The sequence below is a fragment of the Nerophis lumbriciformis genome, linkage group LG11 (assembly GCF_033978685.3).
Source record: "Nerophis lumbriciformis linkage group LG11, RoL_Nlum_v2.1, whole genome shotgun sequence".
NCBI classification, from domain to species: Eukaryota; Metazoa; Chordata; class Actinopteri; order Syngnathiformes; family Syngnathidae; genus Nerophis; species Nerophis lumbriciformis.
This window is the reverse complement of record NC_084558.2, coordinates 5,177,859-5,322,037: the sequence shown is the minus strand read 5'-3', so window position 1 is coordinate 5,322,037 and position 144,179 is coordinate 5,177,859. Positions and strand designations below refer to the sequence as shown.

General features: G+C 40.5%; 5 protein-coding genes across 9 annotated transcripts in view; 4 read left to right on the top strand and 1 right to left on the bottom strand.

Annotated features, from left to right (window-relative positions):
• rab11fip3 (RAB11 family interacting protein 3 (class II)) overlaps positions 1-19,772 on the top strand; it is a 61,634-nt gene extending 41,862 nt beyond the window's left edge. For 2 of the 3 annotated variants that reach the window (XM_061967619.1, XM_072914064.1), the window contains 10 exons: positions 2,558-2,749; positions 6,965-7,102; positions 10,570-10,605; positions 10,710-10,803; positions 10,868-11,112; positions 11,481-11,562; positions 11,638-11,775; positions 17,924-18,079; positions 18,160-18,300; positions 18,376-19,772. In XM_061967619.1, the coding sequence (XP_061823603.1) occupies positions 2,558-2,749; positions 6,965-7,102; positions 10,570-10,605; positions 10,710-10,803; positions 10,868-11,112; positions 11,481-11,562; positions 11,638-11,775; positions 17,924-18,079; positions 18,160-18,300; positions 18,376-18,489 (1,336 nt within the window). In that variant the 3' untranslated portion in view covers positions 18,490-19,772. The remainder of the gene's footprint in view (positions 1-2,557; positions 2,750-6,964; positions 7,103-10,569; positions 10,606-10,709; positions 10,804-10,867; positions 11,113-11,480; positions 11,563-11,637; positions 11,776-17,923; positions 18,080-18,159; positions 18,301-18,375) is intronic. The other variant, XM_061967621.2, reaches the window with a different exon arrangement.
• A 3,516-nt stretch (positions 19,773-23,288) lies between these two features.
• Positions 23,289-44,809, top strand: telo2 (TEL2, telomere maintenance 2, homolog (S. cerevisiae)). Of its 2 annotated transcripts, none has more exons than XM_061967623.1 (21): positions 23,289-23,436; positions 25,125-25,497; positions 25,564-25,841; positions 25,910-25,978; positions 27,052-27,199; positions 28,902-29,004; positions 29,074-29,142; positions 29,202-29,343; positions 29,420-29,556; positions 34,801-34,877; positions 34,949-35,047; positions 35,668-35,756; positions 35,831-35,922; positions 41,147-41,263; positions 41,340-41,411; positions 41,496-41,654; positions 41,731-41,822; positions 41,902-42,001; positions 42,102-42,166; positions 44,182-44,297; positions 44,575-44,809. In XM_061967623.1, exons 2-21 carry the CDS (start codon positions 25,157-25,159, stop codon positions 44,694-44,696), a joined length of 2,487 nt encoding a protein of 828 aa, XP_061823607.1. In that variant the 5' UTR covers positions 23,289-23,436; positions 25,125-25,156; the 3' UTR covers positions 44,697-44,809. The 2 variants fall into 2 exon arrangements, with proteins under 2 accessions (XP_061823607.1, XP_061823608.1); XM_061967624.1 differs by having other exon boundaries at positions 23,332-23,436; positions 25,128-25,497.
• A 2,321-nt stretch (positions 44,810-47,130) lies between these two features.
• On the top strand, positions 47,131-96,658 carry ift140 (intraflagellar transport 140 homolog (Chlamydomonas)). Of its 2 annotated transcripts, none has more exons than XM_061967625.1 (30): positions 47,131-47,268; positions 47,904-48,063; positions 51,253-51,474; positions 51,547-51,668; positions 51,731-51,861; positions 56,513-56,688; positions 59,678-59,769; positions 59,851-59,957; positions 60,035-60,177; positions 64,353-64,556; positions 64,618-64,690; positions 64,806-64,897; positions 64,985-65,112; positions 69,507-69,624; positions 69,707-69,828; positions 69,897-70,032; positions 70,495-70,626; positions 73,551-73,765; positions 90,232-90,409; positions 90,519-90,709; positions 90,786-90,881; positions 90,963-91,095; positions 91,706-91,849; positions 92,008-92,136; positions 92,252-92,434; positions 92,505-92,708; positions 95,354-95,563; positions 95,635-95,798; positions 95,999-96,140; positions 96,209-96,658. In XM_061967625.1, exons 2-30 carry the CDS (start codon positions 47,917-47,919, stop codon positions 96,386-96,388), a joined length of 4,314 nt encoding a protein of 1,437 aa, XP_061823609.1. In that variant the 5' UTR covers positions 47,131-47,268; positions 47,904-47,916; the 3' UTR covers positions 96,389-96,658. The 2 variants fall into 2 exon arrangements, with proteins under 2 accessions (XP_061823609.1, XP_061823610.1); XM_061967626.1 differs by lacking the exon at positions 47,131-47,268 and adding an exon at positions 47,341-47,480.
• Positions 79,907-88,139, bottom strand: tmem204 (transmembrane protein 204). Its single transcript, XM_061966204.2, has 3 exons — positions 87,829-88,139; positions 86,756-86,911; positions 79,907-80,880 (listed from the first exon to the last, which is right to left on the bottom strand). Exons 1-3 carry the CDS (start codon positions 88,106-88,108, stop codon positions 80,636-80,638), a joined length of 681 nt encoding a protein of 226 aa, XP_061822188.1. The 5' UTR covers positions 88,109-88,139; the 3' UTR covers positions 79,907-80,635.
• A 52-nt stretch (positions 96,659-96,710) lies between the features above and the next one.
• On the top strand, positions 96,711-113,957 carry ccdc78 (coiled-coil domain containing 78). The gene is made up of 14 exons (XM_061967630.1): positions 96,711-96,795; positions 96,861-96,986; positions 98,828-98,914; positions 99,797-100,141; positions 100,216-100,266; positions 100,341-100,429; positions 100,586-100,631; positions 100,866-100,991; positions 101,070-101,266; positions 105,708-105,882; positions 105,966-106,009; positions 106,089-106,170; positions 106,273-106,373; positions 106,437-113,957. Exons 1-14 carry the CDS (start codon positions 96,742-96,744, stop codon positions 106,510-106,512), a joined length of 1,599 nt encoding a protein of 532 aa, XP_061823614.1. The 5' UTR covers positions 96,711-96,741; the 3' UTR covers positions 106,513-113,957.
• Positions 113,958-144,179: the final 30,222 nt, after the last annotated feature.

The following is a 144,179-nucleotide window of genomic DNA, read 5'->3' as shown; positions in this document are numbered from 1 at the left end:
TTTCAACCCGCGCGCAAGTCAAGTCAAATAGTCACCAATGCATTGGATTTTTTTCAATATTTGTGTGCACACATTTTAATAATGGCCGTTTTGCTTTTGTTTATGTCGGCGCGCCGCTAAAACATACCACACAGGTGTAGGACGGGCTCAACGCTGCTCCGCGTCCTCCTCCACGCACTGCACGCACGCGCGCTGCTTGGCTCGGTGGGATGATCTGCTGCTGCTGCTGCTGGCTGCTGTCCCCAATGAGCGACCCTGTATCTCTCCAGTGGGACTCGTAGCTGCCGATGCAGAGCTTGATTGCAGAAGGTCTCCGCCGCTTCGCCGATCAGTTTCCTCCGCCGCCGATCACCAAACAAACGCTGACAGCGGCCCGTGCGTTCCTCTTCCAAAACGAGCCTCGTAGCTTGTTGCTTCCTAATAAACAACTCTCGTTCCGATGAGGCAGTTTTTGACTAAGTGTAGCGGTAAAGTCCTAAACTATTACTGCTACTGGTTGCCGAATAAAACTGAAGCTAGTTTAGACGTGTGCGGCTGGCTAATAATTGATGTCCAAAATTGTGTCCATGTTTAACAAAAATATTTATTAACATACAGCCACATAAATCAAACTTACTTTGTAACAAAACCGAAAAATAAACGGGAGCAAACAAATCATAGCCTGGCACAGTCAAAAACTGTTGCGCCTCCACTCAGCAACACCTGAGCAAGATCCCAGCCCCTCCCTAAGTAGACTGGCACTTGGCCTTAAGCCAACCCCTTTAGTGACGTCATGACTTTGACGGATAGAAAGAGTAAATGGCTCTAACAATGGGAAAACAGTCATTAGGTTAATAGAGTTTTTGAGTCAACCTAGTTCCTGCAACCAAAAACGGTTATGCTACGATGCACTGGATGGAGGATTAAGACTAACTGGATTAACCCCCTTGTGTCCCCACACACATTTGGCCCTCCGACAGTCAGCAGGACTGTCTGATGGCTGTTGCTTAGCCTCAAATCTGATTAACCCACTCATAGTCAACCCTCTTTGATTCATTCTTGTGGTGGCACAGACGATGCACCAGCGCCACAGGGCACAGTTTACTGGTAGATGTCTGCAAAGTCTAGAACCTTGTTCTAGTCTCGCTTTTGTTTCCAGTAGAGGTAAATCGTAAGACTTCAGGATTCCACTCTGGTTGTCCGGGGTTTTAACTCCAGTTGCTCCTAGGCTTTCCCGCCAGGGCAGTGGAGGGTGTTCAAAGATGCGTTCACTTGCCTCACCGCCCCTCTGTGTGAGGGACCTCAATTTGGGGCCATGCGCCAAGAGCCTGGGTAAAGGGTAAGTGGCGTTAGAATTGGTAGTGTTATTCTTTAACCGGTTCTGCCTAATATTTGCTTAGAGCACTGCTGCAGAGGCCCGGTCTAGACACTGAAGAGTCCTTGAACTTTTACAAGTAGTTTTTCTTATCGAACTCTTGTAGCGCTTTCATCTTTGAATCAGACAGCAAAATACCACCTATTTTGTGAACAAGCATAATGTATGCTGAGAAAGCAAGCTTTTTTTTGCTGATGTAGACATCCTCATCCTGAGTGTGCTGAGGGTCTCCGTACATCCTGTCGGAAAACAGGAAAGGCCAGTTTTTCAGCTTTCCTCCAAAATGAAGATCACTGTGTTGTGCAAGCATCAGTCTCCAAATCTATTTGATGTATTTTTTGTTGGTAAAAACCAATCAATTAAAAAACCTCAACCCCCTATCTTGAAGGATCAAGGGTTTTCCACCACAGCACACCCCATTTTGTTGCAGCCAAAGCAGCCTTTCGGATTAATTTGAATTAGCAGATTACACTCAAAGACTTGTCCAGATTGCCGCTGTTCCAATGGCAGGATTAAGAGTTTTTGACTGGGCTTTCAAGTAGGTTTGTTTTATTTTCAATATCTCGATTGGAGTAACAAACAAATAGCCAACCTTATTGTATTTTATCCACACTTTACAGTAAAATATGTCACCAAAGGGAGTACACACTTTTTTTTAAATTATATTCCTCAAGAGACAATAGAAACTCGGATGTAACTAGTGGTTATAACTATACAAGAATTACACTGACTACTCTAAAGTACATCCAACTTCTATTGTTAATAACAGTGGTACTGTGTTAGTTTTTTTCCCATAAGAAATACTGTAGTCATGATACTCACTTTTAGATTTAGTGAAGACTCTTGTTGGTGAAGACAGTCATGAACAGAGAGGGGGAAGGGGAAGGAAGAGCCACGTGGATGGCACCCTTATTTTTTATTATGAATACTTTCCTGAATTCAATAGTGTATCTCACACTCTTTATCAAACTACGGACACAACTGCAACTTACTTTGGCCCCATCATGGGTCATTTTGCATTCATAATGAATAAATAAAAAATATACAGACTGAGTCACAAACGTGTGAGATTCTTTATTTGGGCACTCAATTTCACAAACTGATATGCAGAAATTTAATTTTGTCGAAAAAACAAATTCTATTGTATTTTATAATATGCTGTTGCCATATTGTTGACAATTATTGTGTGCCTCCTTCCCAAAGGTTCTCCCTAAACTCGGAACTGCACAACCCCTCCCTGGTGACGGTCATCGGCGGCGAGGAGGAGCACTTTGAAGATTTCGGGGAGAGTAATACCTCAGAACTGTTGCTGGAAAACAACCAGGACGGCGTGGCCGACTCCCCTCTCGCACAGACGCCACAGCAGCTCAATGTCTCCTCTCTGCTCTCTCCCAGGTACTACTTTCTATCAAAGACATATTGAAATGAAAACACTGCTGTACTTTTTCACTGAAAATTACTACAATGTGTTGCAGACTGTCAAATCAGTCTTGATAAAAGAGTGCTTTTCAGCCCCACTGTTCCGACCCAAATACCACCTTTCTAAGCACTTTGAGGTCAAAATGTGATAAGATATCTGCAGACGCCCTTTTGTGCACTGTCTGTCTCCGTTTTGTGGTGAAGGTCAAGATAAGTGACTCCTTAGTTCATTCCTCTTGTCTCGCTATGATGTGTTTTGCTTAGTTTTTATTCCAAACAAATGCTCTCTATCCAACGTTCCAGCTTTTATTTCTCTCTTACACACTTTTGCACTGCTAACTCTTAAGCCGGATCATTGACACGTTTCTGTGATTTCCCTTCCCAAGAGGTTCTAAACCGATTACAGCTCGTTTTACAACTAACTGGCATGGAAATAAACTTGTTTGTGGAATGGATTGTTAAGCTTAAACAATCGGTAACATCCTGACAGATGTGGCTAGGTAAAGTTTGTCCGGAGCCACTTCTCAGTTATTAATCCTTGTATCCGTGGAAGCAAATAGATTACAGATCTTACAATTATAATTAGGACACACTGAGAAAGAGAGCAGTAGGAGGCAAAAAGTGATGCTGACCACTTAACTATTTTGAATGTACAGTAGCAAAAAATACAGAGTAAGTGTGGAGTACACTAAAGCATAATTTTGGCTGGAACTGAGTTACAGAGGAGAGTAACAAGCTTTGAAAATGAATTTAGCAAGTAGATTACTAAGAGTCTAGCAAGAGAAAAATACAACTACACAAAGCAACTGCACAAAGCATACACGTCCGAAAACTGGAAATAATGTCATCAGCCAAAGGTAGAGCTACCTGTAACCTGTTACTGTAATTTATATGTCAAAGATTACATAGGAATATACTGTGTATCCTTATCTCAAGAGGCTGCAATACATATATTGAAATATGGATTTTCAGGCCTTATCACCCATTCCCTTATTAATAAAATTGTGTCTTAAGTCAAAACGCTGTCCATTACTTTGCTGCAACCAGCACATGCGCTGTTGATTTAGTTTCAACCAGAGCCGTGTATAAAAAGAGTTTGGCCAACCCGGTTTTAAGCGATCTCCTCAATAATTGGTCAAAAGGCACTCACGTGACTACAGGGCTCCATGACTGCTACCTGGCTGTTGCTATGTGTCTGCGGCGCTTCCTCATTAGTTTTCCGCCGTGTAAAAATGCCCTGATGTGCAGCATGGGGCTGCTCCACCCGCGAGAAATGCGGAAAGCTTTTACATTGCTTTCCCCACAACCCGAAAAGAAGACATGTTTGGGAAGTGAAGGTTCGCCGTCAATACTTGAGAGCCACACTACTCTTGTGCAAGGTAAAGACACAACACATCGTCTGCGTTTTGTTCAGGACAGAACCCACAGAAGCTAATACAAATAATTTATCCATACATCCATTTTCTACCGCTTGTCCCTGTCGGGGTCGTGTGGGTGGCGGAAGGCGGGGTACACCCTGGACAAGTCGTAAACTCATGACAGGGCCAACATAGATAGACAACACTCACACTTGGGTCAATTTAGTGTTGCCAGTCAACCTATCCCTGGCATTTCAAGCAAGCATATTTGGGAGTAAACCAGACTACCCGAAGGGAACCCACGCAGTCACGGGGACAACATGCAAACTCCACACATCAAACCCGGGACCTTGTTATTGTGAGACACTAGTACTAACCCCTGTTCCACCTTGCTGCCTAATACAAATATTATTAGAAGAAATTAACAAATTAAAGAGACTGTTTGACAAAAACAGACCTTACCTTGAATCTCAGTAAAACTAAGATAATGCAATACGACTTAGTCTGGCACAAACTTTATTGATCCACAAGGGAAATTGTTCCACACAGTAGCTTAGTTACAAAGGGTGGAAAGGGTAAGGATGGAAAAGGTAATGCAGGTATAAAGGAGACTAAAAATGTTCCATAGTACCTAATCGCAGAAGAGAAAATCAAATACAAATAGACGGAGTAGACATTGAAAGAGTAAATCAAAGAAATCAAATTTTGTGTGTAATAATAGATGATAGTGGATCAATAAAGTTTGTCTAAGTCTAAAAGCACAGGAATAGCACATACAGTGATTACAAATAATACATTGGAGGCACCCACCACAGTTTACATATTTCACGCAAAAGTCATAATTTCTCTGGGATTTTTGGTCCAAAGCTAATAACGATTTTGGCAAAATGAGGGTAATTAGTTCTTTTTTCGGTCGTTTTTTGTATTTTTTTTACGTTTCTTACGTTTTCTTGTCAGGTGCGCTTTATAGAGCCTGCTGGGCACTCAACACTGCATCAATGTAGCAGCAAAGTGCATCAATTACGGCCGCAAAATTTTACTTTGACGAAATAAAAGCTTGTTTTAATGTAAGTTTCTGAGCTGGAGAATGTTATGAACTATAAATAGACTTAGTTTTCCTGACAAAATCAAATAAAATAATAACGTCAGAACAACTGCAATTGCATGCTTGCGGATACAGCCGCACACGTCATTGGTAGCAAAAAATGGCACCTCTCGTGTAGTTGGCCATGCTCTCTCTATTAACGGCCCTGGTCTCAACTAGTTTGGAAATCATGAGGACTTTTGCTTGGTCACAACTCCTCCAGATAGCCTCATTTCGCTCAATATAAAACTGGCATGAAAGCCGTAGCCAAGAATATTTCACAGACAGATTCTCACATCCCTTAAGAAAATATCAATCAGTCAATCAAATGTTATTTGTATAGCCCTTAATCGTAAATGCCTCAAAGGGTTTCACAAACTCACAATGACATCCCCTGATCTAAACCCACAAATAACAATGAACTGTTAATTTATTGGTCAAGGAAATGTAATGAAAAGCCCAACCCAACAATAATATATTGAAATGTTTGCAAACAACAAGGAAACTACATGAATATTAAGTATTTCACAAAAGTGAGTACACCTTTCACCTTTCACCTTTCAGCAAACCTTTCGTACTCTCATTTATTGTCTTATTTATGTCCTGTGAAGGACAATACAACAAAAATTCAACTTGGATATACTCATCAGTCGTCGTTGTACTGCATGTATAGCAGTATGATAATACTATCCACTGAAAATAAGTAACACAAAGCCATTATTGTCCTAATATTGTGTGTGTTTGTCCAAATTGTGCCCGAAAGGTCAATTTGTGTTTCCCAAATTGGGGCTCATGCTCTGTACATGTTGGAATTCTTATCTCCTCTCAATAAACCGCAGACTTCAGACTTTGAAGCTACCATGTTGGTACGCACCAGTTATTCAGACAATGAATGTGTTAAGTTTTCTATGCAGCTATCATAATAGTCGCTGACTAATCTAAATTACACTACTATGGTATTATCCCTTGAGAATATATACTGCAAAATTATGCTTGCTGAAAAGCTAGGGGTGTACTGATTTTTTTTACATATTGTGCTACTGTTGGGATTTTTGTCTTCTTTGACATTTTGAGGCTTAAGTTAAACATTATTTAAAAGATGAAACAGCATACAAAGTATGTGCTTTGTTTAGAAAAATCATACTGCATCCCACAAACTTTACCCACTCGCTGTGAATATGCGTCATGCTCAGCAGCGCCGCCTACACACACATACACACACCCATATTTATCTACATGTTACAAGGCTGTTGATGACCTGTAAACACTGTTTGCTTACATGTGTTTCCCTTTTACAAATGCACGGGCGTCCACTTGTAAGGCAGAAATAAATGGCTGAAGACGTCGGTGCATATAACACTTTTGACCAGCCCTTAGGTGCCTTTGTGCCTTAGCAAACAGAGACCTGCGCCAGATAGTTGCGTAATGGAAGAGCTGACTCACTCCCTGAGTGAACAATCAGCTGGTAGCCATGAGGAGAGCACACAGGCTTCCCTGCTGAATTACTCCACTGTGTGTTTAATCTGTTTAGTGCAAAGGTTCAAGAGTGGCTTTTCTGGGTCTGCAAGGATAGGAAATGTTTTCTCCATGTACTACATGTTCCCCCCAGTCATCCTTATGTCCTTCTAATGGAGACCTAACTCTTTACCCCAGCGTACCTTGGGGAACTTTTCCCGACCTTAGTCCACCCCTTGCTTGTCTGTCACTTACCACTTCTTTCTCCTCTCCTTCTTCCCCTCATCCTTCCAGCGCACCCGCTCCTCTCCCTGACTGCTTTCAGAGCTTCCTCAGGGAGGAGGCGCTGGACTTTTTCTGTAGCCAATGTCACAAACAAATAAGTCGCCTTGAGGACCTCTCCACGCGCCTCAATTACCTAGAGATGACTAGGTAACACAACTCTTCCCTGTGTGCAGTGTTGAGTAGATTAACGCATGTACCTATCGTGTATGTGTGCATGTTGTGTTGTATTTGCACACACACACCACATAGTTTTAAAAAACAATGATTATTTTTAGGAATGTGCCTATTTACTTTAAAAAGTATGTGATCGCCATTGCCGATTACTGACTTTCTGTATTTATTTTTAGTCCCCCGGCTGACAGGCTAGCAGCTAATTAGAAAACTAAACTCTATACGGTGTGTGGAGACGCACCCCTAAGTTAATAGTAATCATCACCTCTATTATGGAAAATATATTGCATTACTTAATATCTTGGGTATCATTATCACTATAGAGGACGTGGATAAATGTTACGCACCGAGATAAAGCAGGAGAATGCATGCCAACAGCTAAGCTAACCGCTAAGCTAGCTTTAAGCAACAGAATAAATAAGTAAAACAACATAAGAAATAAGGGGCTTCACGGTGGCAGAGGGGTTAGTGCATCTGCCTCACAATACGAAGGTCCTGAGTAGTCTTGGGTTCAACCCCGGGCTCGGGATCTTTCTGTGTGGAGTTTGCATGTCCTCCCCGTGACTGCGTGGGTTCCCTCCGGGTACTCCGGCTTCCTCCCACCTCCAAAGACATGCACCTGGGGATAAGTTGATTGGCAACACTAAATTGGCCCTAGTGTGTGGATGTGAGTGTGAATGTTGTCTGTCTATCTGTGTTGGCCCTGCGATGAGGTGGCGACTTGTCCAGGGTGTACCCCGCCTTCCGCCCGATTGTAGCTGAGATAGGCTCCAGTGCCCCCCGCGACCCCAAAGGGAATAAGCGGTAGAAAATGGATGGATGGATGGAACATAAGAAATAAATAAAACAAAATTTGTAAAGTTTAAGAAGTGTAAATGGAACCATGTTACAGCAGATATTAAAAAGGAAATTTTCAAATAGATGAATAAGAGAGGATAATATAATTATGTGTATACAATTTTAGAATGAATTGGTGTAGATGATACCAGTATTATCTTGTGAAGACAATTACAGTGATATAAGTATCATTTTCCTGCGATAACTATTAAGAAAGTTACGGATCTTTAAAACCAGTGAAAATGCACAAATTTCTGGTCAACTTCTTTGTTTAATACAAAGTCAATAGGGCTAAATATTTTAGGTGTGACTTTTTTGTTAAAAAGGTCATACTAGGGCTGGAACGATAAACCAATATCAATATATATCGCGACAGACACATAATATCAATATAAGATGCGCTCGATAAAACATTCAATATATATTTATATCTTTTGGTCGGAAGAAACAAGAAATTATGAAGCAATGTTTGTTGCATGAAGTCACTTGGGCCCTGGGAACCCAGGAAACAGGAAGTGTCGTTGAGGAGTGACACGCTCACAGCCAATCAGGTAATAGTATCAACTACCCAGTTTGGTTGCGCAGTCTTTCTGTCTCACTGTGGATTATCTGCATGGGGTGGGAAGAGAAACTGTGATATCTTGATATATCAACTCAATAACAAAATCAAGTCTTTAGTTTTGTTGGTTTTAATGCGACGGTCCGGCAACATCCGGACACTTCCAATGTGTCGGCTTAATGGATAGATTCCCAAACTACTCTGTGTAGTGTTCAATAACTTATACACTACTGCCATCTAGTGTCTCTAAACTGCAACTACTTTCAAATTTACTGCAATTATTTCACCACTTGGCTACCAGACACCTTCTCCACTGATAAATAGCACCCATGGTAAGTTGGAAATTGTATTACTGTATTTATTGGCAGGCCTTAATAAGTCATAAAATATGTATAATTATCTATCGATCAATATAAAAAACATATATCGTGATACAGTTTTCAGTTACGTCGCCCAGCCCTAGGTCACACCTTTCTTAATATTTACCCATTATTAAAAAGTGATAAATACTGAACAGAAAAAAGAGATTTTACAGTTTACGCTGTATTTTAATTTGATTAAATTCATGAAATTAGCGTTGGAAGTGACAGAAAATGTGAGCAAACATGGCTGGTCGAACTCGACTTGTGAGTCACATCACAAGCAACCAGGCAATCGGTGGGTCCAAAAAATTATTGTGCGACTCGATCAGTTTAAAATATTTTTGGCAGACTCACATATTATTATTATAGGGATCCCTATTAACATTTTACTCACCGCAGATGTTTTGCAAGGGAGTTTTGTCAAGTGTAAACTTGCAAAAAATGTTCAGAACTTTGTTGCCGCGTAAGTACTTGTCCAATCCGAAAATGTTGATATTCTGTATAAACTAGCATATGTGTTCTACGTCATCAGTAGCGATGATGAAAACAACGTGAACACAGTTGAACTCTGAAAACAGCGATCCAGTCGCTGCTTGCGTGATCAAGCGTGAAATCACTGCAGTGACCACGCAGCTATTCAGCCAGGGGTGAATACACACATACCGAGATAATAAATCATACTATTAGTGTGTTAGCATTGTCGCAGTCAGAAATACATGACACGTAACGAGGTAGATCGATCCATATGATCATTATTTTCATTTTTTCAAAATAATTTTTTTTGTTACTATTTACACATTCAGAGCATAATTCCCTGGGCACAGGAGGACTTTGAGGGAAAAAGAGATTTAAATGAAAAATAGTTGTTTATTATTTTGTTTTATTATTGTGTACGATTGACTTTGCGTTGCTCAAAAAATTGTACGTAGTATAATAGAATTAGTAGTTGAATAAAATATTGTGTATATTTTGTTAAACTGTGAAAAGCACTCGCAGTGAATAAATTGAAAGATTCACAGTTAATATATGTGATTGATATTGGTATCGGGCGATCTCACTCATGGATGATTGATATCGGAATCGGCAACATAAATACCTGATCGGAAGATCCCTAATGATTTTAAAATCCATCTTTCAGATTATTCATTATCACCCTCATCCTCGGTATTGGAGTGCATTGAGGAAAATAGTTAATTTTGCTTTAGTTACTGTGACTCTTACCAGACAATACAAGTAAGTCATGCCAATTTCAATGTGTTTGTCTGTTACACCACCCTCTTCACATTTTGAGTTAAAAGTTAAAACAAAAAAACTTGCTAATACAGGTTTACTGGCCGGTAGCAAAATTATAGGAACTCATAAGTAACCCAGAAATCCTATTTGATCTGTTTGCAGTGGTAAAAATGAAGAAAGGACCACAGTAATACAAAATAATCCTGCTTAAAACAGTACATTTGTCACACTCATGCTCTATTATTTTGCCTGGATCAGCACTTTTTAGAAGTCATAGTTTGCTGTGTTGCTGTGTATGATTTAGTCACTAATAGTTAGAATTCGTAAAGCTCCCTTTGCACCACTAGCAGAAAGGAATGATGCTGATAAGGGGACAAGCAAACGATAGTGCCTCCTTCCTCTATCGGTCTTCTCTTCCTGACCACTTTCCTGTTGTTCTTCTCCCCATCCAGTGCTGGCAAGAGGCTGTCCAGTAAGAAGGTGGCAAGGTAAGCAAAATAAGCAAGATACATTTAGTTTTTGATGGATAACGAAGCGGAAGGTTATCCGACTTAAGATGATGTTGAGCTCCGTGTTGCTCCTCCACATGCAGGCATCTTCTGCAGAACAGCTCAATAACACTGGACACCGTGAGCGACTTGACCCGCGACATTCTGGAGCTGGCCGACAATGATATCACAGATAAGGTGAGAGGTCATCAGTTGTTGAGGGAGATAACATTCCGCTAACTCTTGACTAAACACTTGGTAGATGCTGCTGCTCGAGCGTCGCGTGGCTGAGCTGGAGAAGGAGTCTGAAGCTTCGGGGGAGCAGCACACTCGCCTGCGGCAGGAGAATCTTCATCTGGTACACCGTGCTAACGCCTTGGAGGAGCAGCTGAAGGAGCAGGAGCTTCTCGCGGACGAGCAGCTGCATTACGAGACGCGGCGTCACAAGGAGGCTCTGAGCAAAATGGAGAGGGAGAGAGGAATGGAGGTGGAGAACTTGCAAGCCAGGTATATCCTTCATCATTCAATGCCTACTGGCAGTCTTTTAGATTCCCTCATACAGTACCTCACAAAAAGTGACTTAACCCCTCACGTTTCATCAAGCATTATATTTTCATTGAATCGCAGCAATCATGCAGCCCCAAATCATGGCCATACCACCACCATCTAATGTCGGCAGCTGTCAAGACAATAATGACTGTTTGTTGATTCATTTTCAGTGGATAGTAAATTGATACTATATTTATAACAACTCTATGCTGCCCCCTTGTGGCACTGACCTGAAACTTGGGTGCTGATTAATGAGAACGCCATGCATTTTTTTCTAGTGTGTAAATAGAATGTGATAGATAATAGTGTGCTTGTTTACGCTACAGAACGCAGCAACTAGATGAAGAGAATAGTGAGCTGAGGTCCTGTGTTCCTTGTCTACGAGCCAACATTGAGAGATTAGAAGAGGTGAGTGTCATGGAGGTCTTTTGTCTCCCTCCCAATCAAAACCGGACGTCCCCTTTAATCGATTGTGTTTCCTAGGAGAAACAGAGGCTTGAAGACGAGACGGATGTGATGACCACCAGGTGGAAGGACGAGATGGAGTCCCGCCAGAAGATGGCTGACAAGCTGAGCTATGAACGCCATCAGAACCAGAAAGAGAAGGAGAGCACGCAGGAGGTGGGCATGCTTTCTCTTTATATTAAACATTAGTATTACATGACTAATGCAATCTAATGACATGCAATGCGATCACTCTGCCTTAGTTTATGTTAGTTTATGGCTTTGTGATGGCCATAAGCTGTGTGTTCCCCTATAATTATGGCGGAATGTGGGGTGAGTGACGTGTGTAAGTGAGTGGGCAAGTTAGGAGAGGGAGCGCTAGCATGTTCAGGAGTGTTAATAGCATGGTGGATGTCCAGTTGGCTTTGTGGAAACATAAATAAAGAGTTGTAACAAATCGACGGCCTCGTCATTCCGACCAAAGAGCGGAATTGTAGGGACCCAAATTGGAGGATGTTTCTTGGTGCCTGGTGAGGCTGGATCCTTGAAAATCAGTGCACCCGGTCGTGAAGGTGTTCTTTTTCTTAGCCCGTTTACATGGCGTGCAAAACATCTTTCCATCTTCTTAAAGGGGAACATTATCACCAGACCTATGTAAGCGTCAATATATACCTTGATGTTGCAGAAAAAAGACCATGTATTTTTTTAACCGATTTCCGAACTCTAAACAGGTGAATTTTGGCGAATTAAACGCCTTTCTAATATTCGCTCTCGGAGCGATGACGTCACAACGTGGCGTCACATCGGGAAGCAATCCGCCATTTTCTCAAACACCGAGTCAAATCAGCTCTGTTATTTTCCGTTTTTTCGACTGTTTTCCGTACCTTGGAGACATCATGCTTCGTCGGTGTGTTGTCGGAGGGTGTAACAACACGAACAGGGACGGATTCAAGTTGCACCAGTGGCCCAAAGATGCGAAAGTGGCAAGAAATTGGACGTTTGTTCCGCACACTTTACCGACGAAAGCTATGCTACGACAGAGATGGCAAGAATGTGTGGATATCCTGCGACACTCAAAGCAGATGCATTTCCAACGATAAAGTCAAAGAAATCTGCCGCCAGACCACCATTGAATCTGCCGGAGTGTGTGAGCAATTCAGGGACAAAGGACCTCGGTAGCACGGCAAGCAATGGCGGCAGTTTGTTCCCGCAGACGAGCGAGCTAAACCCCCTATCGACCCTAGCTTCCCTAGCCTGCTGACATCAACTCCAAAACTGGACAGGAAAAGAGGAAAAAGAGCGCGGATGAGGGTATGTCTACAGAATATATTAATTGATGAAAATTGGGCTGTCTGCACTCTCAAAGTGCATGTTGTTGCCAAATGTATTTCATATGCTGTAAACCTAGTTCATAGTTGTTAGTTTCCTTTAATGCCAAACAAACACATACCAATCGTTGGTTAGAAGGCGATCGCCGAATTCGTCCTCGCTTTCTCCCGTGTCGCTGGCTGTCGTGTCGTTTTCGTCGTTTTCGCTTGCATACGGTTCAAACCGATATGGCTCAATAGCTTCAGTTTCTTCTTCAATTTCGTTTTCGCTACCTGCCTCCACACTACAACCATCCGTTTCAATACATTCGTAATCTGTTAAATCGCTTAAGCCGCTGAAATCCGAGTCTGAATCCGAGCTAATGTCGCTATAGCTTGCTGTTCTTTCCGCCATGTTTGTTTGTGTTGGCTTCACTATGTGACGTCACAGGAAAATAGACGGGTGTTTATAACGATGGTTAAAATCAGGCACTTTGAAGCTTTTTTTAGGGATATTGCGTGATGGGTAAAATTTTGAAAAAAACTTCGAAAAATATAATAAGCCACTGGGAACTGATTTTTAATGGTTTTAACCATTCTGAAATTGTGATAATGTTCCCCTTTAAGTGAGCCATTTGCTGAAAAGTGGCTCCTGAAGCCACTTTTCATTGAAACTTCGCTTCTTGGGTTTATTGCTCGCCATGACGAAAACAATAACACCTGGGAGTCCTAATACCGGAAATGCAGTATTTGTGATCGATAAAACGTTCGGCGAATCAAAATCTAAGAAATTGTACCCGAAAGTGCATTACTTTGAAGTCGACCAATAATTAATAATTAATCATTTGACCCAGCAAACTAAACAAAACAAAACACCGGCGGAAAGCGATAATCGGTAAAAATAAAAAATAAAAATAAATCCATGCGCGGACTTCCGAAATTTAACGTCCTTTCTGATTTCAATGTGTAAAAAGACACAAAAACGCAGTTGAGATGTATTAAAAAGCATAGTGTTAAAAAAAACATTTCATTAAAGCAAACTAATTGTTCAGTTAATGGTAAATAAAAACTTGAAAATGATCTGTCTATAAATTCCTTTAACGATACAATTTTTGTTATCGTGCAAATAAAGCGATTGCCTCATTTGTGACCCTCGAGGGATTCTGTAGTGTGATGAAGTCTAATGGTGTCCACTGCGTCCAGTCACTGTTGAGCCAGTGGGAAAGTGGGAAAATAGCAAGCAGAAATGCACAAAGAAAAGATAACAATATGGAAATCTGAAGTCCAAAGCCATGACAAGTCGTTCTCCCGCTAATACAACCATTTTATCTTCAATTGCCGTGAGACAAAGTCACGAGAGCGAATGCAGGCAGGCGCGCTTTGCCGCTTGCAGAGAGGAGGAGGTTCACCTCCGTGTTTACCTTACAGTTGAGTGCATTAATAACATAACATGTAGACTGTTACTGTAACTGCTTTAATAAAATGGGGTAAAAGCTCAACAGAAAGGAAAGACAGAGGCAGGAGGCAGACAGTATCAATCAATCAATCAATCTTTATTTATATAGCCCTAAATCACAAGTGTCTCAAAGGGCTGCACAAGCCACAACGACATCCTCGGTACAAAGCCCACATACGGGCAAGGAAAACTCACCCCAGTGGGACGTCGATGTGAATGACTATGAGAAACCTTGGAGAGGACCGCATATGTGGGTAACCCCCCCCCCCCCTCTGAAAATCAGGCAGAAAATCTTTATAATTGATTGATTGATTGAATTATTTATTTCAAACCTGCACAGTACAACACACACACTTTTTTTTTTTAAACATTTTGGCAGGGACATTTATGCAAGGCTTGAAAAGGGGTTGGATGAAGCAAATGCTTATAATATCCCAACCCCTCTCACTCATTCCACATTTAACATAAAGAATATAATACAAGAACAATACTATACAAACAAAAACAAGAAAAGCTCCTGTACACTAACAATACAATAGTACCACTGTTACTATAAAACAAGACAAGACGAGACAAAACACACACACACACACACACACACACACACACACACACACACATACACACACACACAGGCCCAAACACTCTCTGACCATACACCTCTCTCCCATCGCTCTGTGCTGAGGGCATCACTCTCTTTCCTCCTCGTACTTCTTCAGTACTTCTTTTTTAAACAGTCTTTTAAATGTAATCATGTTAGAACAGGTTTTTAACTCGTCCCCTAAGTTGTTCCACAGACTGACTCCACGCACTGAAATGCACATTGATTTTAAAGTTGTTCTAAATTTAGGCAAATATAATTTGTTGTTTCCTCTTAGACTGTAACTATGATGAGCATCTCTATCCTGGAATAGGTTTTGTATATTGGATGGTAGAGAGTTTTGGGATGCCCTAAACATAATTTGAGCAGTTTTAAAATTGATCACATCGTGCAGTTTAAGTTGCTTTAACTCCATGAATAGTGGATTTGAATGATGTCTGTAGTGAACATTGGACACAATCCTAATGGCCTTTTTCTGCAGAGTGACTAAAGGCTGTAGATGGGATTTATAACAATTTCCCCAGACTTCAACACAATAGTTTAGATATGACATAATAAATGAATGATACAATAAAAGCAGAGCATTGGTGTTCAATAAATGACATGATCTCCTCATCATTCCAACACATTTAGCAACTTTTGTCCTCAGGTAATTTATATGAGGCTTCCATGATATATTTTCATCTATTACCACTCCTAAGAATGAATTTTGTTGAACATATTCTATTGGTGTATCATCAATAACAATCCTGATGGGTATTTCACTTTTGCGATTGCTAAAGAGCATGATTTTGGTCTTCTTTAAATTGAGAGACAATTTGTTGGTATTAAACCAAGTTTTTAACTTGATCATCTCCTCAGTTACAGAGGCCAGAAGTTGCTTAACGTCGTCACCTGCACATGTAATGGTTGTGTAATTCTTTAGTCTTGTCGTCAAAACATGTCAAGACACCTTCTAAAACCATTCACAGTTCCGGCTTCAAAGTTAAAATGTCACATCCGCTACAGTAACAAAATAAAAACTGTATTTCATTACGATCATGCTTTGATTATCAAATATGTTTTGATGTAATCTGTGATATTTCTACCTACATAAATGATAGTACATCAGTTGAGGAATATACTGTGGAGAAGGACTTTTTGTGGCAGATTTTTTTCAATAACATGCTCTGAATGATAGTCCTCAATTACAGAATGTTCATTTGGCTGAAAATCACACATTTTTGATAAATTGAGAAGGTTAGGACATTGTCATCCAGCAAAACAAATATGATTAACTTTTACAATATGTAATGTACAGAACATCAGAAGCATTTATTAGGTAGAAAAATCACAGATTAAATTACCAAACAAACCATGATTGTAACAATACACATTTTGTGTTATTAATGCATGAAACTGGTATCTTAACATGGAAGAGTAGCTACTCCTCTGAATGCAAGTGCTTCTACAGCAGGAATACAAATTATGTATTTCTACAAAATACAACATCTGGCAAGATACCAATGCACTGCAGGTTTTTTTCTTAAATTCTCAATAAAAGTGTTTGTCTTTCTTTTTGTTTGTTTGTTGTTTAAAAAAGCACAGTGTTTAAAAAGAATTTAAAGCAAACTAATTGTCCCGTCATGGTAATAAAAACTTGAAAGTTATCTGTCTGGGGTACACTAATGAATGATGAAAAATTATATCTATCTGTGATTAATCACGATTCTTTATGAGTTAACCATAAACAAACTGCGATTATGGCGATGAAATATTTTAATCGTAATATTAAATATATATATATATATATATTATTTTTGTATTTATTTTTTATACAGTACACGCAAAAGTTTGGAAACACCCTCTCATTTCAATGCGTTTTCTTTATTTTCATGACTATTTACATTGTAGATTGTCACTGAAGGCATCAAAACTATGACACCTGTGAAGTGAAAACCATTTCAGGTGACTACCTCTTGAAGCTCATCGAGAGAAGGCCAAGAGTGTGCAAAGCAGTAATTAGAGCAAAGGGTGGCTATTTTGAAGAAACTAGAATACAAAACATGTTTTCAATTTTTTCACCTTTTTTTGTTAAGTACACAACTCCACATGTGTTCATTCATAGTTATGATATACTGTATATATAACATCAAAAACGTTAACAACCATGTTGCTACAATAAAGAAAACATTTAAAAACTTTACCTTGCTGTCCCAGAATATTTGTGGCATGCACCTGACAAGAGGAGGCAAACGCATTCAAGGAAGAGAGATGATACGGAGAAGGGAGTGAAGGGCATAGAGAGGAAGGGGCTGGGAGGAGTGGCAGCGTGTTACTGCTCCAAAGGAGAGTTCTCTTCTCCCGGGTTTTCTCTCTGTAAGTCTTGAATCCACAGGTCCATAGCTCGATTCCCTCCTACTTTCCAGGCTGTTTAGTTGGCTTGTTTAAACCCATATTGAGCAAGCAAACCAGACAAAGCTTGGTGAATGGTGAGAAAAGAAACACATGCTGAAGCACTGAGAAGTGGCGACTGAGTAATGGACTGCGTACACAGGATGTGACGTAGGGGGCTCCGCCTCTCCAAAATAGCTACGCCCTGGGAAGTGATTTCATCAAAATGGCAGCTCCCTAAGGCTTCCAGCGGCACACACAATTAACGAATGAAGTGTTTGTACACCGAGACATGGTTTGCACACTGAGGCATATTTGTAAATCAAGGTTGTACTGTATTATAGTTGTCATTTGGTATTTTCTTTGAGCAAAATAATCAATCAATCAATCAATCAATGTTTATTTATATAGCCCTAAATCACAAGTGTCTCAAAGGGCTTCACAAACCACAACGACATCCTCGGTACAGAGCCCACAAAATAAGGTTTCCAAGTTACTAGAATGAACACACCCACATCCCAGCTACAATAATATTGGCTAGATTGATGCAGGTGTAAACAGATAAACATGTTCTTTGATCTGTTGCAGCTGATTGAGGATCTGCGCAAACAGCTTGAGCACTTGCAGTTATACAAGCTGGAGGCGGAAGCAAAAAGAGGCCGCACACCCGGCGCGGGATTGCAGGAGTACCAGACGCGCACTCGTGAGGCAGAACTGGAACAAGAGATCAAACGACTCAAGCAGGTGCAATATTTTGCTTTCTCTAACTAAATTGGCATTTTATTGGTATGTTTTATAATAGATGTACTGATGTTTGTCTGTAGGACAACCGCAGCCTAAAGGAGCAGAATGACGAGCTGAACGGCCAGATCATCAACCTGAGCATCCAGGGAGCAAAGAGCCTCATGTCGGCCTCATTTTCAGACTCTTTGGCAGCTGAGATTAACTCTGTGTCACGCTCTGAGGTAAGCTCACTGCAGTGATCTTCTTTCTTTTTTAACTCATTTCCATCTACTGACCTCAATATTTCTGTATCCCAGTTGATGGAGACTATTCACAAACAGGAAGAGATCAACTACAGGCTCCAGGACTACATTGACAAAGTAATCGTGGCCATCATGGAGTCCAACCCTTCCATTCTCGAAGTCAAATAGGCACCGCCGTGACGTCATCAACAACAACAACGCCCCCTAAAAGAATACCATTTATTTTAGTGCGCTTCAGGTTCTGGTGACTTCCATGTTATTGGCCAGAGGAACCCAAGCCTGCACAGCTGGATGAATGTGTGAAAGTTAATCACCCCCTCCCCCGTCCACTTAAAGCGAAGGATTAGGCAGTTCTATACCTCGAAGGCCTTAAAATGGGTGGTGATCACATGTATCCTGCATACTTGCAACGTGTCAGGCTGAATGGTGTTGAAGAAGCCGTATGAAGCACTGCTCAGTTTGTCTGGGGACATTTTTGAAAAGGAAAAATGCCCTGAGGGTTCTTTTTGTGTGATGTGACTTTTTTTTTTTTTTTTTTTTTTTTTTTACAGTTCCTATCCTAAATTGCATCATCTCATGACTATTATTTTACAATGACACAGAGTCCTGGAGTCCTCACTCCAGTGTTCTCTTGCTGAGTGAAAGAATAATGTGTGTGTGTATTTGCTGCACAGGTGAAACTGTCAAGACTGAAAATATGTTATGTGAAGAATCTTATAGTTGCACTATTTTGTTTTTATTTGTTAAAGGGATCAAATTGCGATGTAAGTTGTGGGATTTCACGCCCGCTCAGGTGACGACCAACCTATGAGGCAATCATGTACGTAGAAGGACAACTTTTGCACGTCCCGGGACAGCCTTGCGTTAATCGACTTGGACGGCCCTTTATTCCTTCAACCGCCATCTGCTTTCCCCCCCACGTGTTGCACAACACTACACCGATGCTGCACCCGGGAGGACAAACGGACAAAGGACCTCAAAGAATGGACACTTGACGGCTTCGCTTTCTGCACAAAACTTTCACCTGCCACTCCATGAAATATGGCCTTGGATGTAAATGACTTGTAAAGTTTTTTCTACACTCATTCTAGATTCTAGGTATTTTTGTAGTCTTGAGGGGAACAACGACAAAACATTTTCTCACCTTGACGTGAGGGAAAGAACAAGGCTGCCTACAGTATATTGCTCTCTAGCATGTAGCGTGTACAGCACCGTTGTTTTCGATTATTCACAGGTATTTATTCAACGCGGTCAACGTTTTCTTTGTTTCAAGGCGATTATTTAATTCACGGATGTGCGTATCATCTCAAAGGCTCAATAGCTTTGGTCTGTATACCGCTGTCACCACTCAAGGGTCTTATTATAGAAGCTTCTAGAGTCGTCTTCCCGTTTGGAGTCAGGTACTGCATGGAAACACTGATTTTCATTGTACAGTTCAGTCTACTGAGTGATGATATTCTCTAATTTCCTTGCTTTTACTGCCCCACTTAATTGTTCTTCATTCAAGCTGTCCGCAATTCACGAGCGACGCTTAAGAGCGCTAATAGGGTAGACGGTCAAGCGGTAGAAAATGGATGGATGGATGGTCTGAATGACTACATTCCTTTTTAGCAGAGCAGATTGCACTTTAACAGATTCCTTTCAAATCCTGGTTTCAAAATGACCAAAGATGTGCTAATTTATCCCAATCATTCATCACGCTCACTTTTTCTTCAGATGAAGTTAAAATAGTCTAAAACACTGCCTGTGCTCCAAACACACTTGATAATAATGGGGGGAGAAAAGCACTGACCACATCAGTCACCTTTTTGTTGAAGTAATCAATAATGAAATTGTATATAGGAATCCTATTTTTTCCCCCGACATATCACTTCCAATGTCCAAAGAAAAAGCGCAGGACTTGCCATTCGTTGTGTGACATGGGAAGATGAAATATTATAGAAAGATGAAATACTCATATTTTTAAATATAATGTATAAATTATATAACCCTGTTGGTTAAAGCTGTATATTATTTGTGGGAATACCCCCCTATAGATCCAGTTGTTATCAGAAGGTGGGGGAATCTAATTACAGTCATTGTAAAAAGAGAAATTATAAAAGTAAGCAGTGAGTGTACGAGTAGGAAAATAAAAGGATTAAAATAACTTGTGTGCGTCTCGTGTTTTATATCATGCATAATTTGAGTTCAACATTCGTATTTTAGCTAATGACATTTAAATTGGGTTGAACCTCAGCGAAAGTTTTTTTTTTTTTTTTAAACAAAACTTCCTGAGAACCACTAAATGGAACCTGTGCACTGCCAGTTTGTACCACACTATAGAGCTGTGGTTTGTTTCATTTAAATAACATGCATAATTAATAATGAATAATATTGCTACAATAATAAGCAACAAAAATTCGCTCATGCACAGAAATCAAACTTTTTAATCAACTTCATTCAACAGTGGCGGGCCGTGCGTTTCCAACCAAGGCCTTCAGTGATGTCCGACTTCAATGATTACCTCTCAAAATACCATCATTTATGTCACCACATGGCCATTGCTGGAGGAATACTATACAGAAACACATTTACTGGACATTGAAGCACATCAACAGTGTACAAAACGGGTTATTTTCTGGCGCATTTAAAAATCAATAAACCTGCAACAGCAATCATGTGGTACTGTCAAAATTAAAATTGCAAAAAACATAAACATGAGAAAATAAAGAAATACAATATTTATTCAATATTCAAAAGTTTGTCTAAGTCTATTTGAACTCACAATTTGTAGCACCCATTCAACGCCGTTTCGCCCCTCATAGTCGGCTGATTCGAGTGGAAGTGGAGGGCATTTCCCCATTTCATCGCCGACATCGTCTCACACAATGTAGTTTCAAATCAAATCAAATCAACTTTATTTATAGAGCACATTTAAAATTTACCACAGGGGTAGCCAAAGTGCTGTACAATGAACAGGTTAAAAGATAAAACGAGTACCGAGCAAACACAACACAACACAAACAGAACACGATAAAAAAATAAATAATTAAAATAGAATTAATAAAAACATAAAAACAGGATCACAGCAGGTGTATTATGGGGCGCCATTGCAGGATGGATATCACTCAGTGTTAAAAGCCATGGAATAAAAGTATGTTTTTAAGAGAGATTTAAAAACAGGAAGAGAGGAGGCTTGTCTAACACTCAGGGGTAGGTCGTTCCAGAGCTTGGGAGCAGCAACGGCGAAAGCTCTGTCACCTCTAAGCTTCAGCCTTGTGTCAGGGACCGTCAACAGCAGCTGATCGGCTGATCTTAAGGATCGGGTGGGGCAGTAAGGCTGAAGGAGGTCGGAGAGATAGGTTGGCGCGAGGTATAGACATTTAAAAACAAATAAAAGGAGTTTAAAATGTAAATGTAAAGTTTCTCTTTAAATATCCTCCTTGAAAATGGCCTTGCAAATATATATATCTGCCACCTAATCAACATGTTGCTCTCCATCTTTGTGAGTACCGGTGAGTTTTCTGTGGCTTTCTATGGCTCCGGTGCCACTTCCTGTTTTCTCAACTTGTGATTGGATACTCACTTGGGACTCCAACAACTGGTGTCTGATTGGCTATGGCAATTACCTATCAACTGTATGTGCCGGTTCACTTACAGTGCACAGACATTGTTGATTCTGAAGGCAGATTTGGTAAAGCATGGCAACATCAGCTAGCTGAATTCTGATTGGATAAAAACTCTAACCTAAAAACAACAGCACTTGAAGGAGCATAATATGACATGAAGAGAATATTAATTATTTTAGATATTTAGGGAAAGTACATTAAAAATTAGTAGTATTTTTAATTATTATGATGATTTCAGATGAGAATCAGCACCTCCAAGTCCGAGTCCATGGTTCTCGCCCGGAAAAGGGTGGAGTGCCATCTCCGGGTTGGGGAGGAGATCTTGCCCCAAGTGGAGGAGTTCAAGTACCTCGGAGTCTTGTTCACGAGTGAGGGAAGAGTGGATCGTGAGATCGACAGGCGGATCGGTGCGGCGTCTTCAGTAATGCGGACGCTGTATCGATCCGTTGTGGTGAAGAAGGAGCTGAGCCGGAAGGCAAAGCTCTCAATTTACCGGTCGATCTACGTTCCCATCCTCACCTATGGTCATGAGATTTGGGTTATGACCGAAAGGACAAGATCACGGGTACAAGCGGCCGAAATGAGTTTCCTCCGCCGGGTGGCGGGGCTCTCCCTTAGAGATAGGGTGAGAAGCTCTGTCATCCGGGGGGAGCTCAAAGTAAAGCCGCTGCTCCTCCACATCGAGAGGAGCCAGATGAGGTGGTTCGGGCATCTGGTCAGGATGCCACCCGAGCGCCTCCCTAAGGAGGTGTTTAGGGCATGTCCGACCTGTAGGAGGCCACGAGGAAGACCCAGGACACGTTGGGAAGACTATGTCTCCCGGCTGGCCTGGGAACGCCTCGGGATCCCCCGGGAGGAGCTGGACGAAGTGGCTGGGGAGAGGGAAGTCTGGGCTTCCCTGCTTAGGCTGCTGCCCCCGCGACCCGACCTCGGATAAGCGGAAGAAGATGGATGGATGGATGGATGATGATTTCTGGTTATGTTAGGCCAGCAGAGAAGGCTTTGCTGACGGCACACCACTGATTAAACTATTCTCCGCAAAAAATGCAGAAAGAAATTTTCCAATTTCAAATCAGGCTGCAATGACTCACCTTGCGATAGGTGGCGGTAAAGTGCGGCTTCCGGATTAAAAACAGAAGAAGAAGCCGGTCCACAGAAGCAGATAGCCATTGTACAAATAACCAATACAAATACATTGCATTTATGTACAGAAATAACACTTTCAAATCAACTCGAATAAACTTTTTCCCGCAAAAGAATGCAGCAGATGTGTTATACATATTTCAAAATCCAGAGTTGCGATAGAACGCGGTAATGTGCCACCACCAGCATTCTACGGCGGGGGTGCGTTATCCGGCACAACACCGGTCCACGAAAGCGGAACCATTCTTTTCTCCCTTTTGCTAACACGGAGTTATTTTGACGGCGCACCTGGCTGCGGTTCAACGCGGCGAGACATGTCTTTATCGGTTAAATTATTGTTGAAACACAGTTCTTAACTTAAAAAGTAAGACTTTTGACGTATCTATCTTTATTTATTTGTAAAAGAAAATGCTATTTTTTTTGTTTGCGTTGTTAAACAAGGTTGTCAATTCAATGGGTAGCCAGCCTGTAGGCTACTAGCTAGCATCTATTTAAGTGTAACATAAGATGGATGGATAATTAGTAGTAATGGTATAGTATGTAGTAGATACAGTAATCTATAGATATTTTTATTAAAACATTGTATTTAGTTTTATATTGTGTGCCTCTGAAACGTCATTGCGAAATGACGTTTCAGATATCCTCCTGTCCACTGATTCTGGTAAATATGTTGTCCTGGTGCTTTTAGATCTGTCTGCTGCGTTCGACACCGTCGACCACGCCACCTTAATCACTCGTCTTGAGAACTGTGTGGGCATTAAGGGCGTCGCCCTCAACTGGTTCCGGTCGTACCTAACCGACAGGAGTTTTTGTGTAAAAGTAGACAGTTTTATGTCGTCCACAGCTCCTTTACCACATGGGGTCCCCCAGGGCTCAATCCTTGCCCCAATTTTATTTGCGCTTTACCTTCTCCCCCCTTGGTTCTATTTTTAGGAAGTACAGTATTGCATTTCATTTTTATGCCGATGATTGCCAGATTTATTTTCCCATGGCACAAAATAACACGGTTCAACGTCTTATTGACTGCCTGCACGACATCAAAGTCTGGCTTTCAGCTAACTTCCTGAGCCTAAATGAAGATAAAACAGAAGTTATGTTGTTCGGTCCAAGTCGCTCTCCCTCCCCCAACGTTGACCTCGGCACTCTGACCCCGTATCTCAGCGACTCTGTCACAAACCTGGGGGTAAAGTTTGACTCAGATTTTAAATTCGAAAAACAAATCAGCAGCGTCGTTCAAAAAAGCTTTTATCAATTACGCCAAATAGTGAAAGTGAAACCGCTTCTATCAAGACATGATCTTGAGAAATTAATCCACGCTTTTATCTCGACTCGTCTTGATTATTGTAATGCCCTGTATGTAGGCATTAGCCAGGCCTCCCTCGCCCGCCTGCAGCTCGTGCAGAACTCTGCTGCTCGTCTGCTAACACAGACCCGCAGACGTGAGCACATCACCCCTATTTTAGCGTCCCTTCACTGGCTCCCTGTGCGTTACCGAATACATTTTAAACTCCTTTTATTTGTTTTTAAATGTCTAAACAACCTCGCGCCAACCTATCTCTCCGACCTCCTTCAGCCTTACTGCCCCACCCGATCCTTAAGATCAGCCGATCAGCTGCTGTTGACGGTCCCTGACACAAGGCTGAAGCTTAGAGGTGACAGAGCTTTCGCCGTTGCTGCTCCCAAGCTCTGGAACAACCTACCCCTGAGTGTTAGACAAGCCTCCTCTCTTCCTGTTTTTAAATCTCTCTTAAAAACATACTTTTATTCCATGGCTTTTAACACTGAGTGATATCCATCCTGCAATGGCGCCCCATAATACACCTGCTGTGATCCTGTTTTTATGTTTTTATTAATTCTATTTTAATTATTTATTTTTTATCATGTTCTGTTTGTGTTGTGTTGTGTTTGCTCGGTACTCGTTTTATCTTTTAACCTGCTCATTGTACAGCACTTTGGCTACCCCTGTGGTAAATTTTAAATGTGCTCTATAAATAAAGTTGATTTGATTTGATTTGATTTGATGCTAACTTTCTCTAATTGTCTTTTATTTAGTAGCAGTGTCTAATGTGAGGCTGTGAGTAGAGATGGCGTTTCCTATCCTGACAAATGACGTTCGTCTGGAAGTGTCCCAGTGTATCAGGAGCCTTTCTTCCTCATCCCCTAAACAAGATGCCATCAGTGCTCTTCAAACAATCCACTCCTATTTGGATGAAGGACCACTGAGTCCAACCACTTCCCCCCAGAGGACAGAGTTCAGGAAGTCTCACTTCACTCGCACCCTTCAGTTCCTGGTACACAACATTCAGGCCGACTGGTTTCACAGCCTCACGGCTGCACAGCGCTCCGAATTATGGGATAGCCTCTTCCTCCGTGGTCCTCCTGAACAAGCTCTCATGGTACTGATGGAGGGAATCGGAGGGCTAAGGTACGAGATACATAGAAGAAAGCATGCTGAGCATTTAGTCTATTAACATATGCTGCGTTTTTGCAGGCTTGGCTCAAATCTGGACCACTTGATTAACATCATGGAGAGATTCCTTCAAAGTGGTCTAATGGCTGATCTGTTGTGGTCCTACTGCCTGGAAACTGGACCCTCTGACTCCCCGCAGCTCAGAGAGGCTCTCCTAGCGCGAATAGCGGCACTGCCGGACCTCATTGCCAATAAACTGCGTCACAAGAACAAACCCGCCTTTCTTCCTCAGCAGTACTATCCTCTACTGGCTGCGGCCATGCTCACTGCCTTGGAGCGCACATGCAAGGCACTCAAAGGTGACGCATGGCATTTGTAGAATATAACGATATTTCTTATTGTTAATCTGTCTTTTGGTCTTTAACAGATGGCACAAGCTGTTCCTTGGTATTTGTGTCTCAAACTCTTGGGAAACTATGTGCTCAGGGACATAGTGGTAAGTAAATATACAGGACCTATGAAGCTTTAGATATAGTCTCCTAATTGTTCCGTACATATCATCTACTCAAGTCATATATACTGTATTAATCCGTGACCCAAATATAACAATACTAACACCTAGAAAGTCTTAAAAAGACATGTTGTCTTACATTCAGGGACTAGACATTTATGCAAGACAAGACGACAGAGCATTTCTTCCGGTCACACTTAAACACGACAACCACGTCGCAGAGAGCCGAGGAGTTATGATGCTAATTTTTAAATAATAGTAATATAATACCCATTTTTATTGCAATGTACTTGGATTTTGTTCCTGATTTTCCCTCCCAATATTTGGATGTCTAATAATCAGGTCAATGCAGTATTTAGTTATGTCAATAAGGAGAAAATGTACAAGCAGTGCCTCAATTTAAAAAAACATATCTTACTGTGATGTCGGGCTGTTGCAAAGTAGAATAATTAACATACAGTTGCCCTCGCCACATGGCGCTTCAATTATTGGTGCTTCACTATATGGCGTATATTTCTTTATTTTCTTAAAGCATATTACATTCTTTTTTGGTATAAATTGAGCATTTCAAGCATAAAAATGGCTAAACAAAATATCAATATTACAGTAGTATTGGCCACTAGAGGAGACCAAACCAATCAGAGCATGCTGTTTAGTATCATGGCTACTAGGCAGCATTACTATATTGATTTAAAGGAGTGTACAGCTAAATGGAGGGTGTTATTACGTGTCTAGAGGGCTCTAATAATGTTGAAAAACGTATTTAGAAAGTCGTAAACCTATTTTTAATGCTCTAGATTTGAAAATATTTGATTTATCATGAATGATTCCTACTTTGCTGAAATTTGATTACTGCGTTCCAGAACCCATTAACAGCAACAAACGAGGAACGACTGTATTAGATTCATTATGCCAAAATATCTGCTTTAACATGTTTTTAATGCCATCATTTTCTATACAGCTCTTCTTTATGTGTACCTAATTTAAAGCCCAAAGCGTGTTTACTATAGTTCCACCATAAATGTTCCCAATAACTGATTTAGTTTACTTCCTTGTAGGTTTGATGCTGGCAGTGATGTGCCCTCGAATGTCCGCCCTCACGCGCACAGACATGGTGTGGCAGAGGGTTTGCTGGAAGCTTTTGGAAAACGTTCCGCAGCGATGGATGGAGAGTGTGCTCACCGGGCTGTTGCAGGCTGTTCGTGGGTGAGGATGCTGGCATAGCTTTAGTGCTTTATCATCATGCTTCTCTAATTACCAAATTATTATGAATATGAGAGGGCTCAGAATGTAAGACAGACCCTCTTTTTTAATGCCAGTTTTTGTGAAAATAAACTTAAAAAAAAAAACTGGGTTCCGACCGGTCCCGGAAAAAAAGTGGCACATGGTGGTTGTAACTTCAGGTATTTTGTATGTTACGTATCATTATCACTGGAGGACTAGGCTAAACATGTTACACACTGAGAGCAAGCTAGGAGCTGGCATGTTAATTAATAGTTAAGCTAGTTTGAAACAACACCAAGAAATTAGTGCTCAGTAAAGTTTGGGAAGTCTCGATGGAACAGTGAAAAGTAAGCAGCTATTAACAATAAATTAACAAGTAGATTAATAAGAGTAGAGAGATGTTAATATAACAGCAACTGTTGGCGTGTCAGCATTGTCAGAGTCAGTACAAGGAGGTGGCGTCAATACCAAGGGTATTATCAGTATGTGATCAATACTAGAGTGATTAGGTAGTTTACATTTTTTATAAATGCCGAGAATAAGTCGGTGGACACAGGAGGACTTTGAGCGCAAAAATGATTTCAGTGAGTGGTAGATTAGACAAATGTCTGTAATCAAAGAAAATAAATAACTAGTTTTGATATTGTTACATTGTCAATAGCACTTACAATACATTTATTGAAAACTGTACAGTTTATACATGTGGTCTGTATTGGTATCGGCCGATCTCACTCGGGGATGATCAGCATAAAACCCTAATGTGAACATCCCTAATAACTGTTTCATAGATAAATTATAGCCATTGACTGCACATCGGATGTGTGAATAATAAAGATAGAGACATTTTGGATAAATGCAGGTTACAACTGTAGAAAAAGAGCACTTCCAATGAATGAGGGGTACAGTGTGTATGTATTATTGTACGACAAGAGAACTTGTCCCTGTAGACGCTGAAAAGTCCTGCTAAATATTGTAATAATTCATTGAAAGAGTAGGAGCTCTAAATGGAAACATGTATGTTTTCAATATGTGTGCAATAAATAACAATTAGTAGATTGCAATTTTTAAAAAGTACATCATATTTCTTAGCTGACAGACAGTTGTTTTTATGACTCTGCTTCATTGATCACCATAATAAGGGATAGGAATCTTACAACTGATGATTCACTTCCAATTCTTGGGGTGACAATTTGGTTAAGAATCGATTCTCGATTCAAAGCGATACTCGATTTTAACAATGTTGATTGTAATAAAACCTTTTTTTAAAACAGGTTACAGGTTACAAAAGGGTCTCTTCGCTGCTGATGTATGATGTATGCGCATTAAGTAAGCGCAGAGATGGCCTAAAAACGTCTTTTTAAATTTGGATTCTTAAAAATTCTTTCTTCAGCAACTCTAATGAGTTTTCAAAAAATCTGCATCATAATTCCTCCTCTTTCTTGCTGACTTACCCAACCTTTGAGACACTTTTTTTTAACCAGCTACTGGTGTGTGTGAGTGACAGGAAGAAAGGCTCTGACTTGTTTGGGGAGTGAAGTCATTTGGTGCCACCCGTTGGTTTGGATGTATAGATCCCTAGACTCTGAATAGAAATCTACCTCCTTTTAGATTTTTTCAGAGGGAAAATATTAAGTTTTATATTTGTGTCAGTATGATATTAACTTGTGTTCTTTTTTCCCCCCAGGCCGGATGCTTTGGGTAGAATCATAGGGAATCTTGTGTTAACCAATAAAACGGCCCAATTTGTCATTACACATAAACTGCTCCTACTACAATACAAATATGAAGTAAGTTGTTACATTTAGTTTTGTTTGTAAATCAAATATGATGAAGCATTTATTCTTTTTTTCACCTAGACTCGCACGTTGAGGGTTTTACTTGGTTACCTGGCTGCAGACAAGGACAGAAGACTGCTGTTAATCCAAGTGAGTAGTATTAGCATATCAAGTTGTAGTGTGATTCTAGTAGTGTGTGTGTGTATTAGGTGTTGCGGTCTGTATCCCAAGCGTGGGCCAATCCCAGCGCGGTGAAACACACACCTTTGGAGCAGCAGCTGTACGTCAGCAAGACGCTGCTGCTGTGCGTCCGTCTGCTGGATGACGCTGAGCTGCAGGAGTTACGCTCAGGTACCACTGCTCCCTCTCCCATCCTTTTTGGGGCATTATACCGCAGTCGCTAATGGTGTGTTTTTTCATGTTGCAGAGCTGCTGCAGTGCATGCTGGGAGGCATGCAGAGCCACCTGGATAGCAATGTGGTGCGTGTCAGGCACATGGGCATGGTGGTGGGGGAGTGTCTGAGCTCCCGCATGAACATTAACGGAACCAAGCTCACGTTTGAGGTCAGTGTTTAACGGCACAAAAAAATCTTGAAACACACTTTCTAAACAATTATCTATCCATCAGGGGCGAAGGTAGACGCCAAAGTAGAATAGATGTGAAACTGAACAATTCCCATAGACGCACTTTATTATACTATATATACCGTATTTTCCGCACTATAAGGCGCACCGGATTATTAGCCGCACCTTCAATGAATGGCATATTTCATAACTTTGTCCACCAATAAGCCGCCCCGGACTATAAGCCGCGCCTACGCTGCGCTAAAGGGAATGTCAAAAAAACAGTCAGATAGGTCAGTCAAACTTTAATAATATATTAAAAACCAGCGTTCTAACAACTCTGTTCACTCCCAAAATGTACGCAAATGTGCAATCACAAACATAGTAAAATTCAAAATAGTGCAGAGCAATAGCAACATAATGTTGCTCGAACGTTAATGTCACAACACACAAAATAAACATAGCGCTCACTTTCTGAAGTTATTCTTCATTCGTAAATCCTTCGTCTTCGGTGTCCGAAGTGAAAAGTTGGGCAAATTTACGATCCACTGGCAGATGTTGGCGTCGTCTGGCGCTGCCTCCTCGTCTTAGTGAAGGTGTGTTCGCCTTCTGTCATCCACTGTTCCCACGCAGTTAGCAGTCTAGCTTCGAATGCCCTGTTGACACCAATATCTAGCGGCTGGAGGTCTTTTGTCAATCCACCCGGAATGACGGCGAGTATTGAATTAAGCGCGTAAGCGTGTCTCTTAATGTGCTGTTATGAGCTAGCAAATATAACAACTACACTACCCAGCATGCAACGATAGTTACGAGCATGCGCGGTAGCCCTGAGAAGCGTTGTTGTATGCTGGGAGTTAGAATGTGGTTATGAGCACGCTGTGAGTAAACGTTGAGAACTCAGTTAACACGCCTCGTCTGCATTATTTATAATTAGACAGACAACACACTTAATAGGAGCCATTTTGGGGTCTTTACATAAACACACAAATGGAAATGAAACGTCACATATCCCAGCATGCACCGCGCGCTTCTTCTACGGGGAAAAAAGATGGCGGCTGTTTACCGTAGTTGCGAGACCTAAACTTTATGAAAATGAATCTTAATATTTATCCATATATAAAGCGCACCGGGTTATAAGGCGCACTGTCAGCTTTTGAGAAAATGTGTGGTTTTTAGGTGCGCCTTATAGTGCGGAAAATACGGTATATATTATATTATACGCACTTTATTTTATATTATTGCCATTATATATTGGGACGGCGTGGTGAGGTTGGGAGAGTGGCCGTGTCAGCAACCTGAGGGTTCCTGGTTCGATCCCCACTTTCTACCAAGCTCATCATGTCCGTTGTGTCCTTGAGCAAGACACTTCACCCTTGCTCCTGATGGGTCGTGGTTAGGGCCTTGCATGACAGCTCCCGCCATCTGTGTGTGAATGGGTGAATGTGAAAATAGTGTCAAAGCGCTTTGAGTACCTTGAAGGTAGAAAAGCGCTATACAAGTATAACCCATTTATCATTTATATGTTAGCTTTATCTATGGCTGTTGTTTCGATTGCCGCACTTCCGTACTTGCAACCACTCCAGTTAATAAGCCTGGTGTATACTGTTGCGTCGTATAACTTGCGTAAGCCACGCCGTCCTGCTCCTCCCCCTGCGTACTCTCCCGCAGGCCCTGACGTGCACCTCCCAAAAATCCTAGCTTCGCGTCAACGGTAACGTGGAATGCAGAGCTGTGATTGGTCAGCTTTTGCCGAGGAGGGTCCCTGAACACAGAGAGCTGTCGTTGTGCTTGAAATGCAAAAATTATTATGTGATAAAGCAACAGTGATTGAACATTTTCATGCATACTGATATTGTGTACTTAATATCTCGATGCGCTCTAAAAAAATAATTACTGAATGTGTCGTTTTTCTACTTCAATCAATCAATCAATCAATCAATCTTTATTTATATAGCCCTAAATCACAAGTGTCTCAAAGGGCTGCACAAGCCACAACGACATCCTCGGTACAAAGCCCACATACGGGCAAGGAAAAACTCACCCCAGTGGGACGTCGATGTGAATGACTATGAGAAACCTTGGAGAGGACCGCATATGTGGGTAACCCCCCCCCTCTAGGGGAGACCGAAAGCAATGGATGTCGAGTGGGTCTGACATAATATTGTGAGAGTCCAGTCCATAGTGGATCCAACATAATAGTAAGAGTCCAGTCCATAGTGGGGCCAGCAGGACACCATCCCGAGCGGAGACGGGTCAGCAGCGCAGAGATGTTCCCAGCCGATGCACAGGCGAGCGGTCCACCCCGGGTCCCGACTCTGGACAGCCAGCACTTCATCCATGGCCACCGGACCTGTGCCCCCCCCCCCCCTCAAGGAAAAGGGGAGCAGAGGAGAAAAGAAAAGAAACGGCAGATCAACTGGTCTAACAGGGGGGCTATTTAAAGGCTAGAGTATACAAATGAGTTTTAAGATGGGACTTAAATGCTTCTACTGAGGTAGCATCTCTAATTGTTACCGGGAGGGCATTCCATAGTACTGGAGCCCGAATAGAAAACGCTCTATAGCCCGCAGACTTTTTTTGGGCTCTGGGAATCACTAATAAGCCGGAGTTCTTTGATTTCTTGCCGGGACATATGGTACAATGCAATCGACAAGATTGGACGGAGCTAGACCGTGTAGTATTTTATACGTAAGTAGTAAAACCTTAAAGTCACTTCTTAAGTGCACAGGAAGCCAGTGCAGGTGAGCCAGTATAGGCGTAATATGATCAAACTTTCTTGTTCTTGTCAAAAGTCTAGCAGCCGCATTTTGTACCAACTGTAATTTTTTAATGCTAGACATAGGGAGACCCGAAAATAATACGTTACAGTAGTCGAGACGAGACGTAACGAACGCATGAATAATGATCTCAGCGTCGCTAGTGGATAAAATAGAACGAATTTTAGCGATATTACGGAGATGAAAGAAGGCCGTTTTAGTAACACTCTTAATGTGTGATTCAAAGGAGAGAGTTGGGTCGAAGATAATACCCAGATTCTTTACTGATTCGCCTTGTGTAATTGTTTGGTTGTCAAATGTTAAGGTGGTATTATTAAATAAATGTCGGTGTTTAGCAGGACCGATAATCAGCATTTCCGTTTTCTTGGCGTTGAGTTGCAAGAAGTTAGCGGACATCCATTGTTTAATTTCATTAAGACACGCCTCCAGCTGACTACAATCCGGCGTGTTGGTCAGCTTTAGGGGCATGTAGAGTTGGGTGTCATCAGCATAGCAATGAAAGCTAACACCGTATTTGCGTATGATGTCGCCTAGCGGCAGCATGTAAATACTAAAGAGTGCAGGGCCAAGAACCGAACCCTGAGGAACTCCGCACGTTACCTTAACATAGTCCGAGGTCACATTATTATGGGAGACGCATTGCATCCTGTCAGTAAGATAAGAGTTAAACCACGACAAAGCTAAGTCTGACATACCAATACGTGTTTTGATACGCTCTAATAAAATATTATGATCGACGGTATCGAAAGCAGCGCTAAGATCAAGAAGCAGCAACATAGATGACGCATCAGAATCCATCGTTAGCAGTAGATCATTAGTCATTTTTGCGAGGGCTGTCTCCGTAGAGTGATTTGCACTTATTGTGTTGTTGGGTCCAAAAAAAGTTACATAAAGAACGACACGCTTTTGAACTTTTATTGCCAATCTTGTGCAATAACAGGTTCAATTCTGACACATATTCTTTCTCGTGCAGACACGTCTTTTTCTTTCACCCACACAACACTTCCTTATTCTCCGTCAGTCATCTTTCAGGCACGGTATGTTCGCTAACATGTGAACTCTGAACATCAACTACACCTGAACATAAATATTAACACCAGCATGTCAGTACAATAGTATAACAGTTTTGTTTATTTTAAAATACTTAATTATGTCTTGTCCCATGTCCCGAACAGCCGAATGAATAGCATTGCATATTCGCCCGTCTTCTGTCGCGGCTCATTCAGGAGTTGCACAGCCCATATTCACAAATGTCTTTCTCTCTGGTTTTTTGAGTAAAGCATCCATTTAAAGTAGACTTAGACTTACAATTAGACTTAGACATACTTTAAAGATCCACAAAGGAAATTGTTTTTACACTGTAGCTCAGTTACAAAGGATGGAAAATAATAAACGCTCACAAGGGCACAAAAAGAGTGTGAAAAGTAAAAAGTAGACCTAAAATGTACCATAATATATAACAATATAGAATATAACATATAGTATATACAGTATACAGTATATACATATAATATATATGTATATATACATACATATACAGTACATACATATACATATATAACAATTACCATTTATAAAGATTACATTAAATATAATAAGACTATGTCTCCCGGCTGGCCTGGGAACACCTCAGGATCCCCCGGGAAAAGCTGGACGAAGTGGCTGGGGAGAGGGAAGTCTGGGCTTCCCTGCTTAGGCTGCTGCCCCCGCGACCCGACCTCGGATAAGCGGAAGAAGATGGATGGATGGATGGATGGACATTAAATATAATAGCTGCAGCAAAAAAAGGGCAGCATAAAAGTAAAGAATAGACAAAATATAGGTCAATACAACTGAAAATATACATTATAAACAAACAAGTAAACTGATGTTTCTGAATAATTAGATCCGGTGCCAACAAAGATGTTGATTTTTATTGCATTTTTTATTGCTCACTCTTCACAAGAAGGTAAATATCAAGTCAAGGACAGCTGCGTGTGCTTATTCTGGAGACATTGCCCCTTAGTGTTTTCGAAGGAGAATCACAAGTCAAGCGCCAGCCCCTGCGTAAGCGCTATAAACGAATCAAGACACCGTTGGAGGGGACGCAAGCTATGTGACACGAGAGTACATGCCAGCCTTTAGTCCCTCCCCTTCCGCTGCGTAGCCAAAATGGTAATGACGAACGGTGCACACTCAGCATTTTAGGGTGTGTTTGTTGTAACTTGCAGGTGCTGATGCGCACTGCATTTTGTCGTACTCCTCAATGTGAGTGCACTCAAAATGTTAAGTGGAAGTGTGACAGTGCATTAATTGAAACACAGCCTTTATAACTGCAAAGTGGGACCAACTCCATATTTTGTCCCATTTCCACTTTTTGTTTGCTGAATGCTGCAATATTTTTGTCCATATCGTTGCGTTTGAACCTCCATTCTAACAATGTTTGGCCAATTCCAGATCATTCTGTTGAACACTTTCTTTGTTGTAGTATGAACCGGATGAGGAAACTCAAGAACTTCTTTCTCTTATGACTTATGACGAACCAGAGCTTGACTCTGAAGATGGGTAAATACATTTAGTTGTTTTAACAATGACAAATTGAGTTGTAAGGTGGTTATATTTAATGCTATCTGCAGGATCATCCCTCCTCAAGAGATCACAGCAAGCCCATCCACATCACAAAATATATCAGAAAAGGCGCCATTGGAAAATGATGCAGATTCTGAACTAGATAGGTAAATATTTAAACTACAATGTATAATTTGTATTTTAGTAATTTAACTACATTAAATGCCTTCTTAGTTTGACACACATGTTAAAGTTGCTTGTGGTTTTATACATACTTGCCAAACTTCAGACCTCAGAATTAGGGAAATATTTAAAAGGGAACACATATTACTCGCCATGTCTGAGACATGATGTCTCCTTCTTCTTCTCTCTTTTCTTCTTCTTCTGTTCTGATTGCCTCGCTTGACTCCGAGGTGTAACCGTTATTGTCTGGCCGGAGATGGCACCTGGTGAAGTTGGAAATTGTGAGAATAATTAATGGCCCCGGGAGATTTTTGCAAGGGGCATTGAAATTTGGAACTCTCCCGGGGAAACTTGAGAGGGTTGGCAAGTCTAAGTATAGTCTTATACTTTATTTGGAGTATTGCGATTATACATACCAACCAGCAGGTGGCCCCAAACACACTCACACCAGACAAGACATGGTGATCAATGAAGCAAAGGCATCAAACAGAACCAAGAAATATAATTTCCTTTTTTATTGCCATCAACCATTTGATTGAAAATAAGTCTTGAAAAGAAGAGTTTGTCCTATATTCAGAGTTTGTGTCTTTCATTGTTGTTGTAGCGATGACGAGCTGACCCCTTACGACATGTCGGCGGATAAGGAAATTAATAAAGTCTCGCCACCTCGCTACTTGCGAGACTGTCTGGAAAGTATGTTTCTACACTCTTTTGGTTTTCTCTTTGCTCATTATGTCCTGACATTGTCGTCTTCTTGTGCCATTCAGACATGATTTGCTCTGAGGAGCCGGAGCGCGTGGAGCTCAGCTTGCGGGTCACTGAGGGTCTGGTGAGAAAGAACGCCTTTGCAACCAAAGAGGTACACTGGCAACGTAAACGCAAGTAATCTCTTACAGTAGTTGTTCGCCTTGTTTTGCTTCACATTGTTTCATGACATGTAAACTTGGCTGAACCCCATTTAGCTTTGTGAGGGTTTTTTTTTGTAAAATACTCACTATGCACTTTATTACCAATCTTATGTTTACTAATTAATATAGTCAAATTTATTAGATTTCGCCTGAAATCTATAGTGTTGTATTTAAATAGCACAGCTAAAAAATATAGTACTGTACACTGGTCGCTAGGTGACAGTCACGTTGCATGGATGTAATGTGACGTATCGAAGGAATACAGTCTTTCGCTGCAGAAAACAACACACTGACCTCATTTGCGACTTTTTCCACCTCAAAGAAAAAGGCCAAAGCACTTGGATAAACAAATAAATAGTAGAGATTGGTTGGTTTAGTGAGGGCCAAGAGGACAATCAAACTCCAAATCGAATATATATATATATATATATATATATATATATATATATATATATATATATACACACATATATACTAGAGATGCGCGGATAGGCAATTATTTAATCCGCAACCGCATCACAAAAGTCGTCAACCATCCGCCAACCAACATTTTATCAAAACCACACCCGCCCGCACCCGCTCGTTGTTATATATCTAATATAGACGATGCAAGGCATTAGTGAGGTTATAAAGCTTTTGCCTGTTAAAGAAAGGAGACTGATCCAATGGAGCAGAGACATTCAATGCGTGCCATGCATTAATATATCTTGGCCACGCATTAGTGCCTAAGAGATATTAATGCGTGATAATATTATTATAATATTATTGTCATTTCCATTAAGAAAGTGTTGACTATTGTTGCCAATGCCCTCAGATCAGGAGTGCGTTCCTCACACTTTGTGTGCGCAGTTGCAGAAAGCAGAACGAGGCTTTTAAGAAGTTAAAAAAATGTTTTAGAAAGACTAGGCCTATATTTTCGTTAGGTAAAAAAAATGTTCTGAATTTATTTCAATGAATATTAACTTGTTAACGTTATAATGCTCAAATAGGGACGAGGGCGGGGTGCACAGTGAAGCAGTGAACAATTTCGCGACAAAGATGAACCTTTATTGATTGATCTGCAGCCATGACAAAATATCAGACAATCTCCATTGTCAACGACAGGCAGGAAAATAAAGATAAACACATAGCCTATGTTCTAGGCATAGGCATAGGCTCATACGTTTTTAAGTTGAAATAAGAAAATAAATAAAAAATGTGCCTCATAAGCCTTAGGCTGTCAATCACACGCACAAACTTAAATTATACAATAACATATGTATGTCATCTCTATTTAAACAAAAATAAATTAAATAAATAATAATAATAAATTACCTGCAACTTATTGGCCAAGGCAAATAGCTGAAGGGGGGGAATCAAACCCATCAGACTGCACTTTATCATCAAACTTGAATAATAATGAAAATAGACGGTCGCGACAAACAAAGCAGGCTAAGTAGCCTTACATTGTCGCCAATCGGAGATGCGCTTCACTTGAAAGCGAGGCCAAATAATTATTCACACATAGTAGTATATCTCGAATATAAAAAAAACACAATAAACAACGCAATTGCCTTAATTCCTTTGCATTGTAGTGCGCCCAAACAACACGTAACCATCAAAATTATTTAGCTGACCGAACTCAATATAGGTTAGACATGGGCTTATTTGGTATAGCCTATAGGTAACGTAGACTAATTCGTTTAACATATCCAACCGTATGTCTACTTACTTTTTTTTGTTAGCACTATGCAGGAATAAAATGGCATCTACAGTGCCAGGATTCATGCGAGAGCGCCTGGCCTCTAAAATGCGCCCTGCTGCGCTGAAGGAGCGCTCACTTGCGCCACTTGTTGCTGGGACGCGGTGCCTGATGAATAATTGACTGTTTCAAAGAGTGCTGCTCGTTTTTCGTATGTGGGTAACAACATTTAACTATGTATATATATTTCCGAATTGGTTCAACTGCCAACCGCCCGCATCTATTTAAAATCTATTTTTACCCGCCCGACCCGCGGTTTATCCGCGGTTGTGTCCGCAAACCGGGCATCTCTAATATATACACACACATATATGTATATGTATATATATATATATATATATATATATATATACCTATATATATATATATATATATATATATATATATATATATATATATATATATATACCGTATGTATATATATACACATATATATTAGGGCTGTGAATCTTTGGGTGTCCGACGATTCGATTCAAAATCGATTCTTGGGGTCACAATTCGATTCAAGATTGATTTTTTTTCAATTCAAAAGGATTCTCTTTTCATTCAATACATAGAATTTCAGCAGGATCGACCCCAGTCTGCTGACATGCAAGCAGAGTAGTAGATTTTTGTAAAAAGCTTTTATAATTGTAAAGGACAATGTTTTATCAACTGATTGCAATAATGTAAATTTGTTTTAACTATTAAATGAACCAAAAATATGACTTATTTTATCTTTGTGAAAATATTGGACACAGTGTGTTGTCAAGCTTATGAGATGCGATGCAAGTGTAAGCCACTGTGACACTTGTTCTTTTTTTTTCTTTTTTATAAATGTTTAATGATAATGTCAATGAGGGATTTTTAATCACTGCTATGTTGAAATCGTAACTAATATTGATACTGTAGTTGATAATATTCATTTTTGTTTCACTACTTTTGGATTGTTTTGTGTCGTGTTTGTGTCTCCTCTCAATTGCTCTGTTTATTGCAGTTCTGAATGTTGCTGGGTCGGGTTTGGTTTTGGAATTTGATTGCATTGTTATGGTATTGCTGTGTATTGTTTTGTTGGATTGATTAATTTTTTTTAAAAATAAAAAAAATAAAAAAATCGATTCTGAATCGCACAACAGGAGAATCGCGATTCGAATTCGAATCAATTTTTTTCACACCCCTATAATATATATATATTTATTTATTGATATTTTTTATATCAAAATAAAACACAAAGCAGTTTGGTTAATGAAGATGAAGTCTAATAAACAAGCTTTGTTCTTCTCCAATGCCTCCCTAGTGGTTCAGTGCAACAGTTTTCCCAACAACAAAAAAACCCGGAGTAATACCTCTCACATCGAATACACAATTGTCACAGCCTGCATTCAATTCGATGAGATGACAAAACATTTTAGCTAGTACTGATGTTATTTGAACACTGATGCCGTTTGCAGTTAAATAAAGGATGAGTGAGCGTCCCTGTCAACAAACTAAAAACTTTATAAAGAAGTTGTGACAACGTTCACGGCATATTGCCTGCTGCATGTTTCCTCACCTCATTAACTCTCAGTCACAGCAGCTGATGGACGTTATATTGAGAAAATAAAAGCAACATCAAATAGTTTTTCTCCTTCGCTGTATACTTTTAGTGTGGGGACAAGTGCTTCTGTCTCCAATATTGTCCACACCTTTCTCCATCTAAACACAGCAGTGCGCCCTTAAACACACGCTGGGAAGCGAGGTAAAATGACGTTAAACCAATAGCTTGACTCTGTTTACTCCAAGGGGAAATCTCCGGAGCAAAGTCTGTGTTGTTAGTCCGCCATGATTATCAAGCCAAACGATGCTAGTGCGCATGCGCCTGACTTCGTGTTGCCTAAAATGCATTAATAAATTATGTTTTTTCTGTAATTAAAAAATTAGACGGTATTACTAACCGTCTGGAATTTTACCGCAAATTGGTAAAAAGTCAGGGGTGATCAAGGCATGTTCTTGCCGCCGATGCTGGTCAATTTTTGAGAGCATTACGGCAAACAATGAAGGCGGACGGTTGCCGTGGTTAAATTCAAGCCCTGCTTCTATGTATCCATTGATATACTGATAAAGCATTCACAGCATAACGTTTATATGTTTACACTTGCAAAACATTTTTTGCTTACATTTTTTCATTTAAATGTGTCAAGGGAAGAAAGGTTTTTAAAAAACATGTGCAAAATGTAAAAAAGCAAGAAATGGAACATGGAGGGAATACAAATTTGGTGAATGAAATGTGTTGCTTAATATTGTTGAACTTAATAAAGGTTATTATTGCAGAGTTGTGAGTGTTGATAACTGAAATAGATGAAAGCAATAGAATACTATTTGTTGCCATTGCTTCAACACCCAAGTGTTCTAAAAATAAATGGCCACTCAACACAAAACGTGCAAACATGCACAATATAATAATACAAATATAATACAATTAAAAGACGACAAAGCCTGCGAAATACTATGCGCTTCGTGCACGTTAACAAAAAACTGATGGATACATATACCCTTCACCTCTTTGTGCTCATTTTCGTTTATGATTGTAATGCACACTGTTTCATAAGTCTACTGCATCAGACTACCACATTTAAAAAAAATAAGCAAACCAAAATCGAAGAACTAGAGATTTACCAATGTGTTTTTTTCAGGGCAGATACCGATTATTAGTAGTCAAGGAGGCCGATAACCAATATTTGGAGCTGATACTCATTTGCAGTAGAAGTTATTTAAACATGAATGGTATACGTCAGTAAACAGTTGGACAGGATTTAAGTTGTTGTATTTTTAACATTATCTTTGAAGAAACGTCAAACCAGTAGCGACATAATATTAATGCGGCACTAATGTTGTGGTTGATTTAGCACCAAACAACATCAGGGGATTTCACAAACACCGTTATTACGTGTGTCTAATTCTGCAGGTCGGAGGAGCATCAACATTTGCATTTCAAAATATAGGAAATTTGGGAAAATTTATAAAAATATGGGATTTCTCTACATCACAATCTCTCGCCATTTACTCAATGTTGTACAATTTTATAGCAGTTTATGGATTTAATACATTGTAAGGTTTCCTTTGGGAATCTGGAAATACTGCAAACATTTCGAGAAAAACATTTCTGGGCTCTTTCACGTAGCTTATACAGTAGGTGAGACACTTTGCAAGCTGTCTGATGTAATTTCTTCCTGGATGTTACAGATAGTATAACAATTCTGCCTCTTCTTCTTTAAGTCTCTGATTTGTCATTATATTTACATAAAGTTGGGAATGATGGAAGGTGAAGAGGGGCAGGCCTAAGACCTGCAGCGAAAAAAAGGCAACTCTGGGGCTGGTGCTTGAGCAGAGTTTATAATTATCTACTTCACTAATGATTTATTTTTTTAAATATCAGCATTTTTTGTCTAATCTCGTTTTATTTTATGTGTCCTCAGATCAGTGTCCAGCTAACCAAAGTCCTCCTCCACATGGAGGATAAATATAGCATAAATGGCTTTCTGGCGCTTAGACAGGCTATCATGGTGGCGCTCGTAGTCACTGACTGCATCCCGGTATGATCTCCCATTTTTCTCACAACATACAACATACAACACTCATTTCCAACTGATGTATTATCGTTGGTTGCAGGTGACCGAGTACCTCACTACAGAGTTTTACTCCTTAAACTACAGCCTTCGACAGCGACTGGACATCTTGGAGGTTTACAAAAAACATTAGTTCTAATTGGGTGATGGGCCATTGATGTCAAGATGGATCCATGAAGTTATGTCCTGTACTCCCCAGGTTCTTGCTGCAGCAGCTCAGGAGCTCTCTAAGCCAACCCCAGGCAACACCGATCCAACCGTAGCCACAGATTTGACTCCATATTCGGCTAAGAACACTGCGGCCTGGCAGCAGATTGTTGAGAAGCGCATTCAAGCAAAGACCAAGCGTATCAGTAAGGTAGTTCAAATAAACACACTCTGAATTTTTTGAATACCGGTAATATATATTTTTAATGCCTTAATGTCTACTTTAGGGAATCACCAAGCTTCCAGCTCAGGCCACACCCAACCGCTATTCACCGGTGGCTGGATATTTCTTTTTCCCTCTCCTCAGGAATTATGACAAGTGATTGAGACACACACACATTTATATATTTGAACTGGCAATAGAAAACATGTATGTGTTTTTATTGAATGTCTTGCAGGCCTCAGGTTACCTTTGACCTATTGGGGAATGACCACCTAGTATTGGGCAGGCTGATCCACACTTTGGGGCTCTTTATGCATCTGGCAGTGAACACTCCAGTACAGTCTTTTTGATGCATAATGTTGAAATAGCAGATTTTTTTTGCTAACCCAATAATAATAATTAATATTATTTTTGTTTTTCATTTTGCCCGTACAGATAGCTGCACAAATGGGTCATGCCCTGCTAGATTTTGTGTGGACGTTACGCTACCATGCTGACCAGTAAGTAATGTTAGGTAGGGTTCCCCACTTTAAAATACAGTTTCTCTGGCAGTGTATTATAATTTTAATATTAGGTGTTTAGGGCTTAAGAGTTCAAATGTATTTTACAATTAATTTACTATAATTAATACTAAGTACGTGTGCTGAAAAAAATCAGAATCGCGATTGTTACTCATGCCGATTCTAAAATGATTCATAATAAGAATAACGTTGTTTTTTTTCAGAATCATTTAAAAAAAAAAAGTATTTAGGCCATCTGCGCACTTACCCGCTGTGCGTATACGTTATACATCAGCAGGCAGTATGAGCTTTTGCAACCTGTAACCTATTTTGAAAGGTATTATTATCATGTTCATACCAAATATTATGTTGCGAGAATCGGTTTCAATTGAAAATGTATTTTAGTAAAGTAAATTTACTAAAAGTAATGCTAATAAGTAGGAGTACTGAAAAAAAATCCATTCGCATCCGAATGGTGATTCTTATTTCTTCCGATTCTGAAACGATTCATAAGTTCCAAAAATTGATAAGGATCAGTTTGAATCGTTTTAATCGTGTTAAATTGAGAGGTTTGAGTGTTTTTGAGAGTTCAAATTAGTCACCCCAAGAATTGGAATATAAAAATATATGAATGGTAATTGAACATATTGATAATTGTATTTACAGTGGGTACGGAAAGTATGTAACAGTTGTTATTTCACTGACTGCTATTTGTATGATTAATAATAGTTATAATGTACTGCTTTTGTATTTGTCTGTACTGCATATGATTTATTTAAATATTTTAAATACCGTATTTTTCGGCTCCGGTGCGACATATACCGTATTTTCCGCACTATAAGGCGCACCGGATTATTAGCCGCACCTTCAATGAATGGCATATTTCATAACTTTGTCCACCAATAAGCCGCCCCGGACTATAAGCCGCGCCTACGCTGCGCTAAAGGGAATGTCAAAAAAACAGTCAGATAGGTCAGTCAAACTTTAATAATATATTAAAAACCAGCGTTCTAACAACTCTGTTCACTCCCAAAATGTACGCAAATGTGCAATCACAAACATAGTAAAATTCAAAATAGTGCAGAGCAATAGCAACATAATGTTGCTCGAACGTTAATGTCACAACACACAAAATAAACATAGCGCTCACTTTCTGAAGTTATTCTTCATTCGTAAATCCTTCGTCTTCGGTGTCCGAAGTGAAAAGTTGGGCAAATTTACGATCCACTGGCAGATGTTGGCGTCGTCTGGCGCTGCCTCCTCGTCTTAGTGAAGGTGTGTTCGCCTTCTGTCATCCATTGTTCCCACGCAGTTAGCAGTCTAGCTTCGAATGCCCTGTTGACACCAATATCTAGCGGCTGGAGGTCTTTTGTCAATCCACCCGGAATGACGGCGAGTATTGAATTAAGCGCGTAAGCGTGTCTCTCAATGTGCTGTTATGAGCTAGCAAATATAACAACTACACTACCCAGCATGCAACGATAGTTACGAGCATGCGCGGTAGCCCTGAGAAGCGTTGTATGCTGGCAGTTAGAATGTGGTTATGAGCACGCTGTGAGTAAACGTTGAGAACTCAGTTAACACGCCTCGTCTGCATTATTTATAATTAGACAGACAACACACTTAATAGGAGCCATTTTGGGGTCTTTACATAAACACACAAATGGAAATGAAACGTCACATATCCCAGCATGCACCGCGCGCTTCTTCTACGGGGAAAAAAGATGGCGGCTGTTTACCGTAGTTGCGAGACCTAAACTTTATGAAAATGAATCTTAATATTTATCCATATATAAAGCGCACCGGGTTATAAGGCGCACTGTCAGCTTTTGAGAAAATTTGTGGTTTTTAGGTGCGCCTTATAGTGCGGAAAATACGGTACATGTTTTTTTCCTTTTTTATTATGCATTTTCGGCGGGTGCGACTTATATTCCGGTGCGACTTATACTCCGAAAAATACGGTAATAGTCATAGTTTACTTCAAACATGCTTTATTTATATTTTGTTTTTCCAAGGGTGGTAAGACGAGGCGTTCTCTTTGCTGTATGCTCCGTTTTTCTGGCCATGCCCAGTCAAAACCTTCTGGTGGACCTTGCAGATCAGCTATTTGAGACCAGATCTTGGCTGGCAGGTAAACAAAAAAAGGTTTCTAATTCAGTGAAACACACACTCATGGACAGAATACACACACAGCTGCACTGAGTGCTGGGAAGAGGACGAGGATCCAGGATGTCCTGTAATACGCAAGCATTGTCTATGACGTTATTGTTTTAACAGGCGATATTCATTTTTGCCCATCCTGCAGCTAAAAGTAGTTTAATAAAATAGTAACTATGAGTTGAATACATGTTTCCTGTTTAAAATGCAAGCAAAAAATGTGTCCTTTTTGTATGGTTCGCCATTCCCAGATGTGGCTGAGGGGGATCTGGATGCAGACTGCAGGAGTTTGGCTGTGCAGAGTTTGGTAGTGATGGATAAGAGCTTGAAGAAACAGTTGAAAACCCCACAAGTCCTCAGCATTGACTCTTGATCACAACTGAAAACTACACAAAGTGAAACTAAACACCCAGTTTTTAGAAGAACTGCATCATACCCAAGTGGTGTTCTGAATGTACATCATGAATACACAAGGTCAAATATGGATCAATTTGTCATTTTTATTGTGAAGTATTGTGTCGAGAGGGTATCCTGCATATAGTAGAGGTATATCCTTTTTGTCCGGCTCTTTCCTGCACCAGCAGATCTCACTATTATTGTTGTTTGTCTGCCAAGGACATCCTGTGAATATTTATGTACGTACATGTCTCGGAAAAAATACATTCTGCTTCATCCTCTGACATAAATGAAAAGTTTCACAGGTGAATGACTTCACTGATATTCAGTTTCGTTTTTAGGAAAATGCTTAATATGTGCAGACACAAGAGGAAGCATTTCAGAAATGAACAGGTCTAGCATAACAAGAATGATTTCACCTATATCAAACATGCTAAATAATGTTACACATTTTCAAATATTGCTGCCATCTGTTGTTTCAATTTAACTGCAATAGTATATTTTTTTAAGTAAAAATAAAATCCCGATATATTTCCCCTGAATTTGTGTGCGAATAATGAAAAATACCAATTAATGATAAATGTGTGCTAAATCTAACCTAAAAATATTATATATGTATGTATGTATACACACACACATACAGTATATATATATATATATATATATATATATATAAATAATGATAAATGGGTTGTACTTGTATAGCGCTTTTCTACCTTCAAGGTACTCAAAGCGCTTTGACACTACTTCCACATTTACCCATTCACACACACATTCACACACTGATGGAGGGAGCTGCCATGCAAGGCGCTAACCAACACCCATCAGGAGCAAGGGTGAAGTGTCTTGCTCAGGACACAACGGACATGACGAGGTTGGTACTAGGTGGGGATTGAACCAGGGACCCTCGGGTCATATATATATATATATATATATATATATATATATATATATATATATATATATATATATATGTCTTAATAAGGTTATCCAAAAAATAGTGCTCGATACCGTAGTAGAGCGCATATATGTATGTGTGGGGAAAAAAAATCACAAGACTATTTCATCTCTACAGGCCTGTTTCATGAGGGGGGGTACCCTCAATCATCAGGAGATTTTAATGGGAGCATTCGCATACCATGGTTTATATAGGGCACAGAGTGGGTGGGTACAGGCTGGCGTAGGGGCGTGGTGATTGGCTCATGTGTTACCTAGGAGGTGTTTCCGTCTATGGCGGCATGCTGTTACAATTTCGCTGCGCTTGTTGAGGGATGACAGGTCTGGACGGTAAATAATAAACAGTTTCTCTTCCCTCGGTTAATCCTACATATCCGACACATATGTAGGATTAACCGAGGGAGAATTCAAAACCAGATGGAACAATCACAAGGCTTCTTTCAGGAACCAAAACCTGCGAAATACCACAGAACTCAGCAAACACATTTGGGACCTCAAAGACAATAATGTTGAATATTCAATAACATGGCAAATTCTTGCATCCAGCACACCTTACAATAGTGGTAATAAAAGATGCAACCTATGCTTGAAAGAGAAACTGTTTATTATTTACCGTCCAGACCTGTCATCCCTCAACAAGCGCAGCGAAATTGTAACAGCATGCCGCCATAGACGGAAACACCTCCTAGGTAACACATGAGCCAATCACCACGCCCCTACGCCAGCCTGTACCCACCCACTCTGTGCCCTATATAAACCATGGTATGCGAATGCTCCCATTAAAATCTCCTGATGATTGAGGGTACCCCCCCTCATGAAACAGGCCTGTAGAGATGAAATAGTCTTGTGATTTTTTTTTCCCCACACATACATATATATATATATATATATATATATATATATATATATATATATATATATATATATATATATATATATATAACGGTTGGACACACCTTTTCAATGTGTTTTCTTTATTTTCATGACTATTTACATTGTAGGTTGTCACTGAAGGCATCAAAACTATGAATGAACACGTGGAGTTATATGTACTTAACAAAAAAAATTTAAATTACTGAAAACATGTTTTAATATTCTAGTTTCTTCAAAATAGCCACCCTTTGCTCTGATAACTGTTTTGCACACTCTTGGCATTCTCTCGATGAGCTTCAAGAGGTAGTCACCTGAAATGGTTTTCACTTCACATGTGTCATCATAGTTTTGATGCCTTCAGTGACATAATCTACAATTTAAATAGTCATGAAAATAAAGAAAACTCATTGAAATTAGAAGGTGTGTCCAAATATTTGGCCTGTATTGTATATGCATATATATGAGAAAGAGAGAAAGATAGTTAGTTTTTGTTTTGTTTGTTTGTTTGTCTGTATTTTTAGCGTCGACTTGCAACATTTCGGCAAAGTTCGGCCATTTCCGTAACTCCTCCTCTGGTTCAACCTCTGCGCTGCGGTTGTCAGTAGCAACTGTCAGCGACGCTTTTGTGGCTACACACAGGAGACATATCTACTCAGCAGATATGTTGTAACTGTTTGAGTGTCCATCCACAAAGTTTGTGGCTTTCATTAAAGAGCGCGGTAAGTCCTCAAAATCCGCATCTCTGTTTGTTTAGAAGCCCATAGTAAAGGGTAACACTAAACAGCTAGGCTCGCTAGCCAAGTGGAAAATCCAAGATGGATGCCGCCGAGGAAAGCAATAGTTTGAGCGAGCTTTGTCGACGTAAAATTCCTTAAAATAACCACAAAACTCGCTTCAGAAACGTTGTTGGCAAGGAAAAAGTGCGTTGAAGGTACGTTTGTTTTCTATATGTGTAAGAATGCTACCATGTACAACACTACATCACAATAAGTTGACCGTTCTTTTCGCGGTCTCACCATGTGAGAACACAATTATTGTCGTCGTTGCCTTAAATATACAGCTGTGCTCACAAATGAAGGTAGTTGTGTTTATAGATATATAATCTAAAACGTCGATAAGCACAATAAGAGAAATATGGATTTTCTCACTTTCCACTGATGTTTTAAAGCACCACTAAGCAGGCGTGTATCTGTATGTAGGTACAATCATCACCATCAGCCATTCACTAAATAGGATATAAACCTATTAAGACAGCTTGCATTGGTTGACTATACATGTCACTATTAAATCATATAATTAAGTCAAGAGAGTAGTCATTTCTGTGTAATATGTTATATTTTCCCCCCCCTTCTAGATACACTTGGGCCATGGCAGTGTATTTTGACCACCGCGTTGAGACCCCTGAAAATAGTGAGGAGCCCTCCCTGTTGACGTGGCACTCGGCTCTCTCCATACTGGCTGTGGCCTCACGTCATTCCCCCATTGGAGGAAATGTGGACATTTACCTCCAGCAGGTACGTACATTGCCCCAATCATCACGCACTGGTCAACAAAAGCACCATGAGGATTCTACCTGGAACTCTCGTTCAACCCTTTTTCGATTACGCATGCACCTCCTGGTACCCGAGCACCTCCAAAACCCTCAAGTCTAAACTCCAAACATCCCAGAACAAGCTAGTCGGATTACTTCTAGACCTCCACCCCAGATCCCACCTCACCCCTACCCTCTTCTCCAAAGTGGGCTGGCTCAGGGTGGAGGACAGAGTAAAACAACTTGCACTGAGCCTAGCTATAAAATCCGCTACACCTCCCTGATACCGAAGTACATGTCAAACTACTTCCTTAACATAAATGACCGCCATAACCACAACACCAGGGGGAGCTCCACGAACCACGTTAAACCCAGATTCCGATCTAACAAAGGTCTTAACTCATTCTCTTTCTATGCCACATCAATGTGGATTGCGCTCCCAACAGGTATAAAAGAAAGGGCATCTCTATCCTCCTTCAAAACCGCAATAAAAGTACACCTCCAGGCAGCTACAACCCTAAACTAACACCCTCCCCGGATTGTTAATAATCAAATGTAAACAATCAAATGTAGATACTTTTTCTTATGCCTCTCTCTCTCTCTCTCTCTCTCTCTCTCTCTCTCTCTCTCTCTCTCTCTCTCTCTCTCTCTCTCTCTCTCTCTCTCTCTGTCTCTGTCTCTGTCTCTCTCTCTGTCTCTCTCTCTGTCTCTCTGTCTCTGTCCACTACTTGCTGTACATTAGAGATGCGCGGTTTGCGGACACAACCGCGGAGTCCGCGGATTATCCGCGGATCGGGCGGATGAAATTTAAAAAAATAAGATTTTATCCGCTCGCGGGTCGGGTCGGGCGGATTAATTAGATTATTTTTTTTTTTTTTTTTTTTTTTTTTTTTTGGCAGTTAAACCAATTGGGAAATATATATACATAGTTAAATGTTGTTACCCACATACGAAAAACGAGCAGGCACCTGCAGCATATGCCACAACAGAAGAAAAAAAAAGAAAAGAGATGGACACTTTTACGGAGCGGAGAAGGGACGCCTCGCCGGGGTCCGGGACCGAGGCCCCTTCCCCCGAGAGGGCCCCACCGGGAGCCGTAGCTGAGGCGATCCGCGAGAAGGGTCCGACGCACGTCCAGGGTCACTACCGCGCCCACCGCACCGACACCCCGCCTCGTCCGCTTTTGCCGCGGCCGGCGTCACGCGCAGCAGGTAAGCAGCCTACCTGCCCGCCACCCCCGTGGCCGGGGGCTCGTAACAGGGGTCCAAGGGCCGCAGGCCCCGGTAGGTCCAGGACAAAGTCCTGGTGGAGGGTTCAGGGCTTCGCCCCCCGACGCAAAATGATTATTAGCATTCAGACAGGTTAAAATGTTGCTAAAACCATCACTTTTCTATCAGTCACAGTGACTTTTCAAAACAAAAATATTACAGCAAAAATCATATGGGTTGATTGACATGTTTATTCTGTAAGCTAACTTCAATAGTTTGAAATTATTTTGACAGTTAATGCCAGTTATCCTGTCAACCTTTCACAAGACTTCAATTTGTTAATTGAAAGTATAAATAGTATAAACACTTTTAACAGTAAGTCGTGCTGTGAAATACAGCCGACAGGATTGCGCATGCATGGTGCAGGAGAACAAAGGACTTCTTTAATTTAAGGTTTGTGATAAACCATCAAACTCATTCGTTAAAAGGACTCTATAGTAATATAAAGCGAATTTTTCTTGACATTATCATGCAAGAAAAGTTTATTTTTGGGATCGCGATCACCGCGTAATGATTTTTAAAGGTTGCATGACAAACATTTAACTGTCCCATGTGATCAGCCAGTGCGATTGGAAGTCCATGCTCAATTATTGCCTCCGTAAATAAAACTTCAGCACTTATCACATCCAAAGAATCTGTTTGGGCGACGAAAAACGTTGAATGTTTTCCACTTGTATCGCTAGCAACGGCATTAGACTTGTGTTTTTTTGTCCCAACGTGGTCTTTTACATCGCTAATTCCTCCGTGTCCGATCGAAAAATCTTGTCTGCACAAGGTGCAATTCGCATAGTTTTCACCCTTTTTTTTTTTTTTAATTAATATTAGATATATAACAACGGGCGGATGGCGGGCGGGTGCAGTCCTGATCAAACGTTACATCGGGTGGATGGCGGATGGTTGACGACTTTCTGACGCGGTTGCGGATGAAATAATTGCCTATCCGCGCATCTCTACTGTACATATTCTACCAAGTCAGACCTACACTGTTCCTATATCCATTTCTCTGTTCTCAATTGTTGATAACAACCAAACCACACCCCAGATTGTAAATAATGTAAATAATTCAATGTGATTATCTTGTGTGATGACTGTATTATGATGATAGTATATATCTGATAGTATATATCTGTATAATGAATCAATTTAAGTGGACCCCGACTTAAACACGTTGAAAAACTTATTCGGGTGTTACCATTTAGTGGTCAATTGTACGGAATATGTACTGCACTGTGCAACCTACTAATAAAAGTCTCAATCAATCAATCAATGTTCGGCGATGGATTCCAATTTGGGGGCGGCATGGCGTGGTGGGTAGAGCGGCCGTGCCAGAACACACACATTAGGTGTGGTGAAATTAGTCTCTGCATTTGACCCATCACCCCATGGGAGGTGAGGGGAGCAGTGTGCAGCAGCAGTGGCCACGCCCTGGATTAATCTTTGGTGATTCAACCCCCAATTCCAACCCTTGATGCTGAGTGTCAAACAGGGAAACCTGCGAAACAGGCTTGTCGGGATGATATAGCCTTTTGTGTTTTTTCCTGACCTAACATATATATATATATATATATATATATATATATATATATATATATATATATATATATATATATATATATATAAATACAACTTTACATGCAGTCGGCTTTCAGCCCCCGGCCAATTGTTGCCGCCCAATGCGGCCCCCAAGTCAAAAAGTTTGGATACCCCTGTTCTATTCATTTATTATGCATGAATATTCAATAAGCACCATGGATGTATAAGCAACATTGAAATACATTTCCAGCTAACCTTTATTGAGTATGAATATTTCATAAGCAATCCCAGAATGCCTTCTGAATCGTAACAATATCTCTGTATATGAGTACAAAGCATGCATTTTTTAACTCACCCATATCCAAATGCAGGGAGAGCACGTGGAGAACTGCCATATTGAACGTCCTCACCAGCCCACAACGCTTTGCTGGCATCCCGTAAAGCCAGTGTTGGCGCTGGGCTGGGAGAATGGCGAGGTCGTGCTACTTGTGCACCCCTCTGGGGATCAAACTGTCCTGCCAAGCACACACACGGCACACATCACGTTGCTGGAGTGGAGTAGCTCCGGCAGCCGCTTGGTAACTGGGGATCAGGTGGGTGTCTACAAAGCACTGTTGTTTCTCTTATGCATATAGATATAGAATACATTTATTTAAACATTTTAGATTGGAACTTTAGCTGTTTGGAAGGTGGATGCCAGAGGGAGACTTCAAGGGAACCATCAAGTGAAGCATGCTTACAGCTCCTCGCTCACTTGCTGCATCTTCAAGCCCGCCTCGCCTGGAGAGTGAGTCAACAAAATAGCGCTATTAGATAAGATTTCTCTCATCATTATAACTCTTGTTGCAGTGATGTGAAAATGCTGGCCCGTGCATCAGTAAGTGGCGATGAGAACGCTTTGGACATGTTCAGCTGGAAGGGTGCGCCTCTCAAGATGGGACCACAGGAGGGTCTCGCATTTTACGTCAGCACCGCAGATGGCAAGAATATTTTTTTATTATGTTCTGCTGCTTTACCGTAAATGTTGTAATTATAGTCATGGTGTTTATTCTCCTAAACCACAGAGAAGCCGGTGTGTTAATTTGAAGTCATTATATAGAACAACTCAACTTTAATAATAATGTGAAGTGCATGAGAAAGTGGGAAAAACATAGTTCTCTGACCATAATAGGGCTGCAGCTATCAATTATTTTAGTATTCAAGTAATCTATGGATTAATCGAGTAATAAGATACAACACACTTTATAGCCCCCTAACACCCACCACCTGCAGGGGTATCCATAAGAGTACGGTGGTATGTGGACTGGGTAGTAGTCAAAGGCAAATGCCTCGGCGACTTGGTTGCCTAAATCTGGTTGTCGAGACATGGAACGTCACCTCTCTGTTGGGGAAGGAGCCTGGCTTGTGCATGAGGTTGAGAGATATCGTCTTGATATAGTCAGGCTCACCTCAATGCACAGCATAGGCTCTGGAACCAAATTCCTTGAGAGGGATTGGACTTTGCTCTATGCTGGAGTTGATGCGAGGAATAGGCGGCGAGCAGGTGTAGGCTTATTATTAGCGCCTTTCTGTTGGAGTCATCCCCGAGTGAATGAGGGTTATTTCCCTGCGCCTTCGGGTCGGGGGACGGGCTCAAACTGTGTATTGCGCGTATGCACCAAATGGCAGTTGGGAGTACCAGACCTTCTTGGGGACCCTGGAGGAAGTGCTGCAGGGCATCCCCGCCGGGGACTCCGTCGTTCTACTGGGTGACTTCAATGCCTACATTGGCAACGACAGCAAAATCTGAAGGAGTATGATTGGGAGGAACGGCCTCACCGATCTGAATGAGAGTGGTGTTCTGTGATTGGACTTCTCTGCTAGCCACAGTTTGTCCTTAACAAACACCATGTTCACAAGGCACCAGGACACACCAGGTCGCAGGTCGATGATCGACTTTGTAGTCATTTCACCAGATATGCGACCGCATGTCTTGGACACTCGGGTGAAGAGAGGGGCTGAGCTGTCAACTGATTACTATCTGGTGGTGAGTTGGATCAGGTGGCGTAGGAGGATGCCAGACAGACCCAGCAGGCCCAAAGGTTTAGTGAGGGTAAGCTGGGAACGTTTGGCAGAGGCTCTCGTCCGCCAGATTTTCAACTCGCACCTCCGGCAGAGCTTCAACTGCATTCCGAGGGAGGTGGGGAACATAGAGTACGAATAGGCCGTGTTCCGTACCTCCATTGCTGCTGCTGCTGACCAGAGCTGTGGTCGCAAGGCAGTTGGTACCTGTCAGGGCGGAAACCCCCGAATCCGATGATGGACACCAAAGGTAAGGGGGGCCGTCAAGCTGAAGAAGGAATCCTACCGAGCATGGCTCACTTGTGGGGCTCCCGAAGCAGCTGACATGTACCGAAAGGCAAGCGAGCTGCGGGCTTGGCGGTGGCGGACGCAAAACCCGGCCATGGCAGGAGTTCGGGAAGACCATGGAGAAAGATTTTTGGTCGGCTTCAAAGAGATTCTGGCAAACCATTCGACGCTTCAGTAGGGGGAAGTAGTGCCATGTCCACGCTGTGTATAGTGGGGGAAAAAACCTGCTGACCACTACTGGGAATATAGTTGGGCGGTGCAAGGAATACTTTGGGGATCTCCTTAATCCTACAGACACACCCTCCGTAGAGGAGGCAGAGTCTGAGGTCACAAACACAGACATGTTCATCACTGGAGCCGAGGTTGATGAGGTAATCAAAAAACTGCCCAGTGGCAAGGCCCCAGGAGAGGACGAGATTGGCCCAGAATAACTCAAGGCTCTGGATGTTGTGGGACTGTCGTGGCTGACACATCTTTTCAACATAGCGTGAAAGTCTGGGGCGGTACCTCTGGATTGGCAGACCGGGGTGGTGGTCCCCCTTTTCAAGAAGGGGGACTGGAGGGTGTGTTCCAATTATAGAGAGATCACACTTCTCAGCCTACCGGGGTAAGAATATTCCAGGTTGCTGTAGAGGAAAGTCAGGCTGTTAGTTGAGCCTCGGATTCAGGAGGAACAATGTAGTTTTCGTCCTGGTCGTGGAACACAGGACCAAATTTATACCCTCGCTAGGGTACTAGAGTGGGCATTGGCGTTTTCTCAACCAGTTCACATGTGTTTTGTGAATTTTGAAAAGGCATTAGATCCTGTCCCTCGCGGTGTCCTGTGGGTGGTGCTCCAAGGAGTACGGGGTTCATGGTCCGTTGCTACGGGCCATACGGTTCCTGTACAAGCGGAGCAGGAGTCTAGTTCGCATTGCCAATGATAAGTCAGACATGTTCCCAGTGGATGTTGGACTCCAACAGGGCTTCCATTTGTCACTAGTCCTGTTCATTATCTTTATGTACAGACTTTCTAGGCGCAGTCAGGGCGTGGAGGGTTTCCAGTTTGGTGGCCAGAGGATCGCATTTCTGCTTTTTGCAGATGATGTGGTCCTGTTGGCTTCATCAGGCTGGGACCTTCACCGTTCACTGGGGCGGTTTGCAGCCGAGTGTGAAGCTGCTGGGATCTGAGGCAATGGTTCTCAGTTGGAAAAAGGTGGACTGCACCTCTTGGTGACGTTTGGCCTCAATTGGAGGAGTTCAAGTATCTCGGGGTCTTGTTCACGAGTGGCAGAAGAATGGAATGCGAGATTGACAGACAGATTGGTGCAGCGTCGGCAGTGATGCAGTCACTACACTGGTCTCTTGTGGTGAAGAAGGCGCTGAGCTAGAAGGCCAAGCTCTTGATTTACAGATCAGTCTACGTTCCTACCCTCACTTATGGTCACAAGCTTTGGGTTATGACTGAAAGGACAAGGTCGCGAATACAAGCGGCAGAAATGAGTTTCCTTCGCAGGATGTCTGGGATCACCCTCAGGGATAGGTTGAGGAGCTCGGTCATCTGGGAGAGACTTAGAGTAGAGCTGCTGCTCCTTCACATTGAGGGGAGCCAGCTGAGATAGCTCAGGCGTCTACTACGATGCCTCCTGGACGCCTCCCTGGTGAGGTGTTTCGGGCATGTCCAGCCGGGAGGAGGCCTTAGGGCATACCTAGGACACGTTGGAGAGACTATGTCTCACAGCTGGCCTGGGAACGCCTCTGTGTTCCCCCCTTTGGAACTAGAGGAGGTGGCCGGGGACAGGGAAGTCTGGGCATCTCTGCTTAAACTGCTACCCCCGCGACCCGGACTTGGAAAGCGGCGGTAAATAGATGGATGGACACTTTATAGCCTCAATGCATATTTTAAAGAAAAGAGTTGAAATAAGCAAATATTTTTTGGCTTGGAATAACCTTGATTCTTTTTTCTAATAAATGCACATGAACAACATTGAAATTGCTCTTTTAAAATGTGGGCAGTGATAAAAAAAAATGTTTTAATCTTTTCTGTTCACCGGCTCAAAGATAACGGCACCCAATGAACTCATCAGCGGTATTAATGCTGGCTAAGCACTTTGTTCATTATTGCTATTACAACACTAGTTCTGTTGCTGCTGTGTTGCGCAATATACTTAACAATAAATGACCGTGTGGTTTGGACTACAAATATGTATCGAGGGGTTAGTGCGTCTGCCTCACAATACGAAGGTCCTGAGTAGTACTAAGTTCAATCCCGGCCTCGGGATCTTTCTGTGTGGAGTTTGCATGTTCTCCCTGTGACTGCGTGGGTTCCCTCCCGGTACTCCGGCTTCCTCCCACCTCCAAAGACATGCACCTGGGGATAGGTTGATTGGCAACACTAAATTGTGCACTCTATTGCAAAGGCCGTGCAAAAACTATGTTTTGTGTATTTAAAATTTCTGACATTCAATGTGGTCTGGATTTTTTTACAATTTTAGAAGTTACTCTCATAAATGATTAATTGAAGCAACAAAATATTAATCAAAGCTTTTTTCTAATCGTATTAGTCGATCTATCCATCCATCCATCCATCCATTTTCTACCGCTTATTCCCTTTGGGATCGCGGGGGGCGCTAGAGCCTATCTCAGCTACAATCGGGCGGAAGGCGGGGTACACCCTGGACAAGTCGCCACCTCATCGCAGGGCCAACACAGATAGACAGACAACATTCACACTCACATTCACACACTAGGGCCAAATTAGTGTTGCCAATCAACCTATCCCCAGGTGCATGTCTTTGGAGGTGGGAGGAAGCCGGAGTACCCGGAGGGAACCCACGCAGTCACGGGGAGAACATGCAAACTCCACACAGAAAGATCCCGAGGCCGGGATTGAACTCAGTACTACTCAGGACCTTCGTATTGTGAGGCAGACGCACTAACCCCTCGATACATATTTGTAGTCCAAACCACACGGTCATTTATTGTTAAGTATATTGCGCAACACAGCAGCAACAGAACTAGTGTTGTAATAGCAATAATGAACAAAGTGCTTAGCCAGCATTAATACCGCTGATGAGTTCATTGTAAACACCTGTACATACGGTAAGTGTAACACGCACAAGTTTAACAGCTGAATAGCACAAACAACATCTTAAAGTGCATGCAGAGGTAGATAAAGCTGCTGGATGCTGACCTCTCATGACACCATAAATGCAGCTACCGTACTCACATATTCTGACCCGGCAACTTGGGTATTTAAGGTTGTCGTGCAAACCGTACAAATGGAGCCTCCTTGTTTTATAGGTAAGGTATACGGCGTGGATGAACATGGTAAAACAAGCACTCTCCTCAGTATGGACAGTGCCGTCAAGAAGTTGTTTTTCCTTGCGACGAGGGAGGTACTTACTGTCATCACTGACACCATGATGCTGTCACAGTACACTCTGGGCCCTGAGGGAGTGGCACAGGAATTACAAAAGGTATGCTGGGAAGTTGTGGCAAAATGTACTACCTCAACCATTCAACCAAGCTAGACTCATGTTCCACAAGCTAATAGGACTACAGTTTAATGTGGGCTGTGAATCCTGGGGGACAAAATAGATCACTGAAACAACAACCTGATCTGGTGAGATTTGACAGATGTTAGTGTGAATTAAACAGATCTTCGATTGGTTTGATTGTTGTGTGGCTTACACTGCAGTTCAACCAAACATTAGTACAATGACACTTTTCATTGTGCTTTTTTGTGTAAATTAAAATGTCATTAAATAAATACATAGATTGTATTTAAAGGGGACCTATGATGAATTTAATATTTAGGTTCATGCGTTTTGGCGTGAGCTTGCATGGAGTTTTGGATGCCTCTGGTGGCTATGTTGTGATGTCCCAGCAAGGTGGACATACTTATTTAGACATTAAGTCAAACTCTCGCCAGAGGGGGAGGAGCTCCTCAGCTTTAGGCTACGATAAAACACAAAATAATTTGGGATAAAGTATTATTTTCAACCAACCTTGGCATGTTCATAACAACACAGACGTGTAACATGTATTGACATGATTGCTGGTAAAAGCTTTTTTAAAGCACTCTCTGAATCAATCAGCGAGTGTACAGAAGTACCTAATGTTATGACCGTGTCAATCTATATAATGTTTATGAAGTTTATTTTCGATCGTGTCCAGCAAAACTAGAGGTGACGGCTTCAGAATATATATTTAAACTGTGTGCATGTTCAAAAGATAAATGATGATACTTTTGGAGAGGGTGGGGACGTTGTTTCACTTGCAATCTGGGAACGCCTGCGCAATCAAACATATTGCAGACAGACTAAAAACACGGGTTTTAAGAGTAACCGTGGAGCAAAGTTTGCACAAAATTTACACCAAAACATATCCAATATATATTATCTAGACCAGGGGTTCTTAGCCTTTTAGACCTCAGAGCCTAACTTTTTAGTTAGTAATCTTACTCTGGATTTTAGTCATATTCAAATGTGTTGCCTAATAGGACTGGTTCTTACAATCCCTGATGAGATCAGTACATACATCTTCTGAAGTGGGATTGGAGATATTTCTTGGTGGGATTGGCACTGACCACAAAGAGGGTCGCAAAACAACACATCATCAGTTGTGTGCCCTGGACTCATTGGGTGTTTCGGCCTTTATCACAATACACCTTCCACAAGTTGATCAGACCTAAGTATGTTTTGTCTGGCCGCTCCCTGCGTTTTTCCGTTTTAGCCACAGCCAGTGACGGCTCATTTCGGTGATGCTGGCAAGTTCTTTGATTGCCTTCTGTTGGGCCTGGCCTCTGATTCCCACCTCATTTAGGGGCATTGTGGTGGAGCTTGCTACAAAGCCTCTGCAGCCCACCTCCACTGAGCGCACCCTTACGTTCTAGCCTTGCTCCTCTGCTTCGGCCAATAAGCTGACGTAGTGGAGCCTTTTACTTTTGTATGCCTAATCAATGGCATCTTCCCAAGGGACCGTCACCTCAACGCTGAGGACACGTTGGCAGACATCGGACCAGAGGACCAAGTCTGGCCGCTGGTTGGTCACTGCGATTTCGGGTAGGAATGTGAGGCTCTGGCTAAGGTCCACTTGCATTTCCCAATATCTTGCTGCGTTAAGTGTGCATGAGTCTGCAGTTGTTCCATTGTTGCTTTCTTTATCTCCTTGCTGAATGAAGGAGGATGTCAACTGTGGTATTGTGTCCTGAGTACCTATGGGCGAGGCGTTGGTGGTTACCCTCTTTTGCTCCAGTTCTGCGGCCAAGCACCTCAACACTTGGTAGTTGCGCCCGGTGTATCTTTCCTGAGTTAAGCTGACCTTGCAGCCCGCCAGATATACTTGAGGTTTGCAGGGGCTGCACACTGGAGTCAGGCCGGATCCTTTCCACACCAGAGATGTCGGTTAGTTGGGGAGGGAAGGACATCGTACGTGGCTCTGATTATGAAGCTCAGCCTGTTCGACTTTATGTTCCATAATTCGCCCCATCCAATTTTCCTTTTTTCTCCGCCATTTTATCTCATCCATCGACCTTGCTGGGCTTGGGAAACTGCTTTAGCACATCTGGCTGCCTCCTCTTGATGGCACAGCTCTTTCACCACGAGATGTCGACGTCCTGATTGGGCAGCCTTTTTCCATGTAGGTGTTGTTGTACCCAGCCCAAAGCCCCCTCTGCCATGCTGTATGTGCCCCACTATGTCCCGGTGTCTGAGGGCGGCTTTTGCTTCCGCTGTTTCTGCAATTGGCTTCCATTTCCTTCTTGTTGCGAGGATGGAGGCTGCACCTTGAAGAAATTGATATATAATTATACAATAATTATATCCAACTTACTTACAGTTTAACAGGATAAGCCTTGTCAAATTGCGCTAATCACAAAGATTATTATCAAGGCTTAGGTCAGGCTGATTGCAAAATAAAAACTAACTAAATATACTGCAAAAGAACGGACTCATAAAAACTGATGAAAAATAAGTTTATGTACAATTATGCAATGCTAAAATAAATTCAAAGTAAATTAATAATAGATAACAATAATAGGTATGTTTATTAAACCAATTGTCAATAAAATTTAAGTGCAAATGAGAATGCGTCTTCACCACTTTAGTCAAAATTTTTTGTGCATAAAAAACTTATCTATGACTTAAGCTCCAGACTTTACTTTGATATTGTCATTACTGCCACAAGTGGTGGAAGGTGTGTTACAACTGAGTACCGCTGCGGCCCAAATGAACCACAGCTGAGAAACAGATATTATTTGACGGCCCTCTTGGGGTTAAGAAAGACTGATCGAGACCACAAGAAAGTGTTAAATGTAGATTATATTCATCATAGGTTTTCTTTAAGAATTGTATTAACTATTGGGACATTAAAATACTTTATTGAATAATTCCATATTCTAAATGTGTATTGTATTGACATTATGTATGTTCTTTGTACCTATCACAAATATTATTGCTTTACAAGTTTAAGCTGAGCAGCAAGAGTGGACAGAACATCGATACTGTGTGTGCCCAGAATGGTCTTATCATTACTGCAACAGGGGAGCAACTCATCAGGTATGATTTTGCTGACTAAGCGCCACACTTCTTTCTGGGCATTTACACTACATGGTGACTAATTCTGGTTTGTTTGGGTAGGCTGTGGGATCTGGAGCGAAACGAAAATTATGCTTTGTCGCTTGACGAGAGTCTGGGCTTTGAGCGGGGTGAAATGATCAACTGTGTTTCCTACTGTACGGGAAAAGGTATGTATTGCACCCCTTATTGCTACCATCATTGCAAATGCTCCTATTTGCTGGTAAACATCTAACAACTTTTCCAGAAATCCTGGCCGCCGGCACCAGCCATGGACGCATAGCAATGTGGAAAATGGTAGTGCATCCCGACCGCAATAGAGGTGACACCAAAGCCCAGTGGAAGCTACAAACACCCACTGAAATAGAAGGGAACGTCTCTCAGTTGCAGGTACTGTGTTTATTTAATACAACACACTCTTCTGTTCTGTTTGTCTGTATATCCATGCACATTATTTTAACTTTTTCACCACCTCAGAAGTTTTCCTAAACACCAACAATCCACTTTTCCACCTGTCACCATCAACATTACACTTTTAAACATTGGCTCTCCTTTAAACAGAACTTTTTTAATGAATGATATGTTGGCCCTGTGATGAGGTGGCGACTTGTCCAGGGTGTACCCCGCCTTCCGCCCGAATGCAGCTGAAATAGGCTCCAGCACCCCCCGCAACCCCAAAAGGGACAAGCGGTAGAAAATGGGACGGAGTGGCGAAGTTGGTAGAGTGGCCGTGCCAGCAATGCTGGTTACTGGGGTTCAATCCCCACCTTCTACCATCCTAGTCACGTCCGTTGTGTCCTTGGGCAAGACACTTCACCCCTTGCTCCTGATGGCTGCTGGTTAGCGCCTTGCATGGCAGCTCCCGCCATCAGTGTGTGAATGTGTGTGTGAATGGGTGAATGTGGAAATACTGTCAAAGCGCTTTGAGTACCTTGAAGGTAGAAAAGCGCTATACAAGTATAACCCATTTATCATTTATTTATTAAAATGGATGGATGGATATGATTTTACTTAGACAAAAAGTTAGACTGTCTTCTTTTAACTGAGATATGGGTTGGCACTGACGCACTTCTCACCGAGACTTCCCCACCAAATTTATAGAGGGGACAGAAGAGGAGGGGCTACTGCATCAATTTTAAAAATAACTCACTGACCTCAAATGGAGTGTCTTTTAACAATTACACATCATTTGAGCAGCATGCCTTTGTTTTTAGCAGCCCCCCATTCTGCGTTTAACTGTTTATAGACCCCGTCACACTCAAGCTCTTTTATCAGTGAATTTTCTGAACTTGTATCATTTATCCACACCTCCTATAACATAATTTTAATACCTGGTGATTTTAATTTACATGTTAATGACACCTCAGATTTTTTTATCCAGAGAGTTTTTAAACGTTTTAAATTGTTTTGATTTTGGGCAGCATGTCACACAGCCGACTCACAACAGGGGACACACCTTAGACCTGGTCATAAGCAATGGCCTGTCCATTGGTGTGTCTTCTGTTGTTGACCTGGTTGTGTCTGACCACTATTGTGTTTTTAAATACCGTATCACTAGTCTTAAACCAGCAGGGGCCCCTCGGTGAGAACAGTGAGGAAACGCTACCTAACTTTTGAAGTGGCTGAAAAATTTATTGAGATTTTACAGAACGCTTCTGCTGAAATTTTACCTGCATCATGCGACATCATTGTTGATAATTTTAACAGTAAACTGAAATCAACTTTGGACTCAGTAGCTCCACTTTTAACAAAAACAATCAAAACAAAACCTACACCTTCATGGAGAAACAATAAACAATTACATCAGTTACAAATAAATTGCAGGAGTGCATAGAGGAGATGGAGGAAATCGAAATTAACAATACATTATCAGATTTTACATCAACAACTCAAGACCTGCAATAACAGTCAAACAGGCTAGAATTCAACATTACTTACAAGTCATCACAGACCATAAAACCAACCCCCAGTTCCTCCTCTCCACTTTTTCTATTTCAAGTACAATATTTAATAAAGATTTTAAAACACCCTCAGACTCCTTTTGCGAGTACTTTGCAGACCACTTCAGAACCAAAGATCGAAGACATCAGACCTGGTCTCCAAACACAACAAGTTTTATCTGCTGAGACAGCTGATGTGTTTTCCTTGCCTGAGGAAACACTGGAGAGTTTTGTTCTGGTTGATGGAAGGACATTTGGTCGGGTTTTCTCCCAAGTAAACCCAACAACCTGCCTTTTAGATCCAAGTTCTACATCACTTTTTAAATAAATTTATGGATTCATTGAGAAACAGCTTTGAACTATTATGAACTGCTCACTTCAGACAGCTTTTAAAGCGGCGGTGGTGAGGCCACTTCTGAAGAAGAGCAGTTTGGACCCAAACGTTTTTAATAACTACTAACCTGTATCCAACTTACAGTTTTTAGGTTAAATTTTAGTAAAACTGTTTTTTAACCAAGTCAATGACATTTCAAATATAAATAACATTTTAGAAAGACATAAGTCTCGTTTTAGGATGAACCACAGTACAGAGACAGCACTTTTAAAGATTTTAAATGACATCAGTTGGAATTTAGATAATAAATAACTAGTGCTGGATCTATGCACTGCTTTTGACACAGGAGACCATCACTTTTTATAAAAGAGACTTCGACACCTGGTAGGCCTCTCTGGTACTGTTTTTAATTGGTTCCACTCTTATCTCACAGACAAATGTTTTTTATGTAAGTATGGATGCGTGTTCCTCGGGAACCAATGATATAAGATGTGGGGTTCCTCAAGGCTCAGTTTTAGGTCCCATTCTTTTTAATCTTTATATGCTGCCTCTTGGAGACGTCATTTGGAGAAACGGCATCAGCTTCCACAGTTACGCTGATGATACACAGTTGTACATTGCCGTGACTCCTGATGATACCCGTTTTAACTGCATTGTATACATCAAGTCATGGATGGCAGTGAATTTCCTACAGCTCAACCAGGACAAAACAGAGGTTTTAGTTATTGGCCCTGAAAACCAGAGAAAGAAATGTTTACCAAAATTACAAGATTTTAAACCAACACATTCTATAAAAAATCCGGGCGTGAATTTTGACTCCGAGTTTACTTTTATCCCACATATTAAAACATTACAAATATAGGTTTTAATCATCTTAAGAACATAGCCAGAGTCCGCCTGTTTCTCTCACAGGCCAACACGTAGGTGCTAATGCATGCTAATGCATTTCCTGTCGTTTCAACTATTGTAATGCCCTGCTCTCTGGCCTTCCAAAAAAGAATATCAGAAGTCTACAATTACTACAAAACTCGGCTGCACGCGTGCTGACGAGGACCAGAGGGCAGGAGCACATTACACCAGTTTTAAAGTCGCTGCATTGGCTCCCAGTCCGCTTCATGGCCAAGTTTAAAGTTCTACTATTATTTTTTAAATGTCTTAATGGCCTTGCGCCTTCTTATCTATCTGCTTTTACCGTATCAACCCTCACAGATCCAGAGGTCCTCTGGCACCTGCCTTTTAGCTTTACTGAATACCAGAACAAAGACCCACGGTGAAGCGGCATTTAGCCACTATGGCCTGTCTGTCTATCTGTGTTGGCCCTGTGATGAGGTGGCGACTTGTCCAGGGTGTACCCCGCTTTCCGCCTGATTGCAGCTGAGATAGGCTCCAGCACCCCCCGCGACCCCAAAAGGGACAAGCGGTAGAAAATGGATGGATGGATGGGCCTCCACCTGTGGAACAGCTTGCCAGAGAGCCTCACGACTGCAGAGAGCGTTTAACTTTTTTTTTTTAAAGCTAGAGACATACTTTTTTAATCAAGCTTTTCACTAATCATCTGCTTATTTATTTTATTATTGTGTTTTTGTTTTTTATCTTAATCATTAACATTTTTACTATTATTCTCTGAATGTTATGTTTTTAATAACTTATCAATGCAATAATTATATTATTTATATTAATTTTTATATATATATATTATCATATGTTTTATACATATATATGTATATATAATTATATATTTTTGGATAAGTTGATTGGCAACACTAAATTGGCCCTAGTGTGTGAATGTGAGTGTGAATGTTGTCTGTCTATCTGTGTTGGCCCTGCGATGAGGTGGCGACTTGTCCAGGGTGTACCCCGCCTTCCGCCCGATTGTAGCTGAGATAGGCTCCAGCGCCCCCCGCGACCCCAAAGGGAATAAGCGGTAGAAAATGGATGGGATGGATGTTATTCTCCAATGTGGATGCCTCAAAAGTGGTGTTTCAAATCCTCAGTGCCAGGCCATGTTTTGTTTTTGCTTTGTTATTGTCAATTGTGGTGTGTGTGTGTGTGTGTGTGTGTGTGTGTGTGTGTGTGTGTGTGTGTGTGTGTGTGTGTGTGGGTGTGTGTGTGTGTGTGTGTGTGTGTGTGTTTTTCTTCTCTTCTTTTCTTCTAGAATTTTTTTTTTATTATTTTGTTTTGTACAGCACTTTGTGCTTGCCATTTGCCTGTGCATGAAAAGGTCTATATAAATACAGTTTGATTTGATTTGATGTAAATATAAGACACATACTCCACTACTTGAATTTTAGTGGGGGTCCAATCTCAATCTGCTGGCAGCCAATAATTCCAACACAGTAGTGATCCTGCATGAGCACGTGATGTCAGCACACTGTAGCCAGCAGGTGGCAGCGGTGCAGCTGACGCCGACCCAGCTCAGCATCACTCAGTTCCACACAGGACTGCACCTGGCTCTGCAGTCTGAAATGCACATTAAGGGAGTGTGTGTGACTAAGGTGAGGCCACAGTTAAAATCATTTGACATTTGAACGATTGATGCATTGATGCATCAAACAGGATTCAGCGACAGTCTGGAGTGGAAAACAAGTTACGGTCTTTGAGATGTCAGGGCCAGCTCTACACAATAAAGGTACACCATTATAAAAAGCTGAGTAGTACAGATGTAGTTTAATGCACAACACAATGATGTGTTTTTAAGACGTATTTGTGGTAGTTGCACTCGTTCTGTTTTGTTTTATTCTCAGGATCATTCCCTTGTGACTCCCATGTGGTAACTGTACATGGTGAGAACCTATACACTGTGGAACCAAACCGAGTCCAGATCCGTACACCGCAGGTTTTATTTCCATTTTGAAAACACTAACACTTGAGTATGAACATGTTTGTACTGTACTAACTAAATCCTCTCATAACTAATTTTTAGGGTACGGTAAAACAATTATTGACTTTCTCCAAGGCAGAGGGCAACCCAGTGCTTCTCAGTGTGTGCCAATCTTACCTGGTGGTCGGCACAGATACATCACACATCCGAGTTTTTGACCTCACCCGAAGGTACACTGTTAAAGTTCACATTATACAACGTTTTGTCCTACAAGTTACCTATGTATGAGATGTGTTGCCCAAACTCGCTTTGATGCTGTCACATCTCCAACATAATAGATGTCATGTATTAGATTTAACATCGCAGCAATAAAGAGTGGGGAAGAACTCAAATAGCATAGCTATGTGAGCTACAGTGCTAACAACACATTCACATTTTATCAGCAACATAATGTTAGGTTATCCTTTTTGCTGAAGAAAAATATTGTTATCAAATCTACCGCTCCCATCTCTGGAGCTGCTTCATTTCCAGATGTGCAGCAAAGACTGCTTAAAAAAAGACATCCTCCGTGAAGTGGTGGACACATACACTGTGTGGGCTCCAGCAAGGCCATGTCATGTCCATTAAGAAGGGGGGTTTTGGCTTATGGCGTCAAAGGAGCAAAATGGTAGAATTTTCTCACCTTTGGTGGTCATAACCCTATATTACATTTATATATCGGGTTATGCATATATAACATGCTCAGTGGCCTAGTGGTTAGAGTGTCCGCCCTGAGATCGGTAGGTTGTGAGTAAGAATGTCCGATAATATCGGCCTGCTGATATTATCGGCCAATAAATGCTTTAAAATGTAATATCAGATATTATCGGTATCGGTTTCTAAATTATCGATGTCGGTTTCAGAAAGTAAAATATATGACTTTTTAAAACGCCGCTGTGAACACGGACGTAAGAAGAAGTACAGAGCGTCAATAAAGGCACACAGCCTTTTTGTGCCGGCCGGCCCAGTCACATTAAATATGCGGCTTTTGACACATACAAATTAAATGCAATTCATACTTGATCAACAGCCATACAGGTCACACTGAGGGTGGCCATATAAACAACGTTAACACTGTTACAAATATGCGCCACACTGTGAACCCACACCAAACAAGAATGACAAACACATTTCGGGAGAACATCGGCACCGTAATACAACATAAACACAACAGCACAAATATCCAGAATCCCTTGCAGGACTAACTCTTCCGGGACGCTACAATATAAACCCCCGCCACCCCCTACCCCCCTGTACCTCACCGCAGCCTGCACCAGTGTCGACAGCGAACGTCTGTTTAGTGCTGCCGCCCATATCATCGACAAGAACAGAAATCGCATACATTGTGACAATGCTGAGATGCTTGTTTTCATTCAGAAAAATCTACCTCTCACACGTGATGACAAGGAGAAAAAGGATTAGCCCACTCTTTGAGCTTCATTTGTTGCACAAATAGACTAATAGTCTGGACTAAGTGAAGCTTTTTTATTTATGTTTTGTGCCTTTTTTCCCCATGCACTTTAAAGGATGGCTGTGTTTTCTACTAGTCAAGACTGAAGCAGTTTTATTAATGTTCATGCACTTTAAAGCAGGGGTCCCCAACCTTTTTTCCACCAGGGACCGGTTTAATGTAGTAATTATTTTCACGGACCGGCTTTTTACGTGTGCAGCACGGTGGAAGAGGGGTTAGTGCATCTGCCTCACAATACAAAGGTCCTGAATAGTCTTGGGTTCAATCCCGGGCTCGGGATCCTTCTGTGTGGAGTTTGCATGTCCTCCCCGTGACTGCGTGGGTTCCCTCCGGGTACTCCGGCTTCCTCCCACCTCCAAAGACATGCACCTGGGGATAAGTTGATTGGCAATACTAAATTGGCCCTAGTGTGTGAATGTGAGTGTGAATGTTGTCTGTCTATCTGTGTTGGCCCTGCGATGAGGTGGCGACTTGTCCAGGGTGTACCCCGCCTTCCGCCTGATTGTAGCTGAGATAGGCTCCGGCGCCCCCCGCGACCCCAAAGGGAATAAGCGGTAGAAAATGAATGGATGGACGGGCTTTTTACGTGTGGTAGAAAAAGCAGCAAAAAAATGAGCATGATAAATCAACTCACCATAACGCTGAAGTAGTGCGAAGACATGTTGATAGCGTATACTTTATACCAGTGTTTCTTAACCATAGCCCATGAGCGCTCTCGGGTGTTTTTCAGCTGTGGTCCTTATAGGCCGCAGCAGTATAATCTTTGTGATTAACACATTCTTTTATATACTTTTACAAGGTATTAAACAGTAAGTAGGGTAGATATTACATTTTATTGAATATAATCAAAATCAAAAGTGAGATTACTAATTCAGTGGTAATGTTGGAGTGGTCCCCAGGTCCATCTGCAGTGGAATAGTTGGGTCCTGAGGTCAAACAGATGAAGAACCCCTGCTGTATACAAGGACATGGACCCTGCAGATGGAAATTAGCCTTTGGCTACAATCTGGCATATTAACATTTTATATGTTCATTAATGTGCATTAATGTACTAAAACAAATGGTAATATACATCTAATAACAAGTCATTGGTGTGTTCAGTGGGACAGGCCAAAGTTAAGTTGGAGAAAATGTTTCTATGCGGCCCGGTAGCAAATGCGTCACGGACCGGTACCGGTCCCAGGACCGGTGGTTGTGGACCACTGCTTTAAAGGATGGTTGTGTTATCTACTAGTCTAGACTGAGGCAGTTTTTTATTTTTGTGCCTTTCTTGTTTTTATTTGCACATTTTTGTTACTCAATACGTTAAGAACAGGGCAGATTGAGCCTAGTTTATAGTATACTCTGGACTGAAGCTGTGTGCCATCATTGTTTTTGTAGCTGTTGTTTTGAGGCATGTTTAGAAAAAATAAAAAAAATAATGCACTTTGTGAAAGTCAAAGTACAGTGTTTCCCATAGTTGTAGTGGGTATCAGGATTGTCTCAGGGAGAGCATGTCCCACATTCCAAGCTGTTGTTTTGAGGCATGTTAAAAAAAATAATGCACTTTGTGACTTAAATAATAAATATGGCAGTGCCATGTTGGCACTTTTTTCCATAACTTGAGTTGAAGTTGTTCTCTTATTTTCTTACTTTCAGCTAACTTCCTGAGCCTAAATGAAGATAAAACAGAAGTTATGTTGTTCGGTCCAAGTCGCTCTCCCTCCCCCAACGTTGACCTCGGCACTCTGACCCCGTATCTCAGCGACTCTGTCACAAACCTGGGGGTAAAGTTTGACTCAGATTTTAAATTCGAAAAACAAATCAGCAGCGTCGTTCAAAAAAGCTTTTATCAATTACGCCAAATAGCGAAAGTGAAACCGCTTCTATCAAGACATGATCTTGAGAAATTAATCCACGCCTTTATCTCGACTCGTCTTGATTATTGTAATGCCCTGTATGTAGGCATTAGCCAGGCCTCCCTCGCCCGCCTGCAGCTCGTGCAGAACTCTGCTGCTCGTCTGCTAACACAGACCCGCAGACGTGAGCACATCACCCCTATTTTAGCGTCCCTTCACTGGCTCCCTGTGCGTTACCGAATCAATTTTAAACTCCTTTTATTTGTTTTTAAATGTCTAAACAACCTCGCGCCAACCTATCTCTCCGACCTCCTTCAGCCTTACTGCCCCACCCGATCCTTAAGATCAGCCGATCAGCTGCTGTTGACGGTCCCTGACACAAGGCTGAAGCTTAGAGGTGACAGAGCTTTCGCCGTTGCTGCTCCCAAGCTCTGGAACAACCTACCCCTGAGTGTTAGACAAGCCTCCTCTCTTCCTGTTTTTAAATCTCTCTTAAAAACATACTTTTATTCCATGGCTTTTAACACTGAGTGATATCCATCCTGCAATGGCGCCCCATAATACACGTGCTGTGATCCTGTTTTTATGTTTTTATTAATTCTATTTTAATTATTTATTTTTTATCGTGTTCTGTTTGTGTTGTGTTGTGTTTGCTCGGTACTCGTTTTATCTTTTAACCTGTTCATTGTACAGCACTTTGGCTACCCCTGTGGTAAATTTTAAATGTGCTTTATAAATAAAGTTGATTTGATTTGATTTGATTTATTTTGGAAAACCTTGTTACATTGTTTAATGCATCCAGCGGGGCATCACAACAAAATTAGGCATAATAATGTGTTAATTCCACAACAGTTTATATCGGTATCGGTAATTAAGAGTTGGACAATATTGGAATATCGGATATTGGCAAAAAAGCCATTATCGGACATCTCTAGTTGTGAGTTCAAACCCCGGCCGAGTCATACCAAAGACTATAAAAATGGGACCCATTACTTCCCTGCTTGGCACTCAGCATCAAGGGTTGGAATTGGGAGTTAAAACACCAAATGATTCCCGGGCGCGGCCACCGCTGCTGCTCACTGCTCCCCTGTGGGGATGATGGGTCAAATGCAGAGGATAATTTCACCGCACCTAGTGGTGTGACAATCATTGGCACTTTTAACTTTAACTTTTTATTAAATAGTCCCTTTGTGTTATATAGTACCTTTAACCAAGCTGTTACTCCAGTTATGTCTGTGCCATGTCTACATTGTATTGTGTAACATGTGCTTTACAGGGATGCTAAAGCTCACTGCAATGCTAAGAACCTGGCGGACCAGATTCCCAATCTGGGAGCTCTGAGGTCAGTCAAATGCAATTCCAATGGCAGCCAAGTCAGCATCTTAGTTACACAGGTGAAGGACCATCAGCCATTCTTCATCTTCATCTCCATCCAGCAATATCACAATTGAAAATGATCTCCACTTATCTTGTCAGGTGAATGGGCGACCCGACCAGAAAGTCTACTTCTACGACATTGAAATGGACACTGTAACACACTTTGACTTTTTCACTGGCAGACCATCAAGTGGTATCTCCCACTCTGAAGACAGTGAAAGGTAAGAAACTTTTGTCCGACCTCCCGTACTCAGGTAAAAAAGTGTACTGTACACTTTTTCCACTTAAGGCAGCAGTTCCAGGAGAGTGAAGTCAGTGGTCGATGCCCTGTGTCTCACTTCTGGGATGAGAGTGAACCTCGTCTTTTTGTGTGTGAGACCGTGCCAGTCAGCTCTGAAACGTCGTCGTCTGGCTACTGGGACACGGTAAAGTAAACATTGATGTAATTCACTGATTAAAGTAACAATATGTGGACATTTGACCTCAACACAACAGCTTTGTGATAGCTGTGTTTTTTTAACTGAACTTGCGGGTGACAAGTTGAATAGCCCAAATAATGAAAAAGAGAGGATCGAAAATGGAACCTTGAGGAACACTCTAGTATAAATAAAGAAGTTAAACAAAGGACTATTAATTGCATCTGAAGTAAACCAGCTACAACAACACCTTATCTAAATAAATCACATTACGAAAAAAACAGTATTATTTGGGTGATGTTTGGCTAGCCAGATGAAAGACTTTGCCTAGCTGGATTTGAACCAATTGTTAGACCAGCCAGGTTCAACACCTCTCATGCGGCTCACTAGAGTTGTCAACGGAGTACATTTAGTGTGCATTATTGATGCCATTGCTCATCAGCTGCTTGATCTACTTCCTTCTTTTTCCAGGTGGATGTGTCAGTGGTCACCCTCTTCTGTACTCAGGAACACGGCCTTCTCTTGCAGGACTGTTTCGCCAAACCAGCGGGCCTTCAGGCCCTCCTTGCTCTAGATGTGCCTTACTATTATTTCAGCTGCAAGGTAAGGATTAACAATGTTTTTTGTTTGTTTTCTTTACTTGTTGCTTGCTCTCTTACTTTCACTCTAATGTGCAACTCTGGTTTAACACACCCCAGTTGTTATTTCGTAGGGGTGGTGTCTTTCAACTTGACGTAAGTGCCTCTCTGGTCTGTGCCCCTCCTTCAGAGAATGTCCATCTCTTATATTCCCAAATGCTCAAATGTATCCCTGCGTAGTGACTTTAAAGGGGTCATATTATGATTTTTTTTTTTTACATTTAAAATACTTCCTTGTGGTCTACATAACCTGTAACAGTGGTTCTTTGGTCAAAATTTTGCAGAGATTATGTTTTATGGACCGTTTTCAAGCTGCTTTCTGACCGTCTGTAGGATGGGCAGTTTGGCGGACAAATAATTTGGGTACAACTTTTCCATTTATGGATAATTTGCTGATGTCACCATTCCAAGGGAAAAATGTCTCTACTGGGGCACATTCCAAACTGATCGTTTAGCGGAAGTACTATATGAAGGAAGGCAAGATTGTTTTATAAAAATCTCCGCAATGCCTTCATGGTTTTATTTCAAATTTTCGGGACTTATGCAGATACCAAATACACAACAGCAGGTAACAATAGTTATCGATTTGCATAATAGGGCCCCTTTAACTTTTTTTTTAGTAGAGTAGGTTTGTCTTTAATCTATCGATTTTGTGTGGTTGGCATTGACTCCTAGCCATTTCTCTTCCAAATTATACTGTACTTTTCCCCCTCACATTTCTGCAACCACTTTATTATATTCTCAGGACATTTATCGATCGCAGCTGAACTGTTTAGTTCGCCTAGAAAACGTTTTGCCTCTCATACAAGTAGGTTTCATCATTTCATGCTCATAGACCTAGATTGGTCAAATCTCATTTTAGACTTACATTGGTCAGATCTTGTTGGGTGGCTGGTGCCAAACCCCAAATATGTATATTCTAACGCCAGGAGGGCGTGCTTGGGCAAGGATGGTTCCACCCTATCGTAGTGAGAAAAACAACTGTTAAGATGCAAACGAACAATCCTACTGTCAATCAATGACAGTCGTTGAAGTGTAATTTCCCCCTCGTTAGCACTGAGGTATTGTTTGGCAGAACAATCACTGTGCTTGATCACTATCAGCCCAAAATACCAATCTAAGTCTATGAATATGACTTGATGAAGCCTGCTTGAATCAGAGGAAAAACATCTTCTCAGACAAACCAAACAATCCAGTTGCGATCGATTGAATGCCCTGGTAATACAATAAACTAGATATATAAGAACATCCATAGACTCTTCATTATCTACTCAAGGGACAATACTGTAGAAATGAAACTTCGATATAACTTAGTTATGTGTTCAATCAATAAGTCAAAGATTATTAATATAGCCCTTAATCACAAATATCTCAAAGGGCTGCACAAACCACAACAATATCCTCGGATCTGATCCCACATAAGGGCAAGAAAGAACTCAACTCAATGGGAACACTGTGAAACCTTGGAAAGGACAGCAGATGTGGGGACCCCCCCTCCAGGTGACCGGTGGAATGGATGCCGAGTGGATATGGTTAATAACGTGAGAGTCCAGACCATAGTGAGGCCAGCAGGGGATCCTCTTGTATGTAGACAAGCCAGCAGCACAGAGACGTCACCAGCTGATGCACAGAGGAGTGGTCCACGCCGTGTCCAGACTTTGAACAGCTAGCGCGTCCTCCGTGGAAACTGATCCGTGGTCACCTAAAAACCTCTCCACATAGGAGAGAGGAGCAGAGCAGAAAAACGAGAGGGCGGATCAACTGGTGTAAAAAATGTCTATTTAAAGGCTATGGTGTATAAATTAATTTTAAAATGGGACTTAAATGCTTTTACTGAGGTAGCATCTCTAACTGTTATTGGTAGGGCATTCCAGAGTACTGTAGCGCGAATTGAAACGTTCTATAGCTCGCAGACTTTTTCTGGGCTCTGTGAATCACTAATAAGCCAGAATTTTTAGAAAGTAGGTTTCTGGACGGACCGTACGGTATAATACAATCAGCAAAATAGCATTGAGCTAGACCATTAAGTATTTTATACGTAAGTAATAAAACTTTAATGTCGCATCTTAAGTGCACAGGAAGCCAGTGCAGGTGAGACAGTATAGTATAATATGATCAAACTTTCTTGTCCTTTATCAAAAGTCTCGCAGCCGCATTTTGTACCAACTGTAATCTTTTAATGCTAGGGAGAAAATAATACGTTACTGTAATCAAGACTAGACGTAACGAACGCATAATTAATGAGCTCAGCGTCGGTGGTGGACAAAATGGGACACATTTTTGCCATATTACGGAGATGAAAGAAGCCTGTTTTAGTAACATTCTTAATGTGTGACTCAAACGAGAGAGTTGGGTCGAAGATAATGCCGAGATTCTTTACCGAGTCGCTTTGTACAATTGTTTTTGTTGTCAAATGTTAAGGTGGTATTATCAAATAAGTGCAGGTGTCTAACATCACCGATAATCAACAATTTTGTTTTCTTAGCGTTAAGATGCAAAAAGTTGCTGCACATCAATTGTTTGATTTCATTAAGACACCCCTCCAGATGACTACAATCTGCCGTGTTGGTCAGCTTCAGGGGCATGTAAAGTTGGGTGTCATCAGCATAACAGTGAAATCTAACATCGTATTTGCGTATGATGTCACGGAGCGGTAGCATATACATGCTGAAGAGTGCAGGACCAATTTGCCAGCTATCTTGATAATAATGACTGTTTTTGTAAATGTTTACTGCTATATAAGCTGTACACTGACTACACTAAAGTATACCCCAATCTAATTTTTATAGTTGTGTCCCTTGAGAAGATATATTTGTATTAAAAATAGTTGCTAAGAATAGTGTTTGTATGTTCAATGAGCGTGAAAACATTGCCATATTTGTTCTAAAGGAGGTTTCCGCCACATCAGCACCAGCAAACCATAGCCAGTCATCACGAGGCTCCGTTGCCCTCTTCCCCCAAATGGTGTCCAGGCGTGCGCTCAGGGACTTTGAAGGCCTGGAGAACTGTGACAAGTCCACACGCGACGCTATGCTTAACTTCAGTTTCTACCTCACTGTGGGCCACATGGACGAAGCCTTCAAGTCCATCAAACTCATCAAGAGGTAAGACGCCACTGTCAGTATGCTATTGTATGTATCAGCTCAGTGGTGTTTTAAAAATAGGTGTTCCCTCCTGTTTGATCATCTGTCATCACATTCCTAAGCAATCTTGTCCACAAGGGCCTTGCTTCAAAGTCTAAGCTAATGGCCAACAGGGAGTGCATTGTTACATTTGGCCTTGACGCTGCTTGGAAATCTGCACAATAGTTTAGATCAGGGATATTCAACTTAATTGTTTTTGGAGCCTCATTTTCAGAAAGCTAAGGACCTTCTCCCAACACTATGAGCCTTTTTTCGTATATTCCGAAAAACCAGCGTCCTCTACAGTAGACATTTGATTTTAGTCTATTTATTTTGTCAGAGTTACAACAGCACTCTGCTGCTTTTCAGAACCTTCTGCAAAAAATCTTGTCAAAGATGATTTTTATGACAGCACTCATGTTTTTAAGAGTCTGCTGCAAAAAGTTTTTTGAACTGAACTCGCGGGCCACCAGTTGAATAGCCAAAATGATGAAAAAGAGAGGGCCTAAAATTGAACCTTGAAGAACACTACTAGTATAGCTAAAGAGGTTGACTTCTGACTGCATCTGAAGTGAACAAGCTACAGAAACACTTTAGTTACATTAATCCCATTACCAAAAAGGAGAGGACATAAAGCGGTGCCTTGAGGAACACCTCAGTTATGTAAATCACATGGCTGGACCCCAGTGTTCTATGTTTGCTAGAAAGGTTAAAATGTCAATGCAAGGATCTGCCAATGTGTTTACAATGGTCCAAGTTCCTCCATACAACAGGAGCACTCTAGTGTGTTTAGGACTTTGCTGTAAAAATGTTTGTCTCGCAAGTTTTAAACTGAACTTTGTGGGTGGTATGTTGTCATACCAGGGCTGGTTTTGGTCCCCGTGCCGCCAGTTGAATAGCACTGGTCTAGATGCAAGCAGGGAGATTGCTTTTCCTCACAAAATGTCTTCACAAAGTTCATCCAAATTTGTCATCATTAAGTCATATCCTACCTTCAAGTATTCTAGGATTATTGTCCAAGCAAGAACCTTACTGCTTTTGAATAATGATGCAACAACCTAGAGAAGACACATTGTCTGTTTTAAATTTCCTTTAGCACAGCATTTCTCAAAGTGTGGGGCGCGCCCCACTGGTGGGGAATAGAGACATGACAGGTGGGGCGCGAGGAACGGGACAAAATTTCACTTTAATTTTTTTATTTTTATTATTATATTCTTAGATATTTTTTTTTTACTATGCTTTCATTTTCTATACACACTGTAAATCACTTTGTGATTCTGTCTGTGAAATCTGCTATATAAATAAATGTAAATTACTTATTTTTCCTGTAGGCTTTACATTTCTAGGGAGGAGCGAACGTTTGACAGACATAGCAACAGTAACTAATGGGGGCGGGGCTAAGCGGAACAAATTTGACGAGACAAGCGCAGCAAAATTAAAAGCTGTCCCACTGTCAAACGACACAGTGGCGAGACGTATATGCGACATTGCAAGTGATCTTGAGGAACAACTCGTAGACAAATGAAAAGAAAGTCGTTTTGCTTTACAAGTGGACGAAGCTACTGACAGCAATAAAGACTGCCTGTTCATCGCATACGTCCGCTTTGTGAATGGCGCGTCACTGTGCGAGGATTTGCTGTTTTGCAAATACATAAACAATAGAGCCACTGCTGATGAGCTGTTCAAGATAATGGACAGTTTCCTCAAAGAACACGACCTTAAATGGGAAAACTGTGTGGGCTTTTGCTCTGATGGCGCACAGACTATGGCAGGGTCAAGAAACGGGCTGCAGGCTCTAATAAAGAGGGTTGCGCCAAATGCGCATTGGACACACTGTGTCATTCACCGGGAAGCACTCGCGTCAAGGCAGCTCAGCCCCGAACTCAATGAGGTTTTAACATGTTGTGAGCGCGGTAAATTTGATCAAAACACGACCACTGAAAGCGCGACTGTTCTCTGCACTGTGTGAGGAAATGGGAGCTGATCATACAGCCGTGCTGTTTCACAGTGAAGCAAAGTGGCTCTCCCGGGGCAAAGTGCTGTCACTTGCCCTGTCTTGCCAAATGCATAGCTCCTCCTTTTGTTTTTGCAAAGATTGCAAAGTGGCACTTTTATTTGATTTATTATTGAACTTGATGCAAGTTATAACACTTTTATTTGATTTATTATTGAACTTGATGCAACTTATAACACTTTTTTTGATTTATTATTGAACTTGATGCAAGTTATTTTATTTATTTTGAACTTGATGCAAGTTATACCACAGCTGCACAGTTATTTTATTTATTATTGAACTTGATGTTATTTTATGTTATTGAGTTTGAATGTATACAACTTAATGTTACTTGATGTTCAATATATTTGAAAATGTTAAGCTTCGCATTAGCGTTCTGTTGGGGCGATGGGGGCAGGTGGGGCTTGAAAACTCCCACTTGTCTAAAGTGGGGGATGACAAAAAAAGTTTGAGAACCACTGCTTTAGCAGAAATATTTCCAAATCCATATACAGAGGGAAGGAACTCTCCAATTTATGTATGTGGCTGTTACTGTTTGGGTGTGTTCTGAGGGGTGTACTTTTCTAAACACACATGTACACACAAACACACTGCCAGTGTACCCTTTCCATTCCTGCAAACTTTGAATCAGGTCACTAAAAGGATGTGACAATACTGTGTGTGTGTGTGGGTGTAGGTGTGTGTGTGTGTGTGTGTGTGTGTGTGTGTGTGTGTGTGTGTGTGTCTCTGTTCCTATTTGGGAGAGCATGGATCTGATATTATTGTGAGGCGACAACATGTACTGTATGTACTGTACGTGACTCAGGCTGACTGACGACTACTTCAGCAAATGCAGAACAACAGCATTTAAACAAACACATGGGAAAAATATCCAACTCGCCGGATATACCATAGAGTTTAATAGATCTGATGACAGCTTTACTAAGTTCCTCATTGATGGCTATTTTTATTACTACTCCTTTTTTCAATGATCAACATTGTGTTAGATTCCCGAAAAGTCCACCTACTGTTTACGCACACCCCTGCATTATCAGCCAGAGTGGCTGTTGGATATTGATACAAATCTTTGATGGAGCACACAATGACATTTTTTTTATAGAATAGTTCAAATACTATTGTACAATACAGCCGAATCTCCAAAGTTGAACACCTCGAAACAAATCAAACAGTTCTGCCTGGCGTCAAGTGTGAGTAGTTTTATATTATTCACTGTTTTTACAAAAGTAGTGCTTATCTTTGGAAATGTTAAAATGCAGCTTTGAACATTGCCTGATTAGTTGAAGGGGACCTACAGCATGATGAATTTTGTCTTTTCTGACATATAAATGTTGGTACAATTTTGGATACTTGTGTTAAACAATGCCCAAGCATCAAATCATAAGGTTCATGCATTTTAGCGCAAGCTTGCACGCAGTTTTGAATGGCTCTTTTCGCGGGGTTTTGCAACTGGTTACGCCGACGTCCCCACGAGTTGGAAAAACGTATTTCGATTTTAAGTCAAGCTCTCAGCCAGAGGGGAAGGAACTCCTATTCCTTTGCTTGAGGCTACGAGGAAACACAAAAAAGCTAGGATAATGTATTATTTTCATCTAATCGATGCATGCACATCAAAGCACCGACATGCAACATGCAGTGACATAAATGTTGATAAAGACAGATTTTTCAAAGCACTCTGAATCGATCGGCAAGTGTACCTAATGTAGTGACCGGCTGAATCTATATGTTTCTGAAGTTTGTACATGTACCACTAATGCAGCGTTTCTCAAAGTGTGGGGCGCACCCCACTGGTGGGGAATAGAGACATGACAGGTGGGGCGCGAGGAACGGGAGGAAATTTCACTTTAAAATGTTTTTTTTATTATTATATTCTTAGATTATTTTTTTTACTATGCTTTCATTTTCTATACACACTGTAAATCACTTTGTGATTCTGTCTGTGAAATCCGCTATATAAATAAATGGAAATTACCGGTACTTATTTTTACTGTAGGCTTTATATTTCTCGGTACGAGCGAAAGTTTGACAGACATAGCAACAGTAACTAATGGGGGCGGGGCTAAGCGGAACAAACTTTCGCGCAGATGGGTAGCAGGCTAATGTGTGGATCACAATTACACAAATATATACATTTGTGACTCGCACCTCAAAGGTTGTCGAGCCAGAGCCAGCGCCTGCAGAGAAACAAAAATCTGACGGGCACACTGTGTCATTCACCGGTAAGCACTCGCGTCAAGGCAGCTCAGCCCCGAACTCAATGAGGTTTTAACAGATGTTGTGAACGCGGTAAATTAGATCAAAACACGACCACTGAAAGCGCGACTGTTCTCTGCACTGTGTGAGGAAATGGGAGCTGATCATACAGCCGTGCTGTTTCACAGTGAAGCAAGGTGGCTCTCCCAGGGAAAAGTGCTGTCACTTGCCCTGTCTTGCCAAATGCATAGCTCCTCCTTTTTTTTTTTGCGAAGATTGCAAAGTGGCACTTTTATTTGATTTATTATTGAACTTGATGCAAGTTATTTGATTTATTATTGAACTTGATGCAAGTTATAACACTTTTGTTTTATTTATTATTGAACTTGATGCAAGTTATAACACTTTTTTGATTTATTATTGAACGTGAGCAAGTTATAACACTTTTTTTGATTTATTATTGAACTTGATGCAAGTTATTTGATTTATTATTGAACTTGATGCAAGTTATAACACTTTTATTTGATTTATTATTGAACTTGATGCAAGTTATAACACTTTTATTTGATTTATTATTGAACTTGATGCAAGTTATAACACTTTTTTTGATTTATTATTGAACGTGATGCAAGTTATAACACTTTTTTAAATTTATTTTTGAACTTGATGCAAGTTATAACACTTTTTTTGATTTATTATTGAACTTGATGAAAGTTATTTGATTTATTATTGAACTTGATGCAAGTTATAACACTTTTATTTGATTTATTATTGAACGTGATGCAAGTTATAACACTTTTTTTATTTATTATTGAACTTAATGCAAGTTATTTGATTTATTATTGAACTTGATGCAAGTTATAACACTTTTATTTGATTTATTATTGAACGTGATGCAAGTTATAACACTTTTTTTGATTTATTATTGAACTTGATGCAAGTTATAACACTTTTGTTTTATTTATTAAACTTGATGGAAGTTATTTTATTTATTATTGAACTTGATGCAAGTTATACCACAGCTGCACAGTTATTTTATTTATTATTGAACTTGATGTTATTTTATGTTATTGAGCTTGAACGTATACAACTTGATGTTCAATAAATTTGAAAATGTTAAAGCTTGGCATTAGCGCTCTGTTTGGGCGATGGGGGCAGGTGGGGCTTGAAAATTCCCTCTTGTCCAAAGTGGGGGATGACAAAAAAAGTTTGAGAACCACTGCACTAATGGTATGTGGGCTCCATCTATTACTAAGCCAAATAATCACTTGATTAAAGTTCAGTACAGTGTTTTATTTTCTTATATTCAAACACAGCGTTACTCTTTAAACAGTGTTACAGTGGCCAAAATATTAAATATACTTGTCAAATAAAACATCTGCCTTGTTTTTATTGAATACTTGGGCCTACTGCGCTACTGTGTTTTAATGTTGGTCATTATGGTGGTACTTGGAGAACTAAGTTTCTTCTGAGGTGGTACTTGGTGAAAAAAGGTGAACAACGTTTGATAACCACTGAAGATTTGATAAGGGTTTTATGACAGGGACACCCAGGGAGCCTAGAACAAATGAATTAACTTTACATGATTTCCCACTGGTAAAAATATTTAAACAGTTTGACGCTGTTGGAAAACAACATTAATTGTCCACCGAGGCTTAACACAGCTTTCTGTTTATATGCCAGGCTGAAATTGTCAGAATGAAGCAGTAATATCAGATACCGGCTGGAATGTCTGTATTCTAGACTGTGCTATTTCCTCTAATTCATGTTGTCCTTGACTTTAGGTGACATTCTGCTGGGTTATCTCTTGCTTACTGTCTTTTTGCTATCGCGTTGCCATTTAAAGTCAAACCTTCCACCAGAAATAGGGAATGTAAACCCTGTACAATGTATAAACAGAAGATAACATTGACAAATAGTGCTGGAAGTTGTTTATTTTTCTTTTGCCAGTTTATTGAATTTTTACGATATATTTTTAAAAATGTACCCCTATGTTTAGAAATGTGTAGACTCTATAGACTGTAGACTTTATAGACTCATGATATAATAATCGAAATATTACTACACATTAACACTGTATTTTAAAGCAGCTATAACCAATATTGACTTAGCATACAGAATGTACCACAAACAGGCAGATTTCCAAAATAATTGTTTATTTTAATATCCACCTTTTCCTCTATGCAGACGTAATAAAATACCATATTCCTATTAGATATTGCAGTTACCCATGAATAAACCTTGCTAAGTTGACTGACAATGATGTATTGAATTAGTTTACTATCTAAAGATATAGCAATATTACATTTTGATATGCAAAGTGATGGGAGAAAAAACATGAGGTATTTTGTTATTGTGATGTCATTCAATGTCATGTCATAATTCCAATTTATAGTAAAACCTTTGAAAAAGTGCACTTATAACAATCAAGGTCAAGGTCCAGCTTGATCTTCTGTTTGGGAGCGATTACTGGTCCAAACTAGTAAATTATTTAGCCACCAATGACATCTCTAAATTGTACTTGCTGCCGTGTAGCAATACAATTCTGACATAGTTGTGGATTATGAAATTGAACACATGGCAGAGAGATAACTCTTGACTCTTCACCCATCCGTCAACTGAATTTATAAAAGCCTGTGTTGTTTTGCTTAACATGGTGAGTCCACATAGTCATTGTCCAGACGTGGGTGGAAAGGGGATGCCAGCGAGCGACTGATGATAATGACCCGCGGGGCCAGGCAGTCATCGCGGCGGTGTAAAATATTCCAGATTAGCATTGCTGCCGCCATGGTAGCTAGCAGGCAAGCGGCTATGTCCATGTAGCAGGAGTAGGACAAGTGTGTGTAAGGGCCGATTCTGTAGAAGGTCACAAGTCCGATCACCAACACAAAACCTACACAGGAACAAAAAAAGAGTATTAGCAAGTGAGTGATTTGGCATTTGGTGAGATGATTTGTTGTACAGTCATGATTGTATTATATTAACTAATGAACTTTTTTACTCCTAAACTGCTTCACACAAAAGAGTGAAAATATGTCAAAACACTCACCCCTACTGTGTTATCTGTGGTATTATTTTACTGACAAACGCACCACATGGTGGCACTCTTATTAAACTCCAAAGTTTGACCCAATGAATCAGAATGACTTGAAATTGCTCACGCAGTTCAACTTGATTTAAAGGAAAACAGTGATCATAGGGAGTTTTAGCCGAATTACTATGACATTTGGTAGATGCCTTCAGGCAACTGACATGCATATATGTTTAAATTTGAGCAAGATTTGTTGAAAAACATGGCTGGCATCAGTCATAACGTCATGAGTGTGGGTTAGCAATTTGACCAGGAGTCTCAAACTCGCGGCCCATATATTGTGGCCCTTTACTTAACTTCATAGTTTAGTGTAATTGCGTCCCACGCACCCTTGTCAATTAGAAATGAATTATATGTTTGCAATCTTGAATTCTAAAACTACAATTCACAATAACAGTGCAAACACAAAAATTCTGCACAACAGACACACATTGAACAACATAAAGACCAACTTCCTGTATGCAAGCTGAAGTGTCTCTGACCATGTCCTGGGGAACTTATCAAAATATACATTTTACATTTAATTTTACATTCTAAATGACTCGAGGCTTAATTACAATAATTGAATGTAACTGTACTGTAGATGTTGGTACAAGTAGTTAACAAATGTAGTCACATAATTAAAATGAGATTTTAAAGGGAATACTATGTGCTGCACAGCTTCACCTATAGACTCTACCTCCAGTGGCCCCCCCAGGTAAATTTAGTTTGAGACCCCCTACATTAGACCATAGGGGGCGCTACAATCGTCATTAAAAAAAAAAGGCTCCATGGGGACTTGAAATATGCTGATGGTCCAAATGTTCATCACAGTTTTCACTCAGTTTAAAGCTATTGTGTATCACCTAAGACCTTAGAACCCTTCCTGTGTGAATCACTGGTCTTTAGTCACAGCAAAGTTATTTGTAAATAGACAATATCAAAACATATCAAACAATAATGATTTCTTGTAAAAATTCCTTGAGATGTTTTGTCTTCCAGTTAGCTTTGAGTCACAGTCTTAGAATTGACAATCTAAGAAACTCTTCAGTGTCATGCTGATACTTTGAACTTTATCAGCATCACGCCACAGCCCACACCTTTCCTCTCTCTTCCGTCACTAGGATGACCCTGTAGATCCATTCACAAAATCTAAGATGACCAGTTTAGTACATGTCCAAGACTTTTACAATCCACGTGGGTTGCAGTGTCAGAACAGTTCCCAAAAATAATGACTGGAAATAGAAATACACGATAGGAATCAGTCAGTTTCCTGCATCAAGGCCTGGAGTTCATTTATAGTTCCCCGCTTCTACTGTGCCTTAGCAGAAAAATGGCTGTCATCGTTTGAAGTGAGGATGTGAATAATAGTGTCTGTGTCAACCACTCAAATTGTAACGCCGCTGTTTGCGCAGTGACTTGCTGTTTAACCTGCCTGGCTCCTCATCCAAGAACATGAATGATCTCCTCTCCAGGTTGCAGCCAGGGTGGGCTGTGTGAACCTCTCTCTTTGGCACTCACTTATCTCGTCACCTTCCTTCCCCCTCTTCCTCTTTCCATCCTTCCTTGCCTCCGCTCCACACCCTCCACTTCGAGGACTAATGTATTTACTGGAGCTTTGACGTTATCGCTCAAAGAGAAATGCCTGACCAGATTAATGAACTGAAGACGTTAAGTAAATGGAATGTAAATAAATGATCAGGAACTACCCGGCAACCAAGTACACACATTGTGAACGTAATTGTCTCTTGACCTACGACATGACCTAACTTTAAACACACTAGAAAATACATTCCAGTTGTTGTCCTCCAAGGCATCGGGGAATAAAACTCTGAATGGACTTGGATTTTACTCCACAGCCAGCTTGTAAGAGCTTAGAAAGTTTGGCACTTCTCAAAGTGAAAACATTCAAGAGAAAGAAGGCGATTGGTAGAAAATATCTCTATTCATACAAGAGTGTCCAAACTTTTTCCACCTATGGCTGCATACAGACATGTGATGGGATATCTTGATACATTTTGTGCATTAAAGATGCTAAAATATAGGTTTATACTGTATATGCTGAGCTATCAGAACAAAACAAAGACATATTACCTTTGTGTCGCAGGTGACAAAGCAAATGAGTGTGATAACTACTATATCTCATTAATACTGAATCATTTTATGTTAAGAATAGTATGCCTCCCTTGCTCGGATTTGGGACTACCCAAGTCCACCCATGACTTTACATTGACGTTTATTTAGTGTTTTACTATTTAAATGAGTAATTATTGTTCTGGAAATTTGATAAGCCACTGTAAAATTCCAGATGGCTAGTTTTACCTCTTCACTTTTCAATAATCGCAAAACCATGAATTATTAAAACAATTTGAAAGTTAGTGATACTGCTAATTTCCAAGAAAAGCAGCTAGCACACTAATCGCAAGTATCTTAAATGCTAACATGAATAACAAACACATTCAAGTTTTAAAAATATAAATTGGTTAAAAGATTTTAGTGTGTGCACTTTTTGAGCACATTCAACAAACCGTGATAATTTTGGTCACAATATCCTTCCCTATTCACAACAAAATCACTCAGTAACAACTTGATAATTCCGTACATTAAGTGGGATTACAAGATAATGTCGTCTTTTATCTACAATTCTTTCGAATGACCTGTCTGATGATAAGATATACACAGGCACCGTCAGAAGCTATATGCTCAAGCAAACTCTCTATTTGGAAAGTTTAGCATGTGCTTAGTATCTGGGAAGATCACAATTTTGACAAATTCTGTATACTGACCACATGAGGTGTCAGTATAAACAAGCCAATATTCAAAAGCTATTGTGTGAGTTTGATCAAGTTTAATTGATTAATCTGCGAATATACATGATTAATGTGGGGATGAAAATGTGATTAACCACATTAGTTAACTCATTATTTTTGACAACCCTAATATTTCTGTAAATAATTTTGGGGCACCTAAAGAAAGTGTAAAAAATAAGAAGTTGTCCCCAAATGTGCATTTTCTGAGAAGACTTTCTACAAGATTCTGAAGTAATTTTTATGAGGTCAGATGTCATTTAGTGGTACTGGCTCAAAAGCTATGTTCTAGATCATCTCAAAGGGCTTTCCTAAACGTTTCCCACACAGTTGGAATTGCCAAAAATATCTTGATAAGATGAAGAATGACGATGACAAAGAGGTCTACCCGAAACCTTAAATGGTATTCATGTCATTCTACTGCTGAAGCTACTTTCTTGACCATATATGGTCGAGACAGTGACCATAGAAGATGCTCTTTTCTTTTTAACGGAAGCCTTTCTAATTTTAGATAGGAAATAGGTGTGTGCCTCAAAACCTTTCTATTTGCATGCGTGAAGACAGTTTCATTGATCATCACTGACCACATTGTCAAGCTATAAATAGCCTAATGCCGATTTCCTGGATGGGACTTTTTAAGATCTGTTTTGGCCTGTCCAGCTAAATTTGTATGGTGTATTTAAAATGGGAATACCCTGCTGTGGGTGGGACAGTCTTCCTGTCACCGTTTTCAGATAAAAACCCTCATCCAACAAACACTAATGACAAAGAGGAAATCTTCATTACGGTAGCTCATCCAGAGAGAAACGCTCCCCATATATGTACTTTTTACTGCTGGAGCTCATAATCAGAAACAAATCTAGTGTACACACACACAGAATATATCCTGGTAGGGTGCACACACAATACAAACACACAGTCCCTGTCGAAAGTGTCTTTCCCGTGCATTCCCCCTCACCGCTTTTTCCTTCTTCATCTCGGGGGTTTGCATAACAGGTAGTCACAGACATTTCCTCGTCCTGAGCAGGGATATCCTGGCGCCCACCAGTCGCTCCCTGGCTCGCTACAGCACTGGCTCATGGATTCTGGGCTGAAGACTAAATTTAGACGCAGCACAGACCCCCAGACTGATACAGAGCCAAGTGACTGTGCAACTACACCATACAGGGACAAAAGTCTTGGGACACACTTAAGCAATTTATCGATCGTAGGTTGGGCTACTTTCCCGTAAACTTTCATTATTCTTCTTACAAAGACATTTCCAACAATTCTGTTCTTCTAATTTGTAAGAATAGTTTTGGGAAGCCCCATGTTGGCAGCATACACAAACCAAGGTCCAAAAAGGTGTGCGTGGATGAGTTTAGAGTGGAAAAACATGAGACCTGCAATTATACGCCAACATTAGTGACTTAAGACCTCACAGATGCTTCTCTGGATGGAAAACCCACTCTTAAAATTGTGTGGAGGTCCTCCATGAAGAGAGAGAGAGAGAGAGAGAGCAGGAGCCTATACTTGCTGACTACAATGGAAAAAGCAAAAGATAAGACTGAATGTCATCAGTGGCAGGGCCATCGTGGATGGTGCGTAGAGCAGGAAGGAGTCTGGTGCAGGTGCATGAAGGTCAGCTATGTTAACCACTACAATACCAACAGCTGTCCCAGTACACTACTAATATCCCAGTAATGTAGTTTTTACAAGGGAGGTTTTCTCTACTGCTTATCCTGTTAAGAGCACCAAATCTTGTGTTGAGATGCAGACCGACAACCTATAACAGGTGTATCCAGATGGCGGCCTGCGGGCCAAATCCGGCCCGCCAAAGGTTTTCATTTGGCCCGCCGAACATCACCCAAAAAAGACTACACATTCAACCCTAAAAAAAAAAATCTAAATCAATTGCAAACATTGGACTTTTAACAACGACTGGATAACAAAGTGTGAATGTTCTGCCCCTAATGAGTGCTTAAGTCACTGTTTCCTGTCAGACCTTTTAAGCGACGGACAGTGTTCAAGAAGCCACAATGATAGAAATCCACACGTGTAAGCTTCATCACAAAACTTGGTCAAATCTATGTAAGTAGATATTGTGCCTCAAGATATTTACAGTAGTTTGTTTTGTATTGAAATTGCTGACTTTGTGATGTCTTTTTTATTCGTGGTCGTGTTGTTTTTTATTTAAGAGTAATTCTGGGTGATCAGAGCTCGTTTAATACATTATAGGGTGATAACGCTACACCTTAGGTTTAATTGGGATGAGTCACATATTGTGTGCAAAGTTTGATGTACTGCAGATGTTCTTTAATTTCTATATGCTTAAACATATGTAGTTGTGTGAATGTATGGACACTAAATCTTCTATTTTATTTGTGTAAAATACAAAATGGACATTATTTATGTAAAATACACAATGGACATTATTTATGTAAGATACACTATGGACGCTATACTTTTGTAATGTTTATTTTATGTTTATATTTTCAGTCTTACAATCCAAAATGAAGGAAGAAGTGTATAGAAATAAAACTGTGGAAGGAAAATAATTAAAAAGAAGGAATATCAACCCCCAACAAAACTTCTGGAGCTTCTGTTTCTTCATACTGTTAACTAGCTGCACTTGCTAGAATTGAGTAGCTCGGGCAGAATAATCAATTTATTGACAGTGCAGTGTGTTATTAAGTAAACTAAGTGTCAAAGCAATATAACCTGCCGAGGCACTTCCTGACGAAATATCTACATTTCGATGTCCGGCCCTCGAGCCCTTGGACTCTTGAAGCTGCGGCCTTCTTTATTATGTAGTTAAATAGCCCTGACTTATAGTGTTGGCAAACTTCTCCATTATTAGGACTCCCAGGTAGCTTATTAAGCAAACAAGTTAAAGGAGCTTTAGTACTCACTGGCTAGCTGGAAGAGGGCAGCAATGGCCTCCTCCCACCATTGCGATTCTCGCGTGATTAACGGTAGCTCCATCAGGCCGAGGAGGAAGATCAGTTGACCAGCAGTCAGGGCCACGGTCGCCATCAGGTTGCAAGCCCGCATCATGTCAAACTGCACTTGAGGGACCATAGGGAGAGTTGTGTTATACTTCTATCCATTTAACTGTTATGAGCATACGGCACATTTACAAACCTGACATATTGCCTTGAGTGGTGCCGCAATGTCTTTGATTGTACGCTTTGCTGCCCATTGTCAAGTTGGCAGTGGACATGCAAATGTGTTCTTGAATGGAATTTTGTCAATGGGACTTTTTATTAGGAGAAATATATGAATGGCTCCTGTCCTCCATTTTTATTTTAGCAACAAAATGATGCACTAAAATATGTTATTTTTGTGGAAATGTGCCTGCTAGCACAATAAACTGACACAAACCCAAATAACAATAATCATGCATGCATGCAGCAATTAAGGGAACCATGTTGATTTGATAGATTGAGAAATAAGTCGGGCTGTGAATCTTTGGGAACCACACGACTCGATTCGATTCTTTTTGGGGATTAACGATTCAATTAAGAATCGATTTAAACCGATTCTTGATTCAAAATCAATACTCGTTTAATAACATTGGGTACGAGTTCTATTATTAACTACACTCCTCCATAAAATAGACAAACCGCTCTGATAAATGTTTATATTACTTAAATTAAAACTGGCTTTATTTAATACAATTCTGTCCAAACATTTAATAAAGTGAAATACAAATAAGGCAACAAGAAGTATTCAACACTTCTCTTTTGTAAAGTTAATCTGTACAGCAGACATGAGCAACATTATGATTAGCCTGAGTGGCTGGACAGGACAGATATTAAAAAAAATAAAATAAAAAATTAGATTTTTGATTTTATTGAATCGATTAGTAATCCTTACAAATAAGAATCACGGTTCATTCAAAATTCTAATTTTATTGACACCCCCATTAATAAGTATATGCAAAAACATCAACACAATACAGTATACTGTACATAGTACTTACACTTAACAGAGCTGCGGGATTCTTGATAGCCAGCGTACTCTGAGCCCCATCCCAGACCTTCACATTGTCTCTGTGCTCCTTGCCCCCTTCTCCCGGCCTGGAGGTCATCCCGAGCCCTCTCCCCTCCAGTGGGGCACATCTTCCACAGTCCCACACTCCTCCTACGCCCATCTTCCAGGGCCTGCAAGACCCAGCTGGGGGTGAAAGCCGCAACATTGTTCAGAACCAGAGACAGAAGGGCAACTGCTACCGCCGCCGCCACTAGCCTCTGCACGGCCATGTGACACCCGCTCCCCGCCACCTCTCCTTCCCCTCCCTCTCCCTCACGTTCCAACCCCTGTTCTTCCTCAGCGTCCTGCCTGCTCCCTCGTCTCTCCTCCGGGGTAGCAACCTCCTCCTCCTCCGCCGCCTCCTCCACCACCACCGCCTGCTCCTCCAGCTGATCACTTGTGTCACACAAATGGAGAATAGGGAAGGCTGTTGTCGTGATGTCTAGCTAAATAACATCTCCATTCATCCTCATTCATGAGTTGTTTGCAGCAGATCTTCAGCCCTCTTCTTCTGACAGCACTGTGGGTATTCTGGGATCAAGCCAACAGAGGTCCATTCCACTGGCTCCTACTTGCTGCAGCTTGACTCTTGAGCTTTGATCCTTAGGTCCGATCTCCCCAGACTGCTTCACGTATAATCTGCTGCCTTTGTGCAGAGTGAAGTTTCAGAAAAAAGGATAGATTCTCTTCCCAGTGTTGCTAGGAGTCTCTCCTCCGCCTGGCCCACCGCCCTCTGCTGCTCTTTCACTCACAGCCTGGCTGAAAATTCTTTTAGGTCAGAGTTGAATAGTTGCATATGGTTGAGAGACGTCAGTGTCATAAGCAGACAGCTCCCTCCTTCGTGGTCGCTTTAAATGTGCCAAGGTTTTAGTGACTCAAATGTGCAAAAAGACCCCCTCTTGGACGTCACTGTTGTGTATTCTTTTGTCTGCAGCCCGGGGGGAGGTTGTGGGGAGGCGTTCACTTGAAGTCCTCTCTCTTGTGTGCAACAAACACGTTGGCCACCACACTCGGCCAGCAACAGGATGTGTTTCCTGAGAGGAAAAGAGGCTGGGAAGAGGGGCCAAATGTAGACCTGTTCCTTCTCTTGTCTTTCCTTTTCTGGCTCTCTAGATGTTGCCGCTCCTCTTGTTTTTTCAAGTATTTATCTCATTGTTTTCTGGTTGCTATGCAAAGTCTGACTTTCTGAGTTTTTGTTTTTTTTAAACTTTAATAATTTGGGTCATGTTTTTGCTTTAGTTTCACTTACAGACACCATTGCCCCCCGTACAACATGTGCCAGGGCCCCTAAAGAGTTGGGCTATTTCCTGTTGCCTAACTTTAATAAACAGCTCACATCTGTATCTACTAAAGCAAGTCGCAGGGGATAGGGGGAGTCAAATAAGGAACAGATGGCTAAGGAATCTTAAATATGAACTTTAAAGGGTTCAGGCTGTTGATTTACATCAGCAAGTGAAAGTATAAACTATGATTAATGTTTTGCACGCATTCTTTGTTTGCTTAGTCTGGGCCTTGCCTTATATGATCAACCTAATACAAAAAAGTATCTGATCAGAAATATTGTATAACATAATACAATAGAATGTAATACTAACAACTACAGTAGTTTTATGAAGTAATGTACGCATTAATTTTGGATCCCTTTTTTTTTACTATTCTTGACTAGAGTTACACTCATTCTGTTTCAATATGGTGCAAACGAGCAGTGCTATGCTTGAATTGCTTTGCCAGGTTGGCGACAGGCTCTTGATTTTTTTTTTTAATTCAATGAATATCATCCACTTCTTCTCAGCATTGTCCTTCACACTCACTTTCTTCCTTTCCATGGTCGGAAAACAAGATATATTGATCTCTAGCTACAAGTTAAGCTCGCGAATAAAACCAGATTTTTTGGTTGTATCTTACGGGGTTCACTGTAACAGCAAAGGTGCTTGTAACTCACATGTTTGCTTGCAACTTAAAGCATAACAATTAGGCAAGAGACAGCTCTTCTCTCAACTCAAAATACTCTTAAATTGAGGTACCACTGTAGATAGTCATGTATAAATTGCTTTTGAAGACAAGCCAGCGTACCTGTAATACAGATATCCTCAAAGTTGTATAATCATTTTAAACATAACATGCTGCCAATTAGTTAAGTCCCTCCTAAATTTATAGTAGGTGTTTTGTAGAGCTCATTGTGTGCAGTTTGTTGTTTTTGGTTGTGTTAGCTAAAATTCTACCAGTACCAGAACTCGAGCTAGCACATATCTAAGATTTTATTTTGTGTGTTCTCACTGATGATTAATCAAATGGAATTTAGTGACTAAATCTTTCTCTAAAAAAACAAGCATTTGTTTTTTCCTCTCTGCAGCAAAGCAGTATGGGAAAACATGGCACGCATGTGTGTGAAAACCCGTCGTCTGGACGTGGCACAAGTTTGTCTCGGCAATATGGGAAATGCCAGAGCAGCAAAAGCGCTGAAGGAGGCAAAGGCGGAGCCTGAACCAGAGGCCCACATAGCAGCGTTGGCTATTCAGCTTGGCATGCTGGTATGATACTACAAAATAGGAGCTATATGTAAAAACGTTATTATCATTTGCCCTTTCACACACATAAAAACATTTACATGTCCCTCATTCTCTTGTGGTCTTCCACCAGGAGGATGCTGAAAAGCTGTACAAGGGCTGTCAACGCTATGACCTCCTGAACAATCTCTATCAGGCATCTGGACAGTATGAGAAGGCGTTAGAAATCGCAGAGACACATGATCGCATCCATCTGCGCGCTACCTACTACAATCATGCACGCTATCAGGAGTCCCTGGGTGACAAAAGCACAGCCCTGGCTAAGTACGAAGGTTTTACAGCGTCACAGAACCCAATAATTTTTTGGGGCATCATCTAAATTGTTTAATCATTGTTCCAGTTATGAAAAATCCGACACTCATCGAGTTGAGGTGCCCAGAATGCTTCAGGATGATCCATTGTCTTTGGAGGTTTATGTTAACAGGATGAAAGACAGGTAGGTGCACCGCCAGACATAATACTCATATACATTTACATTTAGCCTGAACTTAGGGAAAAAATTATTTCATCAACACAGGAAGCTGTACAAGTGGTGGGCCCAGTATTTGGAGAGCCAGTCAGAGATGGATTCAGCTCTTGACCTCTACAAATCTGCTCAGGATTACTTCTCTATGGTCCGAGTTCACTGCTACATGGGGAACGTTCAGAAGGTGACACCATAGATTATTCATAATATACAATGACAATACTAAACTACTGCAAACTACCACAACAAACCCATTGTTATGTAACTACACTGACCCGAATATAAGACGACTCCTCTTTTTTCGACGAAAACACATACGAAGAAAGTGTAACAGTTTGATGTCTTCGCTTCATTAATCACCTTTGTCTTACAATTTGCAGTGTACCTCCTTGTCTGTTGTTTGCTAACTTGCTCAACTTTTAAGACACGTTCTTTTGATGTGGCTGTTGCAGCTGTCCAGATACTGCCACTGGTAGTGACAGGAAGAACATTTCTGCTTGGTGTAAAGCTGTTTGGTGCCACCTGTTGGTTTGCATGTGATAATCTGTCTAGAGTAGGTCCTGAATAAAAAAAAATTTTTTTCTTGGAAAATAATATTATTAGTAGTGTTATATCCGGGTCAATACAGCAATACTTGAAATGAAATATTGTTATTTCTGTAAAAATTTTTATTGGCTGAAGCTTTTGTATTGAATCCCATGTGATTATTGCAAAAATGAAATTAATTTCATTTTTGATGATCCAATGTTTTTGTCACGATTATTGAATGCGTTAACCTGATTTTTTTCTACCAGGCATCAGATATAGCCATCGATACAGGTGACAGGGCAGCGTCGTACCACCTGGCGAGGCACTACGAGGGTCATGATGACATCAAACAAGCCGTCCACTTCTACACTCGAGCTCAGGCCTACAACAATGCCATACGACTTTGTAAGGTAAGCTCATCTGTCACTTACAGTAATTAACTTTTTTAGTATCTAAGGTGTTTTTTCACTATGAGGATCCATTTTCTCAAAAGTTCTGAGATATTTCAATGTTCTTTGGCCTCTTTGGACGGCATTTTGACTTGTGTTGTTTCTTATTCTCTGAGCAGGAGAATGGCTTGGACGACCAGTTGATGAACTTGGCTCTGCTCAGTAACCCAGAGGACATGATGGAAGCTGCCTGTTATTACGAGGAGAAAGGCATCCACTTGGACAGAGCAGTTTCACTCTATCACAAAGTACGTCATGTCGGTTGACTCCAGAAACCTGCAGCTCATTTTGTCCATGCCTTCCACATTATTTCACACGAGGGCAGTATTGCACCCATTATTGGACCAATGTTCTATTTTGTAGGCTGGTTATGTCTCCAAAGCTCTGGAAGTGGCCTTTGCTACCCAGCAGTTCGCTGCTCTTCAGATGGTTGCCGAGGATCTGAACGAGAACTCCGATCCTGCCCTTCTGGCACGTTGCTCTGAATTCTTTATCCAGCATTCCCAGTATAAAAGAGCTGTGGAGCTTCTCATTGCAGCCAAGAAGGTACTACTCCAATTTGTGCATTTATGGTCTGATCACACCAATTATTAATGTACCGTGTTCATGGTTACAGTACCCTCAAGCTCTAGAGGTGTGTGTAAATGAGAACCTGACCATCACAGAGGAGCTGGCAGAGAAAATGACTGTGACTGATTCCAAAGAGTTGTCCGAAGAGGCTCACAAGGAGTTGCTGGAGAGGATAGCGGAGTGCTTTGTGCGTCAGGGGAACTACCACTTGGCCTCCAAGAAATTCACTCAGGCCGGAAACAAACTCAAGGTAGGAAATTAAAGATACTTAAAAATGTACTGACTAAATGATTACCATTTTTGATACATGTTCAATGTTGATAACTCCCACTGCAGAGCGTTGGAAAAATATCTAAGCAATAATTGGCAATGATTTATCATTTTGACTGTTTGTCATTTACCATAGACTTCTTCAAAGAGATCTGGAGTCCTAGACTGAAATGTATTTGTTTATTCCCTGGATCATGCGTTTTGATAACAAGTGATAAAGAAATTTCGATTAACATTTTTGGCCCCCGATCCGATTTGTTGGGCTCAGATCTGACCCGATTTCGAGTCCCGATCCGAGACTTTAGCAATAGATCATAGAACTGAAAGATAGTAAACGCAACCCATTTTAATAAAGTTTATCCTATGAATTTAGAATTTGCTAGTAATATTTAAATCAAATGTATTTAATCTATGGTATTAAATGCTACATACATTTTTTTAACAAAATGAAGTGGCTACTTTTTATCATTTATATACAATACTATACTAGATATCGATAGTATCAACATCTGGATCGAGCACCCCTGCTTCACATTGAAGCTTTAGCGGTTAGCGTCTTGTGTTGTCCTGCTCATTGTATGTGTGTGTAGCATGCTTAGCCATTAACTTTCTTCTTGTTCTCCAGGGATAATGTTACATGGAAGAAGAACTTACTTTATTTTCCGCCGTAGCGGTGATGATTAATATCTTAAATGATGCACCGTGGATAGACAACAACAGTAGAGATTAATTAAATAAGGCAAATATCAGCCAGATCCAATCCAATGATTGGGGTCAGGACTTCGCTAATAATTTATTTTAAATACCTGTTCTAACATTATTGTTGGAACCTGGTTGCTTTGTTACACAACTTACCGTTAAGATACAAAACCCAAAACCAGTGAAGTTGGCACGTTGTGTACATCGTAAATAAAACAGAATACAATGATTTGTAAATCCTTTTCAACTTATATTCAATTGAATACACTGCAAAGACAAAATATTTAATGGTTGAACTGAAAAACTTCATTTTCATCCATCCATTCATTTTCTACCGCTTATTCCCTTTGGGGTCACGGGGGGCGCTGGAGCCTATCTCAGCAAAAACTTAATTTAATTTTGCAAATATTCATTAACTTAGAATTTAATGGCAGCAACACATTGCAAAAAAGTTGGCACAGGGGCATTTTTGCCACTGTGTTACATCGCCTTTCCTTTTAACAACACTCAGTAAACGTTTGGGAACTGAGGAGACCAATTTTTGAAGCTTTTCAGGTGGAATTCTTTCCCATTCTTGCTTGATGTACAGCTTAAGTTGTTCAACAGTACGGGGTCTCCGTTGTCGTATTTTACACTTCATAATGCACCACACATTTTCAATGGGAGACAGGTCTGGACTACAGGCAGGCCAGTCTAGTACCCACATTCTTTTAATATGAAGCCACGCTGTTGTAACACGTGCAGAATGTGGCTTGGCATTGTCTTGCTGAAATGAGCAGGGGCGTCCATGAAAAAGACGTTGCTTTGATGGCAACATATGTTGCTCCAAACTTGTATATATCTTTCAGCATTAATGGTGCCTTCACAGATTTGTAAGTTACCCATGCCTTGGGCACTAATACACCCCCATACCATCACAGATGCTGGCTTTTGAACTTTGCGCCTATAACAGTATTCTTTTCCTCTTTGGTCCGGAGGACACGACGTCCACAGTTTCCAAAAACAATTTGAAATGTGGACTCGTCAGACCACAGAACACTTTGCCACTTTGCATAGTCTATCTTAGATGAGCTCGGGCCCAGCAAAGCCGGCGGCGTTTCTGGGTTTTGTTGATAAATGGCTTTCGCTTTGCATAGTAGAGTTTTAACTTGCACTTACAGATGTAGCAACGAACTGTAGTTACTGACAGTGGTTTTCTGAAGTATTCCTGACTGAGCCTATGTGGTGATATCCTTTACACACTGATATCGCTTTTTGATGCTGTACCGGCTGAGGGATCGAACGTCACGGACATTCAATGTTGGTTTTCAACCTTGCCATGATTTCTCCAGATTCTCTGAACCTTTTGATGATAATACGGACCGTAGATGGGGAAATCCCTAATTTTTTTTGCAATAGCTCATTGAGATTAAACTGTTTGACAATTTGCTCACACATTTGTTCACAAAGTGGTGACCCTTGCCCCATCCTTGTTTGTGAATGACTGAGCATTTCATGGAAGCTGCTTTTATACCCAATCATGGCACTCACATGTTCCCAATTAGCCTGTTCACCTGTGGGATGTTCCAAATAGGTGTTTGATGAACATTCCTCAACTTTCTCAGCCTTTTTTGCCACTTGTGCCAGCTTTTTTGAAACATGTTGCAGGCATCAAATTCCAAATGAGCTAATATTTGCAAAAAATAACAACGTTTACCAGTTCGAACGTTAAGTATCTTGTCTTTACAGTGTATTCAATTGAATATAGGTTGAAAAGGATTTCCAAATCATTGTGTTCTGTTTTTATTTACGATTTACACAACGTGCCAACTTCACTGGTTTTGGGTTTTGTACATGTACATTATATATTGTGAAAAATAGATTGGTTATGTATGTTGTGGTTGTCTCCAAATAAGCATTTCTACTGTTCCTTTGTTTCACTTACAGGCAATGAGGACGCTCCTCAAGTCAGGCGACACAAAGAGAATCATACGTTTTGCCAACTTTTGTCGTCAGAAGGAACTTTATGTCATGGCCGCCAACTACCTCCAGTCAGTAGACTGGGAAAATCCAGAGATCTTGAAGACCATAATTTCTTTCTACACAAAAGGCGACGCACCACACCTGCTCGCTGGTTTCTATGAAACCTGTGCACAGGTAAGATAGCAAGACATTAGTCTGTGCCACAAAAGATTGTCACTTTAAATGACCCTATATACATTTCAAAGGTGGAAATTGATGATTATCGGAGCTATGAGAAGGCTTTAGATACATTAAGTGAGGCGGTCAAATGCCTGTCTAAAGCAAGGAATGCAGACGGACAACAGGAGGCCAAAATGGCCGAGCTGCAGCGTAAAATCACCCTCATCAAGCAGTTTGTTCATGCACGCAGGTAAAAATATGTATCAGAAATTGTGTGAATTTTGATAAATTCTGTCATTGAACCCAAATGCTCAAGAAATAATTGAGAAATTGATCCTCATAGCAATGCCGAGACACTGCAAATACACTACCTTGTGCCTATGACACTTTGCATCCACACAGGCCAAGACATATTTGTTCTGAAACTTGATTATTGTCTCTTGTGTGTAGGTTAATGCCAGAAGATGCTGACGAGGCCTTGAGAATATGTGGGGTCTTATTGGAGGAGCCCGAGTTGGACACTGCTGTCAGGGTCGGGGATGTCTTTAGCTTCTTGATCGACCATCATTGTCAGCACGGCAATTTCAAAGCGGTAGGTAACATTTTGAATATGGGTCAATAAAGTCTGGTGTATTGTTGTAATTATATGTTTTCCTGTAGGCCTACAGCAAGCTGGAGGACCTCCAGAAGCTGATGTCGTCACAGAATATCACATATTATGTTAAACAGGCTAATTTGGACGCCTTGCACAAACAGATGGGTTTCACTATGGATTCTGGGGACCACAAATATCATGATAAGGAGGAGGATGAGGTGGAGGAGGACCTGAACATGCCCTAAAAACTCACATGTTTAAATCTATAAAATCCTAAAGATTTGTTTAAAGAATGGTTTAAACGTTGCCAGGACTTTGGTCACAAGAGGGCGCTGTTGTCTTATGTTAAGCCACAAGACAGGCTGCAGATTACTGCTGTGGTTCTGTCTGGACTGTAATTGTATATTTTGTGATACTGTAGACAATATTTTTCTTTGTTTTACATCACCAATGTAGAAATATATTTTGTGTTTCAGTTTTGCAAATAAAATGCCCGTTTTGTGTTTGTTGCGAAATATTGTGTTGTACTGAACCATGGCAACATTCTGTTGTTGGATACAAGATGAGTATCAAACTCATGACTAAGTAACTTGTAAAGATGGACACAGATACGTCTCCAAATCAAGCTCAGGACAAAATTAAAGTGGAAAATGTAAGTTAAAGGTAGAATTTTACAGTCATTGTGGTTTGTAGTACATTGTACTTTTTACCTTGCAGCCAGAAGACAAAAATGAGCGCCTCTCCATTAAAGTGGATTACTTGGAGAGCAGAGCTGCTCACCTGTCCACCTCCAACACAGATCTGTCCAACAGGTTTGTCCAAAGTGAAGAGGAGAAGCTTAAGGTATTTATAATGTAAGATTATTAAATGCATCCGGCAACCAGAAATATACAGTATACATATATTGTACCGTTTACCAGAGGTGTGGACTCGAGTCACATGACTTGGACTCGAGTCAGACTCGAGTCATGAATTTGATGACTTTAGACTCGACTTGACAAAATGTAAAAAGACTTGCAACTCGACTTAGACTTTAACATCAATGACTTGTGACTTCACTTGGACTTGAGCCTTTTGAATTGACATGACTTGACATGACTTGCTACTTTCCCCAAAACCCAAAGATGAAAAAGTTATTCGGGAGCGCTCCGTATTTTTCATTGTGTACTTGCCTATCAGCGTTGCGTGTGTCAGCTGGTGTGCTGTCAGTACAACAGCCAATCAAATTAGATCTACTTTGTTTTCATCACACAGCATTCATCCAATCAAATTGCAGGACAATCAACGAAGAAGACATGTCCAAACCACACGCCAGTGAACAAAAAATGATACCTAAAATAATTTCGTTTGGGTATAAAAATTACGAGGTGGTCAACACAAAACGGTTTGCAGTATGCAACACATGCGGTTCGAAAATTACTGATGGAGAGGAAACAACTTCCAACTTCGTCCGGCATTTGAAGTTGCACAAAGAACGGTAAGTTTTGAATGTAAGATAACGTTTATTGGCTAAGTAACGTGACTTTTATTTGCTGTGTAGTTAAATCAGTGAGGCTGTAAACTCACTGCTAACGTTATAACGTTATTGCAAACACGGGAATCTGTTGCAGTTCACTACCTTATTCATACTTTTTGTTCAGTGATTTTTTTTAAGCAGGGTTAGTCAATATATCACACGTAACGTTAGACGGCAGTCAGCAGCACCGCGTATTTTAGCCACCTAAAAAAAGACAAAAATAGTAAAATAAAGGTCAGTTAAAATGTATACTATATTATGAATATGTGTACCGTTTTAGCTAGCTTTCTGACATACTGTTGGTTGTTTACCTCAGTGGTCCCCAACCACCGGGCCGCGGCCCGCTACTGGTCCGTGGATCGATTGGTATCGGGCCGCACAAGAAATATATATATATTTTTTTTAAATTTTTTTAATTAAATCAACATAAAAAACACAAGATACACTTACAAGTAGTGCACCAACCCAAAAAAACTCTCTCCCCCCTTTTGTTCTGGGCATTGAACATGAAGACTCTTCCTTCACTGTTACGAGTGGCCATGAGAGTCTTGGCAGTGCCTGCCTCCAGTGCTCCAGTGGAGCGAGTTTTCAGCCATGGTGGCATCATACTACGCCCCCATCGTGCACAAATGACTGACAGACTCTTGGCTAATTTGGTCTTTTGCAAATGCAATGCAGCATAGGGCCCTGACATATAAAAAGTACAACTTTTTTGTTATGTTCACGTATATGTCATGTTTTTTCAATGTTAACACTTTTGTACAAATAAGTACATTTGCACTTTATTTTTCAATGTGTTTGTTCTGTAAAGGAATGAGTTAATGTTTAAAATGACCGGTTAATAGTGCTATTATGAAGTGCAATGTCAGCACAATTTTCTTTCCTGCAATTTAAAATGCACTTGTTTTAATAAATAAATACAGCGTTTGAAAAGCATACACAATCTGTGTTAATATATTAGTCTGTGGTTAAAAGGACTTGAAAGGACTCGAAACTCAAAATGCAGGACTTAGGACTTGACTTGAGACTTTCCAGTCTTGACTTTGGACTTGACTCGGGGCTTGCCTGTCTTGACTCGGGACTTGACTCGGACTTGAGGGCAAAGACTTGAGACTTACTTGTGACTTGCAAAACAATGACTTGGTCCCACGTCTGCCGTTTACTGTAGCTATCAAAAGAGCTTGTGGAGGAGAAGCTTCAAGTGAACAAGATGAGAGCTCAGTTTGAGGAGGAGACATTGGAACTGAAAAACAAGGTATGGCTACTAGTTTTTAAAGGTGTTTTTGATAATAGTTGATATGTCACACCCTTGTGACTGTTTTTGACTTACGTTTTTTTTCCTGTTTGTGTGGTGTTTAAGTTCCTGTCAAGTACTCTTATTTTGTAGTTTCTCTTCCCCTGTCTATCTGCTGAGTGCTGGCTCCCAAACCTGTGATTGATTGGCAACCAGGACATACCTGGTTGCCATCAGCAGTCTCCTATTTCAGTCCTTTTCCAGTGTGTCGGATCGTTGCCTATTGTTCTGCTTTGCTTAATGTACACAAGATGTTTCCTACTAAAAAAAAAGTCCTGTGTCTGGTACAGACACAGGACGCCTTCTTTTGTTTTTTTCCCCACTCCTAGTTATGTGTTCTCCCACTCCCTTGTGAGTACCTTTTCTTTGGTATATTAAATCATATTATTTTACTCAGTCTGCCTCCAGTCTGCTGCTTTGTGGGATCGCGCCTCAAAGCATCCTTCCAGACCGTGACATTGTATCACTGTCACTCGTTAAATGTGACAGAATTTGAGTACTTCTGCAAGAAATATCGAAGAAATGCTGTTACACTTTAGGTGTTTGGTTCTGCCAGAGTTTTTAGGCGATAAACACATACTGGTCTTTCCTCATTTCCTACCGTAGTCTCAGTAAATTCTATGGCTCTGATGTCTCCTGCTTTTTCTTTTCATTCCTGTCAGAAATACCTAGTTAAGAAAACAGCCTGTTGATTAGTTTGAATGCTGCTGTCATCTAACTGGAGGCTTGTGTAACAAAGACGCTAATACTGAAAATCCTGCACCTCACTGTGCCCAACTATTTGAGAAGTACTATATTTAGGATGTTCCTGTATCTTTTTTACATCCTCTCTCCCTATTCTAGATATTGAACCACAAAGATGAGATAACAGAACTCGAAACCGAGCGAGACAAATTGATCGCAAAGATCCAAACAGCAGAGGGTCATTCAAAAGTCATCAGAGAAAGCAGCGAAGAGTGCGCCTCGCTCAAAAAGAACTACCTGGCTCTGGCTGAGGCCCACCACAAAGAGCTGGCCCAGAGCAAGGAGCTGAGCGCAGAGCTGCTGACTTTCGCCCAGGCCCAGGATACCCTGCGCAGCCAGCTGGCCAGGCAGCACCAGAGGGCTGAGGAGACCACGCAAGGCCTTCATGGGGAGCTGGACCGAGTCAGGGGCCTCATCAGCCGCATGTTGCATAACCGAGTCAAGGTGGGTCTTTAGTGTTGAAGTGATGCTGTCAATGAACTCCCGAATGACTGAAGCCATGACCACCCTCATGATAGCCAGAAGAGCTTGCTGCTTTGAACAGGGAGCAAAAAAACATGGAAAAAACAGTAAGTGCCTCAAAGAAAAGTTCCTCATTATAATACTTGAGGTTGCCTCGCTCCCGTTGTTGTTCGTATTTCAGCTTTTTGGAAACCAGAATGAAATTAAGGACATGATGGAGGACATGAAGCGCAGCTATGAAGAAGAGCAGAGGAAACTCAAGGAAAAGATGTGAGGAATGCTTTGGATTATTTTTTTAAAAACGGAACAGTCTGAAGATGGTGGTTGTTTTCATCTGCTCTGATTGCTCTTGTGGGCACTTAACTTCCTTTTTTGTGATGTGGTTTTCGGTCACTTCTCTGCTGCGGTGGTAACTGAACTCATCAGTGAGTCGATTGGAAAAGAGCCGCAAAAACCATCTGAGCAGAGTCTGGTGAGCATATATACTCACTCTCAAACCCACACTAAAGCAGTTTTGCTGAGCATATACTCTCAAACTTGCACTAAAAGCCATGATTTTTTTAGAAAGCTTAGCATATGTTAAGCTACATTGGACTGTTCTCATTTTTAATGCATGAAATGTATCAATGTGGCACATCCTTCAATTGGAATGTATTCATAATGGTTCTGATAAATGTGTGGTCTGTCTGTGCTGCTGCTTCTTAAGACTTGTTTGTGCTGTCAGAGCCAGTTGAAGAAGGCTGAAGAGGACAACGCAAGGCTGCAGCTGCAAGTCAAAGAGCTTAATGAGCAATACCGTGCAAGACTTGTGTGTTATTTAAGGGACATAACTGTGAGTAGCTGCACAAACACATAAGGACGTCTATAATAAGTCACGGCACCTTTGCTACTGTTAAATGTTTGCCTTTAGGAGTACATCGATGGCCTTGGAGGAAACAAAGTGCTATCAGAGGGGAACAAGTTGAAGGTGTTTGTGGACAACATGTTAAGGGACGTCCGCTCATCCTACAGAGCTCGCGAGGAACAGCTCGCTAGCGCCGCTCGAGATTACAAAAAGAATCTTCAGAGGATCACCAAGACCTATCATGTCCTAATGAAAGCATACAGGTAATATTTTAGCTTGGACTGTTTGCAGTAGATAGTAAGTGCACCTCGTACATTTCAACAACCATTTTATTATATATTCTCAATTGACAATATAGAAAAATAGTAGTACTAGAGTAGTCAGTGTACAACTTGTAAAGGGCGTCGCCGCATCATGTTTGGGCTGCGATATCAGCAAAAAAAATAAAAAATTATATTTGATTAAATCATCGTACATTTAAAATCTCCAATAGAAGTGCTCTGATACAAGCAGTCCTGCAGCGCAATTATTTGTGCAAAGCTTGATAGCTAGTTAACATCTAAATATCCTCCAGTAAGCACACAAGTTTGGTCTTTTCTTGTATGTTCGTAAAGTAATTCATAAACGGTAAACATGGTAGGCTATAGACTATACTACAGTAGTACAAAATGAAATTCAACCAAAACTCTAAACAAAATAAACACAATTTATTTTGTACAATTTTGCAGTGCAAATCGACAATTAGTTGAGAGACAGCTCTTAACTCAAAACACTCAAATTGGGGGACTCTTAAGTTGAGTTACCGCTGTATTATGTTTTCATAATACAATACAGTATTTACATTACATTGTAAAAAAAAAAAAAACACTTTCAAGTTAACCCCAAAAATTTGAAAAGGTTTATTGATTTGTTCCGAATTCTACTAATATTAGATAACTATTAATTAGATGAAAAAAAAAAGGAAAAAAAAAAAGAGAACCTTACAAATGACATTGCCTTTTAACTTGACTTTTTTCACTTAAATGTCATAAGGGGGGTACCCTTACCCCCCAAAATTCTGAAGTTGTCTTGCTTCAACGGCATATTACTGGTCCTAAAGTTGAGGGAGACATTCCAAATCCTCATCGGGAGACCCGACAAGACCTGAAAGTGGCATAAATCTAATATTTTGCCCATTTCTTTCACTTGAATGTCATAAGGGGGGACCTTTACCCTCAAAATTATAAATTGTTTTGCTTCAAAGGCACATTACTGGTCCTGGAATTAAGGGAGACGTTCCAAATGGCAGAAAATGTATATATTCCCCTCCTTTTTTTCGCTAATATGTCATAAGGGGCACCTTTGCCCCAAAAATTATGATTTGTCCTGCTTCAAGGACACAATTTTCCTGAAAATGGCAGAAAATTATTATCCCCCCAAACCCTCTTTTTTTGAGTATATTTTCGCAAATGTATATTGCTTAAATGGCGTAAGGGGGAATCTTACCCAAAAAATAAAAAAAATTGTCTCACTTCAATGGCACATTACTGGTTCTAAAGTTGAGGGAGTCGTCCCAAATTCTCATTGGAAAATTATGACGACAACCAAAAATAGCAGAAAATTTACATTTCCCCCCCCTTTTTTTCTTCTGTAAAATGTCACAAGGAAGGATGCTTACCCAAAAAAATTAAAAATGGTCTTGCTTCAACGGCACATTACTGCTCCTGGATTTGAGGGAGAAGTTCCAAATTCTCATCGGGAGTCGCAACAAGACCTGAGAATGGTGAAAAACAAAATTTTTTCCCCCTATTTTTTTTTTTGCTTGAATGTCATAAAGGGGGATTCTTAACCCCAAAATTATAACTTGTCTTGCTTTAACGACACATTACTGATCCAGGAGTTGAGGGAGACAACACAAATCCTCATGGGGAGTCCTGACAAGACTCGAAAATTGACAGAAAATTTAAAATTTTCCCCCTATTTTTTTGCTTAAATGTTGGTAGAATTCATCGCTATTCACCCAGATGCTGTACCAACCATGTATGGATCTGACAAAGTGTTTGGTTGTCCCCACCATACCCACCTACAGCCAAGCAGAACTCCAACACCAAAAGTCTGACCCTCTCATAGGACTGGTCGTAAAAATTATAGAGGCTGAAGGCAAGACCAAATTTGTTCCAGATTCCCTAGAGCTCAAACTTATTCTCAAAAAAAGGAAAAGATTGGAAATAAAAGGCGACCATTTGTACAGGAAACGTCAAGCAGGAGATTTTCTAACATACCAACTCATTGCTCACATGTCACTTTGAGCTGCAATTCTTAAGAACTTGCATGAAGATATGGGACATCTGGGTTCGGAAAGAACCCTGGACTTGGTCAGGTCAAGATTTTTTTGGCCAAAGATGGCTTCCGACGTAGAGAAAAAGATAAAGACATGCGGGCGTTGCATCAAAAGAAAGACACAACCACAAAGGTCAGCACTTCTCGTAAATATCCATACAACTCGACCCATGGAACTAGTGTGCATTGACTATCTTTTGAACCTGACAGTCAAAATACTAAAGACATTTTGGTCATCATGGACCATTTTACCAAATATGCAGTTGCCATACCAACCAAAGATCAGAAAACGGTTGCTTAAAACCCTTTGGGAACTGTTTTTAGTGCACTATGGGTTTCCTGAGCGACTGCTAAGTGGTCAAGGCAGGGACTTTGAGTCCCAACTTATCAAAGAGCTCTGCGCTCTAGCAGGTATTACCAAAGTGGGCACAACACCTTACCACCAAAGAGGGTAAGGTGTTAAATCGCTCCTGTAGAGCTATTTAACAGAACCATGTTGGGAACATTAAAAGACAAAGAAAAATGTCATTGGTGTGATTACGTAAAACTACTAACCCATGCCTATAATTGCACCAAAAGTGATGTCACAGGGTTCAGTCCATATGAGCTGATTTTGGATGCCAACCTCGGTTGCCTGTGGACATTGCCTTTCATTTGCCTGTAAACGATGGATCCCCAAGATCACATTCCCAATTTGTGAAACATCTGAAAGTTCTGGAGAAGATGTGAGACCTACTGGTCTACCAAGTGCAACCCATCAGTAAGGATGGTCCCATCCGAACTCTACATAGGGACCTGATACTTCCTTGTGGGGACTTATCCGAAGAGGAGAAAATTGAACCAGTCAAACCTAAGGTTTGCCGGCCCAGAACTAGATGAAGTCAACCGCAAACTGATGAGGAATTCTCAGATTCTGCTGATGACTGGATTGTGTATCCTACTCAATCGGTTTCCTCTGAGAAAGGATTCACACAAGAGGATGAAATTCCAAAAAAGCAGAAATCGATAGCTAATCCAGAAGAAGAATAAACTGTCACCTATGCCATTGAGTTCCACATCCTCCCAGTCTTGGGATGGTTCAGATGACAGTCCCTCGGCTAGTCCTGTTGAAACACACCCTAACTTGGTAGAAGGAGTTGAGTCAGAGGTTGTGGGTAATCAGTCTCCTGCTGAAGAAATCAGTACCCCACTAAATAGGACAAGTGAAGAAGAATCAGACATGACAATTGGAATTCGAGCTATTGCGGATGACAAGGGAAATCCTGCAAATGGAGATATTGTGAAGGTTCTACAAGATGCTGAGCCTGACAATGCATCATCTGCAGCACCTGACAATGAAACTGAAATAGATGGAGACACAATTGATGCCACACGGCGATCAAGTAGATCACGACATCCCCCTGACCGTTTTCACTACATTCATTAAGGAAAACCATTATTGACTTTTGCACAAACTATTTTTCCCAACTTTAACCAAGCACTTGAAACTGTTAGTGACTATGATAGTTATTTTATGAGCCCAAGACCAAAGCATGAAAGGGCTCGTGTGGATTTAGGAGGGGAGGGTGTAACCCGTGTAAAAAATATGGTTACTAAACCCATCCATGTAAATTAGGGGCAATTCCCAAACTCACAACATGGTGGCATTTAGTAAGCACTGACACCAGTTGCCACTATTTAGATGAGCCAGGAAGCAGACACACTGAAGAAGCCTCTGGTGCAAAAGACCGACACAAGGAGATTTTTGCATCGAGTTATGCCTTTTGCTGAGCTTTAATAGTTTATTTGAAAGACCGAGATTCAGTAGTTCAGTAGTTCAGCAGTGAGCCAACCCCAGGAACAAGACAAGCGGACAGGATGGCACCGCAGGTTGACAAGCTGCAGCATCTGCCCTGAGGACCTCAAACTTCAAATTCCCTCAAAGTGACACAGAGAAGAACACAACAAAACAAAAACACTACCTGGGTAGTAGTAATAATAGGGATTATACAAGTCTACACACAACACTTTGAAGAACTCCTTTTCTGTAAAAAAAAATGTTTGTAAATAATATGAGTGGTGTGTTGCCAGTTGTTGTGAAGCAATAAATGTTCAATTGTTCATCTTCCACAATAATTTTTTTATGACTCTTTTCTGGAGTAATTTCTTCTAAAATAAGGGTACCAACTCTACGAACCTAGGACGATTGTGTCATTAAGTTGGTTGACTAAGTAACACTAAAGGCGCTACAATTGCAATAACTTTTGATTACCGGTATTTCATACACTTGCTATTGCATTCAGTACTTTGTTTGAAATGTAAAACATGTGACTTTAAGACCACAATGTTACTGGTGGCACAGGTTATTAGGGTACTCAAAATAAATGTTCCTAATCATGTTCGTAGGACTCAGAGAGAGCAGATTTTGTCTAAACCAGACAACAGTCTGGACCCTGGACCCCCAGAAGCGTATTTCATCGTGGAGCCCACTGAGCTGAGAGAGGAATCCGAGAAGGTTCTCCAGCAGCTTGAGCAAGACAAGTCTAAACTGGAGAGTCAGTGGCAGGTGGCTCGAAACCAGGTAGTAGAATTCTGTGTGTTTGCTTCTCTTTGTTCTAAATCCTGGCGGATTTTACTAAGTGAGGGGTGCAATTTCTCTTGCAGGTGGCAGTCCTTAAAACTCTTCCTGACTCTTCAAGCTGCCAGGAGTGAGTTGTCGCTTTTGTATTTTGATACGTGACAAAAGTGATGAAGTGTTCATGAGAATCATACCTTCTCTTTCTTCAGGATGCCAAAACTAGAGAAGCTATTCGAAGAATCCTGGTTGGTCATCAGGGAACAGCTGAAGGAGATAACCGACTCCACGCTGGTACATGAAACTATATCACCACTGCAAATCCTCAATGCTCCAAAATCATCTTATAGGACACTTAATCGCATGTATAGTATGAATTACTCTCATTTGTTACAGGAGAGCTATGAGAGAGAGCAGAAGCTTCTCATCACCAAAGCAAACGTTGCTGAAGCGCAGGTGTCACAGCTGCAGGACTACATTGACAACCATCTGGACAGGTCAGAAGGCTATTTAGTCTTTTTCTGGAAATATACAGATTTATATTAAGCTTTTGCCTGCAGGTATAAACAAGAGATTGCACATCTCAGTCTTCTGCATGCGAAGGAGGAGGCATCACGGACACACAGCACTCACTAAGTCACTTATCACTATTGTTATCTCATTATTTCATTCTGTAAATGACACAATTAAGATACCCATTCCACACTTCATTCATGTGATCACTAGGTGGTGTGTTGTCCCCCCTTTCCCCTGCGGTGACATTCCCAAAGAAATCGGGCCTTGAGAAAAAAATGCCTGGAATGTTTGTAAAGCTTATGTCAATTTCACGAGCTCAGGAGAAGAAAGAGCGGCGACAATGAGGGGTCACCCTGGTGAGAATAATGTCATTACATGTTACCCAGACGCGTACACGCCCGTCCCTAAATGCTTTCTGTTCAATGCTGCAGGGCGAGCCCAGGCTTTTTCCCAGAATCAGCCTTCATATTTATTACCTCCCCTTTAAAATTCATTTAAAGAGTGAATAGAGCCCCCCAGTGACTTTAATGGCACAATTTATAACTGACATAAAAGCTTAAGGAAAACTTTAAGTTTCATCTAAAATTGAACTAGTCATGGGGATTTACAGTATGGGAAAAGTGTCATGCAGACATTTCACCCCAATCCCCTTTTGAGGGCTGCCTCATGGGAGGGAGGGGGGTCTGGGTGTGAAAAGTTTGAGAGGAATGGGAAGTGGGATTTTGTTGGTCATGTATTACACTCCCAGGGCCCTGGGACTGGGGGATGGTGTGGTGGCGGGGGTGCAGCTTGGGCCTGTGCCAACATAGTCACTGTGCCAAAGCGCTGGGGAGCACTCCTCGCACCGCCGGCTCTGTGGGAAAATCAAAAGCAGGTTGGTTCTTTTTGCTGCGCTGCCAACAAAGACGGTGTGTTGCAACTGTTTGCGAAAGAATCTGTCGCAAACATCTACCGGTAATAAAAAGATTTTCAGAAGTAGAAACAGTCACTTAAAAGTATGACTATACAGTGTTTTTTCAATTATAAATGACAAATTTGAAAGAAAAACCTGAAAATGCAGTAAGTAGCAGACTCGGTCAATAAATGATGAACAATGTCTTCATTTTAGGTGGTTGCATGCGCAAAGGTTAAATGTAAAACATTGATTAGGGGACCTATGATGATTACATTTAAAAAGACTTCCTTGTGGCCCAGATAAAAGTTATTGGATTTGCTTTGGTGTAAATCTTGCTAAACAGTCACTTTCATAACCCGTTTTTTTAGTCTGTCTGCATGATGTTTGTTTCTGGAGGCGTTCCTAGATTCCAAATTAAACCACGTCCCACCCTCTTAAAGTACAAGTAGATTGGAAAAACAAGTTTACTTTATACGCTTGTTTCATTGTATCCATTAAACCATATCCAATTGCATTTACAATCCGCAAAATATGTGAAAATCACAAAATACCATAAATTTGGTCAGCCATTTTTTATATTGTGCTCCAAATATCTTTGGTAATTTCCGTAGATTGTACGTCACTGGAGGAACGTTTCTGCCCTCTGACCATATTATCAGATCAGTCATACTGGAAAAACGCAAAAATTGGAAAGAGATTTGCTATTCATCATTCACAATCCTTATGTTAGACATAATCACAAATGCTTGGCTATTTTATATGCATTCGAAATCGTAAATAAATAGCGCACAATTGAGTCAACAGATTGAGGGTCCTCTATTGCGGCCATTATACCCTCTAAAAAATATCCAACAATATTCCGTTTACATGTCATGACCTGAAAATTAACCAAATATAAGTGATATTGTTAATATAGACTCCAACAAAGATAGCATTGATAGCAGTGAGCAAATGCTAGCTTACGCTGCTATTAGTAACATTTTGATCTGGCAGATGGTTTTGCTTTGTCTCAAACTTGCTAAAAGTAAATTCTAGATTACAATTCATGCATCTCTAACCTAGCAGTAGACAAATGTGGCCATGGACCGAGAGGCTGGTCGATTTTGACATCCCCCAAGATGGCAAAAAATACACAAAAAGACGCTTGTTGTGGCAACTTTTTTTAACCCTTTGTGAGGATTCTGATTGATTCTTCATCAAAACGTAAATATGTGAGCGTCCTGTCAGTTGACATCGCATATTTTGGTTTACTACTGTTGTTTTTTATGCTTAGCACTAGCAATGCTGCTGATGCTATAATGTTTCAATAAAGCTACATCCGTATAGCACTCTGCTTCTAAAATGTATAGCTCATCCTCTTTGTGTTCGGGGCTCAAAAATATAAGGTTCTAGACCATAATCTTTTCCAAAGTAATTGTTGTTGGCTCTCACAAAGTCTGCTTGATCAGCATTGTTGTTGATGGGGAAGGAATCTGTGGTTCCTCAATGACTCTGAAAATATCTCCGTGAGTTTAATACTAATTTGATAATTTCTATTTATTACCAAATTTCGGAAGTCTTTTGGTGTCATAAATCAGATATGATAATAGTTTTTCCATTATACTGGTACTTGTAAAGTATCATAATGTATCTTTTGAAACATGCACAGTTTAGATATATATATTTAAGTTATCAATGCTTTTTTTCCAAGAAAAATTTCAAATAACCTTAGTAAACATTATATATATTCACCTGGTCACAACATTAGATACTTCTGCACACTCATCTGTGATATTATGCACATGCCAAGATTAGATGAAAATAATACTTTATCCCACCCCGAAGGGAATAAGCGGTAGAAAATGGATGGATGGATGGATAATACTTTATCCCACCTTTTTTGTGTTTCCTGCCTGAAAGCAGGCAACATCACAACCAAAATGCATGAACCTTATTATTACTTGATAGTTTGGCATTGTTTAACAAGAGTATCCATCATTGTAATATTTACAAGTCACAAAAGACCAAATTCATCATAGGTCCTCTTTAATGACGTCATAACAGTAGTTTATGTCCCGAGAACTTGTTTATGAACACCCCACATAACAAAAATCTATCTCCCTGACTTGTTTTCTCCAGTTTTGAGTTACGCAGATCACAAAGGAAAGCTCTGTACAAAGTCAGGCTTCGTTACACATCTTAAACCAAAGCCTGGAGCTCTGCCAGCTACTCAACAGCCAGCTATTGACGAGGGAGCTCTGTGTGTGATTTTCTTCAGTGAAAAGGTTACATGATGTTGCTGTAAAAATGTGACCGTAATGTTAGCACTGTAGCTAACACAGCTAAGCTATTCCATCTATTGTTGTGTCTCAGTCAACAAGTTTTGTTGAAATGTAGCAAACTTCATCAAATGTGTTCACAAGAATTAATTAAAAATTGTTATTATAAATTATCATACTTGTCCGGAAAATGCTTTACTATATATTTGCTCACCGAGTTCACTCTCCAAACAAAATTGAGACCAATAATACTTGTTTGGAATGGAAATCTTACAACTCATGATTCAATTCCAATTCTTTGGGTGATGATTCGATTCAGAATCAATTCTCAATTCAACATGATTCTCGATTCGAACTGATTATCACAATATATTATTTGGTATGACCGTAATAAAACCTTTCAAAACAGGTTACAGGTTAGAAAAGCCCCTCATGGCTGCTGATGTATACGTAAGTACACATATTTAATGGCTCTAATTTTTCCATCGACTTCTAAATGCAGCTTAAGTTATTTTAGGCATGCGCTTACTCACAACAAAGATGACTAATTCATGCTTAAATATTTATTTATACTGTAACGGTGCTGCTCATTCAGCTGTTAAAAAAATTAAAATGACTATTGAAATGTTGTCCATTTAAAAGAAAAAAGGCAAATTGCTAAAAAAAACAAAAAAAACCTTGTGTATATATTTAAAAAAAAAAAACTGTTAAAACAGCAGCAATGAAGAACAAAAAAATAAAACACAAAATCTAGCTTCCTCAAAAAGAAAATAAGCATTTTGTGATGTTTAAAAAGCTGTACACTGGTATATTGACTATTGATTAACTCCTGGCAGTTTAAGCACTCTGATAGATGTGTACAATGTGTAGAATTCTATATTTGACTATTTCTTAAAATGTTGGCTATTTAATAGATTGTATGTTTAATTGGTGCTTGACTGTGTGCACGCGTACGTGCTTTGCCGTAAAAAACAAGGTCCACTTTGCAAAATGAGCAAGGTATTCATGTTTTTTAACAAGAATAAGAGGAAATATCCTCACACTTGACATGTTATCACTGGCAATGTTTTTACGAGTCAACCAGTTGCGGCCGTAAAAACACAATTAGATAAGTATATGGCCTAAAGAACGTCTTTATGAAAATTGAGTGTGTGAATGTGAGCGTGAAAGCTTTTCTGTCTATCTGTGTTGACCTTACGACGAGGTACACCTTAAGCAGGAGTCGGCAACCCAAAATGTTGAAAGAGTCATATTGGACCAAAAATAAAAAAATAAAATCTGTCTGAAGCCGCAAAAAATGTAAAGCCTTATATAAGTGTTAAATTGAAGGCGACACATGATGTAAGTGTCTATATTAGCTATATTAGACTACTATCAAAATGACTGTGTTGCAGGCTGATGCAAATCTTCGTTGACAGAAATGCCATCCATCCATCCATCTTCTTCCGCTTATCCGAAATGTTATAATGTAATATTTATTCTACACATTTTTACAACATTGCAAAACATTACTAAAACGGAGGCTTTTCTGAGGGTGTGATAACTTCTGGAAATGACTGGCTTAGAATGGCCAAAGGTAAAGATGTGTGTGTTCAAGTTGAAGGAAAGGGAAACTACAAATAAAATGAGCTCAAATATACCTAAAATACGAGGCATAATGATGCATTATGTACATACAGCTAGCATAAATAGCATGTTAGTATCGATTAGCTTGCAGTCATGCAGTGACCAAATATGTCTGATTAGCATTCCACTCAAGTCAATAACATTAACAAAGCGCACCTTTTTGCATTCACGCACAGTATAAAACATTTGATGGACAAATAGAGACAAAGAAGGAGTGGCATAAAACACTTCTTTCTGTGGCCGCATCAAGGAAAGTTGTACATGCAAACAAACTACGGTGCGTTCAATGACTTCCGAAATCAGGACAAAATGGGGCGCGCCAAATACTCATATCAGTGAAGCATGTTTAATGTAAACGGTGGGATTTCTTAACAATTAAGAAGGTTTGTGTCAAGTGTGTCCTCCGACAGAAACCATATTAAAACAAAACTTTTTTTTTTTTCTCTCATCCTTTTCCATTTTCATACATTTTTAAAAAAGCTCCAGAGAGCCACTAGAGTGGCACTAAAGAGCCGCGCGTTGCCGACCCGCGAGCTAAATGGACTAGCGGTAAAAAATGGATGGATGTATGAATTCCTAAGAAAAATAATTCGTTTTTTTTTATGGATTTTTTTAAAATTATGAATAGATTTAGAATTTGAATAAATAAGATGCAGATTTATTTTTTCAGCACCCCAAATATTTAATTCTAGGACACAAAGCAAACTTTTCTTACCATAAGGCTACTTCTTCTGGCTGTCCCGTTCCCATAAACTACCACAGTGGCTCACTTTTGCCTCCTGTGGACAAAAGGGGAATTGATGTACCGATGCTAATATGGACAGTACTGTATATGTCTTAAGTTCATTTATTTGGGCAATCAGTGTTCATGAAAATACATCACAAGTGAAGCCTATAATCAGCGTGACACAGCCAGTTAGCATTGCATGCTAACTTCCTATTATTCTCCCTTGATTTGTTGAGTTGTGGACACTTTGTGCACAGATTTGTTTTGTGGCCAAAAAAAAAAAAAAAGGTATGAATGTGTCATCCTGTGGATGGGAAGCGCTGGAGAGGAAGTTCCTCACATGTCCTGCAATGGGCCGCTCGTCAAGAGGCCCTTTGTTTTAGGAGGTTAATGCCTAATTGATGAGAACAGGCTTGTGTGCGCAGTGTGTGTGTGTGCGTGTATCTGTGTGTGTGAGCCGGCGGCTGGACGAGCTGGCCATAATTGGAACGGACAAGGCTTGTGTGCCGGAGTGCACTGGGAAGAGATTTATGGGAATGCAAGGAACGGCAGTGGGAATGAGGAAGAAAAGGTGACAATGAGAAGGGAGAATGTGAGGGGAGTGGGAATTTGGCGACGATAGTGTTGCGATATCATGAGAACTAAGTTGTTAACAATGGAAAATGGACAGGAAGTGTTACGAAGACACCACATGTACTACTTTACTGCTAATGCATGTTGGGGCTTGATAGTAATTATACTTGACTAAATGCAAAGCTTTGCAATACTGACGAACTGTCATTTTGCGGGACACCTGTCTATTTTTTTCTGACAAGTTGTCTTTTGCCAGACTATTTATGTGGAGGTCCCCATCTCCTCTCCAGACAAGCTTTCAGCACCAAGGCTGGAGAGGCATTAATAGGGTGGGGGGTAGAGAGGGGGTTGCCTGCACTTCAGAAAACCTTGAAGAATTGGGCCTGAAAGCAAGAGACATTCTGGGTGGCTGCATGAAGGAGGAAAAAAAAGAAAAGAAATAATGACAAGTAAAATTCAAAAAAACCGGGGAGCTGGTGTGCATATTAAGTGAAGAGAAGGTTTGGGAGAAAAATGAACGTGAGGCTTGACTGGGATGAAAAGTAAAGAGGGGAGAGAGAATTTAGGGTGAGAAAAGAAAAGCAGAGGTACAGTAAGGGTGAGAAAGACAGGGGTGGGATGGACCAGAGCGAGTGAGAATGAGGCTGAGGGAAGGAGGAGAGAGACCCCTCTGCTTTCCCACACTCCGGTCCGTTCCCACACTGGACCTGCCTAATCCCTGTCTTAATTGGGGGAGAATTCCAGCGCACATGTTCGCCTCGGCTGAGCGAAGGCTGGCAGACTGGCTTTATAGCTGGGTGGTGTGTGACATGCACACAGTGAGCACTTTGCTGCAGTGTAAACATGTATGTGACTCTAAGCATGTCTCCCTTGGAAATGTATTCAAAACTAGCACACTAGGTATTGACTTCCTTTCAGTACAAGTAGACAGCTCTACTCTAGTTTTGCATTGGCCACATACACACACTGTTTCAGGACTAGGTCTACGATAGAACTGTATTTGTACTGTAAAAGTATTTGCACAATTAAGTTAAGCCATATTGACATTGTGCATTGGATTGGTCGACTTCTAATTTACTCAACATGTGAAAACCAGACATTGAAATAATCTGTTTCAGTGTCAAACTGTCCCCCTCATGAAACCTTTTCTAATTGTATAAACAATGTGTTAAGGAACATGTTAATGTTTCTAAAACAACATAAACAAGACTAACTGTTTAATGACTTAAATCAGTGGTTCTCAAACTTTCTTCACCAGGTATCACCTCAGAAAGAACTTGGCATTCTTGGCTCTCCAAGTACCACCATAATGACCAACATTAAAATACAGTAGCGTAGTAGGCCTAAGTGTTCATTAAAACGAGGCAAAGGTTTTATTTAAGAAATATATTTAATATTTTTGGTCAATGTAATATTACAGTGTTTGAACAGTAACACTGTGTTTGAATATAGCAAAATAAAACATTGGACTGAAATCAAGCGATTAATTGCCGTACCACTAGAAGGAGCCTGCATACCACTAGGGACAGAGTGGTGTATAAAGAGAGTATGGCCAACTAAACAACATGCGCCATGACTGCTACCAAGGACGTGTGTAGCTGTGCCCGCATGCATGCAATTGCTGTCGTTTTGATGTTAATTTTTCTGACAAAATAAACCTAAATACTAAGTCGAAATATAGTTCTAAACATACTCTAGTTCATAAACTTACAATAAAACATGCTTTTATTTTATGAAAGTAGAATTTTGCGGCCATATTTGACGCACTCTGCTGCTACATTCCTGCAGTGTTTTGTGACCAGCGGGCACTCGCCTAAACGTAAAAAAACACAGAACGACCGAAATAATAACTTAATACCCTCATTTTGTCAAAATCGTCATTAGCTTCGGACCAACAATCACTGAGAAATGATGACTTGTGTGTGTTGTATGTCAACTGTGGTGTCTGCCTCCAATGTATTTGTAATCACTGTATGTATCACTCTTTAATCTTTCTTTTTTGTAACATGCTAAGTGAATACATGTACTTTTGTACGTATTTCCCCATATTTCTGCACAATAACTCAGATATGGTAACACTAGTGAGCGGTAGAGAATATGGAATGTATTTTGGTCCAGAATGTGTCTTCCTTTATTCAATCTTGACATATTTCTTACCACATTATGTTGTATATTTTTTTATGACATTTTCAGTTCATTTTCTCATCTATTATTACACCCAATATTTGGTTCCTTTCACTCTTTCAATGTCTATTTGTATTTGTGTTTGACTTTCTTTTCTACTGTTGCCAAATAGCATCATTTTAGTTTTACTGAGACTCAAAGATAGTCTGTTTGATTATAGTTGATGGCTCTCCAGGGTTTATTGGAAACCTTCACTTCCCATACTTGTCTTCTTTCCAGGGTGTTGGGAAAGTGATGTAAAATCTTTCCACGATTCTCACGGTCGTAGCAGCCCCATGCTGCATAACAGGGCATTTTTACACTTCGAAAAATTATGAGGATGCGCCGCAAATACATAGCATCAGCTTAAAGTTGGTAGCAGTCATGGCGCCCTGTAGTCACGTGAGTGCCTTTTGACCAATCATTGAAGAGATGGCCTGAAACCAAGTTGGCCATATTCTCTTTATACACGACTCTGACTAGTGGTACACGTATCACAGTTTAAGAATCACTGACATAAACTAATATTTAGTCCTAAAATAAAGTTATAGTAAACACAATAAAGCAATCAAGACTCTTATCATGCCTGATACAACCATATGAAGCCTTGCACATTATCACTTTTTAACTTTCTTGTCATCCAAGTGTAAAAGGAAGTTAACCCTTATTCATAGTTAACTGCAAAAGGAAATCACTTAAAGAGGCTGTTTGCAACTTCCTTACAATAAAAATGTATATATATATATATATATATATATATATATATATATATATATATATATATATATATACTGTACAGGTAAAAGCCAGTAAATTAGAATATTTTGAAAAACTTGATTTATTTCAGTAATTGCATTCAAAAGGTGTAACTTGTACATTATATTTATTCATTGCACACAGACTGATGCATTCAAATGTTTATTTCATTTAATTTTGATGATTTGAAGTGGCAACAAATGAAAATCCAAAATTCCGTGTGTCACAAAATTTGAATATTACTTAAGGCTAATACAAAAAAGGGATTTTTAGAAATGTTGGCCAACTGAAAAGTATGAAAATGAAAAATATGAGCATGTACAATACTCAATACTTGGTTGGAGCTCCTTTTGCCTCAATTACTGCGTTAATGTGGCGTGGCATGGAGTCGATGAGTTTCTGGCACTGCTCAGGTGTTATGAGAGCCCAGGTTGCTCTGATAGTGGCCTTCAACTCTTCTGCGTTTTTGGGTCTGGCATTCTGCATCTTCCTTTTCACAATACCCCACAGATTTTCTATGGGGCTAAGGTCAGGGGAGTTGGCGGGCCAATTTAGAACAGAAATACCATGGTCCGTAAACCAGGCACGGGTAGATTTTGCGCTGTGTGCAGGCGCCAAGTCCTGTTGGAACTTAAAATCTCCATCTCCATAGAGCAGGTCAGCAGCAGGAAGCATGAAGTGCTCTAAAACTTGCTGGTAGACGGCTGCGTTGACCCTGGATCTCAGGAAACAGAGTGGACCGACACCAGCAGATGACATGGCACCCCAAACCATCACTGATGGTGGAAACTTTACACTAGACTTCAGGCAACGTGGATCCTGTGCCTCTCCTGTCTTCCTCCAGACTCTGGGACCTCGATTTCCAAAGGATATGCAAAATTTGCATTGTTGGGTGATGGTTTGGGGTGCCATGTCATCTGCTGGTGTCGGTCCACTCTGTTTCCTGAGATCCAGGGTCAACGCAGCCGTCTACCAGCAAGTTTTAGAGCACTTCATGCTTCCTGCTGCTGACCTGCTCTATGGAGATGGAGATTTCAAGTTCCAACAGGACTTGGCGCCTGCACACAGCGCAAAATCTACCCGTGCCTGGTTTACGGACCATGGTATTTCTGTTCTAAATTGGCCCGCCAACTCCCCTGACCTTAGCCCCATAGAAAATCTGTGGGGTATTGTGAAAAGGAAGATGCAGAATGCCAGACCCAAAAACGCAGAAGAGTTGAAGGCCACTATCAGAGCAACCTGGGCTCTCATAACACCTGAGCAGTGCCAGAAACTCATCGACTCCATGCCACGCCGCATTAACGCAGTAATTGAGGCAAAAGGAGCTCCAACCAAGTATTGAGTATTGTACATGCTCATATTTTTCATTTTCATACTTTTCAGTTGGCCAACATTTCTAAAAATCCCTTTTTTGTATTAGCCTTAAGTAATATTCTAATTTTGTGACACACGGAATTTTGGATTTTCATTTGTTGCCACTTCAAATCATCAAAATTAAATGAAATAAACATTTGAATGCATCAGTCTGTGTGCAATGAATAAATATAATGTACAAGTTACACCTTTTGAATGCAATTACTGAAATAAATCAAGTTTTTCAAAATATTCTAATTTACTGGCTTTTACCTGTATATACTATACCACCTCTGAAAAGTACCGGTCCGCCACCCCTGTAATAAACCAAGTACAGTAGCGTATCTAGTCGATACTACTATGATTACGTCAATATTTTTTGGCATCACAACATCTTTCGTTTAAAAAAAATTCATATTATGTTTATGAACTCGGGAAATATGTCTCTGGACACATGAGGACTTTGAATATGACCATTGTACGATCCTGTAACGATTTGGTTTCGGATTGGTAACCAAATTTGTGGTATCATCCAAAACTAATGTAAAGTATCAAACAACAGAAGAATAAGTGATTATTACATTTTAACATAAGTATAGATAGAACATGTTGAAAGAGAAAGTAAGCAGATATTAACAGTAAATGAACAAGTAGATTAATAATTAGTTTTCTACCACTTGTCCTTTATAATTTTGACAAAATAATAGAATGGAAAATGACACAATATGTTACTGCATATGTCAGCAGACTAATTAAGAGCCTTTGTTTGTTTACTTACTACTAAAAGACAAGTTGTCTTGTATGTTCACTATTTTATTTAAGGACAAACTTGTAATAAGAAACATATGTTTAATGTACCGTAAGTTTTTTTTTGTTAAATTAAAGCCAATAATGCAATTTTTTGTGGTACCCTTTATTTAGAAAAGTACTGAAAAGTACCTAAATTATCTAAATCATTTTGGTACTGGTACCCAAATTTTGGTATCGGGACAACACTAGTCTATATACACATGTATAAATGTATGTATATATTCATATATATACATTGGATTCGATTTTTTTCTATCACCGTTATCAACATTGATGTAACTTGGCTTTGATACTAAAACATAAGCACCTGCAGAGATTTCATAATGTTATCACAGTGCCAGCCAGTATCAGTTGACACATCAGGCCCCGAGGCTGCAAAACATTGAGTAAAAAAACACACACAACCTTGCAAGGAGATACTAGTGACTCAAAACAACTGTGTGAGTGGCAGTTTCGTTCCTGCCTACCTTTTTGCTTGACACAATGGAAGCAGCGCAATGTTGTTCCTGAGAAGGTAACCTAAGTCTCTGAGGAGAAACAGACAGAGGAGGCACCGCAAGATTGGATGGGTGACAAATCCTTGTGGTTAATTTGTCAGGTTTAGGCTGAATAGAAGCAGGTGTTTGAAAACAGGAGTGGGTTTATTGGTGTTGAGGACAAACGAAGTAAGGAAATGAAGTTAGCACATTCCGTTTACTCTGAGGAAATACTCATGCATGCACTTTTCAGTATCAGGTTGCTATTTTGACTAAGGCTGTCAAATGATTATTTTTTTAATCAGATTAGTCATATTTTGGAATTTGGATTAATCATGATTAATCACAGGTGATTACTTGCTTGCATAATTTAATTTATCCTAAGAAAAGACCCCAATATTTGTACAAAAATGCAATTTTATTGTCAAAATGTCAACCAGGGACGTTTTTAAAGGTTTTACTTGAATGCATGTCATTCATTTGCACACAACTTGGTAACAGTTTTATCTAAAGTTCTTTCAGACTGTATTTTAGAGTGAACTTTGCCAGCAGGCACGCCAGTCTGGGTGTCCTTGCTCCTTGTTGTACTGACATATGCATTGATTTGATCACTGACCGCCGTATAGTGGGTAATGTTAAATAACTTGTACGGTCAAAGTAAAGTGCATGATTAACCTAAGTGTGTACTTGATTAATTTGATAATTTCTTGTGATTAATCACATTAGTTAACTCCTTAATTTTGACAGCCGTAATTTTGACACTGTGAGAGAGATGTTAACTTAATGTGTTTATTACAGGCCTGTCAAAAATGAGTTAACTCACGTGATGAATCACAAAAAATATTGCATTAATCATGTATATGCATATTGATCACACAAATTTTAGCGTACATGCTCCTTTACTTTAAAGGGGAACTGCACTTATTTTGGAATTTTGCCTATCATTCACAATCCTTATGAAATACAAGCACACATGTTTTTTTTTTTTAATGCATTTTAAATAGTAAATACATGCTAGCAAAAATCTGTTAAAATGAAGCCGATGAGAGTCACTCTATTCTGCCTGTAAAACGCTTACAAATCATCCAATACACTAAAGTTGTATTTACATGATGCAAGTATATATGTAATGTATTAAAAGGCATATTCATAATAACATGTAATTACATATTTTGCTCATTTTAAGCATACGGTGGCGTATTAATTTCAAATATGCATCACAACGTTAACTATATTCAACAATAAAACATCCCACACTGTACAATGTCTGCTCTCGCTGTGATTCCGACTGTTAGGTTGGTTATATATTCCCATTTAGATGAAGAATGACTCATAATCCTCACAGAGAAAAAAGGTTGGTTGATCGAAGCCATTGGCAGTGAAACTTCTCAGTTTATGTCCACATCATTTTACTATCAAGGTGAGAGGCATGATTTATAATCTAGAATAAACGTTCACAAACTCCTAGGCGAGAAAGCAGCTCACCAGCTGATGATGTCAATATAGCAGCATGAGGAAGTTAATTTCTCTGATCAATGCGCCACTAAGTGGAGGTCCTTAACGTTCGCGCTTATAATAACAATATTGCTAATATTTGACTAATATTCAGGGCACAAAATGTCAATGGAGTATTGTTGGCGGTTTGTGGATGTTATTTATTGGGTTTTATGGTTGAAATAGACTCAATGTTGTCATGGCTCATTGTAAGCGGACTTTTATTTACGTTAATGAGTTACGGGTTAGAATGCATTACAAAAGACATGTTCTTGTCTCTCATAAGGATTGTGAATTCTAAACAAAATTCCAAAAAAGTTTTGAGCACATACAGTACCGTATTTTCCGCACTATAAGGCGCACCGGATTATTAGCCGCACCTTCAATGAATGGCATATTTCATAACTTTGTCCACCAATAAGCCGCCCCGGACTATAAGCCGCGCCTACGCTGCGCTAAAGGGAATGTCAAAAAAACAGTCAGATAGGTCAGTCAAACTTTAATAATATATTAAAAACCAGCGTTCTAACAACTCTGTTCACTCCCAAAATGTACGCAAATGTGCAATCACAAACATAGTAAAATTCAAAATAGTGCAGAGCAATAGCAACATAATGTTGCTCGAACGTTAATGTCACAACACACAAAATAAACATAGCGCTCACTTTCTGAAGTTATTCTTCATTCGTAAATCCTTCGTCTTCGGTGTCCGAAGTGAAAAGTTGGGCAAATTTACGATCCACTGGCAGATGTTGGCGTCGTCTGGCGCTGCCTCCTCGTCTTAGTGAAGGTGTGTTCGCCTTCTGTCATCCACTGTTCCCACGCAGTTAGCAGTCTAGCTTCGAATGCCCTGTTGACACCAATATCTAGCGGCTGGAGGTCTTTTGTCAATCCACCCGGAATGACGGCGAGTATTGAATTAAGCGCGTAAGCGTGTCTCTCAATGTGCTGTTATGAGCTAGCAAATATAACAACTACACTACCCAGCATGCAACGATAGTTACGAGCATGCGCGGTAGCCCTGAGAAGCGTTGTTGTATGCTGGGAGTTAGAATGTGGTTATGAGCACCCTGTGAGTAAACGTTGAGAACTCAGTTAACACGCCTCGTCTGCATTATTTATAATTAGACAGACAACACACTTAATAGGAGCCATTTTGGGGTCTTTACATAAACACACAAATGGAAATGAAACGTCACATATCCCAGCATGCACCGCGCGCTTCTTCGTCATCCACTGTTCCCACGCAGTTAGCAGTCTAGCTTCGAATGCCCTGTTGACACCAATATCTAGCGGCTGGAGGTCTTTTGTCATCCACCCGGAATGACGGCGAGTATTGAATTAAGCGCGTAAGCGTGTCTCTCAATGTGCTGTTATGAGCTAGCAAATATAACAACTACACTACCCAGCATGCAACGATAGTTACGAGCATGCGCGGTAGCCCTGAGATGCGTTGTATGCTGGGAGTTAGAATGTGGTTATGAGCACGCTGTGAGTAAACGTTGAGAACTCAGTTAACACGCCTCGTCTGCATTATTTATAATTAGACAGACAACACACTTAATAGGAGCCATTTTGGGGTCTTTACATAAACACACAAATGGAAATGAAACGTCACATATCCCAGCATGCACCGCGCGCTTCTTCTACGGGGAAAAAAGATGGCGGCTGTTTACCGTAGTTGCGAGACCTAAACTTTATGAAAATGAATCTTAATATTTATCCATATATAAAGCGCACCGGGTTATAAGGCGCACTGTCAGCTTTTGAGAAAATTTGTGGTTTTTAGGTGCGTCTTATAGTGCGGAAAATACGGTACTTAACGTACATTCAAGGAAAATATAAAAAAAATGTTCCTGCATGACATTCTGACTGTAAAATTGCATTTATGTCAAAATATTGGGTTCTCTTTTTTTTAATCAAAGTCAACCTGCCATTAATCATGATTAAACCAAATTTGAAAAAGTGATTAATCAAATGAAAGAAAATCATCGATTTGCAGCAGTAGTTTATTGTGGCGGTACTGTGGTATGCAGTGGTGTAGAAGCTGCCCTGTATTTATTCAAGGTGTGGATATTAATCCTAAAATTAGCGTTACAGTTGTCCCTCGTTTATTGTTGTCAATTGGTTCCGTATGTGTACGCAATATATGAATTTCCGCAAAGTAAGAATCTTTAATATTTTAATAGCTAAAGCAAAAACAAAAAACTGTTTACGACCTTCTAAATAACAATTTCAACATTACGGGAGCCCTCGAGACATGAAATAACACAATTTAGTCACCTTTACACTCTTATAATCCAATATACTAATGCTGGCTGAGGCTGAGCCAATCAGTGGCCACGATACTGAACTGTATGCTCTGATTGTTTTGGTCTCCTCAAGTGACCAATAATACTGTAGCATAGATAGTCTTCGTTCATTTAGCCATCTTGATGCTAGAAAATGCTTAATTTAGGACCAAAAAATTGTAGAATATGCTTTACCCCCAAAAATCTGCCATGTGGTGAAGGTACAACGTTTAAAACATGATGTGAAAAAGGGACGACTATCCTTTAGTTGGATCTTTGTTATATAAGGCATCCAGTGAGTGTATAAACAGTACCTAAAATGCTCCAATGTACGCCTCATTTAACCGCAAAGTCTAATATAATGGCAGTGTGCGTGGTCTACAAAAGCAAAAAACTTCTGTCTTAAAAACATTGGCTGTAGGCAACCTTCAGATGTAGTTTCAACACCGCAAGATCGCAGTGGTGCACCTTTAAAGGGGAACATTATCACAATTTCAGAATGGTTAAAACCATTAAAAATCAGTTCCCAGTGGCTTATTATATTTTTCAAAGTTTTTTTTTAAATTTTACCCATCACGCAATATCCCTAAAAAAAAAACTTCAAATTGCCTGATTTTAACCATCGTTATAAACACCCGTCCATTTTCCTGTGACGTCACATAGTGAAGCCAACACAAACAAACATGGCGGAAAGAACAGCAAGCTATAGCGACATTAGCTCGGATTCAGACTCGGATTTCAGCGGCTTAAGCGATTCAACAGATTACGCATGTATTGAAACGGATGGTTGTAGTGTGGAGGCAGGTAGCGAAAACGAAATTGAAGAAGAAACTGAAGCTATTGAGCCATATCGGTTTGAACCGTATGCAAGCGAAACCGACGAAAACGACACGACAGCCAGCGACACGGGAGAAAGCGAGGACGAATTCGGCGATCGCCTTCTAAACAACGATTGGTATGTGTTTGTTTGGCATTAAAGGAAACTAACAACTATGAACTAGGTTTACAGCATATGAATTACATTTGGCAACAACATGCACTTTGAGAGTGCAGACAGCCCAATTTTCATCAATTAATATATTCTGTAGACATACCCTCATGTCAGCAGGCCAGGGAAGCTAGGGTCGATATTCTTCTCTTGATCATCTTCGGGACGGTGTGAGCCAAGACATCCAGGGGGGTTTAGCTCGCTCGTCTGCGGGAACAAACTGCCGCCATTGCTTGCCGTGCTACCGAGGTCCTTTGTCCCTGAATTGCTCACACACTCCGGCAGATTCAATGGGGGTCTGGCGGCAGATTTCTTTGACTTTATCGTTGGAAATGCATCTGCTTTGAGTGTCGCAGGATATCCACACATTCTTGCCATCTCTGTCGTAGCATAGCTTTCGTCGGTAACAACAACAAACGTCCAATTTCTTGCCACTTTCGCGTCTTTGGGCCACTGGTGCAACTTTAATCCGTCCCTGTTCGTGTTGTTACACCCTCCGACAACACACCGACGAGGCATGATGTCTCCAAGGTACGGAAAACAGTCGAAAAAACGGAAAATAACAGAGCTGATTTGACTCGGTGTTTGACAAAATGGCGGATTGCTTCCCGAATATTCGCTCCAAGAGCGAATATTAGAAAGGCGTTTAATTCGCCAAAATTCACCCATTTAGAGTTCGGAAATCAGTTAAAAAAATATATGGTCTTTTTTCTGCAACATCAAGGTATATATTGACGCTTACATAGGTCTGGTGATAATGTTCCCCTTTAAAATGTTGGTGGTTTGTGTGAAACTGATGCGATACACTCTCCGTATTGTTGTTTGCAATGATCAGCTGACTAAGCACTTTGCTCCCTACCGCTATTACAACATCGGTTCTGTCGCTGCCGTGTTGTTGGATTATTGGATTGATTGCAGTGAGACGCCACTGTGGGATTAGTCCGAGCCAATCACATTGCCGCAGTGCGGGTGTTAAGTGGCCTTATTAGTGCACGGTGTTTGTGTTTGGAGGTTCTTGTGCTGGTACCCCCTGAGAGCTGATGTCAGCCCCCAGGACACGGCCAAGGAGGTGGCAGCTGTGCGGGCTTCAAAGAGAAGGGCGGCGGCCCTTCATCATTCAGTCTTGCCTTTCACCAACTATTTTGGCGGGAAAGCTCCTTTGGACCCCCCACCAGCCCCCTGCCATCCCCACCCTGAGAACAGAGCAGCCCACCTCCACACTCACGCACCAAGTCCACTCTGTCTTGATTGATTTTCAGTGCACATTTTGGAAGGGATTACAGCCATCTGCAGGCTCTTGAGGAACAAAAGGGTCTGCTCGCTCTCCTCCTCTGGCTACTTCACAGGGATAACATGGCCACATAAACATGCTCTCGCCTGTTTTCTATTCTGACCTCACCTCTAAACCCGCCTAACTGCCCACTCTGGTCCTAAACTGATCTCCTCTCACTCTCTCACCCTTCAATTACTATGTGCCTCTTAACGAGGGTCCACATACAAAAAAGTGGGATTCTAAATCAACCTCACATGTCTGTCACATGTTCAGGTGATGCCTTCAGGGTACATGTTGGTTTCGGAAGACTGGCATATAATATTTTGCACTTTTCTTGCTTTTTTTGTCCTTTCTGGTGGATTTTGACTGTATTTTGTGTGGAGATGTCCGATAATGGCTTTTTTGCTGATATCCGATATTCCAATATTGTCCAATTCTTAATTACTGATACCGATATCAACCGATACCGATATATACAGTTGTGGAATTTTACGGGGGGGTTGCTTGGTCAAATTCAGCTTTGCTTGGGACCTCAAAGACAATAATGTTGAATATTCAATAACATGGCAAATTCTTGCATCCAGCACACCTTACAATAGTGGTAATAAAAGATGCAACCTATGCTTGAAAGAGAAACTGTTTATTATTTACCGTCCAGACCTGTCATCCCTCAACAAGCGCAGCGAAATTGTCACAGCATGCCGCCATAGACGGAAACACCTCCTAGGTAACACATGAGCCAATCACCACGCCCCTAGGCCAGCCTGTACCTACCCACGCTGTGCCCTATATAAACCATGGTATGCGAATGCTCCCATTAAAATCTCCTGACGATTGAGGGTACCCCCCCTCATGAAACAGGCCTGTAGAGATGAAATAGTCTTGTGATTTTTTTCCCACACATACATATATTGCGCTCTACTACGGTATCGAGCACTATTTTTTGGATAACCTTATTAAGACATATATATATATATATATATATATATATATATATATATATATATATATATATATATATATATATATATATATATATATATATTAGCGATGTCCAATAATGGCTTTTTTGCCGATATCCGATATTCCGATATTGTCCAACTCTTAATTACCGATTCCGATATCAACCGATACCGATATATACAGTTGTGGAATTAACACATTAGTATGCCTAATTTTGTTGTGATGCCCCGCTGGATGCATTAAACAATGTAACAAGGTTTTCCAAAATAAATAAACTCAAGTTATGGAAAAAAATGCCAACATGGCACTGCCATATTTATTATTGAAGTCACAAAGTGCATTATTTTTTTTAATATGCCTCAAAACAGCAGCTTGGAATTTGGGACATGCTCTCCCTGAGAGAGCATTAGGAGGTTGGGTTGGGGGGGGCGGGGTTTAGGGGGTAGCGGGGGTGTATATTGTAGCGTCCCGGAAGAGTTTGTGCTGCAAGGGGTTCTGGGTATTTGTTCTGTTGTGCTTATGTGGTGTTACGGTGCGGATGTTCTCCCGAAATGTGTTTGTCATTCTTGTTTGGTGTGGGTTCACAGTGTGGCGCATATTTGTAACAGTGTTAAAGTTGTTTATACGGCCACCCTCAGTGTGACCTGTATGGCTGTTGACCAAGTGTGATTGCATTCACTTGTGAGTGCAAGCATAGATAGCCATAGATATTATGTGACTGGGCCGACATGCAAAGGAAGTGCCTTCAAGGTTTATTGGCGCTCTGTACTTTTTCCAACCACCGTTTACACAGCAGCGTTTTAAAAAGTCATAATCTTTACTTTTTGATACCGATAAATTTGAAACTGATACCAATAATTTCCGATATTACATTTTAAAGCATTTATCGGCCGATAATATCGGCAGTCCGATATTATCGGCAGTCCGATATTATCGAACATCCCTAATTTTGGGCCATAACTTTGGTTTTCAAGGAAAATTTTTTTCCCTAAGAGTTCTTTTTTTGCATGTTTAATTTCAGTACAGTAGTACCTCAACTTACGAACTTAATTGGCTCTTTAAAGAAGCTCTTAACTCGAAACACTTGTATCCCAAATGTATGTAATTGAAACAGCACATGCCTTTTAAAATGAAAAACAAACCTTTAGAAAATAAATATTGTATAAAAACAATGGAATGTACTACTAACAACTTAAGTATTGTGTTTTACGATGTGATGTGAAAATAATGTAGAGCGTTTACCTTGGAGAGTTGACTTCTACCTTATCTCCTTCCAGCTGCTTTGCCGTCAAATACACCATCAGCAGCTTTTTCATATTTCCACGGATACATTTTCGTGATGTGCGGATCAATACTGAAACATTGGTACAGGCGATACCAAATCCTTATGCTCTAATGTTGATTCTCAAATCAAAATGTCGAAACTTTTGATACTTTAGTTATTAGAAATTATGTATATCATTAACAGGAACACTGTGTAAAATTACTAAATCAATGAGAGCTTGTCTAAATGAAAAGTAATTGGTGGGAAAAAAAAAAATATATGTATAATATGTATGTATGTATATACATATATACAGTGTTGGGACTAACGCGTTACAAAGTAACGCGTTACTGTAACGCCGTTAGTTTCGGCGGTAACTAGTAATCTAACGCGTTATTTTTTATATTCAGTAACTCAGTTACCGTTACTACATGATGCGTTACTGCGTTATTTTACGTTACTTTTTATGTAGTATAAAGTGTGTTTTATCGGAGCGCTGCTGTGTCATCGTTCTGATTCTTCTTGTGTCACAAGCCGGAGAAGAGAGACATGCGCTCTGTGTGTGTGTTTGAGTGTGGGGAGGGAGGAGAGGGAGGGAGGGAGGGAGGGAGGGGAGGGGGGCGTGTCTGATCATGGCGGAGCCAGAAGTCGAGTTTGCTAACATGGAGATATTTTCACTACTTTTCTTTTGTCGAGCACAAAGAAAAGAACATTTTAGTTAAATGTAAATTGTGCTTTGGATCAAAGATCCCATCTACTGCCCAAAACAGCAATTCAAATCTGCTGAAACAAGCTACATAAGCAACATGCTTCGACGAAGCTAGTAAAGAGAGATAGAGACTCTGATGCCACTTCACCTCCACCACTTAAGGATTAAGTCTGCCTCTGCTCATCATTCACCACTGAAGGTACACACACTCTGTCAATCAATGTTCCCTCTAATTGTTCATGTGTGTGAGCAAACGCAAAAACTCCCTGAGCATTGAGTGGAGCCCATGTGAGCAACTTTAGACGTGCACACTGTGGCTACACCAGCAGCACACCTGTCCCAAACCTGACTAAATAACAAGTTCAATCTCCATCCATCCATCCATTTTCTACCGCTTGTCTCTTTCGGGGTCGCAGGAGCCTATCTCAGCTGCATTCGGGCGGAAGGCAGGGTACACCCTGGACAAGTCCCCACCTCAACACAACATTCTCTTATTATTATAATCAAATGACAGCAGTCATTTCCATTTCTAATATAAGTGTTTAGGCCCACTTACAATGACAATAACAACAAATATTGTTTTTCATGAACTGTGTACTTGTATTGTTTGTCTGGGTGGAGGTCCTGCTTTGGAAATAGTTTGTACCCCTTTCATTTAGTTCCCATTAAAACATTCACATGTTGCACAATGAGATGTAAGCAGGGGATCATGTGTACATTCCTGCAACTTCCTGTTTGTAAAAAATATATTTTTATTAGTATTTATTTAATATACTAACAGCATTTAATGATTAATATTTATAAATGAAGATTCCTAATAAATGACACTAGAATAAGCACACATTTGATTGGTAAATCATAGTGTAACGACCTGGAATTACACTTTATGTGTGCTGTTGGAGTTGTCCGACTTTTTGTGTGGCTGTAAACGCATCACTGGCTAAGTGCCATATGTGCAAGTGTTGGCACACGTGAGAAAGAGCGAGTGGCTGCTGTTGATATAACAAAGTAGCTTTTGGTCTGGTTTGTACTGCAGAAAATGACCACTTTTGCTAGATATCATTTTTTTTACTAATGTTTTGGTGATGTGTTTATGGCCGACAATAAAGAGTTTTGCTCAGTAAAGAAAATGCCTGGTTAGGCTTTGTGTATGGAGTGTGTGCCTTTCTATGCTGTTATTATGCTGTTTGTTACTTATGTACGTTATGTTGCAGCGATTTAAAATAGTTTTGTCAATTTGTTCTGGCCAGAAACAAATTGGCCTTTGTAACATATCTTTGTCTTTGTGTGTTGTATGTAGACCACATTGCTTAGCAGAGTTCAGTGATGCAAATGCATGTCAAGTTGATCAACAGATTGTATTATTCTCCAGTGCAATAACAGTACTGAAATGAAGGCTAAAAGGGCCTTAATGGGAGCTTTAAAAAAAAAAAAAGAAGAAAAAAAGAAGTAACTAAATAGTTACTTTTCACAGTAACGCATTACTTTTTGGTGTAAGTAACTGAGTTAGTAACTGAGTTACTTTTGAAATGAAGTAACTGTAACTAGTTACTGCTTTGCAGTAACTAACCCAACACTGCATATATATATGTATACATATATAGTACAGAGTTTGGACACACCACATTCAATGGGTTTTCTTTATTTTCATGACTATTTACATTGTAGATTGTCGCATCAAAACTATGAATGAACACATGTGGAGTTATGTACTTAACAAAAAAAGATGAAATAACTAAAAACATGTTCTATATTCTAGTTTCTTCAAAATAGCCACCCTTTGCTCTGATTACTGTTTTGCACACTCTTGGCATTCTCTCGATGAACTTCAAGAGGCAGTCACCTGAAAGGGTTTTCACTTCACAGGTGTCATAGTTTTGATGCCTTCAGTGACAATCTACAATATAAATAGTCATGAAAATAAACAAAACGCATTAAAGTGAGAAGGTGTGTCCAAAGAAGGAGTGGCATAAAACACGTCTTTCTGTGGCCGCATCAAGGAAAGTTGTACATGCAAACAACATCCCTACAAGCCTGTTTCGCAGGTTCCCCTGCTTTTCATGGGAGTGGCTGGAGCCAATCCGAGCTGCATGCTGACGAGCAGGGAAACCTGCAAAACAGGCTTGTAGGGATGAAATAGCCTCCGTGTTTTTCCTGTTCTACCCCGGTATTCAGCACTGTATAACGGATAAACCACAGTAACTTTGACTATATATATAATACATATATATATATATATATATACAGGTAAAAGCCAGTAAATTAGAATATTTTGAAAAACTTGATTTATTTCAGTAATTGCATTCAAAAGGTGTAACTTGTACATTATATTTATTCATTGCACACAGACTGATGCATTCAAATGTTTATTTCATTTAATTTTGATGATTTGAAGTGGCAACAAATGAAAATCCCAAATTCCGTGTGTCACAAAATTAGAATATTACTTAAGGCTAATACAAAAAAGGGATTTTTAGAAATGTTGGCCAACTGAAAAGTATGAAAATGAAAAATATGAGCATGTACAATACTCAATACTTGGTTGGAGCTCCTTTTGCCTCAATTACTGCGTTAATGCGGCGTGGCATGGAGTCGATGAGTTTCTGGCACTGCTCAGGTGTTATGAGAGCCCAGGTTGCTCTGATAGTGGCCTTCAACTCTTCTGCGTTTTTGGGTCTGGCATTCTGCATCTTCCTTTTCACAATACCCCACAGATTTTCTATGGGGCTAAGGTCAGGGGAGTTGGCGGGCCAATTTAGAACAGAAATACCATGGTCCGTAAACCAGGCACGGGTAGATTTTGCGCTGTGTACAGGCGCCAAGTCCTGTTGGAACTTGAAATCTCCATCTCCATAGAGCAGGTCAGCAGCAGGAAGCATGAAGTGCTCTAAAACTTGCTGGTAGACGGCTGCGTTGACCCTGGATCTCAGGAAACAGAGTGGACCGACACCAGCAGATGACATGGCACCCCAAACCATCACTGATGGTGGAAACTTGACACTAGACTTCAGGCAACGTGGATCCTGTGCCTCTCCTGTCTTCCTCCAGACTCTGGGACCTCGATTTCCAAAGGAAATGCAAAATTTGCATGGTTGGGTGATGGTTTGGGGTGCCATGTCATCTGCTGGTGTCGGTCCACTCTGTTTCCTGAGATCCAGGGTCAACGCAGCCGTCTACCAGCAAGTTTTAGAGCACTTCATGCTTCCTCCTGCTGACCTGCTCTATGGAGATGGAGATTTCAAGTTCCAACAGGACTTGGCGCCTGCACACAGCGCAAAATCTACCCGTGCCTGGTTTACGGACCATGGTATTTCTGTTCTAAATTGGCCCGCCAACTCCCCTGACCTTAGCCCCATAGAAAATCTGTGGGGTATTGTGAAAAGGAAGATGCAGAATGCCAGACCCAAAAACGCAGAAGAGTTGAAGGCCACTATCAGAGCAACCTGGGCTCTCATAACACCTGAGCAGTGCCAGAAACTCATCGACTCCATGCCACGCCGCATTAACGCAGTAATTGAGGCAAAAGGAGCTCCAACCAAGTATTGAGTATTGTACATGCTCATATTTTTCATTTTCATACTTTTCAGTTGGCCAACATTTCTAAAAATCCCTTTTTTGTATTAGCCTTAAGTAATATTCTAATTTTGTGACACACGGAATTTGGGATTTTCATTTGTTGCCACTTCAAATCATCAAAATTAAATGAAATAAACATTTGAATGCATCAGTCTGTGTGCAATGAATAAATATAATGTACAAGTTACACCTTTTGAATGCAATTACTGAAATAAATCAAGTTTTTCAAAATATTCTAATTTACTGGCTTTTACCTGTATGTATACAACATAAACTACAAATAATATCAAGATAATACTTAAATGGGAACTACTAAACGTTAAAAGTATGTCAAACAAATCTTTAACGAAGTGATCACTGCAAACTTGCACGTTCTTCGACTCTATTCCCATGGTCTGGAGTACGTGACACTTTTCTCGTTGTCGTTCATAAATTCTTGCAGGCTTCCGCCGTTCTTTATTACATCTTGAGGAACGCTGAAGAAATGATACATTTCGCGATTTGAACGTTTCGTACAGCCGAAATCAACGGGGCATTTTTTTTTTTCGAGAGTGGCTAAATGGCGCCTAGTATCTATTGAGAATAGAACTAGCTTAACAACCACGCATATTTATTGAGCCCCGGACGTGACGTCATGTAAATCCAAGTAGTTGTGGAAGTCCAACTTTTCTTACCTCTTGGTACCTGTTTTGTGTATTTGGATCTACATAGGTTCCATCCGTGGGTTCCCTCCGGGTACTCTGGCTTCCTCCCACTTCCAAAGACATGCACCTGGGGATAGGTTGATTGGCAACACTAAATTGGCCCTAGTGTGTGGATGTGAGTGTGAATGTTGTCTGTCTATCTGTGTTGGCCCTGCGATGAGGTGGCGACTTGTCCAGGGTGTACCCCGCCTTCCGCCCGATTGTAGCTGAGATAGGCTCCAGCGCACCCCGCGACCCCAAAGGGAATAAGCGGTAGAAAATGGATGGATGGAGGTTCCATCGCCTTCCTTCATACTTCCTCCAAACGAGCCATTTGGAATTTGACACATTTGTTAGGTTTTTCCCAAGTGTGACGTCAGCCGAAACCTCCATATATGGTCGACGTTTTTTTTATAGTAGTCTGCTATTGTACCGTAATTTCTGGACCAAAGGGCGCACCGGATTTTAAGGCGCACTGCCGATGAGCGGGTCTAGTCAGGTCTATTTTCATACAAAAGGTGCATTAAAGGGGTCTGATTATGATTTTTTTCTAAATGTAAAACATTTCCTTATGGTCTACATAACATGTAATGATGGTTCTTTGGTGAAAAACTGTCCGACCGAAACTCTCTAATAACTAAAGTTCTGTGGGTGAATTAAGTAAACCCACTACACTGGTAGTTTTAGTGCTTTCATAGCGAGATATAAGTTAGAACTTTACACTACTTTATATTAGAATTGGCAACAGCGGTGGATGAATGTCCCACAACAAGAAAATAGTGAAAAAGAAGAAGCTTATCGATTACGGTATTGGCACGGACGAAAGTGGCGAACTTGCTCAAATTTTCAGGACTTATACAGATCTCAAATATACATCAGCAGGTACCAGAAGGTAAGAAAACTTGGTTTTGCATAATATTGTGGAAAAAAACGGCAGATAATATGTCTACTAATGGGTGTTATTTTGCGGTCCTTATACACACACCATAGTAATACTCGTATCTCTGACTACAATAGCCGCAATGGGCCGACAATCCATCAATTGGTGCGGCTTCAAAGTCGTACTAAAACATGTGGACAGATTATTGAGTGCCGTGTGTAATGTTCTTAATTGTTCAATGGAACATTTGGCCCTGCAATGAGGTGGTGACTTGTCCAGGGTGTACGCCACCTTCCGCCCGATTGTAGCTGAGATAGGCTCCAGCGACCCCAAAGGGGATAAGCGGTAGAAAATGGATGGATGGGCATTTAAAGTTTTGGTGTTGTTTACTGGCATCATATTGCAGTCTACATGTATCTCTTACTGTATGTGTGACTACCATCTACTGGTCACACTCATCATTACACCATGTACCAAATAAAATAGCTTTGAGGACAGTAAACAAATCAAATCAAATCAAATCAACTTTATTTATAGAGCACATTTAAAATTTACCACAGGGGTAGCCAAAGTGCTGTACAATGAGCAGGTTAAAAGATAAAACGAGTACCGAGCAAACACAACACAACACAAACAGAACACGATAAAAAATAAATAATTAAAATAGAAAACATAAAAACATAAAAACAGGATCACAGCAGGTGTATTATGGGGCGCCATTGCAGGATGGATATCACTCAGTGTTAAAAGCCATGGAATAAAAGTATGTTTTTAAGAGAGATTTAAAAACAGGAAGAGAGGAGGCTTGTCTAACACTCAGGGGTAGGTCGTTCCAGAGCTTGGGAGCAGCAACGGCGAAAGCTCTGTCACCTCTAAGCTTCAGCCTTGTGTCAGGGACCGTCAACAGCAGCTGATCGGCTGATCTTAAGGATCGGGTGGGGCAGTAAGGCTGAAGGAGGTCGGAGAGATAGGTTGGCGCGAGGTTGTTTAGACATTTAAAAACAAATAAAAGGAGTTTAAAATGTATTCGGTAACGCACAGGGAGCCAGTGAAGGGACGCTAAAATAGGGGTGATGTGCTCACGTCTGCGGGTCTGTGTTAGCAGACGAGCAGCAGAGTTCTGCACGAGCTGCAGGCGGGCGAGGGAGGCCTGGCTAATGCCAACATACAGGGCATTACAATAATCAAGACGAGTCGAGATAAAAGCGTGGATTAATTTCTCAAGATCATGTCTTGATAGAAGCGGTTTCACTTTCGCTATTTGGCGTAATTGATAAAAGCTTTTTTGAACGACGCTGCTGATTTGTTTTTCGAATTTAAAATCTGAGTCAAACTTTACCCCCAGGTTTGTGACAGAGTCGCTGAGATACGGGGTCAGAGTGCCGAGGTCAACGTTGGGGGAGGGAGAGCGACTTGGACCGAACAACATAACTTCTGTTTTATCTTCATTTAGGCTCAGGAAGTTAGCTGAAAGCCAGACTTTGATGTCATGCAGGCAGTCAATAAGACGCTGAGCCATGTTATTTTGTGCCATGGGAAAATAAATCTGGCAATCATCGGCATAAAAATGAAATGCAATACTGTACTTCCTAAAAATAGAACCAAGGGGGAGAAGGTAAAGCGCAAATAAAATTGGGGCAAGGATTGAGCCCTGGGGGACCCCATGTGGTAAAGGAGCTGTGGACGACATAAAACTGTCTACTTTTACACAAAAACTCCTGTCGGTTAGGTACGACCGGAACCAGTTGAGGGCGACGCCCTTAATGCCCACACAGTTCTCAAGACGAGTGATTAAGGTGGCGTGGTCGACGGTGTCGAACGCAGCAGACAGATCTAAAAGCACCAGGACAACATATTTACCAGAATCAGTGGACAGGAGGATATCGTTAAAAACTTTTCGAAGCGCTGACTAAACAACCAGAATTATTCCGTACATTGGGCGCACCGGGATATGCGCTGCACTGTCGTTTTTTGAGAAAATGAAAGGATTTTAAGTGCACCTTATAGTCCGAAAAATACGGTAGTTCGACGCTGAAGTCAATAAGCTCCTTCATTTTCTCTATCCTCTTGTTGTGGGGTAGACTTGCACATGCACATGCATCCTCCACTTTTGTCATTTCAAATACAAAGTAACGTATAGTTCTAACTCATGTCAGTCAGTAGACTTGCTATGGAAGCGCTATAAACTACGAGGAGAAGGCACTGTCGAAGTGGAGGCACGTAAATAAGACCGTCCACAAACCGGCGCATCCTGAAGAGACGGTCGGAAAGCAGTTGGAAGATGTTCTGTAAAAACATAATCTACGCAACATTTTGAGCACCGTTACATGTTATGTAGACCACAGGAAGTGTTTTAAAAGTAGAAAAAAATCATAATATGACCCCTTTAAGTGAAAAGGGTTAAGAAAAAAACACGACATATTTGGAATTTATATTTAGGACTGAAGTTGATTTGAGCAAAAAAAAAGTAGAAAAAATTAAGAAATTCTTTCTACACTCCCTGTGGACTTTTTCGTGCTATGAATTTATAAACTGTACCCCGGGGTGTTAAACATGTGGTGCATTTAAGGCACTCGCTTTATTCGGTACAATCTGCCTTGAAAGAGACCATCCATCACAGTCAGTTTTCCTAGGCTGACGGATGGAAAGGATTGCTCTCATAATTCCCACTCTGCACTCCCAGCTGTCCCGGATTGTAACGGGACTCTGGGATGCCAGCGGACATGCATGCGCTCAGCTGGTGGCGGCTGATCTGATGGAGAGACGGGCAGGATGAGGTGGGCGGATTGGACGTGTGGTGTTTGGTTGTCATGGTTACAGCTGTTTCTTCATCACGATTAACCTAGCAGATGCTGAAACTGGACATGGGCCATGGAATGTCTTCCTACTGTTCTAAAGTCGTCTCGCACGGAGCTTGTCACTTGATAGTCTACACATTTTTGTGCTGTTGTTTGGCGTTTTTTACATTAGAGAGAAAAAAAGTCTTATTTCGTTATTTAAAAAAAAAAAAAAAGGTTAAAAAGCAGTGCTGATCCTTGGAATAGGGACACAAAATAAGGCACTCTCTTCTTCAATTAAAGGGGAACTGCACTATTTTAAAAAAAATGTGCCTATCATCCACAAACCTAATGCGAGACAAGAACACACATGTTCCCTTTTCTGGCATTCTAAGTAGTGAAAAACTGCTCTTAAGAGGCAGCTTTAAAATGTAGTAGGTTTTGTACTGGTGTAGTATCGCGGTCGTATTTGCCAACCCTGCTGAATTTTCCGGGAGACTCCCGAAATTCAGCGCCTCTCCCGAAAACCTCCCGGGACAAATATTCTCCCGAAAATCTCCCGATTTTCAGCCGGAGCTGGAAGCCACGCCCCCTCCAGCTCCATGCGGACCTGAGTGAGGACAGCCTTTTTTCATGATGGGAGGACAACAGGGTGACAAGAACTAAATCATCCAGACTAGAGATAAATTGTAGTATTATGTTTATTTTACCTCAAAATAAATATATTTATTAATTTAAAAAAAAAAAAAAACGAAATACATTTTTACTATATTTTGCTAAAAACATCAAAATTAATTGTATTTTTATTTGTATTTTTTCGTGACTCCTTATTACATCCAGCCATAGAATTATACTTTAAAAAAAACATATTTGTAATAATTGATTTTAAATTATCATAATAATTCATTTAAAATGACCATATTTAATTATTAAAATAATTGCTTGTTTATCAACAACTTTAGCATTTTATTCATTACATTTTGAAACTCTCAGAAGCCAAGTTATGTTATATTCCTTAATATTTATTTATGCAAGTTTGAAGTATCAATTATTTATCTAAACACAGTTTTGTTTGCATATTTTCAGGATGTAGTATATATATATATATATATATATATATATATATATATATATATATATATATATATATATATACAGTGGGGCAAAAAAGTATTTAGTCAGCCACCGATTGTGCAAGTTCTCCCACTTAAAATAATGACAGAGGTCTGTAATTTTCATCATAGGTACACTTCAACTGTGAGAGACAGAATGTGAAAAAAAATCCAGGAATTCACAATGTAGGATTTTTAAAGAATATATTTGTAAATTACGGTGGAAAATAAGTATTTGGTCAATAACAAAAATTCAACTCAATACTTTGTAATATAACCTTTGTTGGCAATAACAGAGGTCAAACGATTACTATAGGTCTTTACCAGGTTTGCACACACAGTAGCTGGTATTTTGGCCCATTCCTCCATGCAGATCTTCTCGAGAGCAGTGATGTTTTGGGGCTGTCGCCGAGCAACACGGACTTTCAACTCCCTCCACAGATTTTCTATGGGGTTGAGGTCTGGAGACTGGCTAGGCCACTCCAGGACTTTCAAATGCTTCTTACGGAGCCACTCCTTCGTTGCCCGGGCGGTGTGTTTGGGATCATTGTCATGCTGGAAGACCCAGCCACGTTTCATCTTCAAAGCTCTCACTGATGGAAGGAGGTTTTGGCTCAAAATCTCACGATACATGGCCCCATTCATTCTTTCCTTAACACGGATCAGTCTGCCTTTTCCCTTAGCAGAAAAACAACCCCAAAGCATGATGTTTCCACCCCCATGCTTCACAGTAGGTATGGTGTTCTTGGGATGCAACTCAGTATTCTTCTTCCTCCAAACACGACGAGTTGAGTTTATACCAAAAAGTTCTATTTTGGTTTCATCTGACCACATGACATTCTCCCAATCCTCTGCTGTATCATCCATGTGCTCTCTGGCAAACTTCAGTCTGGTGCAGGTCTACAATTCTTTTCCTGGTGTCCTTCGACAGCTCTTTGGTCTTGGCCATAGTGGAGTTTGGAGTCTGACTGTTTGAGGCTGTGGACAGGTGTCTTTTATACAGATAACCAGTTCAAACAGGTGCCATTAATACAGGTAACGAGTGGAGGACAGAAGAGCTTCTTAAAGAAGAAGTTACAGGTCTGTGAGAGTCAGAGATCTTCCTTGTTTGAAGTGACCAAATACTTATTTTCCAACATAATTTACAAATAAATTCTTTAAAATTCCTACAATGTGAATTCCTGGATTTTTTTCCACATTCTGTCTCTCACAGTTGAAGTGTACCTATGATGAAAATTACAGACCTCTGTCATCATTTTAAGTGGGAGAACTTGCACAATCGGTTGCTGACTAAATACTTTTTTGCCCCACTGTATATATATATATATATATATATATATATATATATATATATATATATATATGAAATACTTGACTTGGTGAATTCTAGCTGTCAATATACTCCTCCCCTCTTAATCACGCCCCCAACAACGCCCCGCCCCACCCCCGACCACGCCCCCACCCCCCACCTCCCGAAATCGGAGGTCTCAAGGTTGGCAAGTATGATCGCGGTACTAATGAATCAAAAACGGTATTATACTCTGTTTGAAATGTACCGGTCCCCGGGCATGACGGCGCGTCGTTACATCATGACATTGCTGGTTTTGCGAGCAGAGGAGCATGTTCGGCAGCTCTCAATCACAGAGTACTTACAAGCAGACACAGTGTGTAGACAGAAAAGGGAGAACGGACGCATTTTGGCCTAAAAACCAAAGATAAAGGTGAAGTTATAACCAGTGTTGGGACTAACGCGTTACAAAGTAACGCGTTACTGTAACGCCGTTAGTTTCGGCGGTAACTAGTAATCTAACGCGTTATTTTTTTATATTCAGTAACTCAGTTACCGTTACTACATGATGCGTTACTGCGTTATTTTACGTTACTTTTTATGTAGTATAAAGTGTGTTTTATCGGAGCGCTGCTGTGTCATCGTTCTGATTCTTCTTGTGTCACAAGCCGGAGAAGAGAGAGAGCGGAGCCAGAAGTCGAGTTTGCTAACATGGAGATATTTTCACTACTTTTCTTTTGTCGAGCACAAAGAAAATAACATTTTAGTTAAATGTAAATTGTGCTTTGGATCAATGATGCCATATACTGCCCAAAACAGCAATTCAAATCTGCTGAAACAAGCTACATAAGCAACATGCTTCGACGAAGCTAGTAAAGAGAGACAGAGACTCTGATGCCACTTCACCTCCACCACCACCACCATTCACCGCTGAAGGTACACACTCTGTCAATCAATGTTCCCTCTAATTGTTCATGTGTGAGCAAACGCAAAAACTCCCTGAGCATTGAGTGGAGTCCATGTGAGCAACTTTAGACGTGCACACTGTGGCTACACCAGCAGCACACCTGTCCCAAACCTCACTAAATAACAACTTACATCTCCATCCATCCATCCATTTCCTACCGCTTGTCCCTTTCGGGGTCGCTGGAGCCTATCTCAGCTGCATTCGGGCGGAAGGCAGGGTACACCCTGGACAAGTCCCCACCTCATCACAGGGCCAACACAGATAGACAGACAACATTCTCTTATTATTATAATCAAATGACGGCAGTCATTTCCATTTCTAATATAAGTGTTTAGGCCCACTTATAATGACAATAACAAAAAATATTGTTTTTCATGAACTGTGTACTTGTATTGTTTGTCTGGGTGGAGGTCCTGCTTTGGAAATAATTTGTACCCCTTTCAGACATTGCATTTAGTTCCCATTAAAACATTCACATGTTGCACAATGAGATGTAAGCAGGGGATCATGTGTACATTCCTGCAACTTCCTGTTTGTAAAAAATATATTTTTATTAGTATTTATTTAATATACGAAGAGCATTTAATGATTAATATTTATAAATTAAGATTCCTAATAAATGACACTAGAATAAGCACACATTTGATTGGTAAATCATAGTGTAACGACCTGGAATTACACTTTATGTGTGCTGTTGGAGTTGTCCGACTTTTTGTGTGGCTGTAAACGCATCACTGGCTAAGTGCCATATGTGCAAGTGTTGGCACACGTGAGAAAGAGCGAGTGGCTGCTGTTGATATAACAAAGTAGCTTTTGGTCTGGTTTGTACTGCAGAAAATGACCACTTTTGCTAGATATCATTTTTTTTACTAATGTTTTGGTGATGTGTTTATGGCCGACAATAAAGAGTTTTGCTCAGTAAAGAAAATGCCTGGTTAGGCTTTGTGTATGTAGTGTGTGCCTTTCTTGGTTTACATCTATGCTGTTATTATGCTGTTTGTTACTTATGTATGTTATGTTGCAGCTATTTAAAATAGTTTTGTCAATTTGTTCTGGCCAGAAACAAATTGGCCTTTGTAACATATCTTTGTCTTTGTGTGTTGTATGTAGACCACATGGCTTAGCAGAGTTGAGTGATGCAAATGCATGTCAAGTTGATCAACAGATTGTATTATTCTCCAGTGCAATAACAGTACTGAAATGAAGGCTAAAAGGGCATTGATTGGAGCTTTAAAAAAAAAAGAAAAAAGAAGTAACTAAATAGTTACTTTTCACAGTAACGCATTACCTTTTGGTGTAAGTAACTGAGTTAGTAACTGAGTTACTTTTGAAATGAAGTAACTAGTAACTGTAACTAGTTACTGCTTTTCAGTAACTAACCCAACACTGGTTATAACACTGAAACGCCCTCAGGAAGAGGTGCTTTAAGACATGGCTAGCTAGCTAGTGGCTAACGTCCATTCGCAGTCGGCAGTGCTTTAGCTACTTCTAAATCACTAATCCTGGTCTCCATGGCAACAAATAAAGTAAGTTTCTTACAAGTATCATCACTGCAGGACGACGAATAGCTAAACATGCTTCACTACACACCGTAGGAGGATACGATTGCTAACCGCTAACAGAAAGCTAGCACCCTGAATGTAAACAAATGCCATGGGTGGATCTACACAGTCGATACTACTATGATTACGTCAATATTTTTTATTGTCACAAAATCTTTTTTCCTTTTTGAAAAAATTATATTATGTTTATAAACTCAGAAAATATGTCCCTGGACACATGAGGACTTTGAATATGACCAATGTATGATCCTGTAACGACTTGGTATCAACTTGATACCTACATTTGTGGTATCATCCAAAAGTAATGTAAAGTATCCAAATAAATGGAAGAATATGTGATTATTACATTTTAACATAAGTGTAGATACAACTTGTTATAAGAGAAAGTAAGCAGATATTAACAGTAAATGAACAAGTGGATTAATAATCCATTTTTATAGCTTGTCCCTCATAATTGTAACAAAATAGAATGACAAATGACACAATATGTTCCTGCATATGTCAGCAGACTAAATTAGGAGTCTTTGTTTGTTTACTTACTACTAAAAGACAAGTTGTCTAGTATGTTCACTATTTTATTTAAGGTCAACATTTTTCTTCGATAGCAATAAGATATATATGATTTTTTGTTAAAATAAAGCCAATATTGCTATTTTTTTGTGTGGTCCCCCTTATTTAGAAAAGTACCGAAAAGTATCGAAATACATTTTGGTACCGGTACTAAAATATTGGTATGGGGACAACACTACAATGTAAGTACTGGGGGATACGATCTACTCCGTCTATAAAGCCCTGTAGAAAACATCCAACAACATTGTATATACAGTATATGTACGTATATATGCAACATAGTAACAGGCATGTTAATGACAACATGTAATATTTACTGTATTTTCTTCACTTAAAACATTATGGAAACTTCTTTCCTGGGCACGTTTCAAATAACAACATAAAACAGTGACTTACTCACTCACTTACTCCTCTATCACCGGGACGGTTGTATCTTTCAGCACTCATTGAGCTACTATTTTCAGACTAATTCTCACTCCTCAGATAAACAATGCTTCCTCACGACACTGCGATGGTGTTTTGCCGCATCCATTTGTTGAGAGTCAACCTTGTATACAGGTGAGAGGCATGATTTGCATTCATTTGACCAACTCCAAGGCAATACAGCAGCCAATGTTACCAGAGAGCTAGTAGCAGGCTATTGGCTAGTGGTCGGAGGAGCAGTGTCAGCTCTTACAATAATGTTGCTGTTACTGTACAATGGGAAAATGGGAAGAAGAAGGAGACGGCACAGAGGCAGGGACGTTGTGAGCTCTTGGCGGATTTATTAATATATATACTGTATATATATATATATATATATATATATATATATATATATATATATATATATATATATATATATGTATGTGTGGGAAAAAAATCACAAGACTATTATTTCATCTCTACAGGCCTGTTTCATGAGGGGGGGTACCCTCAATCGTCAGGAGATTTTAATGGGAGCATTCGCATACCATGGTTTATATAGGGCACAGAGTGGGTAGGTACAGGCTGGCCTAGGGGCGTGGTGATTGGCTCATGTGTTACCTAGGAGGTGTTTCCGTCTATGGCGGCATGCTGTGACAATTTCGCTGCGCTTGTTGAGGGATGACAGGTCTGGACGGTAAATAATAAACAGTTTCTCTTTCAAGCATAGGTTGCATCTTTTATTACCACTATTGTAAGGTGTGCTGGATGCAAGAATTTGCCATGTTATTGAATATTCAACATTATTGTCTTTGAGGTCCCAAATGTGTTTGCTGAGTTCTGTGGTATTTCGCAGGTCTTTGTTCCTGAAAGAAGCCTTGTGATTGTTCCATCTGGTTTTGAATTCTCCCTCGGTTAATCCTACATATGTGTCGGATGTGTTAATGTCCTTGCGTATTACCTTAGATTGGTAGACAACTGATGTTTGTAAACACCCCCCGTTGAGAGGGCAATCAGGTTTCTTTCGACAGTTACAGCCTTTGGAGTCGCTCTGTATGGGGGCCGACGGCTCATTTGCAATTGTTTTGTTGTGGTTTGAGATGATTTGTCGTATATTGTTCATGCAGCTGTAGCTCAATTTAATGTTGTTCTTGTTGAATACTTTTCTTAGGGTGTTGTCTTTGGGAAAGTGTTTGTCAATCAGATTGAGGAATTTGTGTCCAATGTTAGTTGAGACGTTTTTGCTGTATGGGGGGTTGTACCAGATGATGTCGTTTCGTTTTCTGTTCTTTTTTGGCTGGTTTCCTGGCGTGGGTTCATAGGTGAGGGTGAAATTGTATCCGCTTTCATCAAGGGCTTTTTGGTACGGGGGGGGTTGCTTGGTCAAATTCAGCTTTGCTTGGGACCTCAAAGACAATAATGTTGAATATTCAATAACATGGCAAATTCTTGCATCCAGCACACCTTACAATAGTGGTAATAAAAGATGCAACCTATGCTTGAAAGAGAAACTGTTTATTATTTACCGTCCAGACCTGTCATCCCTCAACAAGCGCAGCGAAATTGTCACAGCATGCCGCCATAGACGGAAACACCTCCTAGGTAACACATGAGCCAATCACCACGCCCCTAGGCCAGCCTGTACCTACCCACGCTGTGCCCTATATAAACCATGGTATGCGAATGCTCCCATTAAAATCTCCTGACGATTGAGGGTACCCCCCCTCATGAAACAGGCCTGTAGAGATGAAATAGTCTTGTGATTTTTTCCCCACACATACATATATTGCGCTCTACTACGGTATCGAGCACTATTTTTTGGATAACCTTATTAAGACATATATATATATATATATATATATATATATATATATATATATATATATATATATATATATATATATATATATATATATATATTAGCGATGTCCAATAATGGCTTTTTTGCCGATATCCGATATTCCGATATTGTCCAACTCTTAATTACCGATTCCGATATCAACCGATACCGATATATACAGTCGTGGAATTAACACATTATTACGCCTAATTTTGTTGTGATGCCCCGCTGGATGCATTAAACAATGTAACAAGGTTTTCCAAAATAAATCAACTTAAGTTATGGAAAAAAACGCCAACATGGCACTGCCATATTGATTATTGAAGTCACAAAGTGCATTATTTTTTTTTAACATGCTTCAAAACAGCAGCTTGGAATTTGGGACATGCTCTCCCTGAGAGAGCATGAAGAGGTTGAGGTGGGCGGGGGTGGGGTGGGGGTGGAGGGGGGGTAGCGGTGGGTGTATATTGTAGCGTCCCGGAGGAGTTAGTGCTGCAAGGGGTTCTGGGTATTTGTTCTATTGTGTTTATGTTGTGTTAAGGTGCGGATGTTCTCCCGAAATGTGTATGTCATTCTTGTTTGGTGTGGATTCACAGTGTGGCGCATATTTGTAACAGTGTTGAAGTTGTTTATACGGCCACCCTCAGTGTGACCTGTATGACTGTTGACCAAGCATGCTTGCATTCACTTGTGTGTGTGAAAAGCCGTAGATATTATGCGATTGGGCTGGCACGCAAAGGCAGTGTCTTTAAGGGTTATTGGCGCTCTGTATTTCTCCATACGTCCGTGTACCACTCCGTACAGCAGCGTTTTAAAAAGTCATAAATTTTACTTTTTGAAACCGATACCGATAATTTCCGATATTACATTTTAAAGCATTTATCGGCCGATAATATTGGCAGTCCGATATTATCGGACATCTTTAATATATATATATATACATATATATATATATATATATATATATATATATATATATATATATATATATATATATATATATATATATATATATATATGAAGTGTGCGATTAAACCAAAATGTATACGGTGTGACTATGTGTAGCGATTATCTGAGCGTTACCAGGAGTTGTTGAAGGTGTGTGTTGGGCGAGGTGCGGAAGTCCAGGGAGGGCAAGGCAAGCTCGGAGGTCCAGGGACAGGCAGGAGGTCAGGGGCAGGAGCGAGGCGTCAAGGTCCGTGTCCAGGCGAGATGTCGAGATCCAGGAAGGCAGCCTGGGAACCAGAGGGAATTCAGGGAGACGAGACACACAGCTCGAAACCAGAAAACAGAGGAACGCTGCTGGATGGCGACACAGGACACAAGACGATGAGCCCAGAGGAGGGTTTTGATGGATTGATTGATTGAAGCTTTTATTAGTAGATTGCACAGTACAGTACATATTCCGTACACTTGACCACTAAATGGTAACACCCGAATAAGTTTTTCAACTTGTTTAAGTCGGGGTCCACGTAAATCAATTCATGGTAAGGGGAAACACAGAGAGC

Bases quoted from the DNA above. Each gene is read 5' to 3' on its own strand.
- telo2 (XM_061967623.1), top strand. From the start codon at position 25,157: ATGGCGTTTCCTATCCTGACAAATGACGTTCGTCTGGAAGTGTCCCAG. The intron at 27,200-28,901 runs GTGAGGATGCTG...TTTTCCCCCCAG, and splicing joins CTGTTGCAGGCTGTTCGTGG to GCCGGATGCTTTGGGTAGAA. The intron at 42,167-44,181 runs GTAAGTAATGTT...TGTTTTTCCAAG, and splicing joins TTACGCTACCATGCTGACCA to GGTGGTAAGACGAGGCGTTC.
- ift140 (XM_061967625.1), top strand. From the start codon at position 47,917: ATGGCAGTGTATTTTGACCACCGCGTTGAGACCCCTGAAAATAGTGAG. The intron at 51,862-56,512 runs GCAAGAATATTT...CTTGTTTTATAG, and splicing joins TTACGTCAGCACCGCAGATG to GTAAGGTATACGGCGTGGAT. The intron at 92,137-92,251 runs GTACGTCATGTC...TCTATTTTGTAG, and splicing joins CAGTTTCACTCTATCACAAA to GCTGGTTATGTCTCCAAAGC.
- tmem204 (XM_061966204.2), bottom strand. From the start codon at position 88,108: ATGGCCGTGCAGAGGCTAGTGGCGGCGGCGGTAGCAGTTGCCCTTCTG. The intron at 86,912-87,828 runs GTAAGTACTATG...TGGTCCCTCAAG, and splicing joins ATCCCGCAGCTCTGTTAAGT to TGCAGTTTGACATGATGCGG. The intron at 80,881-86,755 runs GTGAGTACTAAA...GTTCCTGTGTAG, and splicing joins TGCCCTCTTCCAGCTAGCCA to GTTTTGTGTTGGTGATCGGA.
- ccdc78 (XM_061967630.1), top strand. From the start codon at position 96,742: ATGGACACAGATACGTCTCCAAATCAAGCTCAGGACAAAATTAAAGTG. The intron at 106,171-106,272 runs GTACATGAAACT...CATTTGTTACAG, and splicing joins AGATAACCGACTCCACGCTG to GAGAGCTATGAGAGAGAGCA. The intron at 106,374-106,436 runs GTCAGAAGGCTA...TTTTGCCTGCAG, and splicing joins ATTGACAACCATCTGGACAG to GTATAAACAAGAGATTGCAC.